Below are 121896 nucleotides of genomic sequence, written 5' to 3'. Positions count from 1 at the left end.
TTCGATGATCTCCCACTCGACCCGACAGCTGTAGTCACTCATCCGATTCATACCGGCGACAAAAGTCTTGTCCATCGCCACCCCTACCGCGGGTCTGCTGCAGAGCGCAGCATCGTTCAAAGCAAAGTCGCGAGGATGCCGATGAGGAACATCATCGACCCTGCCGCTAGCCCGTGGGCCTCACCAATTGTCCTGGTCAAGAAATAAGACAACGCCTGGATATTTCACTATCGCCATATGAACAATATCACCCAGAAGGACGTGTATTCATTGCCTCGTGTCGATGATGCAGTTAACTGTCCACATGGGGCGAAATATTTTTCATCAATTGACCTCCACTCGGGGAATAGGCAGAGCTCTGTTGATGAGAAGGATTGCGAGAGGATAGCCTTTATTGCGCCTGATCGATTTCTTCAATGGACTGTCATGCTCTTCGGGCTTTGCAATGCCCCATCGACGTTTGATAGAATGATGGACACTCTTCTCCGGGGCTTGAAGTGTTATCTCGACGACATAATCGTTTTTGGTGCAACGAGCTGAACCCACATTCAGCGTCCCACGTCTATCCTTGATGCGTTTCGCGCTGCGAAACTCCTCGTTGAAGTGAAATGCGCGTTCGCGGGAACCTTGCAACCTCCGAGGGAACTCAACCTGACCAGGCCAAAGTTCGAGCCATGGAAAACTTTCGTGTGCCATGCCCAGTTAAGGACGTTTGCAGCTGCATAGGCTTATACTTGTACTTTCGTCGCTTTGTTCAAAATTTTGCTCACACTACATGCTCCCTCAACGAGCTTTTGAAGAACGACGTCTCTTTTGCGTAGACTTTTCACGAGCTCACCAATTTTAGCCATTTTTTACCCGTCATCACTCACTGAAATATGCACAGATGCTAGTGGTCATAGCGCTGGCACTGCTCTTTCACAGATTCAGCGTGCTCAAGAGTGCGTTATCGCTTGCGCAAGCCGTCTTCTGGGGCCCTATAAAGTAAAACTATCCCAATATGTCTTTATTCGAATCTCCTGACGTCAACTCCGCGTAAACGCCGACGCAAATATCGGGTGGTCACTCACAGGGTTGTCTGAACAAACCAATCAAACGCTTTCCTCGTTCCCAGAAGGTAACTTCGCTTGAAAAACGAATAACATTGCCTACACTGAGCGGCTTGTCTTATCTAATTGGCTCACAATAGGCAAGGAGCACGCTCAAGTGGAGAGGGATTGGATGGGTCCGAGCCACTGCACTGAAAATTGATAACCGGATGAAGACGGTGGTGCCAGCGTCTGCAATTGGTCCGCTGTCCCTTACTTTTCTTGCGGTGGCTGGTCGAAATTCACGGCGGCATGCAACGGAAGCTTAAGAATGACGCTAAAACAGATCCTCGGCAAAGAAGACTTGGCAGAATGAGGTAGTAAACGTGCCGAAAGTGCTCGAAAACGTTACATGGCCACGCAAGAAGGTTTATTATACGCAAATAAACCCATGCTCCCCGGCATGTGCGAGCAGTCAGCGTCTGAGCCATCGGCGGCAGCCATCTTTTATTCCTGTTGGTTTGGGGCAGCCTGCAGTTATTCTGAAGAAAATTCACTTTTGTTCGGCATATTAATGCATCTTTAACGCGTACACGTCACTTTGACGCGATGAGTTTTTTGCGGTTTTGTGACGTCGCGTGACAAGCGGGTGCAGCCCGAAAACCTTTGACCAATAGGCAATAACTATTGGCGAAAAGGCGTCGAATCAGAAATATATATTTTTCTTTTGTTCGGTCAAATCACGCATAATCTGTGTGTACACGTCATATCAGACGGGGAACTATCGCGGTTTTCATGACGTCGCGTAACAGGCAGCTGATGTGGCGGTCGTCCAAAAAAGTTTTGGGCTAATCGCGAAGGGCTGATTGAAGAATTGGAATAGAAACGTGTGAATTAGTTTTACGGTATAGCGTCCCTGCCCACGACCAAGCGCAGCAATTCTATCATGTTTCGCCCATACCTATTCGGTCGCCATTTCTGCGCAAGTAACAACCACTGCGTGCTCTGTTGGATCGCCTAGTTGCGAGAATTGCTCTCGCAAGAGCACACTCTATCTGTAGTGTACAAATCCGGGCGTTCAGATCAGGTCACCGACTGCTTGTCCGGCCACCCTTCTTACCCACCCGAAGGCACAGACCTCGAATCCGACACTAGCGTTATCTCCATGTCAGGCTTCTTCAATAATGGCGATGAAGAGCGCTGTGATCCCTTTCTGCTAACAATCATGGATCGAATAATTTCGCCAACTCCTGATCTTTCCCTGCGTCTATTCTGTATGTCTGACGGAGTCCTGCACAAATGCAACTTGCGCGCTTATGCTGCTGACCTACTGCTGGCCGTACCGGGGCACCTTCAACGCACCGAGCTTCAACAACTCCACGACGAGCCCACCGCTGAGCATTTCGGTGTCACTCGCACCCTTGACCGAGTCCCGCGCCGTTTCTTCTGGCCCGCCCTCTACCACTGTGGGCGACGGTATGTGACCGCTTGCGACCTGTGCCAACGTCAGAAGCCCACTTCCGTGGCTCCAGCTGGGATTTTACAACCCATCGATATTCCCACTGAGCCTTTCTTTGGCGTGGGATCGACATACTTGGTACTTTCTCAACTCAGGCCAGAAATGCGTTGCGGTTGCAATCGATTACGCAACTCTATTCGCCACAACGGGAGCTCTGCCTACAAGTTGTGCCACTGACGTCGCGGGTTACCTCCTACACAAGGTCATGCTGCACCATGGCGCTCCATGTCAGCTCCTCACGGATTGCGGACGTTACTTCTTGTCAAAGGTCATTGATGATATGCTCCGCCTATGCTGTATTGAACGTCAGATAGCCGCTGCTTACCATCCACAGAATAGCTGTTTCACTGAGCGACTGAAGAGAACGCTTGCTGAAATGCTAGCTATGTAGGTTTCTCCATGCCACCAGTACTGGGACTTCGCTCTGCCATATGTCACCTTCGCACACAATTTGCCCCGCCATGTCACTGTTCGTTATTCACCATTTTATCTGCAGTTTGGTCATGATCCTGTTTTGCCGCGGGAGGCTCTACTTCCACAAGTCACACAGTCACACACCGCTTATGCCCGCGATGCGATTTCTATGGCAGCAAAGGCCCGTCGGATTGCCCGAGCTCGCCTCACTGATTCCCGGACTTCACAGAAGTCCTGCTACGATACGCACCATAGGGAACTGCAGTAATTACCTGGCCTCCTCGGGCTCATGTGGTCACCATCTCACCGCGTGGGCCTATCGCAAAAACTTCTCTCGTGATATTCAGGTCCCTACCGAATACTGCGATAGCTTTAGGATGTAACGTACGAGATTGCTTTCGAAGAGCCAGGCTCGCCGTCCGTACAACCAAGAGCCGATGTGGTTCATGTTCCCCGTTTAAAGCCCTATGTGGGTGCTTTTGCTGAGCCATAATCGCTTGCGTCGGGTCGGCGCTCCAACCCCGACAGCATAGTGTCACGATGCAGAACAGGACGTGCAAACAAGAGACGATGACGAAGAATTGTTGCTGCTGGGATGCTTCAGCCACCATGTTCTAGTGCCAGCTGGTGCCTTCAGCATTCGCCACGCATAAACAACAGTTTTGCTTGTCTCTGCCTCGTAACAATATGCAAATGCCGCGTGCCTGAACAGAGCCTGGTTAATGTTGCTTGCCGTCACTTGGAGATATCCAGAGTGTATTATTCATTGAGCCTAATTACGTACTTAGGACTACCTAATTATGCAACTGAAATAATATAGTTAGATAAAAGTGTTAATGAGACAATTATAGAGCAACGTGAAAACTCCCGATACAGCTTTTTATTGTTAACACGTGCTTCATAAATGCGTTTTTCTGAGCGTGAAAAAAGCCCTCTAATAAAGGCTAGATTGCTGCGCGACTGGGCACTCGAGGCACTTTGCGTGTATTCGCTTTCACCTTTCATGCTCGGAAAAACAATTTTATGTAGCACGTATTTGAAGCTCGAAGTTTATATCTTTCTTTATTACAGAAAGTGGAAGCAAGAGCTAAAGGCCATGTGGCCTGACTGAGGCTCTTGCAACAAAGAGCTGTATCGGAAGCTTCTTATGTTGCCTTACAATTTTCTCATTCACACTTTTCACCTAATTATACCCTTTAAAATTTCGATATGTTTTAAGACTAATTATGCGAATGGGCGGAATGCAAGAAAGTTCTCTGAGCAGCTCCACGAAAGGGCAAACAACACTACCCTGCTTCTGTCCAGCCACGAGGCATTTGTGTATATTTAAATCTTCGTGCATGATAGTTGGGGCCCCGTCTAACGGCACCTTTAGCCAAGACGGCGGAATGACAGCCAGACGAGCGCTTCTTCAATCGTCGTATTCATCCTATTGCTGGTGCCTTCTACAATATACGGATATGGTTTTTAACATGTGACTCCTGCTAGTCGGAACGCCTTCTCAGCACTTAGAGAAGGGAGTGGTTGTCGGAGATATAATGCTTCAGACGAGAGGCACGCACGACATCACAAGATAGTACGGAAAATGTTCAGCTGGTGCCCACCTGGACGATCTCGTAAGCGACTTCAGTGAATTAGTGGAAAACCTGCTAAATCCCAGGATAGCGAGACAGAAGCTTCGAATACAAGGCCCACATGGCGGTAAAGTGTCCAAAGAAGGACCAAAGAGGCAGGAGAGACGTAAACGGCTCTGTAGTGGCTGCCCAAGCGGCCTTCCTGGGATACCTGCGAAGCAGACAGACGGTGACATGCACTCTGGAGATCTGTCTGAGGCCGAGCAGCGGCATCGTGGGCGTACTCTCTAGGAACGAACGTAGCTGATGACTAGCGTCTGAAAGGGCAACGTTCAGAGGCGACGAAACAAGAGGTCGGAGGGTGAGTGGGATGCTACCTCTGTCATAGCGGCACGACTCCTACGCGTTAGTCACATAAGGCAATGTACTGCCGCTATCACAATCTGTGGAAACCTGCGCTCATAACATCATGGGCAGCGTGCGATTAAGGCGCTCGCTAAGTACATTTTTGGCGAGTTGTAGGCTGTGGTTAGCTTATGACGTGGGGCCCACGGGCGAAGTCTTTTGAAAGAAATGTGACCGCAGTTAACCATCAGAGGCGACGAAACAAGAGGTAAAAGCGGGGGGGGGGGGGAGTGGGGAGGGCGGAGGGTGAATGGGTTGCTACCTCTGTCATAGCGGCACGACTCCTACGCGTTTGTCACATAAGGCAAAGTACTGCCGCTATCACAATCTGTGGAAACGTGTGCTCATAACATCATGGGCAGCGTGCGATTAAGGCGCTCGCTAAGTACATTTTTGGTGAGTTGTAGGCAGTGGTTAGCTTATGACGTGGGGCCCACGGACGAAGTCTTTTGAAAGAAATGTGTGACCGCAGTTAACCATCAGAGGCGACGAAACAAGAGGTAAAAGCGGGGGGGGGGGAGTGGGGAGGGCGGAGGGTGAATGGGTTGCTACCTCTGTCATAGCGGCACGACTCCTACGCGTTTGTCACATAAGGCAAAGTACTGCCGCTATCACAATCTGTGGAAACGTGTGCTCATAACATCATGGACAGCGTGCGATTAAGGCGCTCGCTAGTTACGTTTTTGGCGAGTTGTAGGCAGTGGTTAGCTTATGGCGTGGGTACCACGGACGAGGACTTTCGAAAAAAATGTGTGACCGCAGTTAGTCAGCAGCATTCGCGGCGCGCAGTGTTGAAGAGTGACGTCGTGAAGCAGAAAGACCGCGACATCAGGGGCATGGATTTGCGGCAGTGCCCTGGTCATGGCATATCGTGTGGCATAGTCAGTAGCTAGGGCAATGCACTTGTTCACCGTACAAGAAGTAGGGAATGGTTCCGTCAGAGCGAGGTCCACCTGGTAGAACGGTGACAATTGGAATCTAAATAACACAGGCGCTGGCTACTGGTGTGCTCGGGGGCCTCAACTGCCTCCTCCTCTTTCCGGGGATGACGAAGTACTCGCCCGTCAATTTCCTTGTCCAAATTTCTCGTTACCAGACATATGTCAACCGCATTTGAGGTGTCTTTGAAGTTGTTCGTAAGAAACTTATGTTGTGTTTAAGGCCGGCATACGACACTTCCTATGAAGTTATATGGATATTTTCTCTTAATATTGGCGAATGCCTACATTAGAGGGAAAAGCGCATTATGTGGAATCAGCAAACCAACCTTTACTTCTATTGGCATGGAGATCTTGCATCTAGATAATAAACATCTTAATACTGATCCACATTGCTTTCAACATTGCTCTGCAACCTATTAGCGAAGATGTAAGTGCGAAGCTGTTATGTGTTTCTTTAAATATGCCCTTGGAGAACTTTGTAAAGAGGGAGAAATCAGCAGTGACGCTAAAAAGAAACGCAGAAATTCGGGGTAATTAGGGAATCAATGGCAATTTCGGAACATTCGTTTCACTTGCCTGTTCTGAAATCCGTTACTGAAAAGCTCAAAGGTTTCCTCGATTGTTTTGAAGGAACAGATGTGGTAGAATCTTTATACTGATACAGAATGGAAGCCATTTTAAGGGTGACGCGTACGGAAAGGTTTACAGTACTATTGATAAGAAGGCATCAAATCACCATTGAGCGATAAGCGCGGCGTCTGTAGCAGCTAAACGTCCCCTAAATTCCCATTCGCTGCGACGACACGTCACGTGCGTGCCTCGGCGGAGCACAGCAGTGGAAAAGGGACACCTGCTGCCCGGCTTGCGCGCCAGGCATTGAGGGAGTGGAGAGGGCATTGCCACGACACCACATCACCCTTGCTCTCGGAATCCTGCGTTATCTGCACCTTCCTTGTCGGCGCAAGCTCTCGCCTGCATTCTCACTTCACCTCGGTTATCGCTGTGAACACATTATTGTATAAAGAAAAAGAATAAATTCGAAAGGAAAAACAGCAGCGGTGCGTTTAGAACATACGACTCTACGCTCAGAAGCTAGTGTCTTACCCAGTAGGCTAAGCCAGCGCCTCCTAGATCGCAAGCCTGTGCACTCTGCTTTATGACATCATGCTACATCGACCTAAATTCCATTGCCAAGCCTGATGTGACGAAGTCCGTGACGTCAAACACTTTGCGGCTAAACCGGCAGCGTCTCGATTGGATGCTATGGAAATCGGGCAAGGCAGCATGCCATGACGGATCGAAGTGCACCGATGTTGTGCTAAGTGGCGTTGGTAAAGCGTCACAACTTGCTTGCTTGACCACGAAGAGTTCATGACTGAAGGACCACTTCGACCACGCGTTCGATTGGACTTAATGCTTTCGCATTCACAACTCGTAAGTGCTTAGGAGTAGTCGGAATTGTACACCGGAGCTGTGATAAGCTAGGTTTTGGCGGTATGTGTGGCTAAGCAAAGAAGGATGGCGGCCACCTCAGAGCTCAAAGAGGTAAAGCATAAAGCAAAAGCTTGTCGACGGGTATGCCACAGCTGCGTTTGGATTCAAAAGTTATTATGAAATAAAAGTTTTATTATTAGAAAAAGCAAAGCCTATTTAGACACTTCTTAGTATGGATTGCTGTTTTATATCATGGGCTCCATAGGCAAACCACGTAATCTTATCTCAGTTCCCTTTCACCTGTGCATTGGGGAGGGGAAATGCGGTGAAGAGTGCGGAATAACAGTGCACCTTCCAAAAACACAGTTGGGAACAGAAGCGGGGATGGGGGCGACGACGGCGGGTGGCACGTAACATGTACTAAGATTGTGCCGCAAAGGCCAAGCGTATACACCTTTGGTTGGATCAACCTTACCGATTGCACTCCTATCTCTCTTGTGGGTGAATTCAACATAGTCACGTCTCGGCTAGACGCAAAGTGCTTCGTGGCGTTTCTCTTGGAAAGGTTCGGCATTCAATTTTACGCAACGATCCCTTAGCTGACTTTTGACGACGTGTCATCGGTCGTGCGTACACCTCGCATTGGCCAAGAACTTTCCTGTGTCGCCACAGAGCCATTGTCCATATATCATAGTGATCGTAAAGCGGTATAGTCACCTTGGCGACCAAATTAATATAAAAAAAGGAAACAAGAGAATGTAAAAAAAAAACCTTGAGTATGCAATTTATTAAAACAACAAAACATTTGATAAAACGAAATTAATTGTGGTATGTATATTTTACATTCAATTAGCAGATTTATCACCATATACGCACCTCCGCTGATCATCCACCTTCAGAGAGTGGAATGGCTCTCCATTTTTTCACCCTGGTCGAAGCGATGGCCCACTTTCGCCTCGTTACCAACGGCGTCGAGAAACTTAATCGCATTTTCACTTAAGTGCAACACAAATGTTGGCAGATCGATTGTGCTGACTAATTTAGTAGCTTTATTACGAGCTGCGGGCTGATCGCAAGGGCTGTCGACCCCGGATCTGACCCCTGCCTATACCATTTCTTATAGAACGCAAGCTGGCCTGGCTAGCTCGTTCGCTTCAGTCGACATTGGTACAATAGAATGCATTGCGATTTAAGCGCGACACAATTGCGTGCACGTTGTGCTGAATAACATAGCCACTTCGTTACGAGCTGCATATGGTCGCGTCGCGAGCGCCACCGGCTCCAAATTCAACGGCCCAATGGCATAGGCCTGCCGGCGCCTAGCTATCGGTGGCTTTCGACAGAGCCCACACTGCCAGCGCGGCCTTGGGGAAACACGTGTACGCTATTTACATGGACGTTTTTATGTTATCATTGTTTGCTTAAAACGAGAGTGTTCTACAAACACGTTTGTTTTCCGTTTGCGAAGTTATAGAGTAATCCGAGCATCCATGCAGGGGCGACGGATCTGGACGGATCTACGCGCCGCTGGCTCATTCGTACCATGTTTCAAGAATGGACGTATGCGGCAAGTCGCACACGATGCGCCCTACAACGGATCGCAAGCAAAGGATACAATGTGGGGGCGTTTTGCACGGGAAAACGTCCATACCTCGGACGTACTTCAATCAGAAACTTCCATGAAGCACGCTTAATGCGTTCAAAAACAGAGGGCCCATCCAAATATAACCATAGGCTTAAGGAGAATGTGCAATTGGGTTCTATGTGATCTTAAAAGCATGTCGATAGCCTTTATTGGTGGTTCATTTCGGGTCTTTAGGTTTCATTGGAAATGGGAGTCCGTTTGATACGCCTGGAGCAAGTTTATGCTCACCGTATTTGCACGCATACTCCGTTTATACATCTCTGAAACAAGAAAAGAAAATCGCGCGCATTAAACAAAGCCCTAGCACGCTTTGTCGTAGTTATGTTAGTAAACGTAGCCCATATTGAAACATCTTTGAATAAGGACGACGCGAGAAACTCGGCTGGACCCCAGTACATCGAATGTGCAAAATGCCCTCTGGAGCACCCTGGGCGTCGCCTCATCAGCCTTTTGACAGCTGTAATTATTCGTGACCCCCTCAAAAGCATTGCATAAACTGTGGCGCTTCGTTTTCTACAAACGTGCTTGTACACAAGGGATGTGCACAGAACTGTAGAGAGGTGGGAGGAGAAGAGGCAGTTCTCATACAATGTGTGTTGGGGGGGGAGGTGACGTGGGTGGGCAAGGAAATCCTACTACTATACTACAGCAGTTGCGTGAAAACTGCACTAGCTCAAGTTTAAGATACGGCAGAGTGCGTTCCTGCTATTTCTGGAAAACGAATATTATGCAAATATGCCAAGCGGACAAGTTACTCAGGGCGTGCAGAAGTAGACGCGCATAAATTAACGCGCACCGCAGGGCTCGGGCGACACTACAAAAGCGGTCGACCGTCAAATCAGCACTTCTGTGCTCCCCGGGCCAACTTTGCGACTAGGGCATTGGGAGAGGTCGTGGATTTGATCCAGACCGCGGCAGCTGCATTTCGATGGGGTAGAAATATAGAAAGCACGCGCACGTAGATTTAAGGACACGTTAAAGGACGTCATGGTGTCAAAATTAATCAGTAGTCCGCCACTACTACGTGCTTCATAATGCGATTGTGCTTTTGGCACGTACAGCCTCATAATCCGCATCATGTTTACTTACGACACGATACGATGTTCCATGTGAGGCAATCACAGTGCTCAACCTTCTCAGAGGTTATGAAATATGGCGCACAATAACGCCTCAAGAAAACACATCTGCCTGTGTGCTCTGTGTACTACGCAGACAAACAGCAGTGGTGCACCCAAGTTAACGTTTAACATCAACTCACCGCCCAAGCGTTGAAGAAATCAAGCTATCGCCGTCAACATCACTGCTAATTATCGTCAATCAAAGCAACCAGCACAGAAAGCTTCGTTTACATCGATTCCCACAGTGCGCGAGATCTGCACAATTTTGTTACTGGGTTGTTCAACGTCAGTAAACGTGACATACACGAAGTAACTGGTGTTTGTTGAAAGCGGAGGTGGCCTCGTCCTCAACGTGATAACTTAGAGAAAATCTTATTACCTACAGCACGCATTGTTGTCCTCCGCTTTAGGCGCAAACCGCAATAGGAAAGAAAAGCCGAGAAGTAAATAATGCGGTTAGCTTCCTATTTCAGATAGGGTATTGACCAAACTGGCCAAAATACACATTATTATAGGAAAAAAAAAACACGAACAGCTGCCCTACCCGTACTTTAATGACGCCTCAGCAGCAGTTAGTATGCGTATACATGGGCCTCAACAAGCGGAAAGCCTTTTGCCCTGCCGTTGCACAGAATATTCAATGTGATGTAAGGCGGGATAAAATGAAACACAAGGTAAAACACGATATTTCATTTTTCCTTCCATCTACACCTTAAAAAAGGAAGTACTTCATTGTGTGTCTTTTATTGTTCGATAGGTGACGGCGGCTGCCCATTTCTTTTGATGAAAAAGTTTGCGAGTGATGGAAGAGATCGTTGCGAGAAAAAAAAGCACTGCTGTTGCCAGTTGGCTCGTGGCCTTCCAAAAAGGAGTGAAATTATCGCTGAAGTTTTCGGGGTCGTGAATGAAGGTAATTCCGCGCGAGTTCAGGCATATAAAGATTTATAATGTGGCTTTGTATCACAGCCTGCATTCTGCGAAACGTTTAGTTCTGTAAGTGTCGTGTGTTAATCGAAGATTTTCTTTTACTTCAGGCATTTGAAAGAGGATAAAAGCGACGAAAGGCGCTGAATCAGCGTAAATAATTTATTAATAATCGATATATTTATGTACGTACTTTATATATCATATTTTTTTGTTTAGGACGGTGCGGACGGTCAAGAGAAAATCATCTGGATCGCGAAAGTTTTCTGTGTGGTCATTTTTCAGGGCTATTCTAGACGACCCCGGTTTTGACGAGCTGCCGACCACCAGCGTAAGACGTTTGAATGTGGAAAAAGATGGCCACTAACGCTGACACCTAAAACAACCAGAAAATTATTCCTAAAGACGTTACTTTTCACTAGATATCTCCAGTGGGGAAACTAGTTAAGGCCAAGCCGAGGAGCTCTGAAGCTCACACAGTTCTAACGACATCACCTCACAAAGCCAAATTGACCATGACGAAATCCGTGAAACACCTGCGCAGCTCGGCATTTAGAGCACAAGAAGAGGCGAATAAGAATGGTAAGCACAAATCTTGCCTTCATTCGGTGAATGAGTCAGTAAAGCCCAGACTTCCAAGAAAGTGTAACAATAGCACGAAGAAAAACTGGGGGTGTTTGATCTGCAAGCACACGTGAAGCTCCACAGCACGTGCTATGTTTGGATGCTGTACGTGGATTTTAAAAAAGTGGGTTCCTGAATACTGCTTGTGTGGTGACGGAGTGAGTTCTAAATGCTTCTCCAGGAAGATCTGAATTACCAAAATTTTTAGGGACGGTCTGTTTTGCCCCTGCCAGTGTCTCATTTAGCACCGCAAGAGCATTTCGCCTTGTTTGGAACAGCGGGATCATAACCATGTTTATGTACTACATGCCTATTTCACAAAATGATGTTCATGTTTTGTTGTTTCGTGGTATTGAATAAAATAAACAACTGTTCACAGTTTCACAATTTCTGTCACATTTTGCACTGCCTTACCCTACATTAAAACATCAGCGCACTCAAGTGAGCGTCACTGCGAACAGCTTATGTAGTGCATAACTCTCTAGTTGCCGGAAGGAAATACTTGTATAGTACTGCAGTTACTTTTTACCGTTTGCGTGAGTAAGCTCTTATGCATGTGTCAATGTGTTAATTTGTTGATGTCTAGTTAGTGAGTTCTTATGCATTTTGCAATGTGTCAATTTGTTTGATTTCTAGTTAGTTTCCAACGCTTCCAACGGTGCACCCCGCGGCCGACAAAACGTCCTGACAAGAGATAACAGCGTGTAAAAGCAGCACGTAGGAAATAGAAATGTGTAAGTGTGAAATGACGCACCAAGCTCCATAAGGATAGCGGGAGGATAGCGTGAGGTGGGGAGGGCTATGCTCGTTCGCGACGTTAGCATCACGGGTCAGTTCTTGGTGCCAGTGTGGGTGACGGTGATCATTGCTCCTGCAAGGGGTGATGGGTAAGACTCGAAGTGACACTCCCTCGAGTGTTGTCGCCACTGACACTAGTGGCACGATTTCCCCGCGACGACGGGCCGCTCTTGTAGTTGGTGGAACGAACGCGTGCCAAGAAGACTGCAGTGCAGAGCAATAGGGGCTGTGCGGGGCGATGCCTACGATATGGTGCCAGAGTAGCGCCCGTCGTCTGTAGGGAAACCAAGCTTGCTACTCACGGTATTTTCTGCCTAATACGTATAAACTGTGCAGCTATATAATCATAATCCAAAATATTCACGCGCGAAATGAAAACACGTAGAGCACTGCACACAAATTTCGCATTAGGGAGTATCGTAATCGTAGGTGCATTTTTGTCTACTACGCTCTCTAGTCGATAAGCGTTATAGCGTCTTAAAGGGACACTAAAGGTTACCAGAAACTCAAGCTAAAGTGGTAGAGCAATGTTCTAGAACGTCTAAGGCGTCAATTTAATCGCGAACAGAGCTTTAGTAACCGAGAAATTGAGGTAAATGCATGACACGATTTGAGACCCCCCAGCGACATTCCGGTACTAGCCCGATGACGAAAGGACTCCTCATAATTTGTGTTACTAATACTCAACTACTCGTATTAAAAATATCATTTCATTCGATTATAAGACGGAAAAAAAATGCTACTGGTCTACATCTATTCGATTCTAAGAAAAAACAACATTTTGACGTTGCCGTTCAGTAATATGGGTGTTCGAAAGGTTTCGTTTTCGCTCGACTCTGCGCGCTCGACTCTGCGCCGCGCACGCTTTGGAGTTTCAGTACTTTCGTTATCCCGTCGTGCTGTGAGGGTTCTGCTGGCTCGCGAAACTTTCATTTGAAACAAGCAGCGAGAATGCCACGTCCAAGTGATGTCGTGGGAAGCCCTCGTTGCTTTCCCGCTCCGGAGAGCCGGTGTCGAGGCCGCCGTCGTAGTACGCAACGACGCCGGAAGTGCGAGCCCTCAGCCGCAGGTCGCGCTCGTCGGCGCTCAAATCGCTGAAGTTGAGCCCACTATCGCGAGCCAATCTGTCGGTGTCAGGGTGCATTGCGACGAGCGTCGAAGTTTGCGTCATAGAATGAAGTACCAGCTTATGGGCGTCTTGCGCTGGAGTTTGAGGTATAGTAGCGGCGCCTGGTGGCGGTGCGGGAAACGACACCTGGGTCGTGCCAGCTTGGGTCGTCCTGGCTGTGGCGAAGCACGTTTTTAGGCCGAGTTTTGCGTCGATTCGCACTTTTTTATGCCCTGTTGCGAGTGCGAAAAGGCTCGTCACTTCTCACAGACCCCGCCGACCACGCTGCGAGCTCGCCGCAGCCTATAGTTTAACCAAAACTGACTCTCCGTGTGCCGTGGGACGTAATGTGGGACGTAATTCGTTTCTCCTTCCGCTAGCCACCATACTCCCGCTTTCGCTCTGCTGTCGGCTCCGTCTTGGGTCTGTTTCTGGCCGCGCGTTTGCGTTTTGCGCAGAAAAGCCGTAGCGCCGTCTGCGGACGCCGTTCTACTCACCGATGGTGCAACGTCACTATGAGACCATCATGTCAGTACTCCTCGATCGGAGGGCGGGCGATTTGAACTGCGCTAGAGGTACGCGGACGCTTCAGAACGCATTTTCTCTTAAAATAAGTCTCTCCTTGGCACGAAACAAGCGTTTCGAGGTTTCTGTGATGGTATTTCAACAGTCCACGTTGACTTAATAGTAAGCTTTAGCGACCCTTTAAGCAGTCGTTATGATAATTCCATGAAACAAACACAGGTACTCCTGAAATCTATAACCTTGTAGCACAGTTGGTGCTAATCTATTGTTCTGTATTCTGCGCAGCGAGTGAATTCTTTTCTCAAATGATGTTATTTAGGCATAATATTTTCGAGCAATAGAAGGCTGCTATTTTGCTCGTATACGTTCCTGCGTATGGGCAGCATTATTTTTGGGGCAATAGGCTTGAAACATTTACCATAGAAACACCAAACATTTTGAGTGCGACCTTCGTAGGGCTACGGCGTCGTAGAATTTCTAAAGACAACGGGTCTCGTTTAAGTAACAGGTGACTAAGTCTATCGACAGCTGCGCAGCTCGTGCTTAGTCAACTGTATCCATACTAGTCGGTGATTCATTAAATATTAATATCTCTCTCTCTCTCTCTGTGTGTGTGTGTGTCTGTGGGTGTTTGTGTGCATGTGGGCGAATGCACGCTTGTGTGTGTGCAAATGTAGGATTTACTGCGTACCAAGTCCTACGCAGCCCACTGTCGGCTGTGTGCTTTCGTCTTTTTACTTTCTTCAAATGTGACAAAGCACATAATTCCACCAGTGGTGCTTCCCTGTCACTTAGATGCCTTAAGTGTATGCTCGTGGCTGGTGCGCCGGAATATGACTGCCACATGGAGCTAGAGCAACGCTGAACTCCTTCGTGTTGGGTCCCATAGTTATGCCGAGAAACTACTCCCGGCACGCGCGGGAACATCACTCGCGTTGATGGCGCTGTCGGCAACGCAGTTTTTTTTTTGGTAATCGATTCGTTTTAGGAGGTTATGCAAAGCACTTGACTTCTTGATCATGGACATCTGGCCTGATTTTTACGCCTGCATATATGACTACTGAAAATTCAGCGCACTCTGGGCACATATGCGTGCGTAAAGTGGTAGCGTCTGATACCCTAAAAAATTTCCTCCTTGCTAACGACCTATTCGAAACGTGGGAGGCCAAGCTAATCCTCGGGGACCTGGAAGACCAATGACAACTTATCGTCAGGGCCAAGAGGGCAGTGGAAGCCAGAGCGTTCCTGGACTAAGGAGCCTTCCCACCTTAGGGTGATACCCCTTACAAAAATCGGTTTGACCTTTCAGTCACTCATGAGTCACCTATCAGTCGCCCCTGTCACCTATCTGTAGACTCGACCTTTCTGTAGACTAAGTCCGCAGAATGTCTGCAGACACCGTGCGGACTGCAAGTAGACTTGTCTGTAATATGCGTGGCCAGTGAGTGTGTGTGTAAATATGTATATGTATCTATATATACATACATATTCTGAACCATGACATATTTTATAATTACGGTTGAATAGTTTTGATCTTTCAGTCACCCATGAGTCACCCACCAGTCACCTCCATGTAGAGCTAGTCTGCAGAATGTCTGCAGACACCGTGCGGACTGCAAGTGGACTTGTCTGTAATATGCGTGCCCAGTGAGTGTGTGTGTAAATATGTATATGTATCTATATATACATACATATTCTGAACCATGACATATTTTATAATTACGGTTGAATAGTTTTGACCTTTCAGTCACCCATGAGTCACCCACCAGTCACCTCCACGTAGACCTAGTCTGCAGAATGTCTGCAGACACCGTGCGGACTGCAAGTAGACTTGTCTGTAATATGCATGCCCAGCGAGTGTGTGTGTGTGTGTAGATGTATATCTATATATAAACGCATATATATACATATTCTGAACCATGACACATCTTATAATTACGCTTCAATAGGTCTGACCTTTCAGTCACCCTTGAGTCACCCACCAGTCACCTCCACGTAGACCTAGTCTGCAGAATGTCTGCAGACACCGTGCGGACTGCAAGTAGACTTGTCTGTAATATGCATGCCCAGCGAGTGTGTGTGTGTGTAGATGTATATATATATATAAACGCATATATATACATATTCTAAACCATGACACATTTTATAATTACGGTTCAATAGGTCTGACCTTTCAGTCACCCATGAGTCACCCACCAGTCACCTCCATGTAGAGCTAGTCTACAGATTGTCTGCATATTGTCTGCAGACACTGTGTGGACGGCAAGTAAGTAGACTTGTATGTAATATGCATGCCAAATATATATATATATATATATATATATATATATATATATATTCTACATGACACATTTTATAAATAACAGTTAAATCGGCTTCACCTTTCAGCCACCCACGAATCACACACACACACACGTGTGCGCATCCTAAACCATGACACATTTTATCATTGCGCTCTGTTTTGCCATTTTAACATTTTGAAAACTTTGTCACTGATTGCTACAAGCACAGTCTGATAATGGCAGTTATATAAATCAATTATTTAATACTAATTGAAATAAGGTAATTAATAATTATAAAATAATAAAAATAAAATAAGACATTAAAATAGATAATTAATAAGGTAATAAGGTAATACTGTCGTGTTACATAACGTACATGAAATGCAGCAGTTATACTATGGCTCGAACCGCAGCCTGAATTTAAGGACATATCTACCGCGCGACGCCGACACCATCCATCCGACCACCGACTGCGTGGTTGCTTTCGGCGCCGGCCCCCAGGAGGCGCTGGCCGCGAGCACCGGTAAAATTACGGGTGAGTATATTTTCCCGTCTGCACCTGGTCACCGACAAGTCACCGCGTGCACGCGTGCACGCCATGTGCACGCCGCAGTGACGGCGACCGATGAGGTAGTGAACATGCCGTGCTGGGAGGAATTGTGGCGATTTTTGTGTGTATTAATGATCCAAAACCCCTGTGACTGCATAACGTAGCTCTCAGTGTTTTCCGTGTGGTGTGCCGATGCCAATTATCGTAGTTATGACCCGGTCGCGCTTTCTTTGTTACCGGCTCATGAAAAGCCGATGGTACTCTCGCTGCGCTCGCATTCCATCACAGTGCGCGGAAGAATTTTTTGAAAGTTGTGCTATCACGTGCTGTAGTTCATCTGCAATTCTACGCTGTTGACGCTGGAGGCACCGTGCACCGACTGTCCTTCCCGCGGTACCTGTGCGATGCGGCAGCAGCTGTCACGGAGACTCGTTTACCGAGCACGCCTAGAAAGGTAAGTCCGGCGCGTGCGCGCATTTTTGTAGTCCGTGAAGTGGGAATTTCTGTACGAGTAACAAGGTGATTAGTAACGTGACAAAAATGATCGTGCTTTTCGAATGTTCGTTCTTGTCGCAGGGCGCATTTAGCGAAGTTTGATGAAAATTGCCCTAAAACGTGATGTTGCCAAAATCTATCGACTATTTGCTTTCTGCTGTGAAGTTTCCTTGCGCCGGGGACTGCTTGATTTGAATAGGCGCAAAAATTCAAGCAGGGAAAGTTACTATTTCTGTACGTAATTTTTCAGCGAGAAATCGTATAGCCATTTCTAGAGGTACGTCGATTTGTCGTCTTCACAGCTAACGGCTGCGCGAGATGGCACCCGATTGCTGTGTACCACGCATGGCCAGATTTTAGCTTGTATGCAAGTTCTTTTATTTATATAGTGTCTTCAGACAGCCTGTATTTCTTGCGTTGGGTGTCATGTGTTTTCGTGTATTTGTAAATGGTTCCGAGATTTCAACAACAGTATCTATCTTTAATGGAAAAAATTGTTTTCTCACCTGAAAAAGAGGGAGTCTGTTCTTTTTCAATGCATCGTCCTTTGGGGCAGGGCTTTGTTGCACCGCATAAATAAATTAGGTTTTCGAACGCTTATCATGTGTTAACGAGTTTTCTGATTGTGCAATTCGCATTTGACTTGGTACAGACGTGCGTTTGTGTGAAGTTTTTTATAGTAGATTCATGTTTGCTCCAGTTCTATTTACATGTTAACTGCCTGTGATGTAATAATCGGGTATTTGTGCAACCATGCAGCTTCATGTAGCTGTTTGTACGAGACTTTTCACAACGTCACAAGTTTACAGTTTCAGCAGGGTTAACTTTACAGTAAACTGAACATTTCTTCTTGTTTAGGGATGTCACGATTTTGTGAGCCAGAGGAATCTATATCACTTGGGAGCCTGCGGCACTTCTGCAGGCTGAACAGCGCCTCAAAGCATCTGATTTGCATGCTGCGACAAGGTGTGTGCAAGGCGGTCACTGCCACTCACATGAGATGTCGGTACTCACTACTTCATTCCTTGGAAGCGATATTCTTGGTCCCAACCAAGCAGCCCGGAAGAAATCGGAGACAAATAAAATGTGCAAAGAATACTATTGCGTCTGTTATTTTATTGCATGCATGCATGCATGCCAGTTCCCCATAGTGGGGCTACAGAAATTCTATCTAATGTCTGCCTAAATGCTGTAATCCTGTGACCACAATCTCGACAGACTTTCTGCAGAAATGCTGTATCCTGCAGCTACACAGATTGAGCAGACTTTCTGCAGAAAGGGTGTACCAATTGGGCGCTGGGAGGTGACAGGGGGTGACAGAAAGTCTGTCACCTGTCTTCAGATATTCTGCATCCCGGGTGACTCGGGGTATGCAGAATTTCTGCAGAAAGGGTGTACCAATTGGGTGCTGGGAGGTGACAGGGGGTGACAGAAAGTCTGTCACCTGTCTTCAGATATTCTGCATCCCGGGTGACTCGGGGTATGCAGAATTACTGCAGAAACGGTGTACCAATTGGGCGCTGGGAGGTGACAGGGGGTGACAGAAAGTCTGTCACCTGTCTTCAGATATTCTGCATCCCGGGTGACTCGGGGTATGCAGAATTTCTGCAGCAAGTCTGCAATGATTTTTGCAAGGGACCCGTCCTCGCTCGGGACACTGTTTTGTATAATAAACGTTTCTTTTTCTCTCTCCTTGCGTCGACTACAATACCAAGCTTTAGGGGAATAGCTGTACGTTTCGTTAGTTACGTTTCGTTATTCCGGTACATGTAGACTGGCACATGTGTCCGACTGACACGTGTTGATACCATTCCTGAGCTTGCGCAGATGAGTTTTGTGTCTTTTTCCTTTTCGCCTCAGTGCTCCCTACAGTTGATAGTCCGCGTTCGTGTTGTCCATTTCTCTACTCTTGTGTCCTGCCTGCACGCCTCACCTCTTTTTTTTGCATAACGAAGTGATGTTCCTACCCTGCAGCAGTCTGTTAGCCGGTTCCGCAACAAGTGCCCTCGAGAAGGCTCGCAGATCACGAGTCACTTAACACCAACACTCTTCTTGAATCAATTAATGGTACAACAGTAACCACCTTCCCAGTGACCCCTGGATCTTTTATAGAAATGAAAGCGACATTGCGAACGCTGTCTTTGCCATCTACCACCCCCACCACCGAATAAGCATATTTTTCATTAATCCATGTCGCGTCAAGAAACGCAAACTCCTCCTCTTGATCCTTTGTCTCTCGCCTCGCGCGACCCGCCTCCGTACATCGGGCACAGGGTGCACATTCCGTGTAAACGGACGAACTATGATACAGGCCCTAAGGTTCACGTTCAACCCGTGCAGGACAGAGCTACCGATTCTCCAATTGACTCTAAAATATACATACCCACTGGTGTACTTAGCAACCGCCCCCTCTGTGCCGTACGCTGAGCCTCGTTAATTTCTTCTAAAGTATTATGCAAACCCAGTCGTAATAATATATCGTTTTACGTACTCACAGGCAGTGCAAGCACCACCTTACCGGATTGTCTGATTAAAGCTTCCAATTTATCTTTCTCCCCCCCCCCCGCCCCCTGCTATTCCAATTTAGCATATCTGACACATACGAGAATTGACACAGAATAAAAGCGTGAACTAGCCCCATCGCACCTTGTTCTCCTAAGCTCCTATGCCTATCAGAGATCCTTTTGATAAATCTAATGGCCTCCTCCGTCTTCTTTGTAATACGCTGAATGGTTCTAATATTCGATTCATTCGCTTCAACTAATGCACCCTAATGTCGCCGCTAATTATGGAAGACTCCGCCGTAGCTCTCATGCTTTCATCGGGTGTAGACGTTACGCACGTTAAAGCCCTCAGGATTCATTTTTCATAGGTCGGAGATCGTTTACATGTATGCAAATTGCTGCGCAAATAGTTACGATGTGTTTTCTTATTTAAGTTGGCATGATCGCGTAATCAATCGTCGACACAGCGGCTTCTTACAAACTTGTGTTAACTTTAATTTTACTAGCTTTGTTAGTTTTTTTTTCAAGATGAACGCATTTGTTTTCATGTTCTGTTTGCGGTATTAGGTGGATACCTTTAAAAACTAAGTATTATGGCTTGTACATTGCTTATCTTTTTAAGGAGACTGTTTTGTAACGGTTTACCACTGTTCCATACTTGTTGTCCCTGCATGAGGCACCTACATGTATCTGAAGTTTCTCGAATAATATCACTGTTAATATTGCGAGAACGTCTTGTCTAATCAGATGGCATGGTTGGCGCAAATAGTAGTGCGCATTCTGTAAGGTACAGGAGCGCCAGTCATTTCACTGGAATATATGCTGAATTGTCATATATAAATAGTCGACGTGTTTGGCCGGTGGTTCTGATTTTTGACAACTGATGATTGCGCTTGACGCTATTGTTGTGCGTTGAGCATCACATTTTTTCTGCGCCGAGGTATTCAATAAAATAGTTACATTCTTGACCCATTGTTTTTACACCGACGGGTTCTTCACCGATACGACAACGTGACAATATGATATAGTCTCACAGGTTATCTCTATATTTCGTTTTAGTTCAGCCAGAATCGTACAGTGCTTGCCTCACTTTGTAATTGCTCTTTTGTGTAGGTGATTGTTTTTTCGTCACCTCCTAGAGAAGGGCCTTTAATAAGTCTGCAAGCGGCAGTTACTGAGGCTCTGAAAATTTCTTGTTCTTATACAAATTCTTGACAATCATTTTACCTTCATTCGTAACGTTTTAAATGAAGCTCCAGATATATCAGAACTGTAATTTTGTATTGCCCTTAGTCTATCAGTTTAATTGATGAATCTGTTTGAAGGTCAGAAACAGTGGCATCTTGTTATCACCCGTATTTCCACACTTGAATGCCAAATTATATTTACCAAATAAATAAGTACAAACACATTATGAATGGCATATACCGTCGGAACGTATGAACAGGTAAGAAGTTGGTCGCTGTCAAAGGGCACCTGTCATATTGTGTACAAAAACGAGCAGCCGAAAATCAGAGGGAAGGTTAAGAAAACAATAGAATGCAGAAAAGTCAAGCCTACTAGATTACAGAGCGAAATGTATTGGTCTAGAATAATGTAATACCCAAGAAAGAATATCAGGTGCGAATGTAGCCGCTGTGATTTTAATCAATATCTCCAAGTAATGGATCTAAAGTTTTACAATATGATTGAAGTGAGAAGAACTTTTTTTAACAGTATGTCTTGAGCACCCTGTCAGAAAGACATAACTTTCTGCGTCGCGAAAATTGTAGTTAGAAGTATTCAATTCCGAATGTGCAACACTTACTCTATCGTAAGCCTTGAAAGAATTGTCACCGCACTCAAGTCCATCAGGTGCGACATTTCCATTCATTGTTGCAAGGCCCTTGCAGCAGTAAGCAAAGCATTCGTACTTCTGCGGCAGACAGAAACGAAGAGTTGGTGCATAATCAGAGCAGCGTCAAAACCTTTGTTCTTTGCGTTTAACCATGTTCTTTTTTTAAGTGTAAGTAACGATATTTGTACTGTTAATATTTAAGCAAATTTCGACCTCCCACGTTTCTGCATTTGTAGAAAAGCATATCGCGCCGCAAGGTAGAAATTTTGCAACAATTTTAATATTTGTTGAATAAACATGATCCTGAAAAAAAGTTTGCCTTATGACAATGACTAGCATTTGAAATATTATTTATGGTATTTCGACATGACCAAATGCATTTAATAGGGTTCAAGTACGTAGCTACTTGGCGAGCGTTTTTCTTACATTGTAATCTATTTTCTGAAACGCTATCACACGGTGGCGAAGTGAAGGCTTGGTCAAGTTTATTAACGTTCTTATATGAATCCGGGAAAACGGGACGGAAGAGACGAGGCGAAACACACAGGAAAACGCCTCTCCTGTGCAAATGTTGCAGTGTTTTTGATCTCATTGCTTCTTTTTCACATATAAATCAGAAACGCTACTAGATGTAAAAAAATATGTCAATAGCGAATGTTATGCTACGTTACCACACATATACGTGCTGTGTTTTTTTGATTGCTTCTAAAAATGACCAAATTATATTTCAGGCACAGACTGTAGCGAAAACACTGTTACCCCAGGCATGAAAGAGTGCCGTATGTTTACTGCGGAACGGAGGGGAACTGCTCAAACCTCGCATGCGTGCGCACCCTCCTGCACCTGCTACAACCTCAAGTGTAGCTTTCTACAGAGTTGTCGCACATGCTCTTTGGTGCTTTGTTCTGGCGATTTTTCTGCGCAGGCTTCAACTCATTTCCACAGGGCACCTTTCAAGCGCTTTCGTGAAAACGAAGTCGGGAGTTCCCTCGGTGTGAATATGAAACAACGTGGCGCAACCCGATGAACACGTAATAGCGGCATAGATATTTCTTTATTTAAAATTATTGCCACTTAGTAAGCGTATCACGATTTTGGCATCTGCTGTGTTTCAAGAATAGCGGATTAACTACAGGAATTATACAGTGAACCATGCCTGTCTTCTCGTGGATGTGCCTTTGCAGAATATGCGCCTTCGTTATAAAGACATCCCGGACGTGCCGTCGCACAGGCAAAACTTCATTGGAATAGCAATGATATGGACTCAACAGGCGGATTTTTCGCATGACCGTTGGCGTCGCCATGTTGTTCCGTATAAGGTGCCAGTGCGGTAAGATCACGGCCAGTGCTGCGCGCAGTAGGTTCGAGCGAAGGTTTCCGAAGGTGAGCCGATAAGTATAGCTGCTCGTTACAGAATTGTTCTCTCACGCTCCCAAGGGAGAGTAGGTGGGCAGAGTGCACACCGTTTCCCCACGCACGCAAAGGCAGGCTATTGGGAATTTGCTATTCTTCTATTGCTCAGCATGCTTGGCGCGTCCTGTCATGGAGGCAAGCTGCGTTGCTTACGAAGGCTAGCCGGTCTTATATAGCTGGCGGCTTCGTGTGCGTCGTACTCTCGTACGGCTCATTCGCACTGAATCGAGAGGCAGCACGTAAGGGAATTAGCTCGTCGCTGTTGCCGCTATTCGTCTCTCAAGCGTTTCAACAACTAGTGTCCGCAATGACCGAGTGAAATGTGGTTGTGTTTGCAATGCACGCATGACAAAGTGCTTGTTAATTTAGTTCGTAAGCGAATGTTCCAAGCCGTTCATGTTACTGATAAAACGACTAGCTTTACTTCGTATAGCTGCCTCAAAATTTGCTATCTTTGTACACGCTGCACCTGTCTGATTAAACTGTCACCTTTTATTCAGCTATTTCATGACGCCGCTGTTGTAAGCCGTTCTGAGCCGTCGTGCACATAAGGCGCGGTCTCGTTCACTGTAAAACTAGCGTACATATGTATATTACGGTAAACTTTCCAAGTGTGAGATCAGTACTAGAATTCTAATTGTGTCTGTCACCAACTTCAATAGTGTTTCTACCGGGCTTGCGCTATTTACCGCAGTGTATACTTACACCAAAAAGCCGCGCTAACCGCACCTATTTAGCAGTCGAGGGATGCTGCTACACTTACTATGGGTTGCTTGTGCGCGAGGCTCTCGGTTCCCGCATCCTGAAACAAAACAAAATGAGTCGTGCAATACAAACGTAGCAATAAATACAGGTGTTTGAGGTGAACGGTGATATAGACATTATGAAGGGTCGATTGTCCCAGACTCTATGTTTTCCACACCTGGCAATCTTTTTGTGCGCGTTTCTCTGTAAGTATTATATCTCTATTCCGGACGCGCCTAAACATAGACGCGTCCGGAATAGTACACACACGTAAAGCTCATTTACCTAGTTTCGCTGACAGAAACAGTTCTTTCCAATACTTTAGAGACAACTTTAATATAGGCGTAGCCTCCTATCTAAATAAATGGTGTTATCTTTAGCTGAGTGTCCTCTCATATCCGGCTTATGCCCTAGGTTGTAAAGTGATAAAGTACAAATTTGAACTGAGCTAAGAACCGACATGAGTTGCTGACCATTGTAGCTCAAATATTTCAGATTCTGCTTTCACGCACAATATCGTAGGGGAATAGTGAAGTAAGTTTATGTCTCAATTGTCCATCAGAAACAAGAGTCGTTGAATTTCTGTGTTCCAGGTTTAGCCCGACAACCTTAATAGTCAGACATAGACTATTTTGCACGGCTTCAGTAGAAGGATCTTCCCGAATACATAATCCCTCATCATGATTGAATCATAATTGCGGACAGTAGCACAGCTGAGTCATGTTTCTATATCCATGACAGTCAGTTCCATTCAATTTGTAGAGGCACGTACGACGTCTTTACAAAAATGTTATGTATCTTTTCTTGCTCATCGCAAGAGCACATCGCGGCTTTTATCATTTTTCAGCAGGTTGGTCAAGCTTTTAATTGCCACACGAACAGCTAATACAGAAATATTCAGTGTATGTGACTACTGCCCATTATGAAGCCCAAAACTCACACAAATAAGTAAACGATTCAGTGGAGAAATACTAATACGTGCACTTAGTCATACGTTTTTCGGGTAGTGCATTCCACCAGTCAAGAACTCCAATTATCGCTCAGTGCAAGACACGCCTTTATGATTTGGAACTTACTCAAATGTTATCGTTGATTCTATTTCTTCTGTGAGTTCTCACCGAATTTTTTTAGCGCAGCTCTCAGGCGCTGTTTGCTGCGTTGACTGTCGGCGTGCGTCGGCCTCGTCTTTCGGAATAAACGAGCAAACGAGCGCAGCTGATGATGAAAGAGGGAGCGCAGAGCGCAGCGGAGGATGAAATACGGTGAGTGCGAACGGAGAGTGAGGAGGAAATTGGAGGAGGAGGGTGCAGTGGTAGCATGAGAAGGAAAGCGGAGTGTGGCGACGAGCGACCACGTAGACCGTCAAAGTATCGGGCTCTCGCAGGAGAGGAAAAACCAACACTCCGTCGCTTAGCGTAGCATTCTTTTTAATGATCTTCGGAACGCTAGCCCGCGCCGGAACGCGCCAGCCGCTCGAGCCTCGTGTAGACGCTAGCGTCCGCGTAACTCTCGTGCGACGCCGATGCTGCTGCCGCTACAGAGGGCTCCCCCCCTAGAGAGGAGGAAAGTTCGACGAACGATGGAAAGTCCACGTGACGCGGCGTGTCTTCGCGTTGGTCTTGGGTGTCACGTGCGCAGGCGGCGACGAAGGATGCAGCAGGGTCGCGTCGCATACAGGTGGAGCTGATGGCGCGGGTGCTTCGATGTAGGCGGGTTTGAGACGTTCCAGGGCAATTGTGTCTGATCGGCCGTTGACATTCACAACAAACTTCGTCGGACGACGCTCTAGAACACAATATGGCCCGGAGTAGTGTGGTTGCAAAGGCTTCCGTACGGCACAGTTACGCACGAAAACGTGGGTAGCAGAGCTGAGTGCGGGAGAAACGTACGGGGACCTTGCCTCTTGTGAACGTGTAGGCACGGGGCGCATCTGGCTGAAGAAAGCTTGCAGTTCGGCTACGTAGTCGGCAGGTGATGGCATAGGCGTTTGGGGGTAGGCGACAAAGAAATCGCACGGAAGGCGTAGGTGGGTGCCGTAGACTAGCTCGGCACAGGAGCAACCTAGGTCGCTCTTGAGTGCGGCTCTGATGCCAAGTAAGACGAGAGGCAAATGCAGGACCCACTTCTCCGGCGATTCATGTGCCATAAGGGAGGCCTTGAGATGCCGGTGAAAACGTTCAACTAGTCCGTTGGACTGCGGGTGGTAAGCAGTTGTGCGAAAACCTGTCGTTCCGAGTAGTTTGAGTAGCTCGTTGAAGAGCGCTGAGTCAAACTGTCGACCGCGATCTGTGATTATTTTGGATGGGCAGCCGAACCTTGCTATCCACGTAGACACGAACGCTGCTGCAACAGTGGGCGCTGAGATATCAGATATAGGTGTAGCTTCTGGCCACCGTGCGTAACGGTCGATGCATGTCAGTATGTAGCAGTATCCTTTCGAAGGTGGAAGGGGGCCGACGAGGTCCAGGTGTACGGTGTCGAAACGAGCATCCGGTGGAAGAAAAGACTTGGCAGGCGGAATGGGGTGACGCTGGATTTTCGAACGTTGACACGACAGTCGCTGGTATCCGCTCTCAAGCCTCGAAGTTCCATTACGCCGTCGCAGCACTCTCGCCCGCCGCCATTGACGAGGTAGCAGATTTGTTGAACTCCCCATTGTCTGCCGCCGCCTATGACGATCTCAAGGCAGCACTGCTACAGCGCACAGCAGCTTCACAGCGTTCTCGCATCCAGCAGCTTCTGTCCGCTGAAGAACTCGGCGACCGACGCCCTGAAACAGGCCGGCCGACCTCTAACGGCGACGAGTGGTCCGGCCCAGCACACAAGTCGCCTTTTCTACGTGACGGACAGAGTTACGGGACAACGATTCTTGGTCGACACAGGTGCTGACGTCAGCATTCTACCCGCCCAGCGCTCCGACCGAAAAGCGACTCCTGTGTCGTTTTTGCAAGCCGTCAACGGCACCAGGATTCCAGTTTTCTCGTCACGCTCCGTCATGCTAAACCTTGGCCTTCGACGAGCGTTCCGCTGGATTTTCCTTGTTGCTGACGTCCGTCATGCAGTCATTGGAGCAGACTTCTTGCATAACTACGGACTCCTTGTCGACATCCAACGACGCCGTCTCATCGACTCCGTGACCCAGCTATCCGTTCCCGGCGTCCCATCATCAGGCACATCGCCCATAGCGCCTATTTCTGCCATGTTGGACGAACCTTTCGCCGCACTCCTACTCGAGTTTCCCACTTTGACGCGCCTACCGGACTGGACGCAACCGGTGCAACATGACGTGTGCCATCACATCGTCACCTCCGGCCCACCGGTCTACTTCGGACCCCGGCGTTTGTCCCCGGAGAAACTCAAGATCGCTCGCGCGGAGTTCGAACACATGCTGCAACTTGGCATCATCCGCCCTTCTTCCAGTAACTGGGCATCACCACTTCACATGGTGCCTAAGAAGACGGGCGACTGGCGCCCCTGCGGCGATTACCGGGCACTAAACAACGTCACACTTCCTGATCGCTACCCTCTACCCAACATTCAGGACTTCACGGTAGCGTTGCACGGTGCGACGATCTTTTCTAAGATCGATCTCGTTCGCGCCTACCATCAACTACCGGTCGCTGAAGAAGACATTCCCAAGACCGCCATCACCACTCCCTTCGGTCTTTTCGAATTTCTCCGCATGCCTTTCGGTTTACGGAACGCGGGCCAATCCTTTCAGCGTTTCATCGATTCCGTCACCCGAGGTCTGCCTTTCGTTTTTGCATACATTGACGACCTCCTCGTGGCAAGCTCTTCGGCCGAAGAACATCTTCACCACTTGCGGTTGTTGTTTTCACGCCTTGCCAGTAAAGGAATTGTCATCAACGCCGCCAAGAGTGAATTCGGTCAAACCGAACTCGAGTTCCTCGGTCATATCGTCGACGCTAACGGCATTCGACCTCTGCCGTCCAAGATTCGCGTCATCGAAAACTTTCCCCGACCGACCACACTCACCAAGCTTCGCCAATTTCTCGGATTCGTCAATTTCTACCGCCGATTCATTCCCGAGTGCGCACGACTTATGGCTCCGCTAGACGCTCTCCTGGTAAACAAGCGCAAACAAGTGTTTCAGTGGACTGAAGAGGCCGCAGACGCTTTCGCAAAAGTCAAGTCTGCCCTCGCCGACGCCACGCTGCTTAGACACCCAAACGCCTATGCCATCACCTGCCGACTACGTAGCCGAACTGCAAGCTTTCTTCAGCCAGATGCGCCCCGTGCCTACACGTTCACAAGAGGCAAGGTCCCCGTACGTTTCTCCCGTACTCAGCTCTGCTACCCACGTTTTCGTGCGTAACTGTGCCGTACGGAAGCCTTTGCAACCACACTACTCCGGGCCATATTGTGTTCTAGAGCGTCGTCCGACGACGTTTGTTGTGAATGTCAACGGCCGATCAGACACAATTGCCCTGGAACGTCTCAAACCCGCCTACATCGAAGCACCCGCGCCATCAGCTCCACCTGTATGCGACGCGACCCTGCTGCATCCTTCGTCGCCGCCTGCGCACGTGACACCCAAGACCAACGCGAAGACACGCCGCGTCACGTGGACTTTCCATCGTTCGTCGAACTTTCCTCCTCTCTAGGGGGGGAGCCCTCTGTAGCGGCAGCAGCATCGGCGTCGCACGAGAGTTACGCGGACGCTAGCGTCTACACGAGGCTCGAGCGGCTGGCGCGTTCCGGCGCGGGCTAGCGTTCCGAAGATCATTAAAAAGAATGCTACGCTAAGCGACGGAGTGTTGGTTTTTCCTCTCCTGCGAGAGCCCGATACTTTGACGGTCTACGTGGTCGCTCGTCGCCACAGTTTGGTGAACCCGGACGTGATATTGCCATACGCTCCTGTGGTAGAGACGACCATGGACCAGACCGACGCTACGAGAGCTCAAGGCCAGAACCATTCCGAGGAACGCGGTGAGCCCTCCTGTTCCGCCATCGCTGTCCGCCTCCCACAGTACTGGGACCAGGATCCTTCGGCGTGGTTTCTTCAGGCCGAAGCGCAATTTCAAGTCGCTGGTATCCGCTCTCAAGCCTCGAAGTTCCATTACGCCGTCGCAGCACTCTCGCCCGCTGCCATTGACGAGGTAGCAGATTTGTTGAACTCCCCATTGTCTGCCGCCGCCTATGACGATCTCAAGGCAGCACTGCTACAGCGCACAGCAGCTTCACAGCGTTCTCGCATCCAGCAGCTTCTGTCCGCTGAAGAACTCGGCGACCGACGCCCTAGTCAACTTCTTCGCCGAATGAGCCAGCTGCTCGGAAACAACGCGAGATCCATCGACGACACGCTGTTGCGCGAACTGTTTTTGCAACGACTCCCGGCTAACGTGCAGATGGTCCTGGCGACAGCCTCTACCATGGACCTTACCGGACTTGCCGCTTTGGCCGACAAAGTCATGGAAGTAGCCACCCCAACCATCGCAGCCACGTCACCATCTCCGGGTGACAATACAACCGCTCTGCAAACTCTTCCCTGCTCTTCCGCAGTGCACTCTCCGCTCGACTCCTTGTGTGAGCGCCTGGAACGCATCATCAGTGGAGCGGAGCATCGCCGCACGTCTCGTCGCCCACGCAGCCGTAGATCCAGCAGATCAAGACGCACGGGCACTCGCAATGAAGCCTCAACTACAACGCCTGGCGTTTGCTACTACCACCGCCGTTTTGGAAACGACGCTCGTCACTGTCGGCGTCCCTGCGCTTGGCAGGGAAACAGGCCGGCCGACCTCTAACGGCGACGAGTGGTCCGGCCCAGCACACGTGGTCGCTCGTCGCCACAGGAGGAAGCCACCTTGAAGAAGAACCATATTGCGCTCACGTCCGCGCAGCCGCGGCAGCGGCAACAATGGCCGTGCGGGGGAAGGAAAAAAAGAACCACAGCGCTCGCCTTCACGCATAGTGCTCGCCGCACGCGGTTTCCGTTGAAGTATATTGTTGCACCAGCTGCAGTTGCGGGGAAAGCGGCAACTGTGTGGCGAGTCTACGTGTGCCGCCGCGTGTCGCTTCAGTGCCAGTCGGCGAGGGGATCGGTGCGGGTTCTTCAATATATCACGAAATGAAAACACGTATAGAGCTGGGCTCAAATTTCTCGTTGGAGAGTACCGTAATCGTCGGTGATTTTCGTAATCACACTGTAAGCACGACACATGTTGCATAGTACTTTCTGGAAGGCACTTCTGGGAGCTCGTTTTAGCGTAGGCAAGCAATACGCGTTTTGAGGTCGGGAAAGCAGATAATGCTGGTTCTATTTAAAATTAAGCGCAGCTTTGCCGAGTGCCGCGGTGGCGCCCCAGTGAGACAGCCGCTTCAGTTCCAGCTTCGGCCAATGAAAGCACGCCGAGACTCCGGATCTCCGGAGCAAGGGGCAATGACCCCCACGGCGGGGATAACGAAGGAACTTCTAGAAGGTCGCTACAAGGGCTTGCGTCCTAGGATGTCGGAGGCTTACGTGTGAATGGCGTAGGAATGAACAGGTAATTTTCAGGATAGGATGGTTTCAAGCGTTCACACGACACTGTCACTTTGCCGCAAACGTGAATCTTCAAGGTTTTCTCTGAAGGCAAAACAACACGAAAGATCCTGCTGTGAAGATGCTGCTATGAAGATGACTTCATAGGAAGGTGTCAATGGTGGCATGATAGGGTCGCACCGCAGAAAGACGTGCATGGTTGTGTCCATTGCCGGGAAACTAAACACAGGCTGCCCGCGGGCAATACGTGGGGGTGCATGTGGAAACTCGTCGAGCCAGGAATGTAGCCGCTGTAAGTGGTGCGCGGCCGCAAGTGGAGGGCCTTGCTGCTTGCCGAAAAACGGGCTTGCAACGCGAATTGCTGACCCATAAAGCATCTTGATTGCACTGACTCCAAAGTCAACCTTGATTGTTGTTCGTATCTCCAGTGGAAGTAGGCCTAGCCTTTACAGCCAGTGCTATCTGCAGAGCATGGCTATAAATGATGCCTTCAGTTGTCGGTGGGCACGCTAGACCATGCCGTTGCTCTGTGGGTGGTAAGCCATGGTGTTATGAAGGCAAGCGCCGAGCAGACTCGCCAGGGCAGAAAAAGCGAGCTCTGCAATCATCGGTCTCGGTCAGTAGTTATGCGCAAAGAGCAACAGTGCAGCTACGCCCACATAGTGAGAAATGCTTCCACCACTGTTTAGGCCGTAATGCCTTGTAGAGGCGTCGCCGCAGGCCACCTTGAGTACCAGTCAACACACGTTATGAGCCACATGAAATTTTGTCTGGGCGGAAGAGGCCCCACCAAGACTAAATGCACGTCATCGAAACGGCTCTGTGGTGTTCGAAACGGCTGCACCGCTAAACGGGTGTGCCGGGTCACTTACACGGCCTGGCAGGCTTGGCAGCTTCTTGCCCAGCTTCGAACATTTTTGTTGATATCTGGGCAGACGAAGCGTTCTGTCATAATCCTCTGTGTCACTCTGATGCCGCGATGCGAACCGAATATTGGCCGCCGAAACTCAAGGCCAAGAGCAAGCGAGGAGCTGCCTGCGATATGTCGCATTTGACCAATGTTGTTCTGTAGTGAAGCCGCACCTTAGGATGCTAGAGCAAGGAGCCTTCTACCGCAATTAGGGGAAATCGGAGTGGTATTGTTTGGTAGAAGCTAGGGGTTGGAAATCCACAGGGCCAACACAGGCACAGCGCCGATCGGCGACAGTGCGTCAGCAGACGGATTTCGGCGCCAGAGAATTGGCGGGTGTCAGTAGAAAATTCCGAGATGAAGAATAGTTGCTGAAGCTCACGTTTTGAGTAAAAGGAACTGTTGTCCTTGAAAACCAAGGTTAACGGCTTGTGGTCAGTCAGAATGTGAAAGCTACAGCCTTCAAGAAAAAAAACGGAAATGCGTGACAGCGCAACGGATGGCCCACATCTCCCTACCGAAGGCGCTGTAGCAAGCTTCTGCAGGTTTGAGGGTCTTTGAGAAAAAGCCGAGTGCCCTCCAGCCTGTGCCATCATTTTACTGCAGTACTGCATCCACTGAAATGGTCCACACGTCTACCATAAGTTGGCGAGTCGTGCAAAAGATGAACCAGCAACACTGCAGTCGACAAGCGCGTTTGGGCTTCCTTGAAGCTGCATTCGTGCTCCGAGAACCAGTGGACAGTAAGCGTTTTAACGCGATAGCGTTAAGGAGCTCGTGTCGCAGAAAAGCCGGTGTCGTCGGCGTTGGCCGTGAGCGATAAATCCCAGCAGGCACTTCATGAATAAAAAACAACTTGCAAGATGGGCTGGGTGGGAATCGAACCAAGGTCTCCGGAGTTTGAGACGTAGACGCTACCACTGAGCCACGAGTTTTTTTTTTCTTTATTGCCGGAAGTTTCACCAAGCTAACACAAAGGGCATCATTTCTTGAAATAAGGTAAGCGATACATAAATATACACTAACACATATTCAACTTTGTGCGCATGCATATTGTACGGTCAGTCACATTGTGGCTGGCCATGTCAAGTTTAAAATTCCTTTATAGTGGCGAGGGGCTAAATCGTCGCCAGCCAATCCGGAGGACATTCTTGTTCTTTAATTACATCAATAAACTTGGAAATAGCTTCCCGGAAGAGCAGCCGCGCAGGCCGGCTGTATGGCTCACAAAAGAAACCGGCCATTCGAGCCCTCCATAAACAGTGGAGGCCCATTAGCATAATTAAGTCCAATGGCATGCCGTCCTCATTTTCTACCGTCAAAAATCTAATACCTAATGGGCTTAAAGGCAATTCTTTCTGTAGTCTTCTTTGAAGAACGTCCCAAAAGAAAACCCCTGCCCAACAATGCAAAAAAACATGGTTGATGCTTCAAAGCGGTACAAAAGCGCCTCTAGAGAATGCGGTGTTGCATTAGAAGCGAGCTGTTTCTGAGGCTCGGGCATGCGTCGCTTTCTCAGGCGCACATTTCGTTGCCGCGCCGAACGCTGCGTTGCTCGACGCTCACCGCGTCCGATGCGGGGCGCGTAGTCGCTGCGCCGTAGCCCATTGTCTTACACCCCTTGGCGGGTCGACGGGAACGCTGTCGCGTTCCACTCTTGAAGGCGAAGCTTAAGGGTCCTCCATTTTTTTTAAGTCGCGGACACCACAAGTATGTAAACGGGTAAAGAACTTGCGCACAGGTAGTATGAAGTGCTTGATAATGTTTATTAGCCCCACAAACTGGCGCTATGTTTGGAAAGAGGTTGGGGTGGGGAAGTCCTCGGTTGCCCACCCTCGTGATTACAGTGGCTTGCTGCCTTGGGCAAAATGCGATGGCTGAGAAAATCCAGGGCTTTAAATCCAGAAATAGAATTTCAGAGTATACAGGACCAGGAACCTTTCATCCAAAAGCTCAAATGGAAGGCAAAGGTGCTTTTTGTGTTCTTCATGTGTGCGACTTGCAACGCGAATGTCATCAAGGAAGAAGAAAACGTACGGAAGTCCACGTGTGACCTCCTTCACGAACCTTTGAAAATTTTGCGCCCCATCATGAAAACCCTAAAGAATACGGCCAAACTCAAATATGCAAATGGAGTAGTGATTGCTGTTTTCGAAATTACGCTGGGCTGGAATGGCATTTGGTGGTACGCGCTTATAAAATCTATCTTGCTATATATTTTGGTACCTGTGAGACGGGCACGAGGTCTTGTATGTTGGGAAGGATATATTGATCGGGAGTACTGAGGCATTCAAAGCACCGTTGTCACCACAACGCCGGCATTCGCACACTGTCCCCTTTTTTAACCAGATGACTGTGTGACGATCAATTGCTGGAGGAAGAATGAATAACGTCAAGCTGAAGGATGTCTTCAAACCTATGGCTGGTTAATTCCAACCTCAGTCCAGCGAGCTTCTGTGGCTGAGAGGCGATAGGTGGGCCGGTGGTGGTGATATGATGCGCCACCTGTGTTTCACGGCCAGCGCATCGTTTCGGAGCTTCGTGAGTTGCAGGTATTCAGCAGGTATCGTGTCGTACGATGAGTCCTGGCGAAAAGTATGGATGCCAGATGAGGGGAGGGGGGGGGGCTGGACTGTAGGCCAAGTGCATTGAGGTATGTGACGTTATTCGTTAGGCGTCGATAGCGAACACTAATATCTAGATTGAAATGGCTGAGGAAGTCCGCTCCCAGCGTGTCAAACCTGACGTTGGCGATCACCAGCACCCATCTGTGCAAGCTCCTGCATCACATGTCTAGCCTCATTGAATGGAGCTCATCAGATGCGATTGCAGTGTTGTTCACTGCGTTGAGCGTGGGTGTGGACTTGCGGCGTTCGTCTGTGGCCGTGGCGGGAACGATAGACGGCTTGGCTCCGGTGTCGACGAAAAGACGGGTGCTGGCGGTGCGGTCGAGTACGAAAAATAGGTTCCTTGCGCGAGGGCCGAGGACGCATGCCGCCGCTAGCGACTGCCCTCTGCGTTTCCCGTCCACGAACAGGGCTAGGTGCAGCCACTTGACTGTTCGCGAAAGCGACGGTGGTAGCACTATAACTGCCGCGGCGAGACTCTAGGTGCGTTGCGAGATTGTGAAGGCTTGTGGATGCGCCGTAGTTGGTCGCCAGTGCTGCCACCCGTCGTCAAGTTCTCCAGTGCACTGGCAAGGCGGTCGATTGTTTCCTTCAGCTGCGAGAGTCGGTCTCCTGGAGCGCTACAACGTGAAACTATTCCAAACTTTCCTATCCCAATTCTGCATTCAGCCCCACGCGTTTGTTGAAAAACTTTTTCTGGACCATCCCCACTTCACCTGCCTGTCACGCGACGTTACGAAAACAGCGGTAGCTCAATATCTGATATGACGTGTATACACTGATTATGCGTAATTTTACCGAACAAAGCGAAAATAGCCATTCCTGATTCGAGGCCTTTTCATCATTAGCCCTCGGCTATTGCTCAAACGTTTTGGGGCTGCACCCACTTCGCCTGCCTCTCACACGACGTCACAAAGCCGCAAAAAGTTACTCCGTCAAAGTAACATTTACGCGGTAAATATTCATTAATATGCCGAACAAAAGTGAATTTTCTTCTGAATAGCCGCAGGCTGCCCCCTTCTGAAAGGAATAAAATATAGCTGTCGCCGATCGCTCCGCCACTGGCTACTGACCCCGGCTGGAGAGCATGAGCTCATTGGCGTGTAATAAAACCTTTTTCTTGGCCGTGTAAGGTTTTCGAGAACTTTCGGCACGTTTACGACCTTGTTTTGCCAACCCTTCTTTGCTGAGAATCCGTTTTAGCGCCATTGTTGAGTTTCCGTTGCATGCCACCACGATTGCCGACAAGCGACCGCAAGCTAAGTAAGAGAAAGCGGACAAATCGCACACGCAGCACCACCCTCTTCCTCGGGTTATCGATATTCACTGCAGTGGCTTGGCCCCATGGAATCCTTCTCCACTTGAGCATGCCCCTCGCATCTTGTGAGCCAATTTGATAAGACAGGCAGCTCAGTGCAGGTAATGTTATTCGCTTTTCAAGCAAATAAAAGTGACCTCCTATGAACGAGGGGACCATTTGACCGGACAATTCAGACAACCCTGCGGGTCACCGCCCGATGCTTGCGTCAGTGGATACGCACATTCGACGTCAGGACATTGGAATAAAACGTATTGGAATAGTTTTACGTTATACGGCCCTTGGTTCTGAGAGTCTCACAGCAGTGATAGGTAGCCGCAGATGAGCAATCGCATATGCGGTCAGCGAGTGCAGCTAGCCGATCGAGACACGGCTCGCTGGAACCCGCCAGCACCATGCCTGCGGACTTTGGGACGCGCCCTAAGAACAACCCACACAAAATGGGAAATTGGCTCTGTTTTTGGAAAGTGTTTAGCGGAGTCAAGAATTACATGTTTTGGCAGGTAGAGAATGGAGAGTCGACTGGCTTTATTCAAAAGCAAAAGCAGGTTTACCGAGTGGCAGTGGTGGTGCGGGAGTAGGACTGCAGCTTCGGTACAAGTAGGGGGCAATGTCCGTCACGGCGGGGAGAACGAAGTGACTGACGATCACTAAAGACCGTGGGTACCAGAGATTACGCTTTAACGCCCGGGCAGTCATTCATAAAAACGGACCAGATCGAACCGCGGATTAGAATTCGAGCATGGCCCACTGTGGTCGCCACTATCGTAGTACTTCGAGTGCCACCACTTTCTGTGCGCGCAGTTTCGCCTCATAAAGCATAGTTTCGTGATTCACAGTTTTTCTGCCATGTCCTTTAACATCACTGCAACATAACCATATCAAATTTGGTGAGAATAAAGCATAGACCTATGCTACGCATAATGATTGCATGAAATCACACGTTGTACATGATTTGATAAATGAACCTGTGTTCTCGTACATTGTTCTCTGCCGTTTAATAAACAGCTCCCCTAGCTTCCCTTAGCACTGTGCCCACGATGCGCGTTGCGCGTGTAATGTATCTATATATGTATGCATGGTCCTGTTCACGAATAGTGATAGTGAATACTGCAAAACTTATTTTTGAAAAATTTTCAAGTCTCTTTATGAAGAATGCAAAATGTTGTACCGAGAGTATGATATTGTGATTCCTGGAAATTAATTATCCTTAGCGTAGTCGCTAGAGTGCACTCATTATTTCACGTGCCGACTTCCACCAAATTACATACAGCAGCGATACTGCATGTTTCTGTAATAGGGAATTCCGCCACGCATGCGATATTTGGTTGTTTTTATTGCGATAGAAACTACACGGAAAATCTAGGTGTCGCCGGGATGTTACGTATAAAGTCCAAAGGCGACAACGCCGTCGGTGTGCACCATACGGTGTAAGTGAGAGTGAAATTGTGCTAGGTTAGCCGGCGATCACGGCTTAATCTCGTCCACATGAAATGCAGGAGAGAGTAGAAAAAGCGCTCTGCCTTTCATAGAGCGCAATGCACCCAACGTTGGGAGGCCCCGCGGAAAGTGGAGGGAGGGGAGCCACGGTCTACTACGGTTGCAACTGCGTATGTGGCCGCCGCGCGCAGTTGCGCGGACGTGTCTTTCGAGCGACCTGCGTTGCAGGCACAGTCTAGGTCTAGGGTCAACCACTCGTGTCTTTGTGCCTGATGTGCATTCTCACTGCTAATTTTATCACTTCACTCGCTGCTACTATTACGCTTGCTCACACCAGCGTTTCGACAACGAATGTCCGCGGTCATTGAGCGTGATGTGTTCATATTCGTTGCGGCCGCTGACAGCATGCTAGTTGAGTTAGTTAGCAATCGAATGTTTAAAAGATGATACGGCCGATCAAAATGCTTCTTACTTCGTATGGCTGCCTGCTAATTTGCTGTCGCCATCATTAATTCGTCTTGCTGGTGAAACAGGAACTTTGTTTGAGTGGCAAAGGAACTGAGCATCCTTAGGTTTAACTTACGTCGCAGTTAGTTGAACGTAACGCAGAGCAATATGCTGATCTTTTAATCTTTTCGGGCATAGGTATATCCTTTCCAGCCCTGTGGGTGATCCTGCTTTTAAGGCAGGGGAGCTTCCTGGAAAGTAAAAAAAGATACATTCTAGAAAAATGACAACATAATGTAATCAATAGGGTGACGTTTTGTGAATGCTTCGGCGCAAGTCCAATCTGCAATTTTAAACAAGAAAGTTCACTCTCCAACTAAAGAACAAACAGCCATAAAATGGAGTGCATTCCTTCTCGCTGCCTTTGCCCTTTTTGATACAATTACATGCATGTGAGAAAGCAATTTTTTTGAAGGAGTATATATAAATCTGTCTCGAACAGTGTAATGCTTTTAAATTATCTGTTGAGCCAGTAACGTGCCTATGAATAATACGTTTACGGATCTCACTTGTTGGAGAGTATACACCCTGGATACCTAAGTGGTGACTACTTGACCTCGTGCACAAGAGCGCATGACGACACTTACAAAAGGAAAGTATGGTAATAAAGAAAAAGAAAGCTCTTGAGTGTTTAAGTACTTGCGATGCAGTAAAGATGAAGCTTTGAAGAGAGTTTGGATGGCAGGTTTGTAACCTGGACTGTTGGTGGCCTTGATTGGACATCAGAACATCTGCTGTTTGTCAGCAGCAGCAGCATTTAATTCGATCTGTTACAAATATTTTGAAGCTTTTTGTTCTTTTAGGTCTGTTGAGATAAGTGACTATGAAAATTTACAAATACCTCAGCCCCACGTCAGTCGCGCTGCTAAGAAGCTCAGTGCCAGTCACCTCATCGCATGACTCGTCATAGTGTGGAATAACCGAAGGTATTGATTTTATATGCAACGCGAAACCTTATGCAGCCCCTGAACCTCACTAAATATCGCAACATGCATGGGAAGAGCGCTATATGCCCTGTTAGGCCCAATTATCTCATTCTGAGGCATCGATGAATAATAACATAGCAGAGCTTTGCGAAGTAAAACTTCATAGATAATATAGGCTCTAGTTCAACGTCGAATGGGACATTGGTGACCAGAATGCCTAAGCAGGTTTTCTGTCCATACAAAGCACTTACGAAAGATGAAACGGCACCAGAATGACGGCTATTTCGATGCTCTTGTACGATGTAAAGAATCCTGATGTTCAATTTCCTTGTGATAATTACGTGGTCGTTGGAGCGCAACGTACGCAGCGTACAACTGGAGCTTAATGTGTCCCAGGGATTGCACAGTTTGTTGATACATGCAGGCGAGCGCAGCTATACTTCCATACCTCTCGGTTCATACATGCATGATACCTTCGTTGTCAGTGGCACAAATGAAGCGGTGGAATAAAGTGAGTATAGATGAAAACATTTGGCACAGTGGTTTCGCTCGTGTTGTTTGCGCGCGGAGTATCGTATGTATACTCATTTGTCTTTGCAACTATTCCCCATGTCGCACAGAAAACGCAAAGTATGGTAATTTTAACATATCATAGCGGATAACGTCTTCTCTGTTTCAGGTCACCTAGCAAAAGTTTAGAGGGTCGACCCACGTGAGATGAAGCATTGGCCACCTCATATTTCTTTTGAAAATAGAGGCTCTTTATGGCCTTGCGCAGTCATTTCCCAAAACATATTCTTCGATTCGAACTTTCTGGTCACGTGGCTTGTGATGAAATATTGAACATGTACAGGAAAAATGATCCCGCCAGAAAATTGTTCTGTAACTCTATCGATGCATAGCTGGCACAACGTTCCCGTATATCATATAAGGATTAGTTTTTCATATGAATTTGCGTTACAAGTAACTGCGGGAAAGAAAGGTTCTACAAAAGCTTGATGAAAATTTTTACAATTTACTATTTAATTTAGCCAGACCACAACTGAACATTTTATTGTAGTTGTTTAAATTTACTCTGCTCTCACTGAGCTTTAGATAAAGAATTATGTATGTGTGTCACATAATACTATTTGTAATAGCAGTGACAGTAAGTTTTATTTTGGCAGAACAAAAATATACAAATACAAGTACACGTGTATATAGAAGTACTATACAAGTACAAATACAAGTACACGCGTATAAATACAAGTACACGCCTGAAACACTTTACATGGTCGTCTTCGTACGCGCACATCAATAAGACACAAAGAGATGCGACATCAATGAAAATACTTATCACACGGGCTTTCTCCGAGGTGAACTATTTCTTGGTTAACCGTTCTAGGCAGAGGCTCAAACAGCTTGAAGCCATCGGTCCTTCAATTTCTACCTGTCTCTTATGTCCTTGATATGTGTGCTCTGTGAACACTATTGTTATAACAGCTAGGTCACCAAGTGCTAGAATCGCAGGCCACCGCAACAAGTGCACACGTCTCTGTCCCTAGCACAATGGTGAGTCATTCTGTTGCTACAGGCTCATGTGAGTGTTTTTATTCCTATAATGTTCTAATCGTCCCCACCGATAATGAAAAATAACATTTTTTCCCTGAGAGGAATTATTGCAGCTCCAGAAATTCCTGCAGCGACTATCATGTGCTTGTGGCAGCTGGAGATGATAGCGCACGGCAGACGAGCGCCAATGGTTGGTGTGATGTACACTATACGCGCGCACTATCATCGTTAAATACAATAAACATCACAAGTGGTGAGATTGCCACAATTGCATGAATTTCGTAAATTCTACATGGGCACATAAAGTCGGCATTGGTTTTCTTCATGTGTCCTTGGCGTGGATCGATAGAAAATGCTACACGTCGGGTTTGAAACTGAAGGTCCAAGGCACTGGCAACAGTGGGGGAGAGTCAATTTATTTATTCGTTTACTACCTGCATGTTAAGATTGTGTCTGCAAAGACAACGTCTTCGCAGCTCTTACTAGCTTATAAGACACGTTCCTACCACGAAAGTAAAAACTGTGCGAAAGAAATATTTTGCTTTAGCGTACCGTCGCTGTCGTGAAAATCCGCACTTATCGGCACTTAATTTTTTTTATCACCTTGGACTTTCTTAAGCGAATTTTTTTTCGGGTAATTATCGCACTCCACCTCCCTCCTACACCCACAAAAACACATGACTTCAATATTGTGCACAAAGATTTGATCTATATGCGAATAAATAAGGAAGTTATTTGAACTTAAAGAAAGCAGTATGGGATGACGGTATGTATTGTAGCTTGCAGGCGGCCAGTCTAGGCTTACATGTGAGTGCTTAGATGGTAGCTTCAGCCGACTAACTCGAAAAGCACGTTGAACGTTGTGCTAAACTCTAGTTATATGGTTACGTGTAGAAAGACACAGACGAAAGAGGCTATTTACAGAATATTTACACTGGACTGGAGCCAGAGCACCAGGCATTCACTCGCGCCAAGGGCACAGACCCACTTCGTCGTCGTTCTTGCGGCGGCTCGTCCTTTGAGCATCGCTTAATGATATCGTAATACAACCACGCGGCGGCAAAAGTGCCATCACGGTGCTGTTAAATATCCAAGGGGCGTGGAGAGTTGTAGGGTTTGAGTCGGGCGACGTGGACAATATCACTGGTTGTCACAGCAGAGGACGTAGTGGGTGTGGCTGCAACAATTTCGTAGGTGAAATCCGTCACTTGGCGAAGCACGCCTTATGGGCCCGTGTAGCAGGAAAGCAGTTTTTCACAAAGGACAACTTTACGCGATGGAGACCGAAGCAACACAAGGGTGCCGGGCACAAAATTGACATCATTGTGACGGAGGTCGTAGCATTGCTTTTGTTTGCCTTGAAAGACTTGTAGACGAGCGCGCGCAAGTTGGCGAGCATGGTCAGCATAGGTGATAGCATCACTGGCATAAGCGCTCGTTGATGCCGTGGTAGACAGCAGCACAGGCTCCAGTGGTAGCGTTGGTTCGCGGCCATACAAGAGGTAAAAAGAAGAAAAGCCAGCAGGGTCAAGACGGGAAGAGTTATACGCATATGTAAGGTAGAGCCTGGTCACAGTCACGGTGGTCATTAGAAACGTATTTTGATAGCATGTCTGTAATGGTACGGTTCAAATACTCAGGGAGGCCGTTCGTTTGAGGGTGGTAGGAGGTGGTAAATTTATGCTGTATAAAGCTGGCACGCATCATGTCAATTATTTGGCTAAGAACGTACGGCCACGGTCTGTTAGCAATTGACGAGGAGCACCATGAATAAAAATGACATCATGCAGGAGGAAGCCCGCAACATCAGTTGCACAACTGGTCGGAAGAGCGCGGGATACGGCGTAGCGGGTCGCGTAGTCCGCCGCGACTGCAACCCACTTTTTTCCTGATGTAGATTCCGGCAATGGGCTGAGAAGGTCTAAGCCGACATGATGGAAGGGCTCGGCAGGGATGTCGAGCCGCTGCAGGTAACTAGCGGGGAGCCGGGAAGGCTTCGTTCGTCTTGGCAAAGTTCGCAAGTGGCGACGTAACGTCGTACGGAACGGGCAAGGCCCGGCCAGAAAAAAACGGCGACGTACACGGTCATAGGTTCGATATACGCAGAGGTGTCCTGCCGTTGGTGCGTCATGAAGCCCTTCTTGAATGGTTGAGCGGAGGTGTTTAGGTATGACAAGTAGGAACTCAGAGCCGTCCGGATGAAGGTTACGGCGGTACAGTGTACCGTCGCGGAGGACGAAGAGGCATAATGTGGCGTTGGCCGGAGAGTGTTCAAAACGGTTGATGAGTGCTCTGATGTAGGCGTCACGACGTTGCTCGTCGGCGAAATGAAGCAGCTGCGACACAGAGAATACAAAAGCAGCACTGGTAATATTGGAGGAGTCAGGGTCGCCAACAGGGCAACGCGACAAGCTGTCGGCGTCTTGGTGAAGGCGGCCCGTCTTGTAGACCACGGAATATGAAAATTCTTGCAGCCTCAAAGCACATCGACCAAGCCGGCCTGTAGGATCTCTTAGCGATGAGAGTCAGCAGACAGCATGATGGTCCGTGACTACGGAAAAAGGGGACCGTAAAGGTAAGGACGGTATTTCGCAACCACCCAGACCACAGCAAGGCATTCTCGTTCCGTAATGGAATAGTTGCGTTCCGATGGTGTGAGGAGGCGGCTCGCATAAGCAATAACGCGATCCTGGCCACGCTGACGCTGGGCTAAGACGGTACCTACGCCATGACCGCTGGCATCTGTACGCAATTCTATAGGGGCATCATGGTCGAAGTGGGCGAAAATAGGTGGTGCGGAGAGAAGAGTAACCAGACGAGAGAAGGTGGTGGCTTCTGCAGTACACCACGAGAATTGTACGCCTTTCTTCAAAAGATTAGTGATGGGTCTAGCAATTGCCGCAAAATCTTGAATAAAATGACGGAAGTACGTGCATAGCCCTACAAAACTTCGAACGTCAGCGGCTGTCTTCGGAACCGGAAAGTCTCGGACAGCGTGAGCTTTGTCGGGATCAGGCTGTACTACGGAAGCGTCAATGAGGTGGCGCAGAACAGTAATTTGGCGGTGACCGAAACGACATTTGGACGTGTTAAGTTGCAGCTTCGTCTTTCGAAATACATCATGTGTTGGTCATATCATGAGAAGCCAACAAACACTGACATGGCTTCTCATGATATGACTAATAAAAATCGGGCCCCTCGGTTAACACCCTTTCTTCTCGTTTATCAAGTATGGGTGTTAGACGCATTAGGTGAGTGTCGAAAGTGGGCGAGAAGACGACGACGTCGTCGAGGTAGGAGAGACATGTGGACCATTTGAAACCTCGGAACAAGGAGTCCATCATACGCTCAAAGTTGGCAGGGGCGTTGCATAATCCAAACAGCATTACTTTAAATTGGTATAGGCCATCAGGTGTGATCAATGCGGTTTTTTCTCTGTCCATATCGTCAACACCAATCTGCCACTATCCAGAACAAAGATCAATAGAAGAGAAACAGCTGGAACGATGGAGGCAGTCAAGGGCGTCGTCTATACGTGGGAGCGCGTAGACGTCCTTCTTAGTAATGTTGTTCAGATGACGGTAGTCTACACAGAAGCTCCACGTGCCATCCTTCTTTTTAACCAACACTACAGGCGACGCCCAAGGACTCGAAGAAGGCTCAATGATGTTTTTGTCTAGCATTTTATTCACTTCTCTTTGAATTACTTGGGGTTCCCCCGCAGAAACTCGATATGGTCGTCGCTGAATAGGAGTAGCATCACCAGTAAGAATCCGATGCTTGACCACGAGCGTCTGGGCTAAAGGGCGATCGTCGAAGTCGAAAATATCTCTGTAGGACGATAACACTTAGTAAAGGTCTTCGGCCTGCGCAGAAGACAGGTCCATCGCAACCATTTTCTCTATCTTCGGATCGGTGGCTGAGGCTGGCACGATGGGCCTGCTAAGCTCGCAAGAAGCATCGGTCGATAAAGTTGCCACGTGATGGTCGCCGAGACAATCAACGTTGGCAAGGCGGTAAGGCAGTTGGCAAGGCGGCGGTTTTACCTTGCGGTAAAATTTGCTTTGCCAATCCAAAGTTATAGATAGGCATGAAAGTGCGGTTCACAGTAATAGTAAGTATACTGTGAGGCACGGCAACATCATGGAATGTTAAGCAGAGGAGTGACGAGGCACTCGCCATCAGGGACTGGTGGTGAAGACAAGAGTTCAATATACGCTATTGATTTTGGCGGCAGGCGAATAAAGCTGGTGGGGCGTACGCGGCACTCGGGTGCGTCAGAAGGTTCTGCGAGGATCGGCAACTCAAGGCGAAGGGTAATGGCAGAGCATCAATAAGAGCAGAATGCGCGGGGAGAAAGTCGAGGCCGAGAATGAGGTCGTGGGGGCAGGCATCGCCTGCCGCCACACTGCGGCACGTGCGGTACGCATGCCGATGATAGGCACTGTACCGCCATCCGCCACGCGGACGACGCGCTGGGGTGAGGAGCTTGTTCAGTCGTCGTTGGAAGGCAGCAGTCATAATAGAAAGATGTGCCCCTGTATCTATGAGTGCCGTGACAGGATAGCCATCAGCGTCAACGTCAAGAAGGTTTTGGTTCGTGTTTAACTTGAGCAGAGGATTTGAGGGCAGTGTCGACAACGCAGCTTCACCTCCAGAAGTTGCAGTGCTAGTTTTCTGGCTGGGCCCGGGAGGCGATAGGCGGCAAAGAAAAGCGGCGGGGTTGGTTCGAACGAGGCTGATGGCGTCGAGGTGAGGGCGTGCGGCTGTAGCGAAGGTTCGGAGCAGGGGCATCAGCGACAGTGGGTTCATGGCGGGTGGCATAGGGAACCAAAGGTCCAAAGGTGCGGGAATAAGTGGCGGCGTATGTCCGAGGAGGCGGTGGCCATCGGTTGCGGCAGTGACGAGCGACGTGGCCGATGCGACCACAGTGGAAGCAGATTGGTCTGTCATCAGGGGTACGCCATTCGGACGGGTTGCGGCGAGATGGGGTAGAAAAGGTCTGTTGGGGAAGAGGAGGGCCGGTAGAGAACTGGATCATGCAGGTTTGAGATGTTGAACACACGGAGTTCAGACACATGTTCTCAAATTCCTGTCCGACTACGGCCTGAATCATGGCAATCGTGGTTGCTGGCGGATCGGGGGGCGTCGCGGAGAAAGCTGGCGAACAGGCGGCGTCGATCTCGCGGCGAACAATACAGGGGACGTCGTCACAGGTGGTGGCCTGACTCGGTCGACCCTCACATGTCGACGTAGCAGCGGTGTTGGGTAGCCGCATGATGTGGTGTGTGATACGGCGGCTCTTAGCTTGTTCAAGGCGACGGCATTCTTTAATGACGGCCTCGATTGTCGAGGCGTTGCCGAAAACAAGCAAATTGAAAGCGTCGTCGGCGATGCCTTTTAGAACATGTGACACTTTATTTGATTCATACATAGCATCGTCAGCTTTGCGGCATAGAGCCCAAGACGTCGAAGATGTATGAAACATACGGCTCTGTTGATGTCTGAACACGAGACGCAAGAGCGTTTCTCGCGGCAACCTTGTGGCCAATGCGGTCGCCGAAGAGTTCCCGTAGCTTTTCTTTGAATGTGTCCCAACTGCTTATCTCGTCGTCATGCGTTTGGTACCTCACGCGTGTGGTGCCGCCAAGATAAAAGATGACACTGGCGTGCATAATGCTTGGGTCCCACCTGTTATTAGCGCTGCCATGTTCATATAGCTTGATCCATTCCTCAAAGTCCTGTCCCTCCAGGCCAGAGAGCACACCAGGGTCGCGATGTTGGGCAACCGTGACGATTGGATCAGTCGGACCAGGCGAAGCCGTTGCAGAGACGGGCTCGTCACCGGGAGGCATGGTGACAAGCTCGATGTACCGACCACTCCGGAGTTCCGTCAGTTCCGTGGCGTCGACGGGGATAGCTGACCTCCACCAGAATGTTACGTGCAGAAAGACGCAGACGAAAGAGGCTATTTACAGGCTATTTGCACTGGACTGGAGCCAGAGCGCCAGGCTGACATTCACTCGCGCCAAGGGCACATGCCCACTTCGTCGTCATTCTCGTGGTCGCTCGTCCCTTGAGCATCGCTCGATGATATCGTAATATTATTGACACAGAGTACGATCGTAGATAGAGGTGAAAATACTGATGTGAAACAAAGCAATGTTGCTTCGGTACTCTGTAATGGCGCAGCCATATTTTGTTCCAATGCGACGCTTTTGGCCGATGGTCTAAGTGTGCTAGCATGCCAATAAATCTTGTTCGGTCGGCTGTACTTCGTGCTTGCTTCACCTCGTGGAGGGGAGACAAATTGCGAAATAACGATGATTATAATTGTAAAACGCGGCACACTGTAGGAAGCAGTCTAAATATCTTGATTGACTTGCTACACAAATAGCTCTGCAAGAAATCCTGGTGAATAGCCTGCAAAGGCTTGATGCAGCGCTTCAGGCCAGGGGTTCAAGCACTCGATGCAAGCAAGAATATATCGTTGTTTCGAAGACGATGGTGCAGCAGACCAATACAAACATGGAAGGACGAGGAGTTGGGTGAAGGGAAGCTGCCACGAACCCTACAACAGAGCGTACCGGATAATATTGGAGCTCTGACACTGGAGACATACCCTCTACCTGCAGCCGCATGGCCTCTACAATCCTCTAGGCCTACCTTCTACAGCAAGCGTTAATACGAGGCCATAGCCAAAAGGAGATGATAAGACCCATCATGACATGCATTCCTCGCTGCTTTAAAAAGCAGTGAAGGGAATACAAGACAAACATTACACATTAATTTTGTAGGCGTTCTGGCTAGCCGGAGGTGCGCTACAGACTTGTTGCATCAACGACCATACGACACCAACGTTTCACAAGACGCGCCATCTATTTCTTCATAATCAATTTAGCTTTCTACATTCATATACTATTGATGTTTGCAATTGGTTGGCAAAGTGGATAATTATAGAAATCTTGTGGAACATCATATTGCACTTGAGTACGCCGATACGGCAGAGTTCTGAGTTGACCTAGAAGCGGTTATACGATTTAACAAAATAGGTCATGAAGTCTAATAAGATGTATTATTGGTGAATAATCTTTCTTTTCAAGCGAAAAATTGACTGTTCGTGGCTTCTAGGTGATAATTTTTTTGCGTCTACTCCTGAAGAGCGTGTCCACTCTCGCCAGTCTGCCCATTCGCGGCATCTGCAGCTCTCGCTAGGAAGATTGTCGAACTTTCGAATGGGCTTGACGAATGAGAAGAGAGAGAGAGAGAGCGAGAGAGATGAAGAGGAAAGGCAGGGAGGTTAACCAGACATAAGCCTCCGAGGTGCTACTCTAGGCTTGGGCTGGGAGATAGGGGTTCCAGAAATACTGTGTTTAGCGCAAAACAACGGACACAAGAAAGGCGACAGGACAAGGCGCTTGTCGACAGGACAAGCGCCTTGTCCTGTCGCCTATCTTGTGCCCGTTTTTTTGCGCTCAACGAAGTATTTGTGGATCCGCACCAACTAGCCCGCCAAGGCGTTGTACTAAGATAGGGGTTAAAGAGAGGACAGAGAGAAAAGGCTAAAAGAAGGCAGACATGGACGAATGGGAACATCTACCTTCAGCTACATGTGGCCACTATGCTTGACTTCGGTTGCCCTTATGATGTGCACATTGAAGGCCTCTTTGAATACTGAATTGTATATGAAATATCAAACTAAGCTGAATATTTTATTTTCTGCATTTGTTTGCTATTATCAAACAAGACGCGAAAGCGTCAGCATGCTCCTGCTTCACTCTGTAGAAGTAACTCAACAGTAAAAAGTAGCTTGCTTTTTATGACCGCTTGTATATTTCGGTAGACTGTGAGTCTCGTTTTTCTTTTGACAGGGCGATACAAGGAGAAAATTCATATTTATTCGAAGCCTATGCAAATATCTCGTAAGCTTTCTGCCTCCAGGATGGCGTAAGACACATTTGCATTGAGGCTTTAGCGAGTTGGTTTTGGCCTAACATTGATTACGCGGCCCACTACCCTTATAGGGGGATTATGATCACTTTGATAGTGGACGTGGCGCGCGCTAGCGCAGGTCAACTCGACAAAGCCTGCCTTCTTACAATGATGCAGTGGATAAAGCGTACTTTTTTTTTACTGAATGATCTAGATTAAGCGTTGTTTCCACATATGTTACCTTAAAGCTGCAGGGAGAAGAGACTTGGTACATGGTGAGAAGCTCAAAGGAACCTTCAGTTTTCCTTTTCCCATGAGGTATCCATCACGGGCTGAACAGCGACTGGCAGCGCCAGAACCATCCACATCTACGCCAAGTCTGCAAAAGAGGTTCCGAAAACATTGTATGAATACATGACCTTTCCAAGTCAGTATGCTTATATCGAAGAGCATCTGCAATACAGGCGCAACCAATTTTGCATAAAGATTAAAGGAGGAAAAAAAACTGTGCATAAAGCACCTTGTCAGGACAACATCCAGCAATCGGCTTGAGATAAGGAGGAGCGCTGGCTGGGATGCAAATGGCTTGTAGTTGCACTATTTCATTCGTTCTGTCAAACTAAAACCAGTTTCTGCTTGCACTTGTCGTATCACGCAACCTCCACACACAAATATGAGCGTGAGGCTCCCTTTACATTTTGGTATTTATATGCGTCTGTGACACGTTTGCGTGAGAGAGCGTCATACTTCAGCATGTCATAAATTCCTCGTCGAAAGTGTTATTATTTAGGAAAACGTTCAGTGATATTATTGTTTGTTCAAATAATTTAAATTTATAGATGGCAGATATGGAATTATTTACATAGTTTTATGCCATAAACTGTGCCAAGGGCATCAGCACAATGAAAGGCTGAGATAGACAGCTCGCAAGGAACGAAGTCTTCAGAGTGTAACCGATTGTAAATTATGAAACAATACAGCAGACATGTATGACTTCGTATCGTACGACCACCCACTTCTGAGCGGTGAAGTTCCGAGCAGCTGCAGAATTACATTCAGGTGCTCCTAAATTAACTACAAATATGAAATATTGGCCACATATATCTCGCCTGTTTGAAAAGTTGCCCCTATATAACGCTTCTCAGTGCATATCAAATAAATTGCATCAGTGACTGTACTTAATTCTAAATTTCTAATCATGTGAGTCCTAAAGCCGCCCTCATTGGGGAAATACTACACCCGCTATAAACCACCTATACATCCTTGATAGCTTCAGTAAGTGATTTCCTAAGAAACCTATCTTTTAGCTCCAAACGTTTTTTACATATCATCCATTCCTTTCCCCTATTTCCGAGAAATACTAATGCCGGTGCGTCATTTGACGCGCTAAAATAGGGAGCAAACAAGCTGTGAGTTATACTTTCCAAATATTTAAATTATGGCCATAGCCCTAGAAGTGTCTGGGATGTTACGCTTCAGAAGCCCTCAATTTTCGCAAAACACAGTAAACTGGAAAACAGTGCATATTGGCCGCACGACAGCTTCACGCTGTTGCTGAACAAATTTTTACCAACGCTATATATCATTTGCACACCTCCTATTTCCTGCGCTTTATCTCCGTATGGTTGCCTCCACTATCGCAAATTTTAATATTTGTGTTCGATATAATTTTCCCGTGGGAATAGGCCAAACACTGCGTCCTTCGCAAAATACAAGCACAAGGCGCAGTAGCGCATGGAAGCGTAAATTATTGAAAAAAATTATATAACTGACTGCTATTGTTGGAACTTCGTGTGCACATTACCCATATCTTAATTTCACCGTGTTGGCACGCGCACATATTTACTCTTTCCCTGGGGACTGCATTTCGCCCATTGAGAAATCAAGTTTATCATTCAGCGCAAGATACACTTGTATGATTTGTAACTCATTCGAAGGCTATCGCTCACTTTGTATTTTGCTTCTGTTGTCACCGAACCATGTATAATCTGGTTGTATGCGCAACGTGACTTGCATACTATTTCCTTGAAGTCATGCGGTAACCAGTGATTACGCTGGAACCTTCGACGATGCATGCATGAAAGACGGCGCGCTTGACCCGGAGATCATATTTTCGGCGATTGCCCACTGTGCTGGCTGCTATCGTTGTGCTTTTAGGGCAACCTTAGCACAGGTTTGCCGAATAAAGAGTTAGTTTCATGATTAAGAATAATTGCTGCTGTGAATAAACAACATGACTTCTTTATTTTACCGAGTTCACATGAGAAACCTACTATGATCGTCGTATATAACGCATGAAAGCAAGTATGCAATAGATAGTTTTAGTTCAAGGGGACGCTTGTTTTGGGGCCCCATAGCGCTTGGAGCCCGCTAATCAAAGTTCTCTAATAGTTGTTTTGAAAGCGCAAGTTCAATGCGAAATACTTCAAACTTTTTGTAGGCCTGAACCAAATTGTGGGTCTGATTTTCTATAAATATGAAACTGTTGACGTTTTTGCTTCACCCCCAGCAGCAGGTTAAGTTTGTAAGCGATTCACAAACGCGTCCAAATAGTGCACACGCACACACAAAAAGAAACTATTTAGCAAATTTAATTTAGCGCTCTCCAAGTATTCTTTGCACATTTCTAGAAATACTGAAATAGTTATTGATTTAGACCTTTCAGGAGACCATAAAAAACACACTTATATTGTTATCGAATTGCCGGTACTTGTACATGTTGGTTCAACACCACGACTAACTGTCGCGCAGTAACACACTGACTTTCAGAGAAAGAAACAACAGAAGCGCGATCGTTTGTCGTCTTCTTTCCTGTTCATCTACGCGGTTCTATGCGAAAACTTGTCAGTATATTTTCTATCACGCCTAGTCACAACAAGGCCTTTGATGACAAAAATGAAGTAATAAAAACAGTTAACGAGTGTATTCCCATGCCTGGAAAAGCATTCGAACTAGTTCAATACGAGATCATCGGACAGGTGTATGGCTTAAACAACACTGGTACCGAAATTTTCTCACGCAGAGTTTACCCAGGGAGCACAGAAAAGTACTACTTTTGTGACCTACTTTGTTCCACATATGTGCTGTTGTAAATCGCTGATAGCGATATAGTCGTTAACACACAATATTTTCATCATTTGTTTTCGACTACACCCCACACGATACAACCGCTTTTCAAGCTCAACTTTCTTAAGGAAAGTATCGAAAGCGCCCGCTACAAGCATTACTATTGCTCTCTATGGCTTGGTTAAACTGGTGATCTGTAAACGGTATGAACATGTTCCTAGGGGTGGACAGCTCAACCCGGACGAAAGACAAAAGGACGTACAAGATGCGAGCGCTGACTAACAACTGGTTTATTTTTTTCAAAAGATTGACTAAAATGTATAGAAAATGTAAACACGTTAAAGTGACGCTTGCAATAGTAAAATGGTGTTAGCACATCTTGCCATTAAAAAACTCAGTTTCTTTATCGTGTAGAGCTATAGAAGTGGGGCTGACACATGTGCCTGAGTTAGGTGCATGAAGCAGACTTTTACAATATCGCGGTTGATTTGATTCTTATATTCATGTAATATTTCGGTTTGTTCGAACAAGGGTTCGCATAAGCAATCTCTACAATGCGCGGCCGTGTACAGCTCGTGGCATGTTCGGTGGTAGTGGTCTACGTCATTCCACTTTTGTGCGGCGAAAATTACTTTGAGCTTAGGGGACGCTGCCTTAACATCCGCCTTAGGGAGCATCAAGGTGCCATTAGGAATGTAACAGGCTCGAATCTGGCCGCGCATTGTAGAGATTGCTTATGCAAACCTTTGTTTGAACAAACCAAATTATTTCGTAAAAATATGAATCAAATGAACCGCGAGATTGTGAAAGCCTACTTCATGCATGTAAACTCAGGCGCATGCGTTAGCTAGACTTGTATCACTCTGCAGGATAAAGAAACTGAGTTTTTGAATGGCAAGGTAGGCTAACACCCTTTCAGGCTTGTAAGCGTCACTTTACAAGTGTTTACATTTTCTGTATATTTTATTGACTTGTTTCAAAAGTAAACGAGTTGTTATTCGGCGCTCGTATCGTGTACCTCTGTTTGCCTTTCGTCCTGGTTGCGCTGCCCCCCTAAGAACACGTTCAATCACCAACTCAACCAGATTGCTCTGTTAAAACGGTTTGAAATTTTACTAGCTAAAGCTCAATAATAAAGAGGTTTGCGGAGTGGGAATGAGTACGGGGTATATAGGACCCGATAACGTGCCGCGTCCATACGTCAGGCTTGGAAAAGCAGTTCTCTTTTCCTTGTATCCTTGTAACGATGCTAAGTGTTTTAATAGTGTACAGGCTACTAATGTAACCTGGGTACATGTAGACATATCATACACGGAAAAGCGTAATTCGTTGACAACTAATGTATCCATCAGGTTGAAGGAGGGAAGATTGTTTTATTTGGCTTACTCGAACTCGGGAGTTGAGGCCACTCTTGTGTCCTGACACAAAATAATGAGGTCTTCTAAAGAAAGGGGCTTGTTCGCTCTTTCTGCTGGATAACAGAGTTGCACGTGAAAACATCACAGGCTCTGGTGGCCCCGTGGCTACATTATTTTTCAATCCTATTTCTGTTCGTTCGGCAATGCATCAGGTTATCTGGTACATGTATATTACATCTAAATTAGTTTTTTTTCCTCGCCTCACCTCTGGAGCTCACTAAAATAGATCACTGAATATATCGTGGTTTACGAGATAAGTTAATTACTTTAGGCCATTTTAAATAACCATGTTTGCTTGAATTCCATGGCCAGTATTGATTTAGTGCAGACTGGATTAGGGAACAGGGGCTAGGCATGCAATTCGCGAAAATGGCGTACACCTTTCACCTAAGTTTGCAATCTCCTTGGAACAGAGTCCGCCTAGGCACCCTCGACCAACAACGTCTCCCACTCCTTCAATGACTGGCGCATTTAATTTCTCAGTTATTTTATTGTGAACTTTAACGGCATCGCTAGTCGTATTCCGTCTTTTATATTGCGCGAAAATTTCTCACGAAGACGTGAGGTGCTGCCCGGCATGCATTCAAATAAAGAGGGCCTAAACTTGCAAATATCTACATTTTTTAGACTTATTGAGACAACCCCGTTGCAACCGCTTCAGCAGCTCACATCAGGTAAAAGAGCGTGGAGCATGGGGACTAGCTGTTACTGTTCATCCTCCTGTTGCGCTTTCGGACCAGAGATTTAACACTTGTCATAATTAATTTGCCCATGTCACGTATATTCCTGTAGTTACTCGCTTGAAGGATGAAATCGCTCTTATTAGGACTAACTTTGTAGTTGCTTCTGTTTTCCTCTGCATTTGTATTAGACTGTACGCTAATAATATCCGTGTGTGCATGTATGCAAACATCACACTGCAAATTAAGAAAGTGTTGATTGGACCCTATCAACAATGCGATAACAACACATGTTAAACATTCTAAGGAAGCGGTAGTAGGGAGAAAACACAAAAGGAGGCTTACGCGTGCACAATGACCTTGGCAAGCTTATCCACAGCTGAGTACACTCCGTCGTCTTTCACCAACACAACATTGTTTGGAGTGCATACACTTCCTTTAATCGCAAAACCTGTAATACAAATACTACATGCATATGAAAGTAACCCTACAAGAAACTACAAAAAAGTATCAAGCGATTGTCCAACAATTCGCTATTGCGGAAGTACCTAAATATAAGTTGTGAATCGTCATCACTGTCGAGCAACGCGCCGCTCTGGACGAGGTTAATGCTGAAAAAATGCTTCTAAAAGTAGCACCACGCGAGATGTTCCCGCCGCAGAAGTAGAACCAGAATTCTTTCAAGTATCATGAAATTAAGAGCTTCCCACTTCAAAGTGCAACATGCGGCCGACATTTTAGCTGCATGTATGTGCAACAAACCCACCCGAACTCTAAGTCATACCAGTTGAGAGTGGCCCCTGAATGTTGTTTTTCTAATTCTCATTCTTCAGAAGACTAGGTTTTCCGAACGCTGGCATGCTGCTGCTGCCACCAAAATTTATTTTCTTGAACCGCCGTTATCACGAGTGGTCTGGTCTTTTTTCTTCATCGGCGAATGGAAAAGCATGCCACGAAGCACCGAATTCCTACAGGCTAGAAAACTTACCAAGAAACGTGTGAGCTACACCTCCCATCGGAAAACCTACACAAGCTGCACAGAGAAAAATATAATTCCTAAAGGTCTAACACTCGAGGCTGTACCAGCTCTAGGAACACTCCCACCACACCATCGCGCAAACTGGCAAACAACATTACATAATGCCTCACTTTCACTTTTGAATATCCTCAAAGAACACTGCGAAGAGCAAATCGAAACTTTTAACCACAGACTTAGGAACATAACCCTGACACCAGATGAGAAGAGAAATTTAGAGCATTACGGCGAAAAACAATCTAAAAAATCGGTTCAAAAACAAAAGAAAAAAGCAAATTTTAATCAAAAAACAACCTTCCAGCCAAACAGCCACCACACGCAGACAAGAGGGACCTCGAGCTTAGAAGTACCAGACAGGAAGGAAATTTCCACAGAACTAAACCGCTACAATGTTATACACGTTTCAGAAATAATTAGTCAAAAAGAAATAGCCGTACTCAGCAAGGGCTTAAACTTTTGCCCCACAAACAACACAATAAATGAATTCGAGCTTCACAAGGACTTCTCAGAATTCTCCCGACGAATGCGTATCCGACACTTTTTTGCAGACACACCAGACACCGGGACGACACCACTTAAAGCCCAATCCACTTGAACTCCCGAACCAGAACAAGCCATAGAACTTGACATATACCTTAAAACTATCACTAAAGAAATTATAAGCCAATCCAATACATCTAAGCGACCTAAAAACATAACTGCGTCGGAGAGTAATATCATTACAAATCTGAGTTGCCGGAATGACATTGTTATTAAGGAAGCAGATAAGGATGGAAGTATAGTTATTTGGCCAATAGAAAAATACAAGCACGAGGCTTACAGACAACTAAACAACCGAGAACATTACGGCAAACTAGATAACGATCCGACATTGCCCTACACAGTGACAATTACCAACAGGCTGAAATCACTTTTGGCTGATAAATTGATAACACCATGAGAATACAAATTTCTTAAACCAAGCAACAAAACTGCCGGGCGTTTTTACCTCCTTCCGAAAATTCATAAAATTACATCCGCTGAACTATACACTGCTATTATCCCAGGCCGTCCGATAGTATCAAACAACAACACCCCGACAGAGAGCATATCCACATTCCTTAACCACTACCTTGGTGACTTGCCAAAAGCACTTCCGTCATTTGTACAAGATATGCCCCACCTGCTGAGAATTATAGAATACATTAATACTAAAGGCACACTACCCCACGACACAATTCTCGCAACACTAGACGTCACGGCGCTGTACACCAACATTCTAATCCCTGATGACTTATCTTCTATAAAACAAACGCTGTCTAAACACAGTGCACAACACTCTACTGAAGCCTACCTGTCTCTCCTTGAATTAGTTCTAACACATAACTACTTCGAATTAGAAGAGAGTTACTACCTACAGATACATGGTACAAGCATGGGTACGCCTTTTGCACCAACCTACGCGAACATATTTGTGGGGATTCTAGAAACCGATTTCCTATCGCGCTGCACTACCAAGACCCACACATACCTACGATACATAGACGACATACACATAATCTGGGGACATAGTCAAGACAGTCTAGATAAATATGTAGCCTTTCTAAATTCTGTTCACCCAACAATAAAATTCACATCAGAATCCTCAACTGAGCGCATAAAGTTTCTGGACACAACAATATACATTGACAATGGTGAACTAAAGACAACGCTGTATAGGAAACCTTTCGACAAACAACAGTACCTAGAATATACCAGCCACCATCCCAGACATTGCAAACAAGGCATCTTTGAAGGCCAAGCCACACGACTACGTCGCATTTGCGTTGAAAACCAAGACTACATAGATAGACTCGATCACCTTAAAGAAACGCTATCAAACAGGAACCACCCAAACAGTGACCTTCAAACAGCTTATATTGCTGCAACCAAACTTGATCGAGCCGAGGTCCTCAAGCCCCGCCCGAGGATCACAAGAACAACAACGCCTCTTCTTACTACTAAATTCTCAAATGCACTCCCAAACGTGAATAACATCCTAAGTAAATACTACCCGATTCTCACCAGCAACCAGAAACTTAAGAAGATTTTTCCCGACCCTCGCAGAGTGGCCTACAGACGCCATACTAATTTTAAAGATGTTCTTGTGCACGCCAAACTACAGAAAAAGAAGAAGTTGGGAACCAATCCCTGTGGCCGCCCCAGGTGCTCTACATGCAAACACATTCAATCTACTACTACAGTAAAAAGTACAGCGTCGAATTACACACACAAGGTAACTTCGGCTTTCACCTGCACATCAAGCAAAGCAGTCTACTGTCTAGAATGCGCCACTTGTAGCAAACAATACATAGGTGAGACTGGACAACAAATCAATACAAGACTCAATGGTCACCGCGCGGACACAAAACACAATTTACCCAAAGCAGTAGCCAGCCACTTTAATGAACATGGACATATGTTTGACAAAGCAAGGCTCTATATACTACAAACAAATTTCCGTTCCCCTCGCGAAAGGAAGTATGCGGAATCATACCTCATACACAAGTTTAATTGCCTACACCCGACAGGAATTAATTTGGCACGCGGCAACTTAGAATCCTTAAAAGCTGTAACTTAAATCTGCAACTCTCATATCAGCAACCAATACACAAAACACATTAGGCCACCAGCCAACTTTAATTCTTAACCTCACCTACTCTTCCATATCGAAAAAAATTTTTTCCTGCCTACTACTCAATTTAATGTACTCTTTCAGGTTTTTACGTCTATACCAACTGTACGATCCCCTTCTTCCATGTACACTTGCCCCCGCCCGCTTCTGCGCCCGTCACCCTCCTGTTTGTTATACCGGTTTCGGCCCCCCCTCCCCCTCCCCCTCTTTTTTTAATCCTTTTTTTTCTTAAAACCCCCTCGACAACACATTCCGAAGTCAATATGCCTTTTTCGGCGCCTCAACCCAGAGTATCGCCATTTCTGGATGCCACCGTAACAACACCTACGTTAAGCGCGTGGGGCAGTGCCCTTTGAAAGACCATACCGCTGCCTTTCACTCACCCCATACATTGCACCGCAGACTCCTCGTCGCCACCTTAACTATTTCAAAATTACTCGACCTATTACTACTATGCTACTCAAGTCACTTTCAACTCATGTTTTATTTTTGTGTGTGTGTGTCTGGGTTTTCTCCTTTTTTTGTCTCTTGTGTTACTCGCGCACAGACCCCTTGACCGGCCGTTCTAATGCCTCAAAAACTTGCCGCCAACGACTCTCCCTGAATACCTCCTCACCTTTCGCATCCCCAACACGCTCCGAAGCCCCCGTATTTCTTAAAGATTTCATTTTTCTCTCTCTTTTTCTTTCACTCCCCCCCCTTTTTTGTCTGTCTTGGTGCCGCCCTGGCTTCACCCCCCCTTTTTTTCCTTTTTTTCCTTTTTTTCTGCTTCTATTTCTTTTCTTTTCTCCCCGCGTGCCCATCTCACGCTCTTGTCCCCTCGTCTTGAGAATGAGGCTCACAGACGTCGGACGACAGCGCCTGTTTCCTCTTGTAATCTCTCTCTTTAAAACCAGCTGCCAGTGACAACACCCGCACGTGACGTCACTGCACTAACCCTTTAAAACTAACACGCTGAGGATGACGAGGCCACCTTTGACGAAGATAGGTCCTCCTATCGAAACGTTGGCCAGCCTCTCTGATGCACTTTATCCTTGTTTACAAACTTTATACCATAGAGGCTGAGTGGTGGTCCTGAACTTTTGTTCTCTTGCCAAGCTTTTATTTATTACCTTCGTCTTCTGCATATTATTCTTCAACATCACTACTTCACTCTCTCTGTGAAGTTGCTTTATCATTTGTCGAAACTCGTCTCTGCTGTTACTGAACAAGACAATGTCATCTGCATGCCGAAGGCTGTGGAGATATTCCCCGTTGATCCTTACTCCTAAGCCTTCCCAGTTTAATAGCTCGAATATTTCATCGAACTGCAATGTAACACACGGAACCAGCGACCTCAACGTCCTTCTAGATGACCACACAGTCACCGCATTAGCGGACACAGGACCCGACTACTTCGTGATGAATGGACTTATTATCCCCCGGTTGAATAACATTAACACTGCATGGGAATGCCCCCAAATCCGGACAGCTGGAGTGACACAATAATAACAACCGGAATCGGCGCCACAAGAATTGCTGCTCATGTCCGAACCTACCCAATCACCTTGGTTATCCTCCTACATTGTTCACGAGAGGGAATTCGTGGCGTGGACTTCCTGAATGAAAACGGCACTATCATCAACCTCAAGTCATTGACATCATCATCTACAACGCTAACTGAAGATGACGTGATACCACCAGAGAGCTTCGTAGTCACCACACCTTCAGTATGCTCGAAGATCATGTGAGCGCCGCGCCTCGCTCCAGCATTGTCATTTCTGTCGGCACCGAAACACCCGCATACGTAGAAAGCGTCCATCAAGGGGCGAACAAAGTCTACTGCTCTACCCTGAAATTTGCGTCACAAGACTGCATGACGGCAAAGCAAAAGTGATGCTGACAAACTTCAGCGATTGGTTCAAGCATATCAACAAGGGCATGGAGATCGCATATATCGAGGAAATTGTGCAAACCATCAATGCATTTGGCCTCTCGTATCCTGCCGCATCTACCCCAACGACCAGAGTTCGCGAACCAGACTTCGATATAAATGCAAGTATCCCTATCAGTAAGCAGCAAGAGGTCAGAATTTTTCGACAGTACAAAGACTGTTTTTGGACATCATCAATGATTCGACAAACACCATTTGTAAAGCACTACATAATAACTGAAGAGTGTTCTCAACCACTCCATCAGATCCCTGACGGAGTTTCGACGTGAAAACGTAAAGCTGAAAGGCAACAAGTCGACGATATACTGCGTGATAACATCATCCAGCCGTCGAAAATCCCGTGGGCATATCCTGTGCTCCTAATGAAGAAAATGTATGGAATTCTCCTGCGTCAATTACGGTCACTTGAACAGAAATCACAAAGAAGGACGTGCACTCGCTCCCACCGATAGACGACGCCCTAGACCGACTCTGCAATGCTAAGTACTTTTCGTCGACGGACCTCGAAACTGGTTACGAAAGGGATCGAGAGAAGAGCGTGTTTATCACACCAGACAGCCTCTATTAGTTCAAGGTCATGTCACTAGGAGTTTGCTCGGCGCCTGCTATGCACGGCACCTGACAACCGACGTCGCACGTAACGTCAGGATATGTCGAGACTACCGGCGATGCTAGAGACAACCGACAACGCCGACGGTGTTACTACAGCCGATCGTGCCTCCATGCAGACCATTTTAGCAGACGGGGATGAGCGGATCGTTGAAGCGAAGGACAACCTCACAGGCTTCGCTTAAACGCTAGCACCGATGAAAGGTAGTGCAAGCCAAGTGGTGAAGTTCTTCGTCGAGAACATGCTGCTGTGACTTGGTGCCCGAGAAATCCTCAATGCCGATGGAGGAACAGCTTTACAGCTGCGCTCAACCAAGCCATTCTCCAATACAGTCAGGCAAGCCACTGGAGAACAACTGCCTAGCACCCGCAGACGAGTGGTCTTAGGGAGCGGCTGAACAAGGCCCTCGCCTACATGCTAGCTATGTGCGTCGACGTCGAACACAAGACGTGGGATGCCATGGTCCAATTTGTCAGATTCGCTTACAACACGGCAGGGCCAGAAACTACATAAATCGCGCAATTGAAGCTGGTTTACGGAAGGAACCCGACAACGACCCAGGACGCCATGCTGCCGCATGTAACTGACTAAAAGATGTCGACGTCGCCGCTTATCGCCCGCGCGCTGAAGAAGCCCAACAGTTAGTCCGCTTGCGCATCAAGAACCAGTAGGAGCGACAGCCGGCAATACACTCTTCCACGACGCTATGTGGAATACCAGCCTGACGACCGCGTTTGGGTCTCGGCTCAGATACGGTGATGAGGACTTACTGAGAAATTGTTACGACGCTATATCGGATGATATGAAATCAGCCGACGCACTGGTGCACTTGACTATGAGGTCGTGACAGACGGCATTTTCTAATAACGTCGTCGCCACGCACTGTCTGAAGTAGTCCACATGGTGCTTCTGAAGCCCTTTTAAGCCCGCTGAATAAGCTCGTTAGATTGTTGTATCTTTACTGTGGGTCTTCTTGTTCGCTTTTGTTTTGTAGCATCGGGACGATGCTTCTCAAGCGGAGGTCTTGGCACGTGTGCTTGTTTATATTTCATCGGGTGACCGCATTTTACCCCTCTAAGAAATGTTATCGCTGCGCGCATGACGAGCATTCGTGGATCAAAAGTTTCTGGAATGTTATCGATGGTTCTAAGAGCTGTCTGTTGTCACTGAACCTAATGTAATCTGATTTGCATGTATCCGCGACGCGAATTGTGTACTACTTTATGAGAGACAGGCGGGCACCATGGATTTCTCTGGAACCTTCGATTATTCATGTTTAAAAGACGAAGCGCTTGAGCCTGTGATCAGATTCTCGATGATTGCCGACAGTGTTAGACGCTTACGTTGTGGTTTCATTGTAACTTGCTGTTGTGGGCATAAGTTTACCCAATAAAAGCTAGTTTTATTATTCACACTTTCTGTTACTGTGTTCTTGACGCTGACTAAAATGTGAAAATAGAGATTCCTGATTGCGTCTGCAGAAGAGGAACACCCTATCAATGGTGCACACCAGTCTAACCGTGATCCGACTGTATGCTCTATATATATGTTTCATGCTTCGCCGTTATCTCAAAGCCTTCTCTCAGTAAACATTGATTTGATACCACTGGTGTACAGCCCGCCGAAGAATTGTTTAAAGCATGTTTCACATGGCGCGAATGGGGCGAAAAAAATGTTCTGCCACGCACGTCGCACAGCGCGTTTCGCTCACACCTTTCACGTGCGTTTGCGGCAGCGCGATTTCCGTCCCAGCGATGCGCAAAGTTGGCCCCCGCTCCCGAAGTATCCATGCCTGCATTGTTAAATAAAAACATGGACACTAGTCACATACTCAAACTTCCCTAATATTATTCTATAATGGAATGAGTACACAATTTTTACCGTATAAGACCTTTGAGAATTTACGACAGCTTGCAGATGCGGTGAGTGAGACGCTGCACAACAACGCAAGTATGAACGTGTTGCTTGTGCGGCGTCAGTGGAGTGGTTCCGTTTAATACACTCTAGTTTCGTTGCTACTATGGAAGCCACAACTTTTTCCTGGATTAGTATTTGCTTTTGCAGAAGAACAAACTACTATTGAGTTTGCCTGTATAAGCATCTGGCACAACTTGTAGCGATAAAGAGGTTGGCGATGGTGGCGATCAATTGGGTACGTGCCTTATGTCGAAGCGGCATCCTTCTCTCCACCTGGATAGCCAGCAGCTTCTCCTTTTAAATGACTTGTGTAAGCGAAAGAGAAACGAAATGTTTATGAAGCTCCTAAGCCGCACGCGCTGGTGGATCATCATCATTATCAGGTTATTCATGTCCACTCCCGGGCGAAGGGCTCTCTCCGCAATCTCCAATTACTCCTGTCCTGTGCCAACCGATGCCAACTAGCACCCGCAAATTTTCTAATTTCGTCGCACCATCTAGTCTTCTGCCTTCCTTTAGTGCTCTTCCCTTCTCTTGGTACCCATTCTGTCACCCTAATGGTCCAACGGTTATCTAGTCTGCGCATTACATGACCTGCCCAGCGCCATCCTTTTCTCCTAATGTCTATAAGAATATGGTCTATACCCATTTGCTCTCTGATCAAAAGCACTCTCTTTCTGTCTCTTATAGTTATTCCTAGCATTCTTCGTTCCATCGCTCTTTACGTGGTCCTTAACTTGTTCTCAAGCTTTTTCGCTAGCGTCCAAGTCTGTGCGCCATATGCCAGCAGCGGTAAGATGCACTGATTGTATACTTTCCTTTTCAATGATAACGGTAAGCTCCCAGACAGGAGCTCGCGATTTATGCCGCATGATGCCTGCCTCAATTTGAACAGAGAAAGAATACAATTGGTGAAGAAGAAAGAGGCCAACTTAGAGTCACTAAGGGTAAAAGCCCACAAACTTAAGCTGGTACTTGCAAACAAATATGCAGCCTTAGAAGAGAGAGATGATGATGATGATGACAGAGGTAATGAATGAAACCGTAAAGAGGCTGGCTTCAAAGGCAGCAATTGAAGTGGGAGGCAAGGCAGCAAGGCAACCAGCAGGCAAGCTCTCCATAGTAACAAAGGGCCTAATAAAGAAACTACAAAGAATGAAAGTGTCCAACTCAAGAGATCAGATAGAATTCGCGGAACTGTCAAAACTGATCAACAAAGCGAAAATATTTGATATTAGAAATTAAAATGCGACAAATACTGAAGAAGCCGTTAAGAACGGACGCAGCCTCAAATCAGTAAGAAGGAAACCTGGCATAGGACAAACGAAGCTGTATGCACTCAAAGATACGCAGGGTAATACCATCAGTAATCTCGAAGGTATAATAAAAGCAGCGAAATAATTCTATACTAATCTTTACAGTACCCAGCGGACTCAGGAGCACTCTATTCGAAACAATAATGAACAGTATACAGATGCTCCTCCTATAACTAGAGATGAGGTCAGAAGGACCTTACAAGGCATGAAACATGGAAAAGTGGCAGGAGAGGATGGAATAACAGTACATTTAATCAGAGATGGAGGAGACATAATGCTCGGAAAACTGGTGACTCTCTTTACGAAGTGTCTATCGACGCAAGGGTCCCAGGAAACTGGATGAATGCAAACACTATACTAATCCACAAAAATGGCAACGTTAAAGAACTAAAACGTTATAGGCCCTTTAGCTTACTCCCAGTATTATTTAAAATATTTACTTAAATAATCGCCAGTGAAAAAGGACAACCGTGGACTTTAGACAACCAAGGGAACATGCTGACTTCAGGAAGGGATACTCTACAATGGATCACATCCATGTGATTAACCATGTTATCGAGAAATACGCAGAGTACAATAAGCCTCTTTATATGGCTTTCATAAATTATGAAAAAGCATTTGATTCAGTAAAAATACCAGCAGTCATAGAGGCATTGCGTAGTCAAGGAGTACAGAAGGCGTACGTAAATACCGTGGAAAATATCTACAGAGATTCCACAGCCAACTTAATTCTACACTAGAAAAGTAGGAAGATACCTATAACGAAATGGATCAGACAAGGAGACACAATCTCTACAATGCTTTTCACTGCGTGCTTAGAAGAAGTATTCAAGCTATTAAACTGGGAAGGCTTAGGAATATAGATTGACGGCGAATATATCAGCAACGTTTGGTTTGCCGATGACATTGTTGATGACATTGTTCTATTCAGCAACAATGCAGACGAGATAAAACAAATGATTGAGGACCTTAACAGGGAGAGTGTAAGGGTGGGGCTGAAAATTATTATGCAGAAGACAAAGATAATGACAAATAACCTGGCAAGGAAATAAGAGTACATGATCGCAAGTTGGCGTCTAGAGTCTGTGGAGGAATACGTTTAGCTAGGTCAACTAATCACAGAGAACCCTGACCATGAGAAGGGTATTCACAGAAGAAAAAAAATGGGTTGGCGCTGGTGGATACTCCCTATTAAAACATAACTAAAGCTTGTGCGCGACATTGCTCCCCAGAGCTGACACTTGGCGGTAAAATAAAAAAGCTCCTATTTTGACGGCGCCTTGTTTCGTCACACATTTCCCATTCCACATCGCGCCATTCGCTGCAACTCAGCAATGGCGCCACCAACTTGCCAGAATCCAGTGTCAGAGATACCGCGATGGCGCGACGGTCGCTGAGTGACGGGATTCAGTGTCGCTGACTGAAAATCGCACCATGTGAAACAGCCTTAAGAATCAACGAAATTGTGTAAGCAATGAGGGAGACGGTGCTCGCTGATAGGATTCTCATAGTTAGAGAAATCACCAACTTCACGGAGCCATAATAAGCAGGCTGACGCCTTCGAAGTTGCTATGCATGCTCTTTCACTGCTTTTTAACGTATGGCGTTTATGTGAACCTGTCAGACTGTTTTCACTTATGGCGCAGGTTTCGCTAAACGCTAAAACACTTTAAAGTGCAGCCGCATATGGCCAGCACATTCGTCCGTCTATCTGATGGTCGCCTGTACGCCAAAAACCCCTCCGGCCCAACTGCATCTGCAAAAAGGTTAGATAGACAGATAGATAGAGAGAGAGAGAGAAAGGCGCGCGATTGGATGCGCCAGTAGTGACGCCATTGTTCTCAATCGCAGCAGAGCGCGCACGCAGTAGTTTGTCTCCGGCTCCGAAATGGGTAAACTGAAATGTGTAGGCAGAAAGCTGCCTACTCCTGAGGAGTAGGCAGCTTTCGATAAGCAACGCCGTGAACAGATCCGAGAACGCGCTCGTCTACGCCGTGCCGATCGATGACGGTGCATCGGGGTACAAGAACATGCTTGTGCAACTGAGCGCGACCAGCAACTGCATACCGAGGATCCATCAGCCTACAAAGCTGTCGTTAACTGAACCATCGGGATAAGTCCAGTGATAAACGCCGAGGCCGAACGTTTCACCTGAGCTGGCTAACCATCTGTACGGAGTGCTTAGGTAGTGTTTTTTTTATGTATCCGAGCCTGGGCCCTAATTTGTTCGTCTGGCTTTATACAAGTGATTTATATAATACTTGCCAGAAGCTTCATTTCCATGGGCATCCGTAAGGAGACGTCTGTGAAAGAAATTGAACATTGCATTAAAATTGTATCGCCTGCATCTGGAGTATAACCCTTTATATCCCACAGGTGTCTCACGAGGTGAACATTGCTGAAATCTATATTTTTAAAAAGTTCATATGCATAGAAAGACACGTGAAAAAAGTTAAAACGATCCCTCTTCATTTTATAGGAAATTTGATTATGCCACAAACGTTGCAGCTAGGAGTGGGGGGTAGAAATTCCCCGAAAATTTAGGATGCATGAAATTTCTCAAAACAGTTGATTTTTGGTGCATCAACGCACAAATACACAGAACACTTTTTGCAAAAGAACCTTGTGCGCCTGGTGTATGAGCTTAACTTGTACATGGGGGTGTTTTTTTGCACCACTTTCACTGGCCAATGGCCAACGTTGTCGTGCCGCACAGAATGTTCAACATGATGGGCTTTCTTTGAAACAACTCCAGCTGCTGAGCCTGATGCCTTCAATGAACTAGTTGGTGACGCAACACTAGCAGGCACAGGATCATCACCATCCCGGTTCTATCCGGGCATGCCCTCGAGTGAGCGCATCAATCCAAGTGCCACCCTGAACTTGAAGTCAACCAGCTGCATATCTGCCGAATTCGCTTCGCGGTAAAGCAGAAAAGCATTCACAACCGCAAGATCGATAAGGTGAAAGCATATCCTTTTGTACCACTTCTTTGTTTTCAAGTCATTTCTGTAAAATGACAGAAGCATATCTGCTTTGTCTACTCCACCCATGCTCTGGTTGTACACCCTAATGATGTTAGGCCTCTGCACATCCACATAAGTCTTGGTCTGTCTGTCGTAGCTTCCTGCATGTATCAAACGGTTCAATGCTGTGGATGTTTCATGCAGCTGTCACTGTGCGGTTGTCGTTCCAGACACAGATGGCAATTCCTGTGCTCTTTTCTGAGCGGAAGTCGAGTGATCCTCTCTCTGCTTTTTTCAATTCTTTTTCAGTTTTCAAAGGGCAGTTCCCACATCTTGTTTTTCTGATGGTGGCAGTCGCTCCAAGTCCTCTCATTTTAATTTCATTTAAAAGCTTGATGGAAGCGAAGAAGTTGTCGAAAAATACTTCTGTTCCGGAGGGCAATCATGAGTGAGTCGCAAAACGACATTTCCACTTTCGCCTATGTCTTCCGGGGTGTTCGGGGGGTCTTCAATTAGGTTGTCACCCTACATGTAAAGCCGATATACGTATCCAGACCGGCCTGCCAAGGCCCAAGCTTTGTAGCCCCATTTTTTAGGCTTACTCTTCATTTAAACTTTCAGAGAATGTCTGCCCTTGAAAGGAATAAGCATTTCACTTACAGCAACGCAAGTTTCAAGTTTGGCAGCTTGTGAAAATGTGTTATTTAGGCTCGTAAGCACATGTCGCACCTTATGGAGACAGTCATAGCCTTCTCCTTTTTCTCGCGCTTCATCATTGTTCCCTGCATGAAATCGAGACATGATTTCGTCGAACCTATTTTTTGTCATGCAGTTGGCGATATCCGCTTGACGAGTGTTCGCTGACCAGTACATCCTTCTAAAAGGAAGGTCAACAGCAGACATGTAAAGGACAATGCCAATAAATGTGCGCATCTCGAGGACTGACACCGGAAGGATTCGCGTGCGATTTTCTTGGGTCCTGAATGTGTTCGTTTCGAAAGTGAGGAACCCAATGAGGTCAGAGTCAACGAGTTTCAGGAACATGCTCAAGGGGCTCTTCACTCTTTCTAAACCGTCCGCAGGCTTCAAACACTTTCTTACTCTCCACGATTGATATTGATGTCCTTTTTCACCCAGTGCCAAATTTTTGTTTGCTTCTTTTTTTTGGTTGATGTGACCTGCACTTCACTGTCTGAAGAGCTTTCGCTGACATTCTGCACTGTTCTCTCCTGCGGCGTGTATTCTTCATCGCAATCCGACCCCTCCAAGTTTTCGTCCTCACTTCCACTAGGGTATTCGAAAAGAATTGCTTGAATTTCTTTGTCAGTCAAGCGCTGCCTGCATATAAAAAAACGTTCTTCAAAATCAATACACCAACACAAGTCGCTGCTAGACAACGAGTATGAAGGTTCACTTGATGGAAATTAAATTCGGTGCCGCAAATACTCTGACATAAACGCTCAATGAAATCATACTCGTTCACACATTTCTCTGGAAGGACGGACCTCAGCTTCCTGGCTGCCACAAATGTGTATGTAAGCTGAACGAAGTGAAATGCTCTCCAAGGAGCAGTCGTAGCAACATGAAACTGCGTAAGTGTATTCGCTAGACTTTCGCAAACCTGCTGTCAGTGTTTTCAATTTTAAATTATCAGAGTTCAGGTTACCACAACAGAAAAATAACGCACACTTACCGTCTTGGCCGGCTGCACGTGGAGCCCATGTTTTCGATGCTCAAAATGCTGTTATGCGGTCCCCGTGGGGCCATTTACTGACAGTGAGTGCAAGCACCAGCTGCCACGGTCGTGGCAGCTAGGAACACGGGGTTCCTAGAGCATATTTTCTACCTCGAAAAAATTAAAATAACACTGCCACGTTTGTGGCACCTGGGATACAAAGGGATAACTACGAACTACTGATTGCATCGCTGACTTACCGTGTTAGTATAACAACAAGATCTTTGCCATGTGTACGTCCTGACATCTGGTTGGCAATAGCTGATTTCCAATTCCGAAACACATCATTGATGCTCGGCTGCCTTCCACTTGTTGAAAATAGTGCTTTGCTTTGAGGGAGCGATAGCTTTAGAAAGAAGAGAAAAAAAATACAATTAAGAATTAAACTCTTTATTGGGCGAAAACTGTTACGTTTGTTATTTGCGCGAGAAGTTAGCTACGACATATAACAAACAAATAATTTTTCCGCTCAGCGCACATTAGTGCTCCCTATTTGTAGTGAGACTATTTGTAGGGACTTGCATTCAGGAGTGAGGTGCATCAGCCTTGTGGTGAGGACAGCATCTGCCCGATAACAATGGTGTTGGCGAGCAGATGCTTCCATTGATAAATAAGCCAGCTTAACGCGAAACCCGTTTGTTTGACGGATATCTAAGACAGGGTCGAGCTGTGGTTCCGTGCGTAATGCTGAGAACGTCTGACCTGTGTCACGCACCATTTATCCTGTGTGAGCGTAATAATTATTGCTGCTTCGCTAATGTATTCGCTCATGTCATCAATCCTACAGGTGATAGGAAAACTGACACTCGTTTCCCGATGCGAACTGTTATTTCACGTTAACGTACTTTCTCTCATTATTCCCATGAGATTTATGAAGTTGGTCATCTTATTGTCTGCCTAGTTATTTCTTCCTTTTGGGGCTATTTCAAAACAACACAATAACGTACATAGAGGTCATTACATTCCTGTCCGAGCGCCGAATTGTGTTGGCCGCTGAAGCTGTCCGCGCTGCGCTACCTGTGATAGTTGGCACTACGCGAGTTTTGCCCACTATGTCATTCTTATTTTACACGTTCTTATCCAGGTCATTCATCATCCACAGTAAATGCTGTGCCGCTGACTTCATTCTGGGCGCTTCGTCAGCTTTTATTGCCGAGCTTCATACACCGGCACGGGAAATCTTCAAAGTAGGACGTATACGCTCTCTTGTTAAGCACGTCCACGTCAAAGCAGAGCTAGCGCGATTGCTGTCATTAACGTGTCCGGCTGTCAAAAGCAAACCGACCCAATGCCGTGCTTCCTGGGTGCCACTAGATCTAAAGAAAAATTACTGAATAGCTCCTAAGCAGGTTCCTTCAAAGCGACGTCAATCTCTCAGGTTTCTTGTGTTATTTCTTCGAGGCTTCAGCCTAACTACCATACCGTAGTGCGCTCAGAAAAAAATAAATTTTTGGCTTCACGTGGCAAAACCTCGATCTGATCATGAGCCATACCGTAGAAGGGGACACCGGATTAATTTCGACCACCGGCGGTTATTGATTGTGCTGGTCTCATTATTTCTATCGCACCTGTACCCTACTCCTGTTAGGGCCTTTGTGGTTCAAGATCCCTTTTTCTTTGTGAAGTAGCATGTAAGCGCCTACATATACGCGGCCATAGTTCTCTGTGGTTCATTAAAAAAGCTCTGTTTCTCGCTCCATGTATTTGAGGTAAAATATAGCTTTCTTCGCATTAGTAAGCACCATTCTGAAGGTGTAGTGGTAAGGGGAAGAGGCTCCCTAAAAGCGACGGCCGCGTCATGACGTCGTAAAGGTTGGGTAGAAGCACAGAACATCCACGAGAAACCTAAAAAAATGAAATAAATATGTGGGGTTGAAGTGCTAAAACCAGAATATAATTATTACACATGGCGTAATCGGAGACACCAGAACAAATGTACAGGGACGTTCCTGCATTTCTCCCCCAATTAAAGACCGCTGCCGGGGCCGGAATTTGATCCCAGCCCTCGTCCTTAGTTGCGCAACGCCAAAGCTACTGAACCGCTACGACAGGTGAGAAACTTCGTGAGGCTCACATACAGGCGGCAGTGCGTTAAAGAAAACGTGTTGGTTTGCACTCCATTGGAGACGGGGTCCTTAGTCGTGCTGCTCGTCGTGTGATTAGGCACAGCATAAAGTCTTTAGGTATCTGCTAGTACAATAACTTTGCACAAACATTACCATTTTTGCTATTGCAATCGTTGGGACTGTTTCTTTTTGTTCCGCGCTAAGCCTATTTAGGCAATGCGTTGATTTAAATTATGGACTGTGCTGTTTCCTCAACCACCTATCATTTTTGTCATTTCCCTTCAATCCCCAACACTTTTAAAACGCCTATCAACAGGCTCCATTAGAAATCCTGGTTATACAATGAAGGTTGTACAAGTTGGTTCAGACAGTCTTCTACCGCAAATATTTTAACAAATTCGTCCACCAATAGAGGAAGTGCCGCATAACAATGCTTATAGGACACGAGCTGCACTATCAGCAACGACATTTGCCCTCTTTTGCCTCGACTAAGGTCCCTAACCGATATTTCTTGTCTGCCTTCTACCAAACCGAAGCTGACGAAGCCCGTTACCTTTGGTTCTCGGTCCCTGCCCCCAACTTTTTTTTCTATTTTTCTTGTCGTTTCACGGCGCAACTGCAGCGGCGTTTTCGCGCGCAATTTGCCGCTACGTGAACAACGTGCAGGCGGAGATTGTCGTAAAATTTGTCGTACGATCTGTGCAAACAACGTTCAGCGCAACTGAAAGCGCAGTCTACGGCTCCAGCTATCCGGCAACAAGTGCATCGAAGAACAAGTGGCTTAAACTCTGCCCGGAACTTGTCCGCCATTTTCAGTGGCAGCCCCGCTGGCGTACATAGCGACTATGACAAGGCTCACAATTTGGCCTTATTCCAAATCAACCATTAGCTCTCCGTGGTGTGCGGGACGTGGCTCTCGGTGCAGGCTTGGCTATCATCCAGTGCGTACGCGCCTCCCTTTAAGGAACACGCATGCGCAGCGAAAGGAGAAAGAGGAGAGGGAGAAACAAAGTGCAAAGCAAAACGCTGATACAATACCTTAAACAAGAATTGCGCTGGCTCACTCAACAAGTTTAGGGACTAGTTTCCTCGCTCGTCCCGACAAGCCTTATCTCCGCTGTGGCAAATACTGCGGAAGCGTTCTGCAGTGTCTTCTCTTGATTGAAAAAGTGAAGGATCGAGTTTGCAAGCAGACACGGAAAGATATTTTTATTGTTGTGCCACTTATTCCGTTGTAGTGGGCGGCAGGGGTGCCCTAGGATTGTGTCTTCCATGTCTGCCGAGCGGATACGTGGCTGAGTGCGCTATGACTTTTGATAGTGTTTTGAGTGTTCCGCTTACCTGAAATACAAAGGCACTAATGAAGTTAAAAGCAATGCACCGCAGTTGTAGTGCCACACACGTGCTCGCAGACCTGGGCCTTGGTGTTGCGTTCCTCGAAGACATCCTTGGTGGTGAGGAAAGCATTATTTGACGGCCATAATGTATTGTTGGTTGCTCACGTAGATCAGCGCATGCATATTGGTTACGGCATTTTGTTCTGCTTGCTGCGCTATACCGTCACGCAATGGAGAAAAAGCACAGACACACAGCTGCGCACATGTGTGTCTGTGTTTTTCTCCTTTGTATAACCGTATAGCGCAGCAAGCAGAACGCTGGCATACCAACTAGCCCCAGTCGAGGCTTTATTGCAGGGTACTTATTTTGCATTTCAACATTTTTTTTGGTTATGTTGAACTTCACGAGCACATGTGCTCGCTCCTATTTCTTCGCTGTTATTTCTGACGATGTAACATGCCCTTTTCGTCGAGGCAAAATTTTGAGAGATGCTCGTCAGTTCGGTAACGAGAGCAGCTCTACAATAATATCTTGCCCCTCTGCTTCCTTCTCGTGAGAAATTGTCGCTGATGCTTCATTGAGCTGTCGTAATTTTCGCGTTTACAGAAATCGGGTACACGAATGCCGTTCTTTACAGCTGAATATGTATGATCGATTTTGCATAGTAACCATAAGTGCCCTTTGGAATTATGGTTTGCAGCAGCCGCAGAATAACTCCACTGTGTCGATATAATTGCGAAAGGCTTTTATGGCACTGATTCGGGCTTTGAAGCCCTGTTAAACAAAGGTAGTCCCGCCTTTTCTTTCTTAGCTTGCCGAGTGTTCTTCTACATCTTCCTGGTCCGCCGAAGCTTTCGGTGAGAGGAATATTCCCGGCCGCGCAGCGAAATTAATCACGGAGTTAAGCGGGCACAGCTTTTGGATAGGCCCTGTTAGAATAGGACCTCTGTTTTTTCAACTTGCATGAACGAACATGACCATCTTAACTTCCGAAGACTTTAGTCACCATGGCGAGTTTGCATATTAAAAGGGGTGAAGTCTCGGAATGCACGATAACGACGTCACCTTCCTTGAGTCAGATGCTGGTCGATTGGCCACGAAATGAGCAGATCATAGTTGTAGTAGATATTCTTTTCGCCATCGCTTCCAGAAGTTTTCGGTTAGGAGTTTTCTGCAGGCGTGTCGACGAATCGTGTCTGCTCCCCTTGAGTTGCAGTCAACTCCAACCGCGTCGTAGGGTATAACAGTTAGTCGTCCAAGCAACAGGTCGGCTGGAGTCAATGTGCATAGCTCTCCTCCGTCTGTGTGGACAAAACTTACAGGCTTGGAGTTCCTTACTGTTTCGAACTCTGTCAGTACTGTCGTGATTTCTTCAAAAATGAAACAGGCTCTGCCGAAAGTTTTACGCAAAGAAGCCTTCACAGATCGGACCAGCCAATCCCACCATCCACCCCACCAGGAGCATTTGGCACCCTTATCTTCTACGGGATGCCGTTGGGGTGAACTGGTTCGCCACGTGCTTTTCCGTGAACACGTAAGAGATACTTTGAATCAGCTGACGCATTTTAAAATGTCCTTGCATTGTCCGAATATGTAACTTTGGTTAGTCCTCCTCTGCCCTAAAAGCCGCCGCAGGCTGAGTGTGGATGATTGGGAGGTCATGCTGGAAACGACTTCGAGGTGTATTGCTCGCACACGGCCCATGGTACACGTGAAAAGCGTAAAGTAACACATGTCGTCATCATCTTGTGTGCATAATAGTAAGGATCCGGCGAAGTCAATACTAACAGCTTCGAAATGGTTAGTCGGTCCCATCCAGTAACTTAGTGCAGGAGCGGTCGGAGCACTTTCTGGTTTAGCGGAGAAACGTACACACACTGCAGCATTGTATTACCTTCTTGCCCAGAAAACGCGCTCGACAAATCCAGTAGCACTCTCTGGTCTGGGTAAAAGTTTCTCGTACAACTCCGTGCCCCCAAGTGGTGGGCTCTTATGGCCAACTAAGTGGAGTAATGGTGATTTGCGGGGAGAATAATTGGGTGTTTCACGTCTAGCGGTAGCATCAGAAGCGACATATGTCTGCCGACTTTGTGGATTCCGTCAACGTCCATAAACCGGCGGAGACCGGCAACGCGCAACGTGGATTCTAGTGGTTGTCCTCATGCTAAGCTTTTTAGGTCTGCATAAATTTAGTGTTTTTGGACGTATTAAACCCATGAGTGATGAGCCCGAATTTGTTCGCTTTCAGGTTGCCAAGTTCTTCTGTCTTGTGTCGACAGTTGTCTGTGAATCTGAACACGCAAGCTGTTATTCGGAATAGGTGCTGAAGCTTGCTAAGACGCAAGATACATTTGACTGCACTGTGTACTTTTGCGGCCATTACTACTTGCACTGCTGCTATGTTACTTCTAACAGCGTAGTGAAAGTCCGGCGAAATGGACAGTTGGAGAGGTAACTTGTCCATCGATCAGTGTAGCCAATCAGGACCATGCCACCATCTTGATCACAAAGTCGCTTTGTCTAATGTCACTCTCTGCGTTCACAATTCAGGTGGATTCTCCAAACCTTGGCAATATCTCCACCGCGATGGTCTTGTTCTGCACTTAATTTCCGTTATTCGATTAGCCACAAACTGTTTCCATCTTATGTGGTCTCCTCAAAACCATGACAATACCATAGTAGAGTCGGTCCATCTAATATACTCAATACGACTGTTATTTAAGGCACACTTCACATATGTCAGCAGCCTTGCGCCAAACAATGCACCTAAGAGGTACAAGCGGTGTAGGGTTGTTTTCTTTACGGGAGCCATACTTGCGCTGGAGATCAGCAGCCTGAGTCGTTCATCTCTGGCCGTATCCGCCTAAATCGCCGCACCGTACGCAGAGGGGCTGGCGTCGCTATAGACAGGGAGGTGTATCTCATTTGTCAACTTCTTTCATCCTCCAAGGTAACGAGGAACTGCTATTTTCTGCAGTTGCGGGAGCTGCCGAACCCAACCTTGCCATTCTTTTCGACGGTCATTGGGTAATCTTTTGTTCCAGTGTATTCCTCGTGACCGCAATTTCTGGAACAATATACGTATGACAATCGTGCATGAACCAGCGAGTCCGAGTGGATCGAATACTTTCGATGCGGCTGGTATAATGACCGTGCCGTTTCTTGTTTATCTTTCATCAATTCCTAACAGGCTCTCAATAGAAAACGTCAATCCGTCCTTCGCAGGATTGTAAATAGCGCCGAGAGATTTAACCGACTCCTCAAACAGGACCACTATTTCTTGACTGGAAAATTCCTGCTGGCGTTCCAAGCCAAACATTAGGTTGGCAGAGTTCGTAGTCCTTTTGCGTAGGACCATGCGCCCCCCTTTCGTAATTTCTTGCGCTTGACAACCAAACTTTTCTGCCTCTTCTTAAGTGTAGGTTCCTGTGAATAAGGTGTCTACGTAAAACGACTCGGTCAGTTTGTTCGCAGTTTGTACGTTGGCCTTATGCGCTCTCTTCACATAGTAAAACATGGTAGCTGTGAGTAGAAATGGGCTGCACGTAGCTCATAAGGGAACACGCATCATCCTCCATTCTTGGAGCGGAGTGCCCATTAGTTTGCCTTCGGCAAACCACAAGAACTGAATAGCATCTCTGTCTTCATCGCTTATTATTATCTGCAGGAACGCCTTTTCTATATCTGCGATTACTACTATGGGTTGTGTACTGAAGCGCAAGAGCATTTTTCTAAGGTCTTGGTAAAGGTTGTGCCCCTTTTCAAGGAACTCGTTGAGAGACCTACTACTTTTTGATGCTATGACAAGTTAAAAACTACCCGAATTTTCGTGGTCATCGCCAGTTTTTTGAGGACTTCTATGTGTGGCATGTAATGCACCTTGCCTTGCCCAGGAGGTAGGTCGTCGACGATTTCGGCGTGGCCAGCCTGTACGTACTTACGTATGGGGTCATGGTGTATCCGCAGCAACCCTTTCTGCTCATTAGTCGATTAAGAAGCTTCTGCAGCCTTGTGACAGCAGCCTGTTGTCCGAAAGTTCAAATTCGACCTTCCAAGGCAGTACCACTTCGCACGTTCCGTTGCGATATGTGACGCTGCTCTAAAAATATTCAATCACCTTGCTGCTTCATTGGTTCTGTTATGTGCATCAGAAATTTCAATGTGATCAAGTTCCCAAAATTTCCGTTAGAACTCCTCCGACTCGTTTACTTGAGTTTTCAAAACGCAAAACCTTATGTCCGTTGTTGCTGGTATTGATGTCAAACACGTGCTGCGTCCTCGAAAAGACCAACAAGCGCAAAATAATAGAAATCACCAATCCTTTGCCTTCACAACGTAGGAAGTCGTCCGTCCATAATCTCCACATTTGATCAGCGCCAATCAACACGCTAATTCTGCTTTTCTAGGTGACTGATGCATGTGCAACTTCATTGAATACGTCTCTTCCTAGATTCCTAAATGAAGCAACAAAATACACTTCCATTTTAGTTTCTTCAATGTCTTTCCATATATGCGGAATCTGAGCGGAGCTTAACACAACCTCGATGTCAGAAAACTGGACTTCGTAGGTGCAGCTCCACTTTTGTGCATTTCCTGCTGCCTGATCCGAAGCGCTGGCGAATGTGTTGAGAGCTATCTTTATAGAACCAACACACTTAAGGCCCAAGTTGTTGACAAGTATTCGGTAACAAATGTGCGTTGACTCCTGCCGTCTAAGACACCTCGCACGTAGCGGCAAGTGGTGTTGCTTAGCGCCCTGGCTCGAAATGTTTGCAGCAACACGGAAGTGTATCCATCGTTGCTTCGTTGTCGTGCCCCTACCTATGCACAAACTGTCGTACTTGCTCTAATATTTTTGAAGCCATAGGGCGAGATCGGAGGGATCATTTGTGGGTCGCACATACTCGAGGCATGCCGGCCTTTGCACCTCGAACGAGAGATCATCCGTGTGCAGTCGCGCGCCTTATTACTTTAGTTGTATATCGGGAGCACAGTTTATCCTTTGATATCACTTATTTCTTCAGCGCCGGGGGCATATCCACAGGGCATGCTTCTGTGGAGTGCTGCATTGACGTGCAGAACACGCGCATCTCTTTGCGTGGTTTTAACCCAGGAGCTGACTTCGTGTGAAGAACAGACGACGCCGCCGCTTCCAATAGCAACTGCGGGATGGCTAGTTGGATGCAAGCTGGCCGCCGCTGTCTCGCACCCTGCTGTCCTTATAGTTACTCTGCTTTAAGCTTCCCAGTTCGACTGAAAGGAGCTTGAGTAGACCGTCTAGCCTCTAACAATTAGCGGTATTATCTGCGGTAGCCCTCTCGACTTGTGCAGCGCATGCACGATGGTAGATAACTACGACGTCAAGGGTAACGCCCGAATAATTATGTCCCAGAGCATGGACGAGAACGATGACCTTTTTACACCCAATGACGTCAGACCTCGGATGTTGACGAGTGCATGGTCGTAGAGTTGGCGGAGGGCTATTGTATCGCCACATGAACGAACAGGCGTCAGCCGTCGTAACCGCGAGAAGTATTCCTGTTCCGGGCGAGTCTTGCCCCCAAAGCGTTTCTGTAGAATGTCTATGGCGTTCTTACAGCATCCTTTCGTAGCTACAAGGCCCGCGACCGCTGAAGTAGTCTCTCCTTGGAGAAATAGTCACAATCAATGAAATTTCTCAGTGGTGGTAAAACTCGCATTGTGTGAACAATTTGGGTCAATTGCTCCCAAAACTTCGCCCATTTACACGCATCTCCAGAGAAGCGAGCGATCGTGAGTTTCCGTATCTTGGCTGCGTTGCTTTCCGATAGTGAAGCAATGGCACGGGTAGCTGAGACGTATAACCCCGGGCATGCGTGCGTAGTCGCACTTGAAATGAGGTCCTGCCTGCTCATCAGCTCAGCAAGGGCACGCGTCACGTTGTCGTCATATTCCAAGACTGTTTCATACTCTGATTGGAATTCCTCGTCTCTAATTAGGCTCTCTAGTTCCGCATTTATTTTCTTCAGTTGGCCATTTTTTGCTCTGTCATTCTTCCATATGTGGAGTTCAGCTTCTCATGCGTTGCGGAGTCGCTAGGAAGAAGGGCACTTGCCTCGTTGATAATCCGACTCTTCAAGGATCATCGTGAAGTCCGCTTCGCTTTGAGCTTGTCCATTTTCATGCACGCAACTCGTACCCGCCGGTTGGCCTAGCCCGCTTCGGTCGGCACCAAATTGTGGAAATAATGGCGTGCAGTAGCTCCAGAATAACTCGATTCCGTTGATATCATTGAGAAAGGTTTTTAACGGGACTAACTTAAGCCATGAAGCGCTGTAACCGATGGGAGTCCCAGTTTTTCGTTTTTTCTCGTGCTCGCCGACTCTTCTTCTTGTCTTCCTGGTCCGCCGGCGCTCTCACTGAAAACAAGAGTACCTATGCTTTTGAAAATTCTTCCACCTGAAGGGAACTTGCAGTTTTGGTTCTCTTTCCAAAGGTCCGAAGTGAACCTTATCAATGAACCTTATCAATGGGAAGTAAACTAGGTGCATCTTTGTAGCTTAACCAAGACATCAGCCTAATCACGTCTATTTGCAAGGAGGTGAATTCATACTTCACAGCATCAGCTGCCTGTCTTTTATCAAAGAAGCCTCGTGTCTTTTAGGCATATTTATTTTTTTTATCGGGCTTGCTATGCAAGAGTTGAAATTGTAACGTATTGCAGGCTGTTTAGCACATTTACCAACTTCAGCTTAAAGTTTCCATCTTTCACTTGGCTTGGCTTCTTCCATAATTTTCTTCAGGATCAACCTAGGTGGCGGCGCAATGTTAACGGCAACACATACGGCTCACAAAGAGGGCACAGAAGCCGACTGGGAGACTTTGGTGTGATATTTCGAGGGTCAAAAATAATCCAAACTATGACGTAGTGACAGCGTTGTGCACAAAATTCCTTATGCACCAAGACCTATGCTTTGGGTTCAGTATTGTCAAATAGACTGGCACTCGCCTATGGTAAAAATGAAAACTTCTCGAGAAGAACGCTTCGCTGCCTAGAGGCACGCCATTTGACACACAAGCCTTATGGCGCCTTCTGCAATTCTGCATAAAAAACACGCATTTTGTGTTTAACGAAAAATTTTACTAGCATCGGTTTGGAGTTGCAGTGGGAATTTCAGTTTTCGTCGCCTGTGCAAACATCGCCCTAAAGGAACGTGAACATTCTGTGTTAACCTAGGCGAAGGCAGCTCCAAAATGACTTGCCCGAAACATACAGCGCTGTTTTTGTGTCATTTGATGCCAAGACGTACAGCGATTCCTCGAGCGTCTGAACTCTTTTATAAGAAGTATCCAGTTCATCATGGAAGATGAAAACAATGGACAGCTTGCCTTCTTCGACGTTTTCATAAGAAGTTCTGCGAAGGCTATTACAACCAGTGTCTATCGGAAGCCGACTCACACGGGGAGATACGTGAGGTTTGACTCTGCCCATCCTATAGGACAGAAACGCTCCGTTGCAACTTCACTCTCCTCGCGTATTGAGCATCTGCTCCGATTCTGGACAGCGCGAAGTGCTAGCCGTAGTATGGAGGGACCTCTTCAAGGACGGCTAACCATCGCAGCTTTTGAAGACTTGAGAATTGCGGTCTTCAGTTGCTAAGCACGCAAGGATACAAGAAAAAGAGAAGTGTAAATCGGGCGCTGCGCCTACGCGCAAGGCACCAGTGAGACATTGGCAAGATTTTCTGGAACATATGGCATAAAGATTAGACACGTGCCAACAAACAAAGGCCGAAGCTCGTACGCGTGAAATACCCTTTGGGAAGTTCATGATTTGCAGGGGATACTACAAGCTTCTGGGCAAGAGTTCTGACGCACGCTAGAAAGGTGTAACTGGGAATTTCAAAAGAACGATTCAGCGGCACCACAATGATGCTAGGAAAGGCAACGCAACTGCAAACGCCTTGGTGGATCATCACATGACTGCTAACGACATCATCGATTGGAATGCTGCTAGCATTATCGCGACAGAGAAGCGCCTATCTTCAAGACTACCCTAAGAGCCTGTACATAATCGAACGAATAGAAACGCAAATAATCGGAGAGGTGGTAACCTCCCCGCAATTTATATGCGAACTCTGAGCCTTCTAACGCATAAATATTTGCCCCCTCTTGCGTTCATCTTCATTGGGAATAAGGCACCTGCAGCAGCCTAGAAAGGTCATTATATGTCTAATTTAATTTTTATCTTAGGCTAGCGCCAGTTTATTTGACAGTGTATGAGCTCAGCCTGACTCGTTTTCATCAAAAGTTGGACATACTGGGTACATTATCTGCCCAACAGCTCCATGATCCTATCATTCTCAAGCCGGTCTACTTCACAAATAATATAACTGTCGCCTCAACCGCTTTTTTTCCTTCAGCACTAGAAGCATACCGTTTCATGCAATACACTATTTACACATACCTCCTCATTTGTTCAACATAATGGTTTATGTCGGCAGCAGTACTACTGATGCAAGCGTCATTCGTGACTATTTGAGGATAAGGTGCTCGTTCATGCTTTCATTACAGTTCTTGTGTAGGGCGTGAAACAAAAACACTTGCTTTCCGCTGTTCTTCTTGTTTATAATGTACGGAAAAAAGTGTAAAATTGCTGCCATGAGAGAGCAATAAAGTAATTCTTTTTTGTATTTCCGGCTTCCAATGTATTATTGCTCGACACACTACAGATCACTATAAATACGAACTCGAACATGGTGCTCCAATCAGAATCACTTCTGTTTAATCGTGCATTTGGCTTAACGCCATTCAGTTACAGGTGTTTAATAATTATTCTATCAATTTGGCTCGTGTATTTGTTTAGAGTGCTTCATGTCTTTTTCTTGAGCTATAGTGACGTAGACTATAGTTCAACTAAGGGCAAATATACTGTCTTGTTGACATCTGATGTTGCTGTGGTTTTACTGCTAACTATATTTTTCAAGTCGTCAATAATGCTTCTTGCTTCAGACGAAACATTTAGCAATGCAATTTTAAAGTAACTGGGATCTGGTAAAACAAGACGAATATGCATCATCCGTATTACAGGACATTCTTCTAGTATGTGGGATACTCAATAACGACGAAAAAATAATGTAGGCGGTTGTTTTTATTGAAAAGCACCATTCCAGAATATAATAAATAACTATTTTTTTACTTTTGAGAGCACGCCCTTGTTGTACCATGAAATCAAGTTACAGATCAAGTGCTTTTTCACGGGCAATTGCAGTAAATATAACGGCATGCTGTTGGAGCGTCATGAAATGAAATTACGCACTTCTGTTTTTTCTGTGGTCTACTCCTGCAAATATAACGGCGTAATTTCGCGGTGGCTTGTAATAAAATTGCCGATGTCACTATTTTTTTACGAACAATACTCCAAATACGAGGTAGGCTATTGCACTGTTGGGGAATAAAATTACGGACATCCGTACTTCTGACGGGAAAACAGTTGGCAGCCGATATTGCCGAGAAATGTTCAGTAAATACAACAGTGAACATTTTTAGCCGTACTCGGTGCTCGATTCGGTGAGGAATAATGTGCATTTCCTAAATATCCCTGCACTGCAGAACCAAATAAGTTGAACATCTTCACACAGCTACTTTATCGTTTTCGCAGGCGAAAGACATGCGTTCTCTACGATTGTTTGAGAAAGCTCGTACAACGTAAAACCGACACCACTCCGGAATGCCACACAGCCGGCACAGATGCGGAATCTTTCGTCAAAGACGCCGAGCGATTGCTCTTTATTATGACAAGTGTGAGACGCTCGTTGGCGAGTGCCGTTTTATGGAGTCTGGTAAAGGAATCAATCCTAATGCTAATATTTATATATGGTTTCATCCAGTGCGTCCGATCAATTTTTTTCGCAAGACATGCTCATTCTGTACACGCACTACACTCTCCATTATAATTTATTTTAATTTTTGTATGCACTGGAAGTGAAAAGTATGTTTCGTGAGATTTCACAAAAAGTAAGTTGCTAAATGCAATCATATACCTTAAAGTATTTCCTGACATTTAGCGCTCTTTCAAGACACACTCATGATTACCCGTGAGTAAGAAACGAGCATTTCAGTCTTTGGAAGTTGCTGGCAACCACAATGCGCCATGGACGGTCATTTTTCACATAGGTAATTAGTTCAAAACCTATACGAATGCGCAGAAATTAACATTTTTCTTTCAAGGTAACTGCTCTCTCCGCCTTACTGGAACATTTTCGTGGCTGGTACATGGTCCAATGTCAGATGTCGCACTCCAGAAAGCAAACGTTTCTTGATTCTCTTACACTGACAATCATCGTCGATGGTTTCTGCACAATTTTTGAGGCAATATTTACTGAGCAAAAATAAAATAAGACATGGAAAGTGGCAGCGCCACTTTCATGCGTCCACACGTCACTCTGCTGCTGAAGAAGAGCCCGCTGACTCTATTACCGTACCTCGGGTCCTCATTTCATGAGGGAATAATATGAAAACGCGCATGTTCTTTATTGATGGGAGATCCAAATAACATGCCCTCAACAAAATAATGCAGAGTACTTTACTACGGCGTCTCTAATTCCCCTAACGTTGTTCTGAATAGTTGGAACGTAGTTGAAGCCAATATTAGAGTGGTTAAGTAGAGTGGTTAGGTGCACAATCAGTCGCTTGTGCCTTATACGCAATTCATTCTATTTTCGGCATATGGGATAATGGCTGTGACATGTAACACCGAAAACAGGAGTGCTGATAAGCAGAAACGCGAACGTGTTCTGAAACAACCTACTTAGTGGCGGTGAACCATTTTATTATTTAGCCCAGTTGCGCTCTCTTGATAAGTTGTTAATGAGAGCATGAAAAGCAAATCATGATCGTTTACTCAGAACCGGTGAGGCATGAGTCGCCATCATCATCAGCCTATTTGATGTCCGCTGCAGGACGAAGGTCTCTCCCTGCGATTTCCAATTGCCCCTGGCCTGAGCCAACCGATTCTAACAAGCGCCCGCGAATTTCCTAATTTCATTTCCGCAGCTAGCCTTCTGCCGTTATATACTGCGCATCTGTGCCCTTCGGACCCATTCTGTAGGCCTAATGGCCCGCCGGTTATCTAACCTACGCATTACATGACCTGTCAGCTCCACGTTTTACTTTTAATGTCAATTAGAATATCCGCTGTACCCGTTTGTTCTCTGATACACACCGCTCCCTTTCTGTCCCTTAACGCTATGCCTAGAATTCTTCGATCCATCGCCCTTTGCGCGGTCCTTAACATGTTATCGATGTTCTTTGTCAGTCAAGTTTCTTCCCCAAATGTCAGCACCGGTAAAGTGCACTGATTGCACACCTTCCTTTTCAATGATAATGATAAGCTTCCAGTCAGGAGCTGACAATGTCAGACGTATGCGCTCTAAGCGATTTTTATTCATCTGTAAATTGTCATGATCAAGGTTCCATGGGATTAATTGATCTGGGTAAACGTTCTCATTCACAAACTCTAGAGACTGACTGACGATACAGAAGCTTTGTTCCCTTGCCAGGCTTTACTTCATTATCTTTGTCTTCTGCATATTAATCTTCAACCTCACTCTGTTAAGTTCCTGAATCACTTGTAACTCGTCTCTGGTATTGCTGAACAGGGCAATTGAATGGGTCATCCCAAACAGAAGGCTGCTGAGATATTCGCCGCTGATTCTTACTCCTAAGCCTTCCCAGTTGCATAGCTTGAACACTTCTTCCAAGGACGCAGTTATTAGCATTGAAGGGATTGTGTCTCCTTGTCTGACCCCTTCCTTTACAGATATCTTCCTACTTTTCTAGTGGAGAATCAAGGTACCTTTGGCATCACTCTTGATATTTTCCAAGATATTCACGTAAGCGACCTGTACTCCTTGATTATGTAATGCCTGTATGACTGCTGGTATCTCTACAGAACCAAATGCATTTTCGTAATCTATGAAAGCTATATAGAGAGGCTGATTGTACTGTGCAGATTTCTCGAGAACCTGATTAATGACATGGGTTGAGCTATTGTAGAGTACCCCTTCCTGAGGCCAGCCTGTTCACTTGGTCGAATAAGTGCAGTGTAGCCCTTACACTATTGAAAATTTTCTTGGTGCATATTTTATAGAATACTGAGAGTAAGCGAATGGACGTAATATTTGTCATTTCTTTAACGTCTCCTTTTTCGTGAATTAGCACAATGTTTGCATTCTTCCAGTTCTCTGGGGCCCTCGAAGTCGATAGACACTTCGTAAAGAAACGCGACAGTGTTTAACGCAATATGTCTCTTACATCTTTGATTAAATCGACTGTTATTCCATCTTCTCCTGCCGCTTTTCCCGCTTCATGTCTTGCAAGGCCCTTCACACTTGACCGTATGGTACAGGAGTCTCTGCAACATGCTCGTTACTGCTTCGAATGGATGAATCGTGGCTCCTCTGGGTACTGTACAGGTCAGTAAAGAATTCTTCCTCTGCTTTTACTCTACCTCCGAAATTGCTAATATCACCTGCTTACCTCTCAGTGTATACATCTTGGTTTGTCCTTTGGCAAGTGTTCTCATTGATATCACGCTGCACCCATTTTTATGGCTTTCGCCGTTTTTCTCATGGCATAATTTTGAATATCACTTATTTTCTTCTAGTTAATTAGTTTTGTCAGTTCCGCGAATGCTATCGGATCAATTGATTTGGTCACTTTTATTCTTTGTCGTTTCTTTATAAGGTCCTGTGTTACTTGCGAGAGCATCTCTAGTGGCTGCCCTTGGTGCCTTACCCCCCCCCCCCCTTCAATTGCTGCTTATTAAGGAAACGTAGTTACGGTTTTATTTATTACCTCTATGTTAGCGTCATCTCTCTGTTCTAAGGATACATATTTGTTTTCAAGTACCCGCCTGAATTGGTGTGCGTTTCCTCTTACTGCGCCTAGGTTTGCCTGTTTCTTCGGGATCAATTTTACTCTTTCTCTCTTCAAATTCAGGTGAATCCAAGATCTGACTAACCTGTAATACCTGCACTTTACCCTACCTAAAACTTCAACACGCAGCGCCATGCTGGGCTGGTATGAAATCAACGTCATTTCTTGTTTACCTTATTTTATTTCTTATCTGGAAGAACTTTTGCAAGTCCACATCATGTTGCTGCTCTTCCTGAAGAAGGTCTTCATAATCTGCACCTTGTTCCTTTCCCTGAATCCTTCCTGGATCTCTCCTTTAGCGTACCTAGAACTGATGCCGGAGTTGCCAATTGCCTTTTCACCAGCCTGCTTTTTCTCCACTTTTGCATTGAAGTCGCCCATTACTGTAGTATACCGAGATTGCACTTTTCTCATCGCTAATTCAACATCTTCATCAAACTAATATATTTTACCATTATCACGAATGGAAATTGCAGCATAAGCTTTTACTACCTTTATTCTGTGCCTCTTATTAGGTTTCAATACGACAACTGCTGCGCTTCATAAATGCTCTAGAATTCGTTAAAGTTGCCCGCTGTGCCCTTATGGATTGCGAATCCTACAAAGCACTGCTTCTTATATGGAAGTCCTCTCTAGCAGAGCACGTGCCCATTCATCAGCAATGTATTAGCCTCACCAGTTCTCCTAACCTCACTACTGCCAGTGTTATCCCGAACAATGCCTGATAGTTCATCAAATAGTCAGGCTAAGCTAGCGTCACTAGTGATTTATTTATTTGGTAAATGCTGACGGCCAATGCAAAAAAAACTATTTTTGACAAAAGTAAACAATTGCAGAGAACGCTTGTTGATACTCTATACAAAAGCAAAATGTTCATGACTTTGGGCTGTTTCGACGAGCGAGACAACGACTACTCAACATACGCTTCGTAGTGATTTTCCTTTGCTTCGGTAAACAGGGCAGTGAAGCAACATGTACTCTAGAGGGTCCACGGAGCTGCAGACATCCACGGTGTTACACTGTGGCCACTGCGAAAACGAAGACTTCGTGCACGCAGCCTTTAGCGGACGCCTCTGAGTGAGCGTCTCCAGATGCGGGGCTACACATTTTGGTAGCCTTGGTTCATGTTCTGGGTCAATGTTTTGTAAAAAATTGCAGTCTTTTGAGGGTAAACATCGGACACCGCTAGAGCAAGCGCTTCACAAAAGCCTAACTAATAGCGAGAAGTGTTTTAAGTGTTTTTGTGTGATTGTGGCCCTTGAGGGCTGTCTTATCTCCCTTTTCATTACCTCATAACACAGTGTCCCCGAAGCGAGTGAAATGCTACCACATATCCAGCGCTGGGTGTTAGGTGGCGTAGGTATGCTATGTCATGAATTAAAATGTAATAGGATGATATTTTACTTTCCGGGCAAAGGCTTTGCATTTCATCAGTCAAACTAGAAAGGTGAAGGTTGAGACAAAAGTAGCTTATGCACACTCAAGGAAGTTATCAGTTGTGAGCACACAACTTGTGATTGCAGTCAGCTACGGTTGAGCACCAAAGCGCGACTCTTCCAGTGGTCACTTCAATCAGAAACAATGGTCACTTAGTGAACGTTGTTTTTTATGTGGCTAGAATAAGCGTTTGATAGTTCCAGTGTACAAGCTCCGCTTGTAAATGGGGAAACTTACCGTGTGAAATCCTTGTCTGATAAAGTGGAATCGTCCCATTCCAAGCAGAGCTAGTCGTCTTGAAAGCTAGGAAGATAATCGCGTAACTTCTGTTAAAATGTTTGAAAGGGAAATTTTTGGCAATATTACAAATCACATTGCTAACTATCATGCGAAAAATAAGTACGACGGTCTTTTTTCTTGCCAAGTGTGTTTATCGATTGCATTCCCGATGCATTACCTCAAGCCCATGTTGAACAGTCGCGATTTGCTTATTATGTATATTTATTAGGTCTCACACGTCAGCTTTCTCATGAAGATAACTTGTTTCCAGTTAAATGGAACACTAAGGCTTGAATTGTACATGATTACTCCTCTGTTTTACTTTGCTTTATTGTCCGGTCGCTTTATATGGTCTTGAGTACCAACAATCGAGCTCCTTTGTTTGCCTGCGTCTGGCTGCGTTGTGGCCGTCAGGTACGATAAGAAAATTTATTACCAATGTACCCGGTCTCTCAAGTACACGTGTTAAATGACGCTCTCGGGAAAAAAGCGGGTATGCCACATTCAACTTTTATTGCTCTGAGTGGTGCTGGCTTACTTTCCTAGTGTTTCCCTAGGTTTCCTAGCATGGACACATAAATACCCAAGCTAGTGGACAGATTGGTCACCGTTGCTTTAGCACATTTGGTAGTGCAAACCGAAATTATTAGGTTTGGTATCCTTCGACGGCAATTTATCATTCCGTCCACTGTAATTTCAATTTTCTTCATTATTTTCTAAAATTAAGGTTGAACCACAACTAAGTACCCGATGCTTGCCTTGGCTGCGTTGCCTGCATGCTTTTTAGATGTATTGTTACGCGTATAAAACTATTTACAATATCTTTGCCAACAGGAAACGTTTGCGCAGACGGGAGAGAGCCCAGCCAGGCTTTGTCAACTTTTCGTAGTCTTCAGGACCCTGTAGTTTTCTTCTTCGCCTAATCGTAGGGCGGTGTCACTTGTAACTACGACCATGTCCGCCATCGTATCTACTGTCCCCGCCATGCTCGGTGCGATACGTTGTGGCGTGCGAGCCCTGTCATCATAGAAACACACCAACGACACTTCCTTCCTGGTATCTTCAAGCCCTCGACATCCAAATTGAGCAATTCTTTCAAATGAGCTTAGGTATTCTTGGTGCTTTTTCCAAGTCCGAGTGTAGCAACAGCTGGATCGCTATGGCTACGGATTACGCGACGCGCAACGCCATAGCTTGAGCGCTTCCGACCAGCTGTGCAAGTGACGTTGCGGCTTTCCTCCGCCGTGACATCATTTTAGTGCACGGCTCCCCACGACAGCTGCTCACGCATCGTTGTCGTACCGTACTTTTCTACGTCACTGCGGATATTTTGCAGTCTTGCTCTACCAAGCAAGCAAGCAGTCTTGCTCTACCAAAGGCCTCAATGAGCGATTGAACCGGACAATCACCGCCATGCTGCCGCCATGCAATACCATACGGCCCATTTGCTTGCAATTCTTCACGGCACAAAAGAGCCGGTTATCCTCCATTTTGTCTGTCGTGTTGTCGCGACCCTGCATTGCCCTTTGAGGCTTCATTTCCCTCTGAGCCAGTATGCTGTCGACGCTATTGCCCATGCTGACCACGCGAGGCACCTTGCCCGTACTCGTCTGTTAGCATGACAAGGAAATCAAAAGCATGTTTACAATCAGCGGCACCATGACGTGCACTTTTCACCAGGTTCTCGTGTGCTAATAAATGAACCGTAAATGTTCATGATCGTTTAGGGCAGGAAGGGAAAAGGATGAGCGCTGCGATTGTTCCCTTCCGTGCTTCCCTGTTTGTGCCAAGCGATCAGAAATATTGAGGTTCTACCGATTAATAAGATCAGACTAGCCCAGTGACATGGGCTTCCGTTGTGTACTTTGGTACGAGAAACTCCTTCCTTGTTACAGGGGCCCTTACCACGCCTTACATCAGGTGACCTGTTTCCCATATGAAATATTCCACGTCAGGTCTACCATGTCTTATCGTTTATGTAGCGCAGCTAAAACTTCACCAACCTCTTCCTGACGCTACCGTTTGACGCATCGGGATGGCGCTTTCTCCTCCGGAGGTTATGTTACGATGAGGCGTAGAAGAGAATAACGACGATCTTGAGGACGGATAGTTGACTTAGCCTGGTTTTGTCGCTTCTGTCTCCGCGAACATTCGCTCTGTTAGATATATCGTAAATAGGTTTACACGCGTCACATTACACACACACACACACACACACAAACACACACACACACACACACACACACACACACACACACACACACACACACACACACACACACACACACACACACACACACACACACACATATATATATGTGTGTGTCTGTGTCTGTGTGTGCCGCATAGAATCACAGGAACCGGAACAGACATAGTTCTCCGAATAAAAAGCACGCCGAAAAAATAACAAGACTTTACGGGCGCTTCGGCTGAGTGACGGGCTATTCGTCGGAGGGGCTGACGTAGCGGTACCGATGAAGGCTGGTCCCGCCGCTGAAACGTCATGAAACTCCTGTTATTTTTCATTGATAAGATCTTAGTTAGGGCTAGTTGGTTTATATTTAGAACTGAGGATGAACAGGCAGAATAAAGCAAGCACACGAAGAAACAAGTACCACTGACAAGCGCTGACTTCCAACTGAAAGTTTATTTGAAATTCTCGAGCCATTTATACCCTTTTCAGCATAGCCATGCGTACACCACTCGCAAATATATCTGCATATCAGCAACATCATACTCTTTCACGGAAAAATGCTATTTCATTTTCCTACAAGGCAAAAGAGGGAGCGCTTACACATTTATCTCCTTCCCTTCTAATGTAGTAAGTCGTTATTTTCCTTTCTATTTTACTTTTTCCTTTCCGTATGATTTTATTAAAATATGGAATGCACGGAAACTTATTACAATGTCCTGCTAAATGACTACCACAGCCATTGTTCAGGCTACTGCTGTGCTGGCGAGCTCTTGCATTGAAACGCTGTCCCGTTTGACCAATATTTATTTTTCCACAGGTCAGCTGTATCTGATAGATAATGTGGCATCTGCAGTCACTGAAACAAAATTTCTGATTCGTTGTGCACACGGGCCTGTCGGGCGTTTTCATACGGTTACATATGGAAGAGCGCTTGCATAGGGCACTGAAAGCATCTTAACATTATTTCTATTGGAAACATTGTTTAGCTTCTGTGACACTCGTGCAAGTATGACACCACGTGCGCTGGTCTCTTGTGTTTATTCTTTTATTTCTGTTCTACATGCCAATTTATTCTTTTTTCTGTCTACAAGATGGCTTCATATACTGATGTGATGACAGAATGGGGGAAGCCTGCATTCTTTAATCGTGATATCTGATTTAAAAAACTTCGCTCACAAACATGCTCACACGACTTACTTAGTGGTGCCTTAATGCACGTGGTTGCTATGCCTATAATAATCAATTTAGAATGTGCGCTGTCACATCCCAACAAGGTTTTCTTAGATCTGGGATGATATCCCCGTCGTACATGCTCGTCCAAAGAAAAAGAGAGAATAATATTGAGATACTAAATAGGGTTCCTAATTGGCAATTCATACGTGAACTTGTGTCCTCACGATTTGTTAATGAACAACTACAAAATTTCTTCCATCGCGTCATGAAAATGCTTACAGGTGTCTTTCATCATAACAATTAGGTATGCTTCAACGTACCTAAACAATCGCGTTACAGGCGTGTCCACCGACTTAGCAGAAATCACATTGTGAGCCGAGCAATCTTACACAAGTTGGGGGGGGGGGGGGAGAAGAAGGCGGTGAGTCAAGACGCCCTCCCTTTGGTTCCTGCATTTTCCCAACTTTCCTAGTATTTAATCACTGTGTGTCAATGTTATTTGTACTCATCTTTTCCATGAAGTTGTAAGGACCACGTGGATACCATTTTTGCTACAGTGAGTTACATTTCACCATTTTCCGGACATTCCTGTGCTTTAGTAGGCGTCGTCTAATGAGCACTTCGGAAGTGAGTGAGTTAGAACTTAATTTAGGTTATGAGGGGAAATCAATCCGGTGGCTCCACCCAGGTCGGGGCCGGTAGACAGAGTCCTTCGGCGACGGCCCGGGCCCTCTGGACAGCCTTGAGCTGAGCGATGAACTCTCTGCTTCTGAGCGCTGAGTCCCAGGAAGACTGGTCGGGAAAGTCTGTGCTCGCGTCGGCAGGGCACAGCCAGAGCATGTCTTCGAAGTTGTCGTATTCATGGCCACCGTGTGGGCATTCAGTAGGAAGGTCAGGATTGATTCTGCTTAGTGTTGTTGGTGTGATGTATGCCCTAGCCTGCAACTGTCTGTAAGGGACGGCCTGTGCTTTTTTGAGCTTTGGGTGAGAAAGAGGAAAAATGCTTCGTGATAACCTATGATTTGAAGTGATCTCGTGGTATGATACGAGCGGGTCTTTGTTGTCTATGTCCCTTCAGGCTGGGTTGAAGCGAGAGGGCGGACCGCAGACGCAGAATGTGAGCTCTCGTGCCAGTTGGTGTGCCCGCTAGTTCGGATTACAGTCAGACGGTCCGGAAATGTTGCTCATGTGGGCCGGGAACCATGTGATGTGTGGGCACGTGAGGTTCTCTCCTCCTGTTTCTTGGAAGAAGATCGTGTTGATAACCGTAGCTGCTTTCCTAGAGACGAGGGCCGACGAGATGGTTCTAATAGCTGTTCTTGAGTCCGTGTAAATGACTGACGCTCCTTTGCAACTTCGAAGGGCCACTGCGATGGCCATTTCTTCTGCTTCGTGAGTGAAGTTGGTAACTACCATGGCTGCGTTGACGAGTGAGTCATGGGCGTCCACCACAGATACCGCGTAGGCGCCTCGATTCCTATATCTGGCCGCGTCAACGAAGAGAACTTGCGTTTTGTTACTTTTGATGTTGTCAAGGATTGCCTTCGCTGTTGCTTTTCTCCGCCCTTTGTTGTGGGTGGGGTGTATGTTTCGTGGGATGGAATCAGCGGTTATTGAACTCTTGGCATTTGTGCATAGTTGCGACTTCTCTGGTGGCATGAAGAGGGGCTGTATGGCTGCTTCTAGTAAGATCTAGGTGCCTGCCCTTGTGAGTGAAAGCCGACTAATTTGGGAGTTTCGCTGTGCCTCAAAGCGTTTCGTTGCCGTGTTGTGTAGCCCCAATTGGAGGAGTAGTTCCGTGCTAGTGTTTCTAGGGAGGCTTAGGACCTTTTTTAATCCCGTTCTGATTAGTGTGTCGATTTTATTCAGCTCCGTCTTCTTTCGTTTGAGGAAGGGGGCGGCGTAGGTTACGTGGCTGATGAGGAAGGCGTGAAATGCTTTCATGAGGTTGTGCTCTTTCAGTCCGTCCCTTTTGCTGGCGACCCGTGATATGACCCTGGTGAAATTGAGGGTGCTCTTTCCGATACGTTTTAGTGCCTCCGCGTTGTCATTGCTGTAAGCCCCAATGACCATGCCCAGGACCTTGATTGTGTGACACCTGGGGATTTTTCCTCCGTCCCTGATGTGTAGGTGAACGGGGAGGGAGCTAAGGGGCTGTCTCAGCCTGGGGCCTTGTTTGCACAGAAGGAGCTCCGATTTGCTGGGGGAGAGCTTCAGTCCCGTGTTTGCAAGAAAAGCTTCCGTGGTGTCCAGCGCTTGCTGTAGGTTCTGCTCCAGAGTGCCTAGCGGGCCGCTCGTAGACCAAATGGTGATGTCGTCGCCGTAAATTGCGTGCCCAACGCCCGGGAGTTTCGAGAGTTTGTTTGCGAAATCATGCATTGCGATGTTGAAAAGAAGCGGCGAAAGCACTGACCCTTGCGGGGTACCGATGTTACCTAGCATGTGATTTGTGCCTCTGATTTGTGCGACGTTTATGGTGGCCGTTCGGTTATCCAAAAACGATTTTACGAAATTGCGGAAATTTACTCCTGGATCTAAAGTAGAGATTTCGTTGAGGATGGGCTCGTGCCTTGCCGTGTCGAAGTCCTTCGTTAGGACGAGCGCCAGGATGCCTTTTACATCCCTGGATTTGTTGTCTATGACGGCGTTCCTGATGAGTAGCATGGCGTCTTGTGCGGATAGTGATTTTCTGAAACTTATGAGATTGTGGCGGAATAGGTCGTTTCCTTCGATGTGCTCTCCAATTCTATTGTGGATGGCATGCTCTGCGACCTTCTCGAGGCACGACATAAGGGAAATGGATCTCAGATTATCTGCATGAAGCAGTTTTCTGGGTTTGGGGATGAGGACTACATTGGCAGTTCACCATTCATCCGGCGCCCAGCTTTCAGCCCATACCTCGTTAATTTTGGTCGTAATGATTTGCATGGCTTTGTCATCTAGATTTCTGAGTAGTTTGTTTGTTAGCCCGTCTGGGCCGGGGGCAGAGCATCCGTTTAGTTCATGAAGGGCGTGCACAATCTCCGAAACTTCGAAAGGAGGATCCAGCGATAGTTGAGGTGTTCCCTTATGCTCGCCTTATACTCGCATGTCAGGTCGGCCCACGGGACAGATTTGCGCTCTACTGGTAGGTAGATGTCTGCCAGGGTGTCAGCAAAGTCCCGCGGACTCGTGCCTTCTTTTGTGTGAAGATGAACGAGCCTTTCGATCGTGAGTCGGGCATAACTCTTGGTCGGTTTGTTGTTGTCGGCGAATAGGTTCTTAAGGAGGCTCCATTTGCTGCCCCTTCTCATTTTACCGTCCGCCTCATTACACACTTCGTCCCATTGCTGCGCATTCAACTTTCTGGAGTGTTCATCGATCTCTTTGTTGATTTTTGTTAATTTAGACCTCAGCCTCCGGTTTAGCTTCTGCTGTTTCCATCTTTCTCTTAGCGCATTCTTGGCCTCCAGGTGGTGTGCGAGTCTGGAGACCATGGCAGGCACCTCCAGATCCATGGTTATTTCTTTAGTGGCATTGGCCACCGTAATTTTCAAATTTTCCAGGAGCTCTTCGAAGGTTTCTTCTTGTTGATCCGCATTACCCCTCATCCTTCTGAAGAGGTCCCAGTCGACGTAGGTGTAATTCTTGGGAGAAGTGGGTGTGATGCGGATGTTGATTTCTAGGATGTAATGATCACTGCAAAGGGCCTCTTGCAGGTTGTCGCACGACCCGTCAGCGTTTCTGAGGAACGTAAGGTCCGGGGTGGTGTTCCTCTGAACCAAGTTGCGTCTGCGCGACGGAAACCTTGAGTCCATGATGAGTTGTATGCCTAGGGTGTCCGCACACTCGGACAGGGTTTCCGCACAACGCCTGGGCCTCCGGGGCAGCTCAGTGCCACTCGTCCGCTACCATAATAGAATATCAAGTAGATGGAGAAAATATTTGCCCAAAGGAAGTTACTCAAGAACAGGGATGGCAAACTGCGGGCGCTAGAAGAGCTGGCGGGAAATCGCGGGAAGTTAACGTGAGCGGTAGGGCAACGTCTAGGGCTGCCCGTAAGGACAAGTCTAGTAGCGCAGCGCTGAAGTCTATGATGATTAGGTCAAAGCGAATGCCCGATCTTCCCAAAGAAATCACGAAGCTCGTTATTAGACCAAGATGTGGGCTGAACATTTCCAAAAGTGAAGCGGCTACGGTGGCTGACGCAATATTTCCAGTCTCTGGTATCAGCCAGCACGAGCTTGCACAAGACTCTTTGCGCCTGAACTGAGAGCAAAAATCATGGTGGCCAGCACTCCCAAGCGGGAGTATGCCGACCGATATGCCAGCATCAAGCAAATCAGCATCTCTGCCAAGATCCATGAACTCTGCGCGTACGACACCGCCACGCACTACACGGACAAGGGGGTCATACGTGGCATACCGTGACAAGACCACCCAGCGACGGTAAATGGCAAGATTGTTAACCGGAACAACCCACTTGCACTAGTAGCCAAGAGAATCGCTCATACCGGGACCATCATTATCGCCTTTGACAGGCACCGCGTACGAAATTTGGTCAGGCACAGAACGCTACTGATAGAATGTTCCCTATATCGAAAGCAAGTGGACGTATACCACGCCTGCGGAGGACTCAGGTATCGCGCTGATAACTCTCCAACACCGAGCGCCATCGTCTGTCGGGGATGTGGCCTGCCAAACCCCAATTAGCAGCACCAATGCACCCAAAAATGTAAAATCTGCGACGGACGCCACCTTACCGCCGGTAAAGAATGTGCGCATACATTCAAGACGCTAAACATCGTTCACCTACGACGATTCGAACGTGCCAGGCAGCAAGAGCAACTCACCGTGCCATCGATCGTTAGATCCTCCAGTCTGCAAGCCTCATCAAGCCCCAGCTTAGGGGGCAGAAGGCGCTTGCACTCGAGAGGCCATTCTAGAAGCCGACGGGGCTCCAGAAGTCGTTCTAACTCAAGATCGCGACTCACATAGCCTTTTCCAGCGCGCTCCAGCTCCAGAGGCCGCTCCAAGGCTTGCACCAGAAGTGACTCGTCCAACAGGCCACGATCCAAGTCCTCTTTACCATGAGCCGATAGGCACCATGGCAACCAAACGCAGGCGTCTAACTCCCAAGACTCACATGACCCGCGTTTGACGAACGAGCTTGAAGAGCGTAGGGGTGCCAATGACAGCCTTAAGAAAGGAAACGCTCAGTTCAAGCAGGAAATCAGTCGCGTAGCTGTCGAGGTGGGTGAAATATGAAGATTGGCGCTCACATGGTCGGCTCCTCAACCTGCCGCAGGCTCCTCGGCCATGGACATGGTGGAGGCCCTTCCCCTACCCCCCAAGACAGTCGCATTGAAGCGTCGCACCCTGGGTGACTCGAGGGGAGAGGAGACGGCAGAACTCCTGTGTCAGCTCAAGAACGCCATCTCCAACATTCAGACATGTCTCTCCCATGCACAAGAAATGATCGCGCGCACTCAGCTGGGCCTGGATGCCCTCAGCGCGAGAATGCATAGACTTAAGTGGACCAGCTACGGCTCTTTACCAAGCACATCAACAGCACAGGCCCCAAACTTGCATAGCATCATTGCCTCACCGACGGAGGGTGCCATTCTGTTTGCGGCCCTTTCGCAATTTATCCCCAAGCCCAAACATGGGTAACGGAACTAACATCATAACAACGTGACAGTGGAATTGCGCAGAATTCGTCAGCAAACGGACGACCCTGCGACAATAACTAAAAAGCGTAAAGGACGAACTACAAGTAATCGCCTTGCAAGGGACGATGACATCATCACCCATCAAGCTCCCCGGTTTCCTAACGGTTGCTTCCACTGAAGCGGGAAGGGGGGTTGCTACTTTCGTCAGTAAAACATTTACGTGCATTCAACGAGACCTTGGTCCCGCGGACAATAGGGTCGAGCCCGTCATGGTCGAACTCCTTGTCGACCCCCCCATGCGGCGCTTAAGAAGAAAGCATCTCTTTATACTCAAGGTTTACAGCAAACCCAGTGTTCACAGAGCCAGGGCCGGTGGCATTCTCAAGAAAGCCATGAATTTTGCCGGCTGTCAACCTCTAGTCGGTATCGGCAATTTCAGTGCCCAGCATCAGCCATGGGGCTATCGTACCAATACAAAGAAGGCTAGAGACATATCGCACGCGGTGACGGAGGAAGGTCTTTCGCTGCTAACCGATAAAGACTTTCCTACCAGGAGAGGAAACTCGGTGTGCTGAGACATGACTCCAGATCTTACCTTTGTCAAGAACCTGGAAAACGTGAAGTGAACCACCACAGCCATGGACCACGGTAGCGATCATTGCATCATCGAAGCGGTCATCAAGGCTGCTCGTAACAACACGAGGACCTTCAAGTTCACTGACTAGGACTTGTTCCCAGCCAACCGCTCCAAGCGGGTCCTCAACCATTATAGGGACCTAGACTCTTGGTGCGACGAGATATAAGAGTATGTGGCTAGGGCCACTAAGGAGGTCGCAATCAATCTGGAGGCTGGCAGGACGGAAAGTCGGCTCGCGCATCTGTTGGAAGCCAAGCAGGTGCAGCTAGCGCGTTGGAAGACTCAGCGTAACAGAAGACCACGCAAGAAAATTTCCCACATCAACAAGACGATAGAGGCTCATTGCAAGGTGCATGGAAGCAGCATTAGGACAAGCTGTGCGACTCGGTGGAAGGCCAGCTCAAGACCGGTAAAACATGGAGACTCCTCGGTCACCTACTGCACGATGGCAACACCAAGTCCAATCAGAAGAGAGTTTGGTGAAAGCTGACCATTTCTTTACCGACTAGACTCCAGATGAGGCGGTCATGCAGCAACTCATAGAAAAATACTTGGGGCGACGGATGATCCGGTGCCCCCCCTCCCAGTTTACGCAGTACGAAGGGCGCGACGCGTCATCGATGGACGATGATATTACCGTGGCTGAGGTCAACAAGCGTAAGACAGCTGACATAAGCAAATGTAATATGGATAGAATTGAACATGTTCTCAGGAACGGAGGAAGCCTAAAAACAGTGAAGAAGAAACTAGGAATTCGTAAGAACCAGATGTATGCGTTAAGAGACAAAGCCGGCAATATCATTACTAATATAGACGAGATAGTTCAAGTGGCTGAGGAGTTCTATAGATAAATATACAGTACCAGTGGCACCCACGACGATAATGGAAAAGAAAATAGTCTAGAGGAATTCGAAATCCATCCCACAGGTAACGCCGGAAGAAGTAAAGAAAGCCTTGGGAGATATGCAAAGGGGGAAAGCAGCTGGGGAGGATCAGGTAACAGTAGATTTGTTGAAGAATGGTGGGCAGATTGTTCCAGAGAAACTGGCCACCCTGTATACGCAATGCCTCATGAACTCGAGCGTGCCGGAATCTTGGAAGAACGCTAACATAATCCTAATCCATAAGAAACGCGACGCCAAAGACTTGAAAAATTATAGGCCGACCAGCTTACTGTCAGTTGCGTACAAACTATTCACTAAGGTACTCGCAAATAGAATCAGGAACACCTTAGACTTCTGTCAAGCAAAGGACCAGGCAGGATTGCGTAAAGGCTACTCAACAATAGACCATATTCACACTGTCAATCAGGTGGTGGAGAAATGTGCGGAATATAACCAACCCTTATATAGAGCTTTCATTGATTACGAGAAAGCATTTGATTCGGTCGAAACGTCAGCAGTCATGGCGGCATTAGAGATTAAGGGTGTAGACGAGCCGTATGTAAAAATACTGAAAGATATCTATAGCGGCTCCACAGCCACCGTAGTCCTCCATAAAGAAAGCAACAAAATCCCAATAAAGAAAGGCGTCAGGCAGGGAGATACGATCTCTCCAATGCTATTCACAGCGTGTTTACAGGAGGCCTCAAGAGAAAAGTGTATAATAGCTGTGCCTTACCAGTACTCACCTATGGGGCAGAAACCTGGAGGCTTGCAGAAAGGGTTCTACTCAAATTGAGGACGACTCAACGAGCTATGGAAAGAAGAATGATAGGTGTAACGTTAAGGGATAAGAAAAAGAGCAGATTGGGTGAGGGAGGAAACGCGAGGTAATGACATCTTAGTTGAAATCAAGAAAAAGAAATGGGCATGGGCAGGGCATGTAATGAGGAGGGAAGATAACCGATGGTCATTAAAGGTTGCGGACTGCATTCTAAGGGAAGGGAAGCGTAGCAGGGGGCGGCAGAAAGTTAGGTGGGCGAATGAGATTAAGAAGTTTGCAGGGACGGCATGGCCACAATTAGTACATGACCGGGTTTGTTGAAGAAATGTGGGAGAGGCCTTTGCCCTGCAGCGGGCGTAACAAGGCTGCTGCTGCTGCTGCTGCTGCTGCTGATGATGATGATGATGATGATGGCAAGCGGGTTCTCACATGCCTCAACGGCAGATCTGCCCCTGCGCCTGACAGGGTCACCAACAATATGCTCCAGCATTTTGACGACGGCTCTACCGAGTTTCTTATACACAAGATGAACGAAATCTGGTGCAGTGGCTGCATCCCCAGAGCTGGAAAGCAGCCTAAACAGTACTCATACCCAAGCCAGGTAAGGCGCCGGGCATGGACAATCTAAGGCCCATCTCCCTGACATCGTGTGTCGGGAAGATGGCCGAGCACGCCTTGCTTAACGGCCTCACTGACCACCTCGAGTCTATCGAATGCTATACTCACAACATGAATGGCTTTCGTGGTGGTGGTGGTGGTGGTGAATTGTAGCAACAGGCGGGTTTAGCCTGGCGAACAAGGCCGGCAATTGCTCCGCCCGAGCGTCTCGCACAATACCGCTGATGGGTTTCACCATATGTCCATCAAACCGGTCTCTCTTAAGAAATCGATGAGGAGACATGAAGTTTCTTTGCGGGCCATCACTGATCCCTCGGGAAATATAAGGTGTTGCAGGCGCGCATGCGGAAGGTCCTTGTTTTGCAAATTCTTCAGGAGAGTGTCTCTTGCATCTTGGAATTGCTGGCAGGACCACAAAAAGTGCTCAATGTCTCCTGTCTCGTTGCATGCCGTACAGTTTGGAGAATTTATTCGTCCCGTTTTAAATAACCAGGCCGGTGTGCTAGCAGAACCTGTCCTTATACGATGTAGAAGTGAGGCTTCCTCTCGGTGCAATCTCTTGGTTACGCAGGGCATATGCGGTCGGGGATCTCGACAGGACGGTATGGGGTTAAACAAACACCAGATCAGTGACTACACCTCCACCAACATTAGGCAATTCTCGGCTTGCACTTGGAAAAGACTTTTGACAACGCATCGCACGCAGTTATTCTCAAGAGCCTAACAGAGTTTCACGTCGGCAAACGGGCGTACAATTTCGTGAGCTCCTTTCTTTCCACGAGGTCCAAGATTCAAGATTAACGAATTTTCGAGTTATTAAATTCAACTTGGGCCAAAGGGAAGACCTCAGAGGGCGACGATCTCCCTGAGGCTGTTCAAAATCTCCATGATCAACCTGTCGAAGGACTTAAACAAGATCCCGAACACTAACCACATGATCTACGCGGACATCGTCATCTGGTGCCCCAGCGGATGAGAGGCTCAAGTCGAGGGTTGCTTTCCAAGGGGGCATCTATGTCACAATCTTCTCGTTGAAGGTCGGTGACAATCTTGAAATTTAGGCCATACAAATAACATCTGAACTTGTGCATGGCGAAAACTACAGCGAAACAGTCCAGTTCCGTGACTTTATAATTGCTCTCTGCTTTCGTCGAAGTACGACCTACGTGCGCATGGACGTGTTGCCGTCCGTTTTGAAACTGGACGAGCGCAGTACCAACGCTCACACCACTTCCATTAGTCTGCAGTTCGGTGAAGCCCTCCAGGTCGAAATGGCGGAGAGGTGCACCAGAGACGAGTAAAAACTTTTGCTGCTGGAAAACAGTATCGCACGTAGCGGCAAATATATAGGGAATGTACTTGCGGTGCAGGTCAGTCAGTGGATAAGCAAGCTGGGCGAAGCCTTTATTAAACCCGCGAAAATAAGGTCAAATGCTCAGGAAGCTTCTGGGGTTTGTCGCACTCTTCGGCTGCTCAAAGTTGCGAACAGTAGAAATCTTTTTGGGATCTGGCCGTATGCCGTCCTTGTCGACGAGATGTCTTAGAAAAGGTGCTTGACGCTCACCAACATGACATTTAGAGTTTAAATTAGGCGAGCCTGATGTATTCAGCCCCCCCCCCCCAAAAAAAAAACAAAAAAAATTACCGACGATTACGTTACTTCCTAATGCGAAATTTGAGCGCAGCAAATGCGAGCCTTCGTTTGCGTTTGGCCTCGGCCTCGGCCGCGCGAACGGTAGAGTCTTCTCTGCGACGGCGATGAGCTTCTGCTTCAGCCTCGCTTACTGCTGGTTGCTCTCAACGGCGGCGATGAGCCTCCGCTTCGGCGGTGCGAACGGCAGGGTCTTCTCTGCGGCGGCGATGAGCTTCTGCTTCAGCCTCGCTTACTGCTGGTTGCTCTCGACGGCGGCGATGAGCCTCCGCTTCGGCGGCGCGAACTGCAGGGTCTTCTCGGCGGCGGCGATGAGCTTCTGCTTCAGCCTCGCTTACTGCTGGTTGCTCTCGACGGCGGCGATGAGCCTCCGCTTCGGCGGCGCGAACGGCAGGGTCTTCTCGGCCGCGGCGCTTAGCCTCTGCTTCGGCGACGCGTACTCCTGGATCATCTCGACGGCGGCGACGGTAAGCTTCTGCTTCGGCGGCACGCACCTCTGGATTCTGACGGCGACGGCGCTGGGCCTCTGCTCTGGCAGCTCGTTTAGCAGCAGCAGCAGCAGCAGCAGACGGAGGACTTCCATCGGTCGTCTCGCTCATGGCTCAGAAAGAACTGGCAGATAATTTCGCAGTGGCGAACGGCAGCGGCAATTTCGGCTCGGGCGGTGCACATATACAGATCCGCCGCCACCGATCTGGCTCTCTGATTGCCACCGCAAAGGGGTTGCATTGGAGGAGGAGCGAAGAAAGGAATTAAGTTCGAGCCGGCGATTTGACAACCGGAGACTCGCAGGAAGAGGGGGGAGGGGGGCGGCGTGTACACCCAGCGGCAAACGATGGGGGCAGAAGCGCGCGCAGCAAGCGGACAACACGATAAAGGGAGGAGGGAAGAGATAGCAGCGACTGACTGGTGCCGCTGACGCCGATAGTGAGTCAACCCCAGCTGCGGAGTTGGTTTCAGGAACAACGCCGCCGATGCCGACACAAACAATATGATACCCTCGCTTCCGCAGCGCTAAGAACCAGGTCTAGCCGTGGGAAGGTAGTCACGTATTCGTCGACGTGCCGGGCCTACGTGAAATAACCGGCGCGTCGGCAACTGAAGAGCACCCTATCCGCCACACAAGAACAGGGGGGGGGGACCCTTTCCTCCTCTTTCTGCATGGCGGCGACGGTGTTCTATGCAGTCACGTTATCTTGACTCTCTAGCGGCGTCAGCGGCATCCAGCGGTATCAGTCGGTCGCTGCTAGCGCTGGGGGGATGAAAGGGGGGCGGAGCTGGTTACGAGGCCGAGGACAACGCCGACGACGACGCGAAACCCAGGAACGGACGCCAAAGAGCTGCGCTCTAAAAAGCCGAGCAGCTGGTCGCTTTCGTGGAAAGTACGGCGAAAAGTAATCGCGTCATATAAATGACACATACAAATCTCTAACTCGAGACCACGGAGAATGGAGTCCATAAGTTGCTTGAAATTTGCTGGGGCATTATATAAGCCAAGCGGCATGACTTTGAACTCATAGAGTCCGTAACGTGTAACAAAAACGGTGTTTTCTATGTGAGACGGGTGCATCGGTGTCTGCCAGTACCCGGACCGGAGGTCAACCGACGAAAATTACGATGCGGAGTCAAGGCAGTCAACAGCATCGCCAATGCGTAGTAAGTAATACAGACCTTTGCGACGGCATTCAGGCGGTGGTAGTAAGCACAAGCTTTCCACTAGTTGTCTTTGTTTTTCACAAGTATAACAGGAGCTGTCCAAGAACTGCAAACCTCCTGAATAAGGCTTCTCTGCAGCATCAGCGGTCACTTTTCAGCGATCACTTTTCTTTCCGTGGGAAATACACGATAGGGTTTCTGATGTATTGGAGTCGCTTCCCCTGTATTGGTGTGGTGGTGCATGCGGGATTCCGGCAACATCCGAGAATGGTCGCGTTGACGAAAATCAATTACTGATATGTGGCAGGCAAGCACTTGTTGGAGTACGTCCTGCTCGGAAGACGACAACGACTTGTTTATCATACGTCGCAAGTAATACGAATAATTGGGCGATGGTTCATTGGTGTCTCAACACGCTCTAACTGTTCTTACATAAATTTTGACTTGCGCCTCAAACGTTGTCAATTTAAGTCCGACTGGGAGGGTAGTAGACCCTGTAGAAGCGTTCACCGTCCAAAAGAAAGTGCGCCCGTCGATGGCTTGAGCGCGTTGTTAGGATATAGCTCGACCAGAGCGCTCCACGATCCCATCCGAGCACGTGAAGAACTCGTGGGAACAAAATGGCTGTCCGACCAGGCAGAAACATATCTTCGGACAGCGAAAACACCTCGGCTTCTCGGTATGCAAATCATCAAGTATGGCGATTGGGAACGCGCCCCTTAGTAAAATCTCTCCAGTCCCACAGTCGAGTGTAACACTGCATTCACGCAGGAAATCTATGCCTGAAATAACATCATGGGTTGCATGGACTGATACAGTGAACTAGACTCTAAAGCGCTGTCCTCCTATCGCAGCAAAAACCAAACAAGCACCAACAGGGGGCAACATTTCACCTCCAACTGCACGAAAAGTTTTTTTTTGCGATTCCACGAATGATTACTTCTTGTCCTAAGCGCTCTTTAAAGCGAAGACTCATATAAGAAATATAGGCACCCGTATCGACAAGAGCAGCAGTATTTACACCGTCTATACGCACACACATCTTGTTCGTCAGCATAACAACACACAGAGTTGGCGAGCCTGACCTTTACGCGACCGCACCTTCATCGGCCGCATCAGCTATTTTCCAGCTGCGGCGAGGAAGGCGGCTGACGACGGCGCGGGGATGGCGAAAGGCGCAGTCTGGTCGGCAGTGGTGCAAGCTTGCGCTCGGTGACAGGGCTCTCATCGCACGATTGGTACGACCACTGTTCCCTCAGAAAATGGACTCCAAAAGGCGCGGCCACGTCTTCGTGCACGCGTGCGATGTACGCCGATAAACGTGGCGCTCGCTGCGGGTGGCGGCGACATAAGCGCGCTATATGTCCTGGGGAACTGCAAGCGTAGCACGCTTGAAACTAAATGGAGTAGGTACATGTGGCGCCTGGTATGATTCTGTGGGAGCATGTTGTGCCATGGGGGATTCCGCAGGGACACGTCGTGGTGTTGGGTCCGTAGGGCCACGACGGACAGACGAGGACTGGCACTGACCGGAGACCGAAACTTGTGTTATTTTTGTGTGGTTCTTCAGAAGGCGGTCAGCGCTCGATGCGATGTTCTCGCGATCAGGATAGTGCTTCGGGAATGCACTCGTCAAAGGCGCACTGATAACAAGCGTCTACTCCCTGAAGTTGTACTAGCTCTTCTTGAACTTGAAGTGAACTTGAAACTAATTCCTTTGCGGCGTAAAGTGCTATTTACGAATCGTAGCCAGTGACTTTGGAAGTAATATCAATTCAGGGTGAATTCTGTGGTTGACGTACGAGTTTCAAAATATGCCTTTCCGAAATTGGTGACGAAGTGGGTTGGTGCTCGATCCAGTTTCACAATTTCTTTATTTATTTCACAATAACCCTAAAGGCTCTGTAGGGAGGATATTACATAGGGTAGAGGTTACATCGGTGAGGCAAACAGTGCGTACGTGTAAATACAATAGAAAAAGAACACTGGGACAAAATTAATTACTGTGCATCAACGTATAAACACAAAAAACCGAAAAATAACAATAAAGATAGTTATCAGTACAGCAACTCTAAATGATTTGAACAAACTATGACAACGTCGTAGAGGCTTTGGTTATCGGCGCATTAAAGAAAAACAGCTTACAAATCACAGAGTGAAACGTGATATATAAGCTATGCATGGTACTGCGTAGAGCGTCTGTAAATTTCGAGCCATTTGTTTTCGTGACAATGTACGATGGCAGATTATTCCACTCTTTCGTGGTGCGAGGTATAAATGACTGACCAGCTGCGAGAGATCGATATAGGATGCATTTGGCTTTGCAAGAATGATCCCGACGCGGAAAAATGGCTGAGGGTTCACACATCAGCTCGTTATGAAGAGATACGTGATAGTAAAGCTTATGGAATAGTGTTAAGAGAGATATATTACGGCGAAGGGACAAGGCTTCAAGCTCGGCGCAATTTTTTAATGCTGTTACACTGGTTTCTCGTGAATAATCTGAAAAGATGAAGCGTACAGCACGGTTCTTCAGTGCTTCTAAGTCAGGTATTATGTATGTCTGATGGGGATCGCATATGGCTGACGCGTCTTCTATTTTAGCGCGTATTAGTGTTGTGTATGCCAATTTGCGTAAGTTTACGGGGGCATGTTTGAGGTTATGTTTGAGGAAACCAAGCGGACGGTTTGCAGAAGCGAGGATATGGTTAATGTGATTATTCCATGTCAAGTTAGGGGTTAGGCGTAGGCCAAGTTATTTGTAGCTGGAAACTTGTTCAACAAGGCTGTAATTTAAAATTTAACATGTTGATGTTCGGGGTGCCGGATTAGTAAAAGACATGAATTTAGTTTTAGCAAGATTTAAAGGCATTAGCCAAGTTGAACACCATACGTTTATTGAGTTTAGGTCAGATTGAAGAATGTCATGATCACAGTTAGAGTGATTATTACGATATATGACGCAATCAACAGCAAATAGTCTGATATTGGATTTGATGCCGTCTTGTAGATCATTAATATAAATTAGAAAAAGTAGGGGCCCAAGCACACTTCCCTGCGGTACAGCAGATGTTACGGAGACAAGATGTTAGTTGTGATTGTTAACCGATGTAAATTGCATCCTGTTAGAAAGAAAGTCTTTTATCCATGTGACAACAGTAAAGTCAATTATCAGCTGTGTAAGTTTGTGAATAAGTCGACGATGAGGGACACGGTCGAATGCTTTTGAATAATCTAGGAATACGGCATCTACTTGAATTCCGGCGTCTATTCATGAATGTATGTCGTGAATAAAGCCAGCGAGCTGAGTGTCACATGAATAGCCTCTGCGAAACCGTGCTGTTCCTTAAATATGAGGTTATGTTCTTCACGGTAGTTAATGACCTGGGAGTGTATAATATGTGCGACTAATTTACAAATGTTACTTGTTAAAGAAATTGGTCGATAGTCAAGCGGTGAAGAACGATCCCCAGACTTAAAAAATGGCACTACCTTAGCCACCTTCCAATCGCAAGGAATAACACCTGTTGATAGTGATTGTGAAAATAAGGCGGAAAGTATTGGGAAGATGCTTGGGGCTATATTTCTTAGAATTCTTTTATTTAAGCCTGTATTATCAGCGGAAAATGAAATCGTAAGATTAGTAAGGAGAGAATGAATTCCAGAATGGGTAATTATTATTTCCGGCATAAACAAATCAGTGCGAGTCATGGTGGCTGACGGTTCTGAACATCTGCGCGTGAATACCGATGAAAATGTTTCGTTCAGTAGTGGGGAACAATCAGTGTCAGTTATCGCTGCGCCGTCATGGTCAGTAAGGACGATGTCAGGATTATGCTTAGGATTAATGACACGCCAAAAGTGCCAAGGGTTAGTTCTTAACAATGATGACAGATCCCGTTTATAGAATTGTCTGCGCGTGGCTTTGAGTAAACTTTCGTATTCTTTGTCACATGCTTTGTACCGACGCCAGAATTCAGAAGATATAGTTCTGTGATCTTGCCTGCATAATCTCTTTTTCTTGTTATTTAGGCGATGAAGGTTCAGCGAAAACCAAGGAGAAGTGTTATCGGATTCTTTTAGGTATAATATTTTATTTGACAAATACGGCCAGCTTTCAGAGAAGGCCGTGGGCCTTCTGTGGATTTTATGGAAATGATCGGGATGTATTTATATAGGAGATTAGTGAGCGCATTTTTAAGTAGTAGCCAGTTGTCTTTTACTGTCGGCGACAAGTAATTGGTTCGTGCTTAAAAAGCGTTTTGTAAAAAAAAACAAATGAAACAACACCGCCTTAGTACGAAAATGGTGACCGCACTTGTCTCGAAACTCGTGCCAAATTGATAATTGATTCCATGTGGACGTTCTCTCTGAGATCACTGGCTTCAATTCGCGTAGAGAAATACGTCCGCTTAATTAGTTAGTTCTAAATTTGATTTGTAAAATTTGGTCAATTTGGTCAATGCGCGTTTCGATGTCCAGTGGCAGTAATCTCTGCCTCTTCGAGTGTACGAATAAGACGTGCTATTGCCCATGACAATTTTTTACAGTTGTGTTGAAGGTGAAAGAAATAAAGATGTATGTATATAAATGAATATATATATATATATATATATATATATATATATATATAGAGAGAGAGAGAGAGAGAGAGAGAGAGAGAGTTATATGGAGTTTGCTGAAACACCCGGTGTATTCACGAGCACGGCCAGCATCACAGCCTCCTGCGTCACCGTCTACATGCATACATATATATATATATATATATATATATATATATATATATATATATATATATATATATATATATATATATATATATACATATAATGTGGGCATTATATTGCGCCCTCAACATCTTCATCTGCATAGAAGGGGCTTCTGCGAATAGTTTCATAGATTTATTATGATTGCATGTGGCAAATAACACAATTCTATTTCACCAGCAGGTCTACTCAATGCGGCGGACACTACTTAGACAAATATTTTAAATGCGTAATCAACTCAGTAAACATTAACTCATCATGTTCTCCTAATTATTCTCCTGAAAGTTCATATTGCAATTTAAAAATTATAGCCGTGGAGTTTGCAAGGCGTATGGATTTGGAACGAATTCTCAGGATGACTCCACTTTCGAGATATCAATTCCTTAACTTTGCAGATAAAAGCATTGACGTTCCATCTACTTTTCGATAAGAAAGTAACTGCAACGCCAAAGCAGTTCGCAGCAAAGTTAGGGAATTATTATGTAGAAACTGGTGTCAACCTGAGAATTAGTTCTAAGTGGATCCGCCTCGCGAACTCCACGGCTATACTTCGTGAATTGCAATATGGGTCATTAGGTATTTAGATAAAAACTGAATTAGGGAAGTTTCTTTTAATTATTGGATTATGCATATCAATTTTTTTATCCATGTAATGTCCGCCCCTTCGAGTAGACCAGCTCATGAACTTGAATTGTGCTATGTGCCACATGCAACCTTTAAAAAAAATTTGAAAGAGTTCGCTCAAACACCCGGTGTATTCACTAGCATGGCCAGCATCACAGCCGCCGGCGTCAGCGTCTCTACCCAACCGGCCGCTCCCTTGAGATGCAGCTGTTACACCACGACGCTTTATTCAACAGACCTACGTGCTCAAATACATGATGCTGGCCATAAGGATGTACAGAAATGAAGAGGATGACAGGAAAATGCAATTTCAATATATATGTATGTATATATATATATATATATATATATATATATATATATATATATATATATATATATATATACACATTTGTATGTGTGCGTGCAAGCAATCTGAATGTAGGGCAGCCACTCTTTGTCTAAATGGTTCACAAAATAGATGTACGTAATCATATATTATTCTAATCATATTTATATTGACACGTGTACTTATCTTTATAGGGCGACCACGTTTCGCCGCCTAACAAATGTAATCGCCCAGAGCGGGACGCGCCTGCATGTATCCAAAGTTTCTGGAAAGTTATCGATGCTTCTACCAGGCTGTCTGTTGTCGCCGAACCTTGTGTTACCTGATTTCATCGCGTGACGCGAATGGTGGAGAACTTTGTGGAAGGCACGCCGGTCCGAACGATTAGTCTGGAACATTCGACGACTGCTGTATAAAAGCCGACGCGCTTGACCCGCTGATCAGATTTTCGACGATCGCCGACTGTGTTCGCCGCTCTCGTTGTGATTTAAGTGTAGCCTGTTTTGTGGGCACATATTCACCCAACAAAAGCTAGTTTTTGCCTTTCACAGTATTGCTACTGTGTTCTTTGACGTCACGACCATGTGACAATATGTATACTACTTCAGAAACGGTGAGGTCACAGTCGTATCTTACCGAAGTAAAAATGCCGGTGAAGTAAGCTTCTTTTGCTCTTGGGCTGGTTGCCGGATGCTGGTTTTCTCCGTCCTCAAAAAGAGTAGTTTCAAGATGCCATTCCTGATGATGGCATGACACAAAACCTAAAAAATGAGATGGTGCTATTTCAACTTTTCCACGGCCACAGGTTCATGGCATACTCTTGAAGCTTTTCTCATCGTTAGCATTGTGAAGCGTATATTTTTTTTTAGAATTTAGGGAATCTTTATATTGGTCGCAGCCGTATTCATGTGCGTCACCGCAACCTGAGAAGGGTAATTTCTTGGCGATTGGAGCCCGTACTCCATCGTTACACAAGCCGCCTAAAGGCAGTGTATGTACAAGCAACCGCTGTTGAAAGCAGTTATTTGCAGGACTAAGGAAAGGCGCGGTTTCAGGGGTATGCAACAGAAGCATTTGTCGCACAAGTGTAATTGAGCAGAAAAAAAAAACACATGCTATTGACCGCAAGCACATCTCAGATACAGAACAGCAATTGACAATGGCACACTTGTGACCACAGGTGTGGGGCATGCAAAGACGTAAGCGCACGTAAGTGCACCTGCGCTAGACGACAATGCCTGCGCTAACCACATATGCCTTTTCCGATATATATGTAGGATAAAATATGTATACACAGAAACCGCTGAGATAGAATTACCGCTTTAGCGGAAGAACTGCTTCAAAATTGGTGTTTTTGTATTTGGGTAAAGAAAAAAAATGTTTTCTTTATTTGGAAACAAAATATTGGCATACTTTCTGTAAAGGAAACCACGAAAGCAAGCTCTAAAGATTTAAAACTAAATGACCTATCTGACTTATACTTTTGTGACGTTGCTATTCTATGCATAAATACATCCATATTAAGAAATGATAAGAACCGAAGCAGACAAGCATTTGATATACATTCATTTCATCTCATGTGCTTACCTGGACAACTTCGCGAAACCGCAATATGCCCTATACAGAACCAAAACAAGGATCACTAAACTTACAAGTCTTCCAGCACGTCATTCGATAATTTCCGCTTCCCAATGCATGACCACGCGTATTCGGCCCCCGAACTATCTCTTGTTTTAATTAAACGTCCGCTGTGGCCTCTCGGCAACTGAGACTAGAGAAGCCTAGTCAACCCAGCAGATGCTGGGCCCGCCCAAACCACGAAACAACAATCTGCTACATTTACGTTTGTGCCTAACACTTCTAACAGTGTTTAGATGGTCTACAAAGCAATGATTCTGCACGTTCACGCATCTTTCTCAGCAAGTGGAATTCCGTGTAATCATCTTGGTCCGGTGCACGTTTGAAAGTACGGCACATATTCATTTGCAGGTAACTACAGAACAAGCATACTCGTTTCTTTTGCAGACAATGTGGTTAAAAACAGTCTCGCGAAGACCACGCTCTCGGTTTGCCTCAGCTGTATGATATATTTGGTCTATGAATCGGCAAAAAGTTCGCCACTTCGCACGAAGGGTGAAGCTTTGACGGCGATATGAAGGTTGAGCATCACGCTTGTAGTTATGGCACGGTGTTGTAACTATACGCGGGTCCGACTAACGCAGTCGCCGCATACGCTGTTGCGCCACCATTTCTTGAGCCCTTAAAAGCTTTAAACGCGGTGTAGGGCCTGTAATGACGTCACACAGGGGCCATTACGCTGCCCTTAACGAGCCGCGCCAGTAATCTTGCATGAAAGTCATGTCTGAGTACTCATATTGTATTGCGCGTGTATTGTTTATTATTCTGAGAAGATTTAAGGTAAAGGGTATGCAATGTTTATGTTATCTTGTCTGACATTTGTTTGTTGGCTTGACTTGATTAATCGGATGAATAATCAAGTCCAGAAGTTAATTCCTTAATTTGAAACTTCAGCGACTGACTATTTGTCATCATGATCAGCCTAATATTATGTGCACTGCAGGACGAAGGCCTCTGCCTGCGACCAGCAATTACCCTTTCCTACGCCGTCTGATTCAAAATTGTGCCCGCGAATTTCCTAGTTTCATCAACTCGCGTAGTTTTCGGCCGTCCTCGACTCCTCTACCGTTCTCTTGGGACCCATAGTGAAACACTAATAGTCCACCGGTTATCAATCCTACGCATCGCTTACATAAGAAACATATATTAATTAGATTAGTTCTGCAGAATTTCTTTCATCACGTAGATGAATTATCAAAATAATCGCGATAGTGATTAGAAAAATAACTATTCAGACAAATGAACATTCTACACAAACCTTCCAGACAATCAAAGACAAGGGAAATTTAAACCCGCATCCGGAGGAATTCATAAGCTCTACAAGACATCAAAAGTACTGATGCTATTAATATCTAGAGTGCAATGAGTTTTGGCGAACTGCTTCTAGAAAACGAAACTTAAATGTTGCAGTGGCCATCTGTGACGTCTTTAGCATATGCCTATGATGAGATACGTGGCGGTTTATTTGTCGCACTTGCGCGAGAGCGAAGTGAACATGGACGTGTGCATCTTTAGTCAATGTTTTCTCCCCCTCTTTAGTCTTTTCAGCTTGCCGCGTCCTTCGTGTCTGCAGTGCCTTAATGTGATAAAGTGTTATGCTGTTGAGCTCGAGGTTGGGGGTGCAATTCCCTGCCACGACGGTCGAATTTTGTTAAGTGTAGCATGCCAGTGTACTTAAACGCTCTTTGAAGAACTCCAGATAATCAAATTTATTGCATAGCCCTGCACTACACCGACGTGAGCTAGGTTTGCAATTTCGGGACGCTGAAGCGCAAACATTACTCTTTACCTGCGCCATAGCAGCGTAAATGTACCAGCCATTTGAGTTCCTGAACAAACTAGTTACCATGTGCTGCATGTATGTTTGAGAGTAAGGGGAGTTACCGCTGCCGAGGCAGCGTGCCCCCAAAGCAAAACAGCAAGTAACCTGAAGTCTGTGTGTTCTCTGCCTTACAATGTGCACACAGCTGATCTATTGAAGAAACAATATACTGTAATGGTCGTTTCTCTTTGTTGCTTCAGAAAAGCCACTTCAAATGCAGTACATAAAAAAATAACACGTTACAATGTCCTGCTAAGCTCGACATATTTAATGTTAAGTAGTGTACCACATTTATGGAAAACAGGCCTTACAATATCGATTACCTTCCTTGCAAAATTAACTGCACAACCAAGTATGGACTAGCGATGCTCTAAGAGCCGCATTTTACAATTGAATTTTAAAAAGCGGGCCTCAAATTATCGAAAGGAATACAGAATATTTTGTGTTTTTCGCACGAGGCGCAATGACACCATATACCGGGAAGCAAACTATGAAGCTTTTGCGATCTGGCCATGTAAAGAAGGGATACATTTTTGCATTCAAAGACACCCACCAGTATCGCTCAAAGATAATAAACGCACATTCTCACAGTTTTCTGGAACCGAAACTGGATAAGTTACGAACTTTATATCTGAAGTAATGGTGCGATACGTTATGGACGTTGTAGGTAAATTGTAAACTTTGGGGGCTAAGTGAAAATTAATTTCGTGTCATTATTAGCCCGATTACAGGGGCTATACAAAACGCTTACAACGTATTTCTGCTTCCCTGAAAGAAGAGAAACATAAGAAAGAACCATGTTTAAAGCAAACATGGGCACTCTGTCGGTGCTGCATACTGAAAATCTGAAATGCGTAGTCTAATTGTGTAACTTGAAAAACAGATCTGAACACTTATTTTTTTTTTCAAGTTTCAATGCTAGGCACATTGTTTACGATTTAAGTATGAAATATGTTCTGAGGGATGAAGAATAAATGGTGAATCTGGGGAGGGTAATTGCTGTCTTTCTATATAATTACCAATTCAAGCGTTTCAGTGCCATGCGGCCCTTATCCGGAATGCTTTACGGAGGCGTTAAACAACAAACTTCGAATTCAGGGTAAATGACAGAAATAATACGCGTAAAGGGACCAAGTTGTCATTTTTCAGCTTTATTTATAGTTGTCATAATTATATTCGCAAATTCGTATGTCTCTTTCAGTATTTTCATGCGTTACGCGAGGTTCGCTGTTGGTGTCTTTGGTGCAATGAAAAAAGCACCGGGTCTATATTCGGATGAAATAAAAACGATGTTATGGATAACGCGTAGGCAAAGGTCAGAGTATGGGGTAATAGTGACATTTGTAGCAGACTATGTGAGCAAATGCTCCAGAACTCTATAATTGTGCTCTAGGAGCTGCGCAGTTCTTCACCCATAGCATTGGGTAACTGCAAATTCCATCTAGATCCATGCGGGGGGGGGGGATGCTATAAAAATTTGTGTAATGTTACATGCCTGTAGAAACAACGCAACTACGCTCACAAATCAGGGTGAATCTTCTTCGCAATAGTTCGCAATTTTATCCTTTCTGGCTGCTTAATTAGGTGTAATACATTTCATGGTTGAACCCTCGCCTTCTCGGTGTTTCTATTCGTTCTGTGAGTTTGGCCCAATGTACTTGATCAATCAAACAAGGTGTCGTTTTATGTTTTGTGAAAATCGGGACCATGGTATGAGTGTTATGCAAGGTTTAAAGTGGGTAGGTAAATCACGGCCCTTCCAAAAACTGCGATATGCAAGCACTCCGGAGCGATAGGGATGTCATTCATGCGCAGAATATGTCCCGCCTCTCTAGCAGAACTAGTAGCCGCGGGGATCAAATAATGCAAAAATATTGCTACGGCACAATATGTGCGATCACGCAAGGCCAGCAGTGTGAAGACGACGACGACGATTTAGAAGCTAGCGCGGGCTGTTGCCTCTTGGCCAAGCGCAGCGTATTTTCCTTGTAAATATATTTGTACATAGCTTGTTGTCTGCGTCTTCCTACGTAACATATTTGGTGGAGGTGGACGTTCCCTGTACCTCGTCACGGAGCTTCGCAGTGGACGGTACGTCGAGCCTACCTTCATGGCTCCCGGTGACGCCAACCCGACTCCACCGGCTCCGACACCTGCTGCCACTTCGACGACCTACATCACCCTCTCCGCTCCCCGTGATCCTGGCGTGTTCTCGGCAAAAGATGGGGAAGACGTCGAGGACTGGATCAGCCTTTACGAACACGTCAGCCGCAATAACCGGTGGGACCCAACTATCATGCTCGCCAACGTCGTCTTTTACCTCGGTGGCACACCTCGAGTTTGGTATCGGACGCACGAAGATGCGCTGACCAGTTGGGATTCGCTTAAGCAAAAGCTTCGAGACTTGTTCGGCAACCCCTACGGTCACCAACTTGCCGCGCAGAAGGCGCTTTCCGGTCGTGTGCAGACGTCAACGGAGCCCTACGTCACGTACATTCAGGACGTCTTGGCTCTGTGCCGCAAAGTTGACACCCACATGACTGAGTCAGACAAGGTTTCCCACATCCTCAAAGGCATTGCCGATGACGCCTTCAACTTGCTCGTTTGCAACAACGTAGCCACGGTGGATGCTGTTATAAAAGAGTGCCGCCGCCTGGAACTCGCCAAAAGCCGACGTATTGACCAGCAGTTTGCCCGTCTGCCCAACACCCCAGCGACATCTTCCTGTGCCGACGCTCCTCGTCCCAACAACACTGCCGATGTTACCAGGATTGTCCGGCGTGAGATCGAGGCCGCCTATCCGGCTGCCTTCGACTCCAGTCCCACCCCCACTTCTGCAGTCACGGTCTCACTGATCCAGGCAGTTGTCCGCCAGGAGTTTGAAAACATGGGTCTTCACACCATCTGCTCGGTCCATCGCCCTGATATCCGCCCGGCTTCTTCGATTTCGCCCCGTCCCGCATCTTCTTACCCACCACGTTTCCGCAACCCATCTGAATGGCGCACTGCTGACGACAAGCCTATTTGTTTCCACTGCCATCGCATCGGGCACATTTCTCGGCACTGTCGTAGTCGCTGGAGTTCCCCGATCCGGTCTGCTTCTACTGCCTACTCTCGCCCCTCAGGTGGCCCTTCTCGTCCCTATGCCGCACGCTCCGATAATGCCGCCACTGATTCTCCTGCAACGAACCGCCCCTATTCTCGTTCGCCTTCGCCCCAACGACGACAATCTCGCTCTCCCCAGCCCCGTCGCTCCTATTCGCCGACTCCCTTCGGACGCCGCTCCCAGCCGGAAAACTAGACGATGCAGCGCCTCGAGGTGACGCTGCATTGCCCCCTACGCCGCCAAATCCTCTACTGACTTTGCCCACTCATCTGAACCTTCTTGACATGCAAGTCGACGGTGTTTCTGTGTCTGCTCTCATAGACACTGGGGCGCATTTGTCCGTAATGAGCGCTGCCCTTCGTAACCGGCTCAGGAAAATTATCACACCCGCCACGACGCCTGTTGTCCGTGTCTCCGATGGCGGAACAGGCCCCGTCATTGGTATGTGTACCGCCCGCGTCTCCTTCGCCGATCGCTCAACAATCGTGCTATTCACAGTCATCGCCCACTGTCCCCACGACATCATCCTCGGCTTAGACTTCCTCTCCGCACATTCTGCTCTCATCGATTGTTCCGCCAGTACTCTCCGCCTTGACCTGCCTGTTCTGGATCCTGCTGAACCACACCCCAGTCGCCTCAGTTCCGCCGACTTCGTTCGCTTGCCACCTTCGGCACTGACCTACGTTGACCTAGTGTCATCCCCACCAGTCCCCGACGGTCACTACATCGCGGCCCCTATGCCAGACGTCCTCCTTACACACGGGATCACAGTACCCCATACAGTTTTATCTATTACGGCGAATTGCGTCTGCCTGCCAGTGGTCAACTTTGGCTTGACGACACAAGTGCTGCCACGTGGGATGTCTTTGGCCCAGCTTTGTTCATTCGAGGATCACTCAGTCGCATCCATTGCAGTAGACGACACTTCATCCGATACTCCTCTCCCATCGCAGTCGACAAATTGTACCATCGCTGACTTCCGGAAAATGATTGCCCCCGACTTGCCCTCCGAGCACGCTCGTGAACTCTACCGCGTTCTGTTTTCCTACCACGATATTTTTGACTTTAACGATCGTCCTTTAGCCCAAACTACTGCTGTCAAACATCGCATTAATACCGGCGATGCCCCTCCTATTCATCGCCGCCCGTATCGAGTGTCACCAGCTGAGCGTCAAGTTATTCACGCAGAAGTTCGCAAAATGCTTGCCAAGAACATTATTGAACCGTTATGTAGTCCTTGGGCGTCACCGGTTGTGCTGGTAAAAAAAGAAGGATGGCTCATGGCGCTTTTGCGTGGATTATCGGCACCTTAACAGGGTTACCAAAAAGGGCGTGTATCCCTTACCTCGGATTGACGACGCCCTTGACTGCCTCCACGGTGCTCGCTATTTCTGCTCTATTGACCTTCGCTCCGGCTATTGGCAGATTGCCGTGGACGATCTCGACCGCGAGAAGACTGCCTTTGTAACACCCGACGGTCTTTATCAATTGAAGGTGATGCCGTTCGGCCTATGTAACGCTCCTGCCACTTTTGAACGCATGATGGACTCCCTTCTTCACGGTTTCAAATGGTCCACGTGCTTGTGCTACTTGGACGACGTTATCGTATTCTCCCCAACGTTTGCTCCGCACCTCGAGCGCCTCTCAGCAGTCCTGGACGTTTTTCGGCGAGCCGGTCTGCAACTCAACGCATCGAAGTGCCAATTCGGCCGTCGCCAGATTACCGTCCTTGGACATCTCGTTGACGCGAACGGAGTGCAACCGGACCCAGGCAAGATCCATGCTGTTACGCACTTCCCTGTTCCGAAGTGTGTCAAGGATGTGCGCAGCTTCATCGGCGTTTGTTCGTACTTCCGCCGTTTCGTGAGGAATTTCGCCGCCATAGCACGACCACTAACCGACCTTTTGAAAAAAGACGCTCCTTTCCAGTGGGGCGATAACGAGGCCTCTGCATTCTCTCATCTAATCGACATTCTCACAACGCCTCCCGTTCTGGTCCATTTCGATCCTTCTGCGCCTACCGAAGTCCGTACTGATGCCAGCGGTCACGGAATTGGAGCAGTACTGGCACAACGCCAGCATGGCCACGACCGTGTTAATGCTTACGCCAGCAGGCTCCTCTCACCCGCGGAGCGCAACTATTCCATCACTGAGCGTGAGTGTCTGGCCCTAGTTTGGGCGGTTGTGAAATTCCGCACATACTTATATGGCCGATCCTTTTCCGTTGTCACAGACCATCACGCGCTTTGTTGGTTATGCTCATTGAAAGACCCTTCAGGAAGACTTGGTCGCTGGGCCTTACGCCTCCAAGAATATTCGTTCTCTGTCACCTACAAATCTGGCCGACTACACAAGGACGCTGACTGCCTGTCTCGCTACCCGGTTGACGAGCCTGATGACGCCGACAGTAGTACCGCCGACGGCATTTTCTCTGTGTCTGCCTTCGCTAACATCGCCGATGAGCAGTACCGAGACCTATCGCTGCGAGTACTCATCGAGCATCTGCGCTCTACACTTACCGACACATCCGTTCGCCGATATGTCCTCCAGGGCGGCATTCTCTACCGAAGGAGCTTCCTCCCTGATGGCCCTGATCTTCTTCTTGTCGTGCCAAAACATCTACGACAGACTGTGCTCTTTGAGATGCATGACGCACCCACTGCAGGACATCGTGGGTAACCCGCACGTACGACCGCGTCCGCCGCCGCTTCTATTGGCCTGGTCTCGCTCGCTCCGTTCGACGCTATGCTGCTGCCTGTGATCCCTGCCAGCGTCGGAAGACACCTCAGGTGCTACCTGCCGGTCATCTCCAGCCGATCACCGTTCCTGTGGAACCGTTCTTTCGTGTTGGATTAGACCTGCTCGGTCCCTTTCCCACGTCATCCTCTGGGAACAAATGGGTAGCCGTCGCGACTGATTACGCCACCCGATACGCTATCACTCGGGCTCTCCCTACCAGCTGCGCCACTGACGTCGCGGACTTTCTCTTGCGTGACATTATCTTGCTTCATGGCGCCCCGCGACAGCTGCTTACTGACCGTGGTCGAAACTTCCTCTCGAAAGTTATCGCTGACATTGTGCGTTCCTGCTCCATTCAACACAAACTGACTACTTCATACCATCCTCAAACCAATGGCCTGACAGAGCGGTTGAACCGTACTCTTACCGATATGCTGGCCAAGTACGTTTCCAAGGACCACCACGACTGGGACATTGCCCTTCCTTACGTAACATTTGCGTACAATTCTTCCCGGCACGACACCGCCGGATTTTCTCCCTTTTATCTACTGTACGGTCGCGAACCTACCTTGCCCCTAGACACGGCACTTCCTCCTGCTGCGGTCTCAACAAGCGAGTATGCGCGCGACGCCATCGCCCTCGCCGACCATGCACGCCAGCTTGCCCGTGCTCGACTTACGGCCTCACAGACCACTCAGCAGTGTCAGTACAACGCCCGCCATCGTGACGTACAGTTTTCACCTGGTGCGCTCGTGCTCCTGTGGTCGCCCTCTCGTCACGTCGGACTTTCAGAGAAGCTTCTTTCGCGATACACAGGGCCCTACCGCGTGCTGCGCCAGGTGACGCCTGTGACTTACGAAATTGCTCCTGTGGGCTCAAGCTCGTCCTCTCCTGTGGCATCTAGTGATGTCGTACACGTCAGTAGGCTCAAGGCCTACTACACTGCTTCCGAGTCCGATCTTTAGTCGCTCCGGGACGGCGCTTTTGCAGCCGGGGGTAGTGCTACGGCACAATATGTGCGATCACGAAAGGCCAGCAGTGTGAAGACGACGACGACGATTTAGAAGCTAGCGCGGGCTGTTGCCTCTTGGCCAAGCGCAGCGTATTTTCCTTGTAAATATATTTGTACATAGCTTGTCGTCTGCGTCTTCCTACGTAACAATATATTCGTATTCTTTATTTATTTATTTACAGATACTGCAGGCCCTTCTCGGGCCCATGCATGAGTGGATACTAAGAATACAAACAAGAGAAGTAAATTCAAACTAATTACTTGACATAATTGCAAACATATAATACATACCAAAGTGAAAAAACAAACATGGCAATACACTGGACATAGATGACAAATGAATACTCGAACAAGGCAATATTATCAACTCACAGTGTACACCACTTGGACTAAAATTTCAACAAAAGTTGTTATTACTAATACATTGAACAAATGGTTCCAACGAGGCGGAGTTCACTGCCTCCTCAGATAACATATTCCAATAATATATTTTGCGAGGAAATAAAGAGAACTTGTGAACATTGATGTGGCTGAGTGGCTGTCTAATAGTTTTACTGCGGTGCGTTCTCTCTGATCGTTTGAAAGGATCCTGAAGATATCGTTCCCGTGATAGCTTAAACTTCTCGTGATAAAGTTGGTAAATAAATATTATTCTGGATATTATCCTGCGCTGCTCAAGTTTTTCTAGGTTGGCCCTATTAGGTATGTTGCTGACACTAGGGTGATGGGAGTAAACAAAATAAATAAAACGCAAAGGTAAATTCTGTACTCTTTCCATTTTGTTAATCAAGTATTGTTGGCAAGGGCTCCAAATAACCGATGCATACTCCAATTTTGATCGTATTAGCGCTTTGTATGCATTTAGTTTTACTGCAGGTGGCGTATTACACAGTTTGCTTTTCAAAAACGACAATGTCTGTAGGGGACCCCGACAGACATTTTCAACATGCGGTTCCCAATTGAAATTACTGGTAAGTGTGATGCCTAAATATTTAACTTTGACAGTTCTTGTGATGGTAACGTTACCTAAAGGGTAAGTAACGTCAAGGGGCTTCTTTTCGTTGCTAAACGTTATGGAAGCTCTTTTGGAAGTGTTTATTCTTAAGCCCCACCTTGCGCACCATGCACCAATAGAGTGTAAAGAATTGTTCAATTTAATTTGGTCTTCTCGGTTATTTTTGGTTGTGTATACTACACAGTCGTCTGCAAATAGTTGAACCTGAATTGGTAGTATGCATTCAATGCGCTCTCTAGAAAAATGTTTTTAACCAAGTGTTTAAAAGTGTAACACGGCCGCTATGAGGTATCATTCCCAGTGTGCCTAGGTAAGATTACGCTGCAACAGGTGTGTATTGGGCGGAAATGTGGTTCTTGTAAGTGCAATCTGTGGGGAAAAACGTCATTGCTCATCTAATTAGAAGCATGCAAATAATTCGTGATCTGCTATTTTTAATTTTTAAGAGTTACACGACATTGTTCCTGCCTTTTCATCACTACCTTGGTAAGCAAGACATGGCATATAGCTTATATTTATTTAAAATGATTTATTTTCATAATCATATTTATTTAAAAGGCAGGTTATGGGTAATATGCAGGTTAAACTCAAAGTGTGCCATCTACTTAAATTGTCATCCTTAAATAATGTATGCAAGCAATCCGGAATACTCAAATGGGTTTTTCAAACCACACAGAATGTATCGCGCTGCCTTGGGACAATTATAAACGCCACCCAAATCAATTCAAGCGTTATTGTTATAAAGTATTGTCAATATAATTGCGCTATAAAACATGTGCGGATAGACAAGTGCAATTGCAATTTTACTGCTCTTGTAAAAGAATCCTGAAAATGTGCTTGAAAGTGTTAAGTGAGGTCCCTATTTCGAGTTGCTTAGTCAAATGCGGGTAGCGTAATAAAGTATGCGGTTGAACCGCATGCAACTCAAAGCCTTAGTTCGACTGCGGGAAAGAATGCCCTTCGCGAAAAATTGGATTGTGATTTTGAAAGATTGCACAAGTCAGTTGTAGCTTTTTATCGTCCTTACCCATATACCATGATAATATGCAGATAGTCAGAAAGGTAGGTAACTTGCACGTGGTAGAAAGTCTTGAAGTCATGGGAACTACGTAGCGAAACAGGATATGATCATGTAGCGTTCACACGCGAGCAATTGTGTCTGGGGTAGTCCCTTAGGAAACACTGAAAATCCGTGCTCGATCGTCGTAAACATCATTTAGCTTTCGAGTGCATCTGGTGGGTTTTTACAATCTTTGTATTCTAATGGGGTGAGTGTGATGTCAGCCTCGCATAGACCCCATTGTTGTGAAATGCATTGTTGCTACACCTGTACATTGAGTCTGCATTTTCCTGCGCTACCTTTCCACTGCATCCCCTAACAGTTTAGTTAGAAGAGGTGTTTTATTAGTTGTAGCTACTGCTTCACCAAGTGAAAATGATTTCTATTAGCACTTGTCTCACGAATCAGGATAAGAACATCAGGTTGCGAAATTATTGCATGTGTAAGCGTTAGTGCTAAAATGTTTGCGTTTACTTTTGCGCAATTCGTAATATGCACATATAGTTCAGCTTCTATGACTTTCGGCCGCTAAGAATTAGTTCGAGCATGTTTTCCCGATAAGCGTGGCAGTGATGTAAATTTTTTTAGAGTTCGTTAAACGGCCAAACTTGCCGACGTTATTGCTTTAACCTCTAAGACTGATTGTGAAACCTATTGTGAACTAAAAGTGCAGTGTCATATTGCTGTGTTCTTTAATTCGTTTTGCACTTTTAGGGTGTTCACGCATTTAGCTTGGGCTATATATGCATCCCTCTGCGTATCTGTCGATGTAGGTGCCTAATAGTTTTCCCCCTTACCTAATTCACTGATTCTCCATGGTCGAACGAGTACCGCATTTAACTGCTGCATTGAGGTAACATGCTCTGTCGCCTCAGCACTGTTTTGTACCTTTCTTGAATAAACGCTACGAAGTAGTAGGAACTATTGTGGCTGCGAGCGCTTGCCAAAATGTTCTATTACGCACTTCCTATGCACCTATATATTGAGTAACCCAAGCTTTGTCCCGTGCTCTTCACGAACTCCATCTCTTGTACATAAAAATTTACAACTTAAAGGGCCCCTGAAACGGTTCGGACAAATTTTATAGGCGCGTAGGGTACAGCTTAAGGAGAACATTCGCACCACAATTTAAGTTAAGCGTTACGTAATATGGTAGCTTACAAGCGATTACAAGTTACCCTCCTCCCTAGCCATGATTTTCCTTTTCATCCCGTTCACCGAGCGAGCCGGGCTAAGCTCCGCCTTCATTGGTTCTGCGTCACGATGCGACGTCACATAGTAAACTTCCAGTTGTTTTGGAGCCCGTGCCCGCACGCGCGAGACCTCTCCGCTAGCCGCCTGGCCATCACCAGCGAGAGCTATCCAAGCAGCGTGTGTTGCAATCGTTCTGTTGACGGTCATTCGCGTCATGGTACCGGAGCTTGAAGAGCTGTGGCGCCAGATGAGCGAGGAGATGGGTTTTGACCCATATTGGCCGCGAGATCGACCTATAGGTGGCAGCACCGCCGCCCCGTTAGTGTGGATGCGTCGCCCGTGCGGTGTGTGGAAGTGTACGGGGCTACTGTTTTCATTTCGCGATTCTGTGCTCCGTGCCCGCAGAAAACGCTTCATTTACCATCGTGAGATTTTGTTCGGTTCCGCAATGCAGCACATATTGCACAGAGCCAGGGATAAGCTTTCACTGCTATCCCGTTGACGCGGCACGTCGCCGAGAATGGCTCGTCAGGCTTCGGAACGGCAAGGCGCCTTCCAAGTATGCGATGGTGTGCAGTAAGCACTTCGACGATGGTGCGTTCAAGCGTTCGCTGACGAAAAAGGATGGCGAGTAGTCCAATATGATATCACGTTTGGGAATCCTAATCGGCAATCTGGGCATTAATGTTTGCTGCATGCGTAGTTGCTGTGTGGTTGCTGTTCGTGTGAAGATCGTTGCAGTCCGCGAAAGTTCGTGTCGGCGTGGCCTGGGATGCCAGTAATGAGTTGCCTGTGCTTTTATATACTTCCGCAAGTAAATTAACCGTGTGTCCACGCATGCAATTTATTTTATAAACTTGATGCGCCGCCTGCGCAGTGAATTCAAGGGTCGCGCTCAGCTGCGAGTCCGTTTAAACGACCGTCACCGAGCGTGACTAGTTGTCACGTTTTTCGTTGTCTTTCCTCAGCCACTGGAACTGTTCTCTGTGTTCAGAAGTGTAAATACGAGCACCGAAACACGGCAAGTGTGTACGCGCGATCTCGTACAGATTAAACAGTGTCGTTTCGCGAGCCAACAGCGGATGGTCCATTAAGCGATGAACGAACATGCGCGAGCGAATTTATTGCTACTGCTCATATTGATATATTTTTTTCTGTCTTTTATAGGGGGGCGGACAAAATTGAAGCCCGATGCACTGCATTCAAGCACCACTACAAATTCAAGTGCCTGCATGCGAAAGTAATTAAAGGGATCTAATGATTATGATACAGCATAAATTATACGTTGCATGCTTTATTTGAGCTTCGTGTAACGGTTGCAACTGGTTATAAAGCGACTCGAAAACATTTTACAATGGTAGTAACACTCTGAAACTAACTCGCGATTTCGTAGGTCTGGCTAAAAACAAAAATCGACAAAGGAACATAAGTTCTCTAAATTTATCGCATAACGTAAACACATCGCAAATCAGCGAGTCAGCTTAGTGTGATGTAATGTAAACAAATCGCGATACGCGCCGCGACCAACTACATCCGAACAACTTGAGGCAATACTTTACCCTGCAGGGCATGTGCAGTTCAATTCTGCTATTTTTGTCTCGTCGGCCAAATTCAGGTCGACTCGGTGTGGGTCTTTACTAAGCGCGGACGACTGCAGCACGAATGCGATAACGTGCACAGGACCGTCAGAGCAGCAGGCGGAAGCGACGGCACTACACTCAATGATGTGGCCCGCCGCAACGACTTGGTCGCCTTCGACGAGACACCAGACACCGTCCCTAACATGGTTGAGAATTGTGCTTAGAGGCAAGGGTGCTGTGAAACGGAAAAAGAACGCATGTTAACCTCACAACACGTTGACAGGAGACGAGCGCACATGGTGTGGTCGCGTTAAGCAAATGCTTTTCGCATCAGTACACTAAAAACGCACAGCGATTTACTTAACGAATTTCCGTTACAAAAATGAAAGAATAACAGGTTGAGAGGTTACTAACCATCGAACAAACCGTCCTCGTCAACATCCATCGTGATTTCGCGAACTACGATCGCTGCACACTGCGGCTGGAGCGGCGACGGGCAACCGGCATCCACACTTGGGAGCTTCGTCACCTCGCCGCTAGGAGCCGACTCTGTTCGATCTCGAGGCCAATAGCGACACAGCTTTACGCAATCTGCTCCATGCTGACGCGGGCAGCAACGATTCGCCACCACCAGACTCGCCAAATTCCTCTGACGACTCCGACGACGACAACGATCACCGGTAAGTGTAAATACGGAAATTGACTTTCGCTATTCGATAAGTGTCTGTCTTCTTGTAGCTGTATAGCTTGTTACAGAAAAAAACGAAAAAAAATACACTCAAGTTGAACGGTGTGCTCTTTTTA

At 46.8% G+C, this 121896-nt stretch overlaps 2 protein-coding genes, 1 long non-coding RNA gene and 1 pseudogene across 4 annotated transcripts; 1 reads left to right on the top strand and 3 right to left on the bottom strand.

Moving 5' to 3' along the window:
- Positions 1 to 9078: 9078 nt before the first annotated feature.
- Positions 9079 to 118463, bottom strand: LOC135897007 (uncharacterized). 2 transcript variants are annotated; one of them, XM_065425567.1, is made up of 12 exons: positions 118286 to 118463; positions 106563 to 106687; positions 87382 to 87456; positions 84922 to 84987; positions 67126 to 67271; positions 64490 to 64527; positions 53105 to 53210; positions 47837 to 47974; positions 37263 to 37377; positions 23902 to 23940; positions 21696 to 21803; positions 9079 to 9220 (listed from the first exon to the last, which is right to left on the bottom strand). In XM_065425567.1, the coding sequence occupies exons 1-12, from the start codon at positions 118356 to 118358 to the stop codon at positions 9185 to 9187; spliced, it is 1065 nt and encodes a 354-aa protein (XP_065281639.1). In that variant the 5' UTR covers positions 118359 to 118463; the 3' UTR covers positions 9079 to 9184. The 2 variants fall into 2 exon arrangements, with proteins under 2 accessions (XP_065281639.1, XP_065281640.1); XM_065425568.1 differs by lacking the exon at positions 87382 to 87456.
- LOC135897008 (uncharacterized) lies at positions 16924 to 18483 on the top strand. Its single transcript, XR_010562870.2, has 2 exons — positions 16924 to 17343; positions 18243 to 18483. It is a non-coding gene; the product is annotated as an uncharacterized lncRNA (long non-coding RNA).
- Positions 64765 to 65563, bottom strand: LOC135896991 (piggyBac transposable element-derived protein 3-like; annotated as a pseudogene).
- On the bottom strand, positions 65800 to 66912 carry LOC135896990 (piggyBac transposable element-derived protein 3-like). Its single transcript, XM_065425551.1, is given in 3 exon segments — positions 65800 to 66281; positions 66284 to 66528; positions 66884 to 66912. Coding segments are annotated over 3 exon segments (756 nt in total).
- Positions 118464 to 121896: the final 3433 nt, after the last annotated feature.

The sequence above is a fragment of the Dermacentor albipictus genome, chromosome 7 (genome assembly GCF_038994185.2).
Source record: "Dermacentor albipictus isolate Rhodes 1998 colony chromosome 7, USDA_Dalb.pri_finalv2, whole genome shotgun sequence".
In the NCBI taxonomy this organism is placed as follows: domain Eukaryota; kingdom Metazoa; phylum Arthropoda; class Arachnida; order Ixodida; family Ixodidae; genus Dermacentor; species Dermacentor albipictus.
This window is presented reverse-complemented; position numbering and strand designations above follow the sequence as displayed.

Coding starts and splice junctions, on each gene's coding strand:
- LOC135897007 (XM_065425567.1), bottom strand. CDS start 118,358: ATGACTTCAAGACTTTCTACCACGTGCAAGTTACCTACCTTTCTGACT. Junction 87,457..106,562: donor TCACCGGCATTTTTACTTCG/GTAAGATACGAC, acceptor ATGACGTTTCAG/CGGCGGGACCAGCCTTCATC. Junction 37,378..47,836: donor CTTCTCCCTGCAGCTTTAAG/GTAACATATGTG, acceptor TTTACTTTCCAG/GAAGCTCCCCTGCCTTAAAA.